A 144,179-nucleotide genomic window follows, 5' to 3' on the forward strand; every position below is an offset into this window, starting at 1 on the left:
ATATTGTATCTGAAAGCAAAAATTTTTATTCTCATGTAACAAGTGATGATTTCCACAATATATTTGCAGGGTTTTCAAACTACTTTTGACACAGATGCTTATTTGCAATTGTGACATTTCTGTATTGCACCATAGAGTAATTGTTTCTTGCACTATAAAAACGTCTTACATACATTGGCATAGCATTCTAGTTATCTGAAATGCTGTTGTTTGTGGAAGTTTAACACATTTGTGTAGCGCAAAAGTTAATCCTCACATCTAGTTAGAATACATGCAGGTCTGCATAGTTTTAAAAGAGCACTTAAGCAAATCTGGACTCCTGTAAAATGACTGAGAAAAATGCAAAAATGGGCAAAGGTAATATACAGGCGTACAAAGCGGGGTTGCAAATCAAGAACATGTGGAGCACAGAGAGATGAATTGACATTTCAGATCTGGCTGCTCCAGATTTACCATTAATTGCTATAATAAAAGTAGCAGCAGTTTCTCTATTTTCTCTCTCAATTAGAAAATGAGTGAAATACAGCCAGCACTCATTTCTACTTGTTGCCAAGTTATACCCTAATTGCAATTGAAAAGCATAATTCTGCTTCAGTACAATCTACAGTACAAAAAACAGTGTGGGCAGGACAAGACAGATAAAAAGTCAGCTATTCTTAGACTGATGTTATTCTACAGCCAAAAATAGACAGGGTGAAGTAGGAGCAGAATTTTCACTGAAAAAAAAAAAGACTACGTGGATTACTTTGTTTACACAGCAAGGACAAAAAAGGGAGAGGTTATGATTCCCATTCACAGCCTCTGTGTTGCAGAGTAGATTTGTCTTCCCAGAGGGCAGAGGCAGTCATATCCATAGTCAGGTGGAAGGGTACCTTCCAGTGCTTCCTGAAGCTGGTGAGTCCATTTCAGGCACTGTCCAACAATTTCTCAAGATAGGTCTGTAGGCTGCTTGTATGACAGAGCACATGGACACATCACACAGGGACATGAATAAAAATCATTCTGCTTTGGGTATACTGTATGAGTGTTTATACTACTGTGATCTGTATCCAAAAGGGAACAGGAATGAACGTTTAAATCATCATAAATCTTTGCAACAGGATTTCTACCAGCATAATTATCTCATGAAAGAAAAAAAAGTATAACCCTTAGGTAAAATAATTATTACACAGAGAACACATTTCAGTGTATTCTAGGCTGAGGTTTACCTGTCCTAAGATACTTACAGTGAACTGAGTTTTATAAATATCTCTTCTTTGCAAAGGCAAGCACTGCTAGGCTCCAAGTCATGCATTTCTCTAGCAATGTAAATATTAAATGACAGGCCTTAGGTGAATGAACAATGATCTTAATCAAACATACTCAATGAACCATAGCATTATAGTCTGATCTTACTCATTATGTATTACTTGGCATTAGATTAATTGGAACTAGTTTATGAATTTGCCAAACCCAGCTGAGGTCTCTCCTCCATAAATCCTTCAATTAATCATATATAGATGCTGACTTTCATATTGTATTTTGGGTTATTTATCTTACAGCATATCATAGCTCATAATAAATGAACTCACAATATAAATCTCCACACAAAAGAAAGTTTTAAATATGCTAACAACTTTCTTATTTGGTATACTGAACTAAGCAGATGGAAGAGCTGGACCAAAAAACTCTCAATAAATGTAGGCTCTTTAAAATTTAGTCTAGCATAAATCCTCAGATAATGCTTTAATTTTGTAGTCCACAGGCAAATATAGAGAAGGAAAAAACCACTTAAAGTGATGTAGTAATCTAATAGAAAATAGGATACTCCAATCTTTCAGATTACTGTGGCCAGCACAGTCTATTCCAAGTTTTATAGGATAAACAGATATATGTTACAGCTCCTGCTAGTAACTGCTAGCAATAAAACATGCCCATCGAGAGCAAGTCCTAGAGGAAAAGAGCAATAAATGGACACTTCAGGATGTGTCTACTCCTATGAATTGTATAGTTCCAAGATTCTTTGAAGGCATTTTGGAAATCATGCCAGGAGCTCCCTGTTCCTCAGGTCCTACGGCTAGGAATAGGCACATTAGTCCAGCTTCTCTGTTGCCAAGTCAATGCTCATCAGACTTTGTTAATCTTGTCCCCACAGCTAGCCCTGCTCTGAAATTCTCCAAAACAGTTATTTCTATTCCACATTGGAAGTAGCTAGCAGAGAGATTTTACTCTGATATTATTGGACTACTTTGCTTCTGGGTCCTACCATAACGTATTGCTCTCAGCAGATGACTTCCCTGCTCTCCTTCAAAGCATTCCAAATAGCATATTTAAGATAAAAACACTGCTTCATCGTAGTAGTATCAACATAAATAATAAACAAGCTCACCTTCTGTCTGAGTCTGTGTGTCAGGTGTGCTTTACTCTTCACCTGTCTTTATGTTCAGTGTGGAGTTTATCAACCAGTCAGGTCAACACCTTGCCAAGAAAAATCAGCACACTGACACAAAACTCCAGTATCTGCTATGAGAGCATATTTGATTTTTTTCTGTTGAAACACAGTCATGCACCACATGTCTCATAAGGAATATGAGACAAACCATCTTAGAAATATGTTAAGAGCAAATTCCCAGTAGCAATATTAGAACATCCAAGCTTAGAGATCTTGCAATCCAAGTCATTCTATCATGATTATATCCTCATCTTTGCTTTCTTTAAATTGTTTTTAAAATATTTTTTTTTAATATTTTTTGATATTACTAATATTTGTCAAGGAGAGAAGATATTGAAAGATGGGGAAAAATGCACAGGAATTGTAATTAAAATAATAAATATCACACAGTATGCTGTAGGAACAGGCACTTCCTGCCATATAGACTTTCTGCAAATCACTGTTACTGAGCAAAGGTTTCACTTGTCTTCTGAATCACAGACCATCAGTGTCTGATGAGCCCCCAGTTACTGGAATAATTACTTGTTATTACCAACTAAGCTTTGCCTATTAAGGTTCTTTTGTAAATTATGGTGATCAATGAGGTAGATGATTCAAGGACTAGAGCAACCATGGTTGATAAGTCTTTACAGAAGGCTGATATGGGTAATGAGTAACACAGGGGTCTACCTGGGATGTGCCTTGTTTAACATCTTTATCAGTGTCCTGAAAGAGGAAAATAGTTGTTCATAAAATTTGATACCAAACTGGAGGTAGGCTGGGAGGAGAACAAAGTTATATGCTTGAAGACAGGGCTACCATTCAGATGGACCTAGACAGGCAGGAGGAATGGGCTGACAGGAATCTCACTAAATGAAGGACATATAAAAAGTTCAACACTTAGGAAGAACTCTTTGTAGTGCTAAACCTGGAGACTGTGGAATGGCTCTCTGGGAAAAGGTCTGTGGGTATTGGTAGAAAGCAAGCTGAATAAGAGCAAGTGGTACACTCTGGCAGGAAGGAAGCCCAACAGTATCCTGGGCTGTATCCACAATACATAAAGAGCAGATCAAAGGAAATCATCACCCTCCTTTACTCTGGGCTTACTGGACACCCCCCCCTAGAATATCACACACAGTTTTGCGTTTGCCAATACAAGGAAGACATCAATAAATTGGAATGAGTACAGTGGAGGGGTACTGCAATGGTAAAGAGAAGGAGGACTTGTGCTGTGAGGGGAAGCCAAGAAAAAGAGGCTTTGTCAGCCTAGAGAGAGCTGCAGGGGGACCCAGCAGGAGCCTTTCCATGGGGAGATTTATCAAGACAGAGGCAGCCTCTTCACAGTGGTGCATGGCAGGAGGACAAAAGGCAACAAGCATGTATTGAAATAGGACAGGTTCAGAATGCATGAAAGGGAAGACTTTCTTCCCCCATGAGGACAGACAGTCAAACATTGGAGCAGACTGCACAGAAAGGTTATGCATCTGCATCCCTCACCGTTTTCAAGACACGAATGGATAAGTAATCATGTTTGATCTCACAGCTGACCCTGTTTTGAGTGGGAGACTGGCCTAGAGATACATTTTCTAAGACCCTTCCTATCCTGCACTGTTCTGTAATACTATTCAGTCTTTTCCCCTGCTCACTAGAAGGCGGCACATGAAACTACAAATTTAAAGAATTCATAAGTTCAATGAAGACACATACAACTGAACAGAAATCACTGCAGACAATATAAGCATGAAGGCCCACGTGAGTCACAGAACCTCCTGTGACAGCATGGTACCACACTGCAAATGGTTATTGAATAGGATTTGTGATTGTTGCTCTTCCATGTCCTAACAGCACAGTTTAGAAATTGCCTACAAATTCTTCAAGGGTCAGATGAGAGCTCTTTAAACTGAAGGTCAGTGGTGACACAAGCAGAAATGTGTGTAACTGAATACATTTAGGATATAATTAGAAGATTTTTAGCCTTCTGAGGAACTAAATTCTGGAACAACCTGGTAACAGGAGTAATTGGGAGTAACAGAGCGAAGTGCTTTCAAGGGCTAAGGAACTATATCAAAGGGATAAGTTAATCAATGTCCACAAAAAATTAACAAAATCATCATATGCAGAGGACTCAGGAGATTCCTCTTTGTTATGCTGAAGAAATATCTGGATAAAAGTATACAGCCTCTATGATGAAAGTCAAAATGTGATATTAAAATGAGAGTAGGATGGATACACAGTCTTTGACGAAAGGATCTGAGACAAAATTACACAGCAGTATTACTCCTGCCTAACTCATCCTGAACAAACAATAATACTTTTCCCTGTTTTACAATAGATTTTTACCAAAAATAATTTTTGCCAGAAAAATAAAAAAATACCAAAGCCAACCCAAATATCTTTACTACTCTGCATTACACTGGCTTTGAATTATAGGTGTTATGCTACCTAGGGAAAAAGCCACAAGAATGACTACTGCAATGGTTCAAAGTTTACAAATTGCAGGTCTGAAATGGCCCAGCTAAACAGTGTGGTCCAAACAAACAATCTGGACACATATTTTCTTCACAGATACATGGATCACCCCATGGGCATTTGTTGCCCAAACAGAACAGAATTGTACACAACAAAGAAACAGTTTGACCCATTGTTCATGAGAGCTTTCTCTACTGTGGGAGATACAAAAATTATGTAAACAGGCCCCAGTGTTTGGATCAGATGAGGACATAAATAGTTATACAGATTGGCTGGGCTTCAAGATATGTCCCACAATTCCTCCATCAGAGGCTATATGGCATACTTAGTATCTTAACTATCTTAGTCTATCTACTTCTTTACTATCTTAGTATACATACTTATTAAAGAGTGACATCCATTACTATCAAGGAAACAATAGATAGCTACCATTATTTCTAACCATCAATGAAAAGAGAAATCAATCAAACTTGTTGCAAACTGTTTTTATTGGCCTAGTAGAAAATAACAGCAGCTAACCTACAGCTCAGGTGAATAGTGTTAAATGCCTTCTTACCATCCACACCAAGATAATCACATTATTGATAATGAGTAGTCAAACAAATGGTGCCAATACTGATGACACAAAAGATCTTAAATAAATTTGAGATTTCTTCTATAAATACTGTACATTTTATCCATCAGAGAATCATTGACATTTAAGATCATTGAGTTCAAATGTTAACCTAACACTTCCAAGTCCACCACTAAAGTATGTCCTAAAATGCCACCTCTATACATCTTTTAAATACCTCCGGGGATGATGACTACCACTTCCCTAGGCAACCTTTTCCAACGCTTGATGCCCTTTTGGTGAAGACAATTTTCCAATCTAAACCTCCCCTGGTGCAACTTCAGGCCATTTCCTCATTATTATTCACTCCTTATTTTGGAAAAAGAGACTGATTCCCCTTTCAGGGAGTTGTAGAGAGCAGGAAGGTCTCCTTCATCCTCAAGACCAAGAAACTCAGATGCTCCTGAAAGAACTTATTCTCTAGAGCCTTCATCAGCTTTGTTGCTCTTCTCTGGACATGCTCCAGCAGCTCAACATCTATCTTGTAGTGAGTTTCACCAGCTGCAGTTTTACCAGTGCTGAGTACAGGCGAACAATCACTTCTCTAGTCCTGCTGGCCACACTATTTCTGATACAAGTCCTGGTCTTCTTGGCCACCTTGACACACTGATGGCTCATATTCACCTGGCTGACAACCAACACCCCCCAAGTCCTTTTCCTCTGGGCAGCTGTCCAGCCACTCTTCCTCAAGCCTGCAGTACTGCACAGGATTGCTGTGACCCAAGGGCAGGACCTGACACCTGACCTTGTTGAACCTCATACAATTGGTCTCAGCCTGTCCAGGCCCACCTGTAGAGCCTTTGTACCTTCAAGCAGATCCTTGTACCATCCCATCTTGTTGTCATCCACAAACTCACAGAGGTTGCACTCGAACCCCTCATCCAGATCATTGTTAAAGATCTTAAAGAGAGTCAGGGCCAACTCTGATCCCTGGGGAACACCACTTGTGACCAGCCACCAACTGGATTCCACTCCATTCACAGCTCTTCGAGCCCAGCCATCCTGCCAGTTTTTCACCCAGCAAAGTGTAACACTGGTCTAGGCTAAATATATATCCAGTTTCTCTAGGAGAATGCTGTGGAAAACAGTGTCAAAGGCTTTACTAAATCCTAGCTATACATCCACAGCCTTTCCCTCATCCACTTGTCGTCTTGTTATAAAAAGAGATCAAGGTAGTAAATCAAGACCTGTCTTTCATCAATCCATGATGACTGGGCTCGATCACCTAGTTGTACTTTACATGCAGTGTGATGGCACTCAAGAGATCACCTTGCTCCATAACCTTCCATAGAAACAAGGTTAAACTAACAGGCCTGTAATTGCCTGGATCCTCCTTTCTAGCCCTTCTTGTAAATGGATGCCATGTTTGCTAACCTCCAGCCAACTCCAATCTCTCCAGTTATCCAGGACTGCCAGTAACTGATGGGAAGTGGCTTGGTGAGCACTTCCACCAGCTGTGTCAGTACTCTTGGGTGAATCCCATCCAGCCTCACAGACTTTTGAGTGTGTCAGTGGTGTACCAGCTCACTAATGATCCCATTACATTACTATCTTCTGTACAAACTCATCTATAAATCCAGTTAAAGATAGAAAGAGATAAATGAGGTATTACAGGGCACTATATACTGATTGCAAACATATTCCAAAGAAGCAGCTGGAGAATTTTTTTCAGACCATCTATGGTGCTCTATTTGTAGTATACACCTAATTACTTGTCTTCCCACAGTTCCTACTTCTTCGAACACATGCAAGGGTATTTTTAATAAATAGTGGAATTTGATTTCATTCATACCACTATAAATTCCAAAATATAATTACGTCCACCAACAGACCATGTGTTGGTATGGAAACTGACCTTTTATTATATCTCAGTCTTGAGGGAAAATTAAGCAGTGATGTAATTCTTAGATTCTTTGGAAACAATCTCAAAACCCCAAAACAAAATTTTAATTTAAAACCAGAACAAGCCAACTTAAGTAACCGACATGAAGTTACTGCTGGGGGGGAAATGGATAACAAAGAAAGTAATTATGAGTATTTATCATTTCTTTGAAGGATACTACTAATACATAAATCTCTTCATATGCATATCATGCTATGAGAAGGTCATACATATATGGAGTACATATGTAGAGTACCTTCTACAGCTTAGCTGCTGCTCTCATGCAAAGGTTTCTTTAAAAAATTTAAGACAAACAAACCAAAACAAAACAGAAAACAACAAATGACAAGAGGACACACCTCACTAGTTGTATAGTGAGCAGAAAGCTCAACTGAGCTGGCTAAATAGTGCAAATAGCTGTTCCTGAGGCTTATACTTTTCTTAAGAAAGTTATAAAATTTTACTGGAGTTGGATCAAGTCAAGACACTGATATTTACCAATGATAAAGGGGCACTTGAAATGGGATTCTCCTACAAGAAAGCATCTATAGACAAACATTCCGAACAATATGTTCCTGGAGATCTTTTCTGTACAAAGCCCCCCCTCCAATCATAATTCCAGAAAGGGACCAGACACTGCCAGATTCTTTTCACTACCTGACTAATATGACCAATCTTCATTAGTTAATTTGGCTGTCTGGGAATTCTCTTGCAAATTTCTCTTCACATTTAACTCACGCTATAGCTTCCATTAATCTTTTTACTCAATCTGTATCTATTGCCAAGTGCACCTCACAGGCAAGACTTGTCCTTCCCATGATGTAAACGTTCAGCCATGTAATGGAAATATGTGTAGTTCATTCTGCATCAGAAATCTGTATTCCCAACAAGTTTAATCTGTGTAAGACTATCTCTGCAGAGACAATTCCAGTTGTGTTTCTTGGTAGAGAGACTAGAACAAGTAATCCTCAAATGCTTTTTACAGTTGTTGCTAAAGACTTAGTAAGAAAATACCTGTTAGTGACAAAAGGTGTATTACTATATATATTACAAATATATATGAATATTTATCAGATGTAAGTCCATGTCAGAATTTTAAATGAAAACACTACTTCAATTACATTTTGTTAAAAAATAAAAACATGCAAGATAAAACCAAAGCATTTTCACTCTTTGTTTCAAAATTATTTTATATTTCGACAATATCAAGGGGTGGTGGTGGCAGAATTATTCAATTGTAGTGCTCAGCACATAAACTTTAGAATAATTTAGATCAGAAATTCTAACTTCTTAAAATTATTATTTATTTTAGGTAAAAATTTTGAATACAAATCCATGGCAAGTAAACCATCTCACTAGAATTACATTCCTGTAACTGAAGACAGAAATTCTTATAAGCTTTACCTATAATGATAGTAAAGGAGGGCCATGGACCTTGGACCCACTGTTTGAGAGGCCAAGAGGCACAGATTGGCTCATATCAAGTGAGCCAGAAATAAGAGTTAGAAATCAAGCTAGTAAATAAATAGTGTGGATGATAAGGATACAGTGCTCCTTATTGGCCTTTTTTCTTTAACTATACAGATGTGGCCCCACAAAGTTCAGGAGCTTGCTTTTGTTGTTGCTTTTGACAAAGCAGAATTTAACTTTTACATCAGATTTGAATACCTACTTATTTGTGATAACTTTTTTTGAACTTTAGAGATAAAATATATAAATGCTGTTCTTGTGTAGGTAACTTTTACTACATTATCACAGAAAATTATTATATTTCTGGGTTTGATCATGTAAATCAAAAAAACAATTTGCATACATATCTAGTTTTATCATCATGTTGTTTCCAGATATAGGGATCAATGCACACGAATATGTGAATTCCCGTTTTTCAGAAAATAATTCTCTACTTAAATCACTGGTTCTTCCTATCTTAAACAGGCAGAACTTTCCAAAGAAGTAATTTTGGTCTAAAGCAAACCAGCAAATCATAATACACAAAAAGACAACATGTCTTTTCAAGAAGATTGTACAGCTGTTTGCTTCCTCTGTCTTTCCAGTTCATTTACATCAGTGAAAAGACAAGAATGTGTTAGTTTCTGTTAAAAAAACAAAAAAGCGTTCTCAAGTATATTACATTTGCCTACAGACAGCTGAACATGTGGTAATTTCAGAATGCCACAACCACTGCAGAGGAAAAGCTGCATTGTCTTTCTACAGTCTTCAGATTTTCCTGAGTAGGCTTTATTTTTTTCGGTTCCCAAAACCTGACTGCAGTTTCCTGAATTTATGATTTAGTTCACCGAAAGAACAAAAGCTCAAAAGAACATAAGGTATTTTAATTTCAAAAATTGCTTTGATATGGTGATTGGAGGGCTCTCATTTAATGAACAGCCTATTTGTAAAGAAAAATCAAACCTGATTTTTAAAATTATGCTATGACTGCATTTTCAAATTACTCTTTATGAAGCTGAAGAGTTGCTGTCAGTGGTATTAGTGATAATTCTGGAAGTAAAGCATCCAACATCCGAAGCATTATATCTACAATTTATTTATTTGCTGGTACAATTTGGCAGAATGACTGGAAGGTGGTTTCTAACTTAAATCTAACAAACTTTATAAAATTTGTTTTGTGACAGTTGATATAAAGAATTTCAACACTTCACAGCTCATGTTTTAAGCTTCCAATTTTTTTAGAATTATTGGTGAGATGCATTATAATTCTCAAGAAGCTGCTTAGGATACACTAAGGCAGCAAAACATTTGGTTCCTTACTATTATGCAAATACTAATGTGTTTGGTAAGATCTGACTGCATTTGGACAGTAATCCACATTAGGTACGGCAAATACATTCCATTACATCACTGATTTAAAACTTCTTTTCATCCAAATAAACCAGGTTCCATCCAAATATAGTTCTATATGAGCACTCAGAGAGAAATTCAGGAGAATTATTTGTAAAACTTAGACCCTCAATACATATCCCTGGTAAATTTCAGTCTTTACAGAACTACCTCAAAACATAGGTGCTATTTCAATCTTAATCAAATGATCAAATGATTAAAGCTTAGAAGGGATTTACATGGTACATAGATCTTGAGTGCTTCTCAGCCAAAGAAATAGTGACATTTCAACCACTTGTCATATTCACAGAAGATTCAAAGATACAGCTTAGAATGGAAAGTAGTTTGATGCAAGACACTTTTAAGTGTCAATGATAATTGAAAAATTCTAATAACATGGAGGAATAAAAGAAGTTTAAAGCTACAAGAAAGTTAGAGCTTTCTATTCAACAGATTGCACACTTGTGCATGTTTATCACATAATTACGTTTAAAATACTCGTATGTGTCTTTTGGTACTTTTTATTTAAACTACTTTCCCGTACCATCTAGAAACGTTTCTATTTCTGTATTATAAATATTACTAAAAAGAAAATATTTACCTAAATTATTTAGAAAATTACTATTGAAACCGATGATATTTTTTTTCTCCCATCAACCTCATAGTGAGAGATAATGAAAAACTTAATAGCAAATTTATAATTTGGCCTTCAGCAACTTTGGAAATAAACACAGAAAACACAGTCAAAACCTATTCAGAATTTCACCATGCAATAATGAGCTGAAAAAATTTAACATGTTTCACTAATGCAGGCTTAAAATATAAATTAAAGGCCCGATCCTGTTTGCCTGTGAAAAATTGTAAGTTTTACATTTACTTTAAACGAAATCAATTACAAATGAACAAAAATCATGATACATCAGTATTATGTTAACTAACAATGAAGGCTCAGTAAAAAGAATACAAGGCAAAGAACAGAATAGTGCACTGTGGTTTTATTGATGGCAGCAATGACAATTTGCCTCTTTTATATGTAAAAAGTATTCAGCTTCATATAACTAAGAATTTTTTTAAAGTCTCTTGTGGTGTCAGGTCCAAATTCCTTATGCTCAAACAAGCTTTCTTTGTTCCATCCTGTTACTTGGAAGAAGCCAGAATTTCTTCTGGAAGTCTTCAGCAAGTGGAGCTGCCAGTGGATTTCCCCAAACCCCGAGAAAGTTTCTAAATGGAAAAAACAGAATATAAAAGATAAGCATAAAATCTCTGTGCAGCAGGCGCTTTGCTATTGTTTCATTTTCTTCCTCCAAAAGAGGGGATTATCTGCTTTTCAGTCCTTCTAGAGATAAAAGTCTTAAAAAGAATAAATCAGAAGGCTGCATTTAAATGAGATAAATATGATTGGTATAATACAAAGAACGAACTCTTTCTGGCAATGGCTTCTTACCAGAATGTAGTTTCGCCATTGGTAAGGATTTAGTACAGATTTTACAGAAAGTGTGATTGATTCTGCCACGGAGCAAATGAAGAAGCAAGAAACAGATCATCACCAAGCACTTGTAGGTTCCCTCTCTTAGGTTCTTTCAAGCTTGCCCAAAAGCTTCAAAATACCCACTTCTGATTACTTTGTTCCCCTGCTTTACCATGCTATCATGACATTCTGTATATGAAGTGTAACATCAGGATTTTTTTATTATTATTCTTAGATTTTTCTTAGATTCTAATTCTTGTATCCTGCTTCTCTAGGAGGTCTAGGAGGAGTATCTTATTTTACAGACATGCTGAAGCTAGTGCTTGACTCATACCCTAAACAACATAGAGGGAGTTGAAGGACTAGTGATGAAAAAAATCTGAATTAATGTTCTCTATCACACACTGCTGGATTTTAAACAATCCTTTCTAGATCAACTGAAACCACGGTGAGAGATACTGGCTAGCCCATACTTCTGTTATTTCATCTTAACATGACTACTGTATTGCTCTGTACTCATAATAAACCCCAAGGCAAGACTTCCTGCAAGTTTGTGGCAATTGGTCTTAATGCCCAAAATGTAGAATACAATGTCAAGAAACTCTTTGGAGTAGAATCATAGAATGGTTTGGGTTGGAAATGACATCATAGAATCATAGTATCATTAAGGTTGGAAAAGACCTCTAGGATCATCAAGTCCAACCATCAACCAAACACCACCATTCCAACTAAATCATGTCCAAAAGTGACACACCTACATGGTTTTTTAACATCTCTGGGGATGGTGACTCCACCATTTCCCTGGGAAGCTTGCTCTAATGCTTGTCAAGTATTTCCATAAGAATTTTTTTCCTAATATCCAGTTCAGGTTGACTGGATGATCTAGTTCAAACTCCCTACTCTGGGAGGGAACAACTTCAACAAGATCAGTTTGCTCAGAGTCCCATCTAACCTGACCTTGAGTGTTTTTAGGGATGGGGCATCTACAACCTCTCTGGGTTCTCACTTGTTACAGTGTTTCAGCACCGTCACCATAAAAAAATTTCTTCTTGATATCTAGCCTGAATCTCCCGTTTTTTAGTTTAAAACCATTGCATCTTGTCCTTTCTCTACAGGACCTACCAAAAAGTTTGTCCCCATCTTTCTTACATACCCTCTGAGTATTGAAATGCCACAACAGAGCCTTCTCCATGTTAAACAACGCCATAGATCCAAAGTCCACTTTTTGAAAATAACTCAGGAATAAAAAATTAAACCTCCTCACACCTGAGCTGATGATTTATCAGCATTTTAAGCTGATATTTATCAACAGTAATTCCAGATTCACAAAAGCAACTTCAACACCTAAGTGACTATTCTGAAAATTAATCAAATATAACTTCATTTCTGTGTTGCTACACCAGAGCTAGTTCCTCCCTGTCAAGTGAAGTAACAGTATTTAAGAGCTTTTAGGTCTGAAGTGATGTATCTACTGTATGGACTTTATGTTTCATCTCTGATATGTCCTTATCATACTCAATTCAAATGTGGCTAGCAAACTACTTTTAGAATTGTCTAAGTTACCTTTGAGAACAAGGTACCTTTGACATTTCAAATGCTAAATACTACAATATTAGAATTCTACAGAATTTACCAGTTTATAATAAAATAATAATCATAAAATAATAAAATAAGAATTCTCCATCTCTTTTCAGAGAAAAAATAGTTACTTTACATAATACATATTATGAGGTAGTCCCAATCAAAGAGTAAAGTTATCACTAAACAGTGATGTGGTGAAGAAGTAAAGCAGACTTTAGTGGAAAGTTGTGATAAAATTATGTCTTACTGGATTCCTTAAAATTTACCCCGATAAATCAAGTCTTTCTCCAACAGGTTATCAAAAACTTGCAATAAGAACAATATGCCTCTGAAGCTCTAAGGAATAAAAAGCAGGAAAAAAACCCAAACATACAGAAATCCACTTCTAGTAATTTACATTCAATATTCCTAAACATTTACATCCCTGGACATTAAAGCTACACTGTTGTACAAGTCTGGGTAAGCTGAAAGCAATTTAGGAAAGGACTGTGTTTGATTTTTTTGTCTACACTTAAAATCAGAGACTAACTGATTACATCCACCTCATTTTTGGAAAAGCTTAAGATTTTTACTGGTGGTTTCTAATTCCCCTGAATTAAATAAATATCTCATCAGGTCAAGTGCAATGCATTTCAAAATTCAAAGTAAGTATTAAGTATAAGATAAAGATAGTGTGAGATTTACTATGGAGAGCAATAAGCCACACTTGATAAATACATGCACTGCAGTGTCACAATAAGCACCTCCTCACAGTACTTCAGCTCTCAAACAAGGCAAATGAGGGCAGCTGCACTGAATGAGAAACAAGCTTCCAAAAGTACAAGTAGCAGCAGAAAGGTCTGTACCTCACAGAAAAAGCTTCTGGATACAGCACTACAGTATTTTTATCTTCAAAAACATTGGCAATAGAGTGCTCTTAAATTAAGGAAAAATCCCCCCTTCTTGACACTATTCAGAGATGACTACAAATGCCACACTCTTAAATAAGAGGCAGATTCAGTTCTCCAAATATTGACTACAACACAGTGGAAGAGAGAAAATAAATCCCTATTACAAGTTCTAGCCAAATAAAGGTTTGTTTTGGCTGGGACTAATACAGGAACTACCCATGCCTAAGTAGCACTACATAACCTCTACAAAGAAGGCACTTCTTGCCTCTCAATTTTTTTTTCTGAGTGAACCTAGTGTTTCAAGAATCTATGACCAAATTCATATCCTAACATCTTTTTTTTTTTGGTGCCACCATCCAACAAGTGTTCCAGTATTAAGCTCAACATAAAATAATGTGAATTTTCCAAAAATAGGTCTAAATCTGGTAAAGCAGCTAATTAAAATGGCTAGATATAGCAAATAGTTTTAATATAAAACACACAAATACTTCAACTGACTGCATTTTAGCCATTTAGAGATAATTTCCACCTAATTAAAGTTCAAGAAAATTCAGTTACAGCAGTGAATGAAGACAGGATTGAGTGCTTTGATCTAGAGGGAATGAAGCTTCCTGTCAAGCAGGTTTTTTTTTCTCATGATGAATTGTTGCTTGCAGTAATGACTATTTAAGGTATATATAACTCCTACAATATTTGCTATTTGTGTTGCAGAAGCTAAAGGCAGAATATTACAACAGATTTAGACTTCATAAAGTAGCCAGCATTTATCAGGTTTAAGCTGCCTCTGATTATACACAGCATTGGGTTAATAAGTTCAGTTTTGTTCAGGATAACAAACTGGCACTGTCTATCTATTTTGAGCAGATGCTGAAGTAAAGAGTGCTGGACCAAAAAGATGACACAGACACTCTCATTTCATCAACTGAGGTAGGAAGTTTTAAATTATGATGAAGAAAAAAAAGGATTTCTCAATAAAAGATTTACTATTTAAAGCAAAGTATGCAGTTGCTGAAAAATTATATTCCGCTTCATGGCACATTTTCCAAAATATGTCTTGATTATTTCTTTTTCTGGATGAGAAGAGTCCACTGCTAGACAAATGCTTCTATTTTTATTTATATTACTCTCTTAACTTCCTGAATCTAATGCCTTTACTTAGAGATGTGTGACACAGAACAATTCTATTGGTACTGGGACAGTGGAAGGAGTGAAACTAGGTTTTATGGCAGGTAGATTTAATATCAAGTCTGCTGCCCAGCAGATTTAACTCCAAATCCAGTTAGACACTTCAAAGAAAGGCATAAGAAAACCTGCAATGAACAAATCAGCTGTGCCTTAGAGAGACTGCCTCACTCTCCAGCAATTCACTTGCTTTTCTTGAGATACAGGAATTACTATCACTCTCTCTCTGGATGTCTCGTTTTTCCCTTCTCCCAGCTGACCAAAGCCAAACACATTTTTCCAGATTTATAATGTAAAACTAGAGAAAACAAAAAAAATATTATCTAAAGACATAAAAAAAAACCCTCCTGGTTTTGCCTGTTGTTTACACTTCATTCAACTGATCACACTGACACAACTCTGAGCTGGTTTAGAAGTCAGCTTAGTGCATATGCCAGAATAATTTCCGTATATTTCCTCATGACAAGTTTATTGATAGTGATTGATACACTTACTTAAAATAGAAAATTTAATTATATGGGTAAAAAATAGAATAATTATCACCTTGGCAAGAGTCGGGAATAAATTTTTCTCTTATATTGACAGCACTCTCCCAAATGAAACAGATATTTTAGCGTATGATCAAAAAAGTAAAATTGTATGTTATTGCTTGTAAGAAATATCAAAGCTTCAGAGATCAGCAGCACCAATTTAGTCAGCTGAAGGTGGAGAACTGGAGCAAGGAAAGGAACTAAAAAGACCTAGGTAAAAATAAACTGGCTAGGAGGGGAAAATAAAAGTCAGATTCAAGACAAAGACACAGTGCTCATGTACACTAAATAGCACGCAATGTCACAAAGCTTTCTTTATTCAGGATTGACTTTTAATCAACATTTGAAAATCCAGGATTTATAAGATTTACAGTTAAAACGAAGGCAGTACAGAATACCTCGTTTGTTTAGTGAAAAAAAATTAACAGTTTTATCCAGTTAGGTTTTTTTCAGATTTCTGAATGTACATATCAGGTCTATTTTCTGAGAACGGTATCTAATCCCTTCATTTCTGCTAAGTAATAAAGCACAGGTGCAAGTATACCCTCAAGATTCAGAGTATGGTAACTATTCTTAGGCCTTGCACCTCCCCATTCAATGGTGAGCTCACAGATCTCAGATTTTAGGGTTGTAAATTCTCCTTTCTCTGCTAAGCAAAACAATAGAAAGAATATTTACACACATAATTGGCTCATAAAAAGTAAAACACGAGACCTTGGACAGACAGTACTGAGTTCAGCAGGGACTGCAGCCACTTATTTCAAAGAAGAAACTGGTCCAATGTATGTGAAGAGGTAAACTTGCTGCAGCTCTCAGGTGAAAAAAGCATTGAGTAAAAGCTTCCTCATATGACTTAAGTCCTTACATAAAGCGAAGTTAATGAGCTACTCGTCAAAGTGTTTTTATTGTTTTCCCACTTCCCACAGGTACATTAAATCTCTTCCTACAGCCACAAAATCCAGAGAAACAGAAAACATAATTTCTACCATAGATACACCAAGATCCCTAAAAAAATTTAGAAGCAATATGCAAATCCTATCTTCCACATAGGTGATTGCAAGAAGGGGCTTCTACACTAAAAAGATAGAGCCATGAAACTTTCACTTAAATGATAAGACACTGATTTAAGATCAGCAGTTCTCTGTAGGTGTAGCATTCACCACTGTGCTTGTTTTTTATAAACAGATTGCCACTACTAAGCAAAGTAGCTTACACATGTGCAAGGAATTTGAAATTGTCTATGAGCCTGTAAAAGGGTTATTACAATAATTAAGTTGTTGAAAATAGTCACCACATGAGGGTTCTTATGCAATTGACTACTGGCAAAGTTGTAGAAACTTCTCTCATGAACTCCACAAAGACTGAAGAACACCGATGAACAGAACAACCCAGATCGACTCTTCTTGAAATCTAAGCCTAGAAGTAAAATGTTAATATCATATATTTACCTTTTATTTCTCATTCATCAGTTTCTAGCTCTTGGTGGTTGATAAAATTGTTGAGTAGGTCGTGTAGATCGCCGTGGCTGACCATCGCCTCCTCTGCGGAATTCTAGAGTTTGCTCATATGTTTCTTCCTCCTCATCCTGCAGGCAAATAGCATTGTTTTAAATGGCAAAGTAAATACATTATATGTGAGTAGGCATATGCATACATATATACACAACACATACACATACGTGTATGAATGAATTCATGCACACATAGCAAACTGCTGTTTCAGTGCTATACCCACTTGCTAAAATGAGATAACAGCAGTGGGTTTTTCAAACCTAGGAAAACCAACAGAAACGAGATCAGGAAACTCAAAACTCAATCCCCAGGGCAGCACTAGCAGTTATTAAATAGCAGTTGCAGGAAAAAAGCATATATATATTAAAGCAAAATTATTTTACAAGACTCACACAGGCAACAAACTCAAGAAGCCAGATAACCTCAATACCCTGGACAGAGCTTTTGGGTGTTTAGAAACATGTGTAGAAGGAAAGAAAAGAATCAGGAAATGGAAATGCAAGAAACAGCACCTGGCAATGGGCATACTAGAAACACAGATCTGAAACAGTAGATAAAAATCTGTGGTGCAGTAATAGTAACAGCCTACAAGTACAGTTGCTACAAGACAGCAATTTAGCTATGGATTTTCTATGTGCAGCAATAGTAACCTTAACCTCTGAATAATGTGAGGAGAGGTAATTACTTATTTGCAACATTACATTCTCTCACAGGAATCTCAATACCAGAAAGATAGTGACAAATTACATGGAATTTCAGAGGGAAAAACCAAACACAATCAAGAAACTGGAGAATTATACACAAAGAAAGATTAAAATAGCCATAAATTTGCTTCAATCAAGAAATACTGAAGGGAAAAAAATAAACGCCTGATAAAATACTTGAAGGTGGTATACATTAATGATAGAGAAGATTTTTAAAAGCATCAGAGTTGATTAAAAATGAGAATCAGAAGGAAAAAAACTATTGGCTGGAAAAGCCAACTTTTTGAACATGAGCATGATTGACAAATAGTGTCTCAGGAAAACAGCTGTTTCATTTCTTTAATATCCTAATACTACAGTGTATCAGACACTAGGTACATAGAGAACACGCTGTAAGAAATCCACTTTTGGGAAAAAAGTACTGCGTATATAACTTAATTCCCTTCCATTTGCAACATAGGAACACACAGGAACACAAACCAAGAACACTGATTTATTCATTAAAATTTTGTTAAGAATTCCAACACCCAGGAACTGTTGCAGAGTGTGGCATGCACACAGCAAAGTAAGCCAAGTCACAGCAGTAAAATATTTCACTGTAAGGGACAGAAAGGAAAATCGAGTTTCTTCTTTGTGAAAAGTCAGATCTTAAGAAGAAATGTTTCCTTCTAAATGGACTTGAATATCAAAAGATGCATTTTTGACCACATTCCTCATCATAAGGTCTCCAATTTACAGGGCATGTCTGTAGTCATGGCTACATTTCCAGCATGACAGATTAGACCTTACTACAGGGTCTGCAGTAACTGTAGAAGAAAATGGATCTTCAACACAACTGATTACAGCATAATTGATTTATATATCTTTTAGTTTCACTCTAGCCAAAGGCTCAGAACCATGACCTTTGACATACAATTTCTTTTTCTCAGTGTACCTTTTCTGCTCCTTGCAGCACTTTTTCATCATATAAAGATATTCAGACATACTGTTTATTCAAAAGAGAAAAAAAAATAGAAAAGCAAAAAAATCCACACTGCTTGCAATACAGTTAGTCTTAATACAAACCCAGCCTTAGTAGAGGTAGTAATCTATCACTGACAACACAAGCTGTACTATCATCAAAATGTTAAAAAGTAAGCTAAGTGCCTGAAGTGGTCCAAATACCACTCCTAGCTCTTTAAGTATAGTCCAAAAAATCTCAATAGCTAAAAATAGTTCCATATTCTTTGCCAAAAGAGCAAAGGAAGACGTAATTGCAAGTTTTCTTCAAATTCTTTGCCAGAGCTTCAATCAATAAAAGAGTTCACTTTTCAAGAATATATTGGTGAACTTTCACGTGTTTGGTATCTGGATTTCTTCAAAATTGGAAAACTGGACGGCACATATGCATCACTAAAATTCAGAAATGCACACTGGTGTTCTCATGGTGTAGCAGATTAGACATGAATCTTTTCTTTGTAATCTTGGTAGTGTTCCTCAAAGAGAACAGAAATTACGTATTTCAGTGTACCACATGTAATAGCCCACCTCTTTCTGAGGGTATCTAGTATAAAAGTATATACATTTTTAGAGCAGCAAATCTTCATCAAGAACAAATTTGAAATTTGATTTTTTTAATTCAGTATAACAAATTAAAACTACAATTTGTATAATACATTTCTATTTTAGTGTAGTTATCTTTACACACAATGAAAAGCTTCAGATGCATGCACTCCAAGTATTTTTTATTAAAATAGGAAAGAGTGAAATGTGAAATCACACTTTCTTGAGGCTCTGAAGGAAATGAAAGGGATCAATGCAGCAAATGATAATGAATCATCATTAGATGATTAGAATCATAATTAGATCAGAATGAATGAGCAACCAAAAATCTTACAACTGTTCCCTCTTTCTTCTCTATGCCCAGTGGCTCTTCACAATTGTCTTGTTCAAATCTGTCATCTTCATGTCAGATGACACACTGTCATTTGCTTCTTGGGTTTTACCTATTTCACATTTGACCCTAACTGAATCTAACTTCCTTGCAAACAATAATTTGCTAATCCATATCTTTACTAAACTTTTTTGATTGGCAAGTAATTGCATTTTTTTCCTTTCTCCATTTCTTCATCACTGACCCTCAATCCACCACTGCTGATCTGCTAATTTTTGACCCTTTTTCATTGTAATTTTATTTTATTTTATTTCTATCTTAAGAATTTGTTCTGAGTTTATCTCTATCTCAATTTACTTTAAAATCTTTCCACCCCATGCTCAAAATGGCCATCTCTCTTCTGGAACAGCATCCACCCTTCGTAGACAAAATATTTTATCTTTAATGTTCACTTCCTCATTTTTTTATGTTGTTCAACCTAAAAACTTGAGCTGTCTGCATTTCTTCCACTTTAACTGCATCTTGTCAGCAGCTCTATTTTTCCAATGCTTCTTGCTGCTTACTTTCAATTTATCATTTGGTTGTGACTCATTCTAAATTATTCCATTTCTTACTCCTTTATCCATGTAATATTTAGATTATATTTTGTAAAGAAAAGGTGGCCACAAATCTCTGCTAGAGCATTTTCATTCTCCTTCTATTACCAATAGAGCTTCATATTAATACACTACTCCAAAAACTTGTATTTTACCAACCCCATCGTTGAGCTTTTTATTCATTATTTATCTAATACTTCAGGAACCAGAACTGAGTTTCATAGTACTTGAACAATGCCTACCTTGGGCTGTGTATCCTGAGATAAAATGATACCACTAAACACACTGCAAAATCTAGAAAACTTGGCAGATCCAAGAAAAAGCAAGACAAGGTTTACAATGCAAACAATAAAATGCAGAAAGAAATTATTGCAGAAACAGGTTAAAACAATATGAGAGAGTGAAAGATGTTAGAATTCTTTAGATATTTAAACCAAGATGGCAAGCAGAGAAGCGTAAGTCATCGGGAATTTCAGCTTCTATAAAAATTTTTGCCATTAAAATCTGCTCTTACTTTTGATATTTTTATTTCATTCCATAAGAGAGAAAAGAACTAAAGAAATGTAAAAAGGGAACATATGCAGACTCCGTGCTTTTGTTTCGGACTCATATATTCTGAAGAGATTGCACCACCACCACACTTTACCAGCTGAGCATAGTGAATCAGCAAATAACTTCAGGCCAGCCATGTGACTACCAGCATGCTTTTACATAAAAAATTCAATGATTTCCACAGGTGCTGAATAAAGCTATAAATTCAGCAATTAAAATACTTTAACAACCAATTTACTCTTAAAAGTAGCAATATTAGAGCGGAGTAAATTAGCATTTTGTTAAAAGTTTTCTCATTGAATTTCAACTGCAAGACCTCTCAGTGCATTCAAAAGAACTATTTAGAAACGTGTTTTGATTTGTTTTATATACAGTCCTTCAAGTGAATACTTACTGTATAACTGCTGAGAACAATGCCCAGGTGGATGATAGTAAAGAGCAGGACAGAAGTTAAGAATGATATGAACCTTTGCTGAATGTTCTGCTCACATATATTTAGGATGCAGTTGCAAGTCACAGCTGAGCGGCTCAAACACTTTGCCACCAATAAACTAGTTACCTGTGTCTATTCCTGCTTACGGACAGAAAATTCTGCTCTGTTCAGGCCCTCCTGCTAAGGTTTTTCAATTATAGCTCTCTGTGGGCTATTAAGGGATGAGCACCACAAGCCTGTGCAAAGAGGCATGAAGAAGCAGCATGGGGTCAGGAACCATGGGATGAAGAGAAGATAGAAGGCAGAGAAACCAGAAGATATTTCCCATTTCAGTAATGTTGAACCAGTGTCCCAATTTAAGCTGCAATTTTAACTTCAACCACATCCTCAACGCATAGAAAATTTCGAGGACTCAGTACAAAGGAAGAGTGTTGGCTCTCTTGCAAAATGAACTTTTCTTTCACATGCATTTTAACTCCCATTTGCCAGTCCAGATTTAATGCCCCTTTGCAGTGCCCACTATGCTGGCAACACCTGTCTCCTGCTGCTAACACACCAAGTGATCCCTTGTTTTGCTGGTTTAATTCCTTTCCTAAAACCTACTTCTTTTCCCTGATTATCCAGTATTATGATCTCCTTGAGTACTTTAATCTTTGTTTTTTTCAGTTTCTACTTGCCCCTGCCAGTATCAATTGAAAATAGATTGTAAGATTTTCCAGATGTAGCAAAAAAACCCCACCTGCACAGGAAACCAAATCACACTACATACACTAAAATACTGAAAAATTCACAAGTTTCCGAGAAAAAGCTTAAATAATTAAGTTCTAATACGTTATAAACATAACACTTGTAAGGAAAAAAAAACATGGGTTAAAGTGTCTACAGAATTCCCTTAAACTTTTCTTTGATCTTAATACTTAAGCGGATTCTTAGAACTCTGTAACAATACAAGAATGAAAATACGGTTTAGTGAGGAAATAGTTTTTGTTTTTTAATAGAAGCACAAGTTTTAAGTGATACGCTCTTAGAGTGGCTTTAGGGCATCACTTCAAAAAATCCTAACAAATGAGGTATGAAAAATCCAAGAGAAATTACCACTAATGCAGGTGTTTGAAGGATCTTAACTGAATACTGACCTCGTGATAAAAACATCTTTGAAGTGTTTTACAGAATAATACAACATTTTTCCTATTGATCAGTTTTCTTTGTAAGTTATGCTTGTTACTTGAAATAGTGGTTCCTCTCACAGAGTAATGTCACAGAATAATCTTTGTGAGCTTGGAGATGCTAAGATTTTTTTTTCCATAGTACACAACACATCTATATTAGACTGCACCTATGGCCATACAAATTTGAGCTAAATTATGAGAGAAAAGGGCAAGTGAGAAACAAGGTTATACTGCTAGACTTGCAGAGACCTGACTCCTCACTGCTGTCAGATAGTGAACATAAACTCTTAAACCTCATAATATGCCTTTAGAGGAGTCAGGGTAGCATTACATTTTTAGAAAAAAAAACTTCTGGTAAGACACTGTAGTAACACATCGCTGATATCTAAAAGTACACATAACTACAAGTGGACATGTAACTGTTTAAATAAAAAAATGCTACTTAAAATGTTATGATGTAATAATTACATGACCTAGTTTTGTGGGAGTTTTTTTATTAACCTTTTAATATATCTTTTAGCATTTTAACTATAAGATAGACAATTACTATTGTTCCTTAACTCTTGCCTGAATCTTCTGAATTGTATCATTGCATCCCAATTAAATGTGTTATCTAACAAAGGAATCAAGTATGTGACACCTTTAAATTTATAGCCTACGTCTGACACATAGGCTTTAGGGCCACAGACAGTTGCTCCAATAAAATGTTATTGCTGTTGCTGAAACCATTCTCCTTTCTCTTCTCCTGCACCTGTTCATTGGTTCTATGTTTTATGGTTTTACTTCTTTTAGTAAATATGATCCAATTTTTTTAAAACTATACCAGCATGATAGTTTGGGGGTTTTAAAATTAATTAATATATTTAAAATAATTGCAATGGATTGTAAGCAAATTTAGAACTTAAAATAGGTTGTCCAGATTTCTAATGAACTTTAAATTATCCTAAAGTCCAACACAATTAACGACTAATAAAACTGGCAACTTTATGTGGCACTTGTGAAAATAAAGTGAGAGAAAGGAAGACAATTCAAAAATAAAGAATCAGACGTTTCTTTGCCCTTGAATCATGAAAGGGAAAAAAATGGCATGACATATGAAAGATGATACGTATTTTCTAACTCACAATAACAATGACATTCAAGCTACATTCATTCTTACCCATTGTCTCTGTATCTCTACCTTTCTCTACATATTTATTTCTAGGTATCCACATATATTTTACTGTCAAAGAAAGAGCTAAAATAAGTACCTTATCTTCTTTATCTTAGACTATTCCTAGAAAACCTATAAGACATCAAGAATAATCTTTAAATAATTTGAAAAAATGCAAACAAAAATCACAAAATATTAAAAAAAATACTTAACCTTTTTTTTTTTATTTTTTTTTCTTCCTCTTTCACATTGACAAAGTACTGTTTTAGTGTTACTTCTGGATAAAACTGTTGGAGAACTACAGGGTATTTAATCAATAGACCAGCCAGGACCTACTTTCATATATGGAAACAACAACAACTAAAAGGCAAAAAAAATGAAAAGTTGACATAGATTTGAAATGTCTGGCCTTATTGTCTATTCTAAAATAGAATTTTGTGTTGAAGTGTTAAGAATCTGTAAGTCAGCTCAAAAATAAAAGGTTTTCATTCCGAAGTAAATTTTAACAAGAACTTTGAATTGAACTAACTCTATAAATAATATATATGTATATAGATTATAAATCTATGTGTATGGAGCTATACTATAACAACTGTTGATTTTTCATTTTCAAAATAATAATTTCATTATGACCCTGAGCATCAGAAGGAAAATAATGATAATAAATATTTTCTGTTGACCTTTACTAGCCAAACTTCAAGTAAATAATTTTACATTTTATTGGCCAAGTTTTGTAAAATTCTACAATGCATTCATCAGAGCAGCAGTGTATCAGCTGAAGCTCCTTATATGTTAAGATACTAAATTTATAATAAATTATTTAGTAACCCTGAAAAAAATCAATGCGCACTATTATCATTTTAAATTAAATTCATCTTATTTTTCTCTGCTGAAAAAAAAGGCTGTGACAAAAGAAGCTGAGCTTCAAACACAGATAATTTTCAAATTATTTTGTTAAGACAATATATATCCTGAGTTTTGAGTGAATCAATAAATGCTACATCACAACAGACAGAAAAATTGTAGGTACTTCAGGAAAAAAAAAACAAATCAAGAAATGGGAAACACTGATGAAAAGAATTACATACTTAAACTTGAGACTGCTAAAAGCAATAACAGTTAGCTTGAAACCAAACATCTCATTGCTTCTCTTTCACTCTGAAAACAAAGCACTCATTTGTTTTCTAAATAGACGACATTCCAATTACACTTCCATAAAACTAAGATAATGTAAGCCTGGGGCATGATTATCCCACAGACGTTTTTCTAGCTGATCTGCTCTGCTTAAGGGTATTGCACAGCTTATTCACACTTGCAGTCATTCCCTGGGGCATATATGAAAATAATTGGGCAACTCTTCTTGTGAGGTCTGTGCTTGACACAAACACACTCTCATGCAAGCTGTCACTATGTTCTCAAAAGAGAAAAAAAGTAATGAAAAGTTCCTTAGAAATTGATATTTAAGACATTCACCCCACGTCCCTTTTTTTAGTAGAAGATTCTTTACACTGACTAGTATCAATCTCAAACTACACGTATTTAAAGGTGTATTTTCAATAATTTCTAAAAGAAAAACTAGATACACTGAAGCAAGATCAGCTATATAAATAACACACAACCAGCATAATTTTCCTTTTGGGATGTAAAAGGCTATAAAATGAAAAGGGGAAATGTTTTAATACATAAATATCATAAAATTAAATTAATAACAGTAACCACTATATGGAATTCTGTACCATAAGGAGTCCTGTTACTATAATTCTGCCAGTTTTCATAAAAGAACAGCAAATTAAGGGTCCATCTCAATCCCTCCTCTCACATACAACTCTCTGTCCTTCCCTCTCCTCAAAATTATCTTTTGTTTTTTAAATAAGTAACGTATTCATCTAGTATTCATCACTTATTTCAGAAATAAACCACTAAGTGATACTGTGAGAAATTACCTAAGCTGTTACTTAGCTGTTAGGGCAAAAAACTATTATTGGAACCTAAAGAGGGAAGCAGTGAGTTTTAGGTCACATTTCATATGAAGCAGAATGCTGGGTCCACATGCTCACCCATGACAAAATTTGGCATACAAATCTACAACATCAAACACACATGTATATGCACTAAGTAAACAGCTAGGTGTTTTCACTTGTGAATAATCAACTGCATGAAAAAAAAGTATAGAAAGGATGAAGTGGAAAAAAATATTTATTATACAGGAAAAGTTTAAACAAAAAATATATACCAATTTCAAATTAGAAAACAAGCAAACCAAAAAACCAAAAAAACCTGCTTACAGGTGGTGTAAGGAGACAGCAATTTAAGGAAGTCTTAAAAGTGAATTGGTTATGAAGCAAGTGAGGATAGCGCCATAAAAAAGACCGTACCTAAACTTGAAAGACAGGATCTCTACATTACAGTGTATGTTGCATGCTGAAATTTTAAAATGAAATATGCTGTTTTTTAATTATTAATCACTATTACATTATTTTAAAATTATAGACTCTGTAATCCTACAAGTTATAGAAAAGGATCAAAAAATATGGTAAGCAAAACATGCTCAAAAACACTAGAAGCTTTGAACTGCTACAAGATTGAAAAGCTGGCAGCCAGCCACACGCAGTGCTCCCCAGGGGCCAGTTCTCTAAGATCTTCACCACTGAGCTGAATGAGGAGATTGAGCACAACCTCTGTATGACACCAAGTTGGGCAGTACTCTTGATCTGCTTGAGGGTACAAAGGCTCTACAGTGGGACCAGGACAAACTGGATCAATGGGCTGAGGCCAACTGAATGAGGTTCAACAAGGTCAGGTGTCAGGTCCTGCCCTTGGTCACAACAACCCTGTGCAATGCTACAGGCTTGAGGAAGAGTGGCTGAAAAGCTGCCCAGATGAAAAGGACTTGGGGGTGTTGGTTGACAGCCAGCAGAATATAAGCCAGTGATGTGTTAAGGTGGCCAAGACCAACAGCATCCAGGTTTGTATCAGAAAGAGTGCAGTTACCAGGACTAGGGCACCCTGTACTTGGCATTGGTAAGGCTGCACCTCAAACATACTGTGTTATGTTTTAGGCCTCCCACTACAAGACAGACATTGAGGTGCTGGATCATGTCCAAAGAAGAACAACAAAGCTGGTGAAGGCTCTAGAGAACAAGTTCTTTGAGGAACATTTGAGGAAACTGTGGTTGCTTGGCCTTGACAGGAGGAGGCTGAGGGGAGACCTTATCACTTTCTACCACTACCTGAAAGGAGGCTGTAGAGAGATGGGGGTCAGTCTCTTTTTTCCCAGATAACAAGCAATAGTAACAAGAGGGAAGGGCTCAAGTTGTGCCAGGGGAGGTTTAGATTGAGTATGAGGAAAAATGTCTTCACCAAAAGGGCTACCAGGCATTGGAAAACATTGCCTAGGGAAGTGGTATAGTCATCATACCTGGAGGTATTTAAAAGAGATGTAGATGTGGTGCTTAGGTCATCGTTCAGTGGTGGACTTGTGTTATTTTTAAGGTTGAACTCTATGATCTTAAAGGTCTTTTCCAACCTGAATGATTCTATGGTTCTAAAGCTCTAAAAATCTAATCTTCAACAAATGTTTATGTCTACATATAACTAGTCAAAAAGTTAGGAAAAATGTTAAAAAGCCCCAAACTTCTCCATGTATAAGAAAAGCAAAGGTACTACATAACAACCACAGACACACACCAATTTACTCACATTCGCAGCATATCCCTTCCCTCCTTGATATGGAGGGAAGTCCTCTTCCAGGCTGAGATTCAATCTTTGTTGAGCAGCTTCCTCCTTTAATTGGCCTGGAACTTGTGGGAAAGCCAGCTCTCTCACTGGGGACTAAACTTATCTCCTTTTCTGGACAGTGATGATGGAACTTTGTGACTTATGATGAAATTTCCAATGTCTGGGCTTCCCAATGCCCAGCAGTAAGGATTGCTGTTGTGACCTAACAAGTATCAGACATCAAAAGGAGTCCAATTATGTGCACAGGGAAAAGAAGTGAGACTGATATGGGCAGGTAAGGAAAGCAAGCAAGAAAAGAAGCCCCATCAAGTCTGCATCCAGTATCTCATACAATTTTACTTTCAACCCTAACACTCAAAACGTTCATTATCCCTGTCCAAGAATGAAAAGGTACACTGAGGGAGCTCCATCAGGAAAGGAACAAGGATTACTACAATAGCTAAACACCACTGTTTTCATCTTCTATTTGCCATTTGACCCTTCTATTTGCCACTGGAAGAGCAAATATAATGCATGGAAAGAACAAAAATGCTCAATAGATCAGAAAAATTATCAACACAAGGAACAAATTAGAAAAGGAAACAGGACACTGTATTATTACACCAACATTTTCAGGAAAATATTTTTTTATCTACTGATATGAACCAACATAAAATAAGCTCTCAAGATTTCCAGTAAGAAGTTAGAAATAACATTTCCAACTAGGTACTAAAAAATGTCAAGGTTTAACACTGGGCAAGCTATTAAATGAATGATAGATGCTCTCCTTTCCTACAAGGAAAAAGAAAAAATAAGGGAGAGACTTATGGATTAGAAATTACACAGCTTTAATGAAAACAATAATGATGAAAAAGAAATCTATGAACTACATAAATATAAAAAAACCCCAGTACTGTACCCCCGCAGCCATGCTCACATCAACAATGATGCCACAGGGCAGGCCCTGGAAATGTCCTGGACTGGACTCCTGGACTCAGTGGCATATAGGAACTGGATTCAGGATCTCATGGATTGGGATGAAAGGTAGAAGAATGGCCAGAGTCCTCTCAGGATGCCAGGCATCGATGAAGAGAGCTTGACCCTCATGACCCCTCAGATTTATCCTGAGTGGGACATGAATGGGATGGAACACTTGGTCAATTTTGGGTCCCCTGTCTGGTTCACTCCTCCCTACAGAACGGTCGCAGATGTGACTCCTTTTCCTCCCTTTTGTTTCCTGTGCATAAAAAGTTTAGTAGAACTAAGTAATAACATTGGTTTCTATAGGAGTAAGTATAAGCAAGAGACTTTTTGCATACCATTCTCTGGCAATAACGACAAATAGAGTGTTACCAGTCCTAGAAGTAGACAATGGCTGAAAAACATGCTGTTAACTTGAGAAAGTGCAGTTACTTATAAGAGACTTAATGAAAATTACTAAATGGGAATTCAGTTCTGTCCTGGCTTGGGCCAGGACTTGAGTATAGATAATGAAAGAACAAAACAAAAAAGAAAACAAGACTGAGTAACATGCTTTGTAACTATAAGAGAACCTGAAACAACCTTTCTGATCAATGAAGATATTACCCGATATCCTCCTGCAAGACAGCAAATCCCAAGTTAGAAAACCCTGTGATCTCTGATGTTCCTTATGTGGAACATACACAATAAATACACAAAACATAAACTGCTCTATGAAGTCATCATATTCGTTTCTTGTTAACCAGCTCCTGCTCTCACTAGGGAAATAAGTATGTTCCTTTAGCAGGAATGTTCTACAACACACTTAAATTCCAAATTCCTTTTAAAAGTTATCTCAAAATCTTTGACATTCTAACCCTCCTCACCAAATTAGAAAAATTAGTCAGTTTTATACTAATAAAAATTATTCTAAGTTATAGATATTAAATGCTTTGCATAAAGTTTGAAGCAAAATGCTTCTTTGAAAACTTTGAAAATCTAGATATATAGTTCTGAGAAGGTATGCAAATTTTGTAGGCAAGTTCTCTAAACATACTCTGATAAAATCTGCTTAGTTGCTGCTATTCTTTGGGAGTGTTAATAATTCTGCCTATGTCAGATATCCACAGTCACTCAAACAGTAGTCTACAAATGTCTGAAGAGACAAGAGAAATCAGAAGAGAAATGGTGGTGGCAGGAAAAAGTTTAGACATTTTTACACATCAAATTTCATTTGCCATCACAAAACATGCAATATAGATAAATCAATCCTTCAGAATTCTGAAAACAAGAATCTGAAGAACTTTTATTGCATGACAAGAGAACCAAACAGAACTTAAAACAAGTTAAACTATTCTATCTCAAAATTGCAAATCACTTTAAAGTGTCTAATGAAGAACTTTCTGGAAATTAGCAGCCTAGGGAGCCTATACACAGTCTCCAAATAATTAAGTATCATTGTATGCAACTGCATTTAATCATTAACCATCAAGGCTGGAAAGGACTGTTCAAGACAGTCAAGAAGGCAAAGGTGTGAAGAAGGAGAAAAACAATGTTATGCTCCAAGCATCCCACTTTAAGTGTTACAGTTTTTGCAATAACTACAAACTCCAAAAATAAAGTTTCCTTTTATCTGGTTTGTACAGCTGGCAATAATTTGCAATATTTCATAGCCTGATCAATATGAAATGATCAAATGGAAGATTCAAACATATTTTGCAATGTGTAATAATACAGACAGGACATTGAAAACCATTGTTTCATTATTATTTACTATAAATTATCTCCTCTGAAATGACATTGTTCTGCTTTGACTTTATTAAAAAGTAAAATGCAGCTCCTTAACCATCTTTAAGTTACTACATTTCAGCTAAAAGCCAGTAACTTTCAGAGGAATAGTTAAATTATGTTGTGATCATCTATCTATATTCCAACATGGATACACCAAGCTGGACTGAAAAACTATGTAGTTTCTCAGAGGACAGAGATGCTAAAGAAAAATATTTACCTTCCACAATGCTTGTCTCTAAGTACTGCCTCTTGAGACTGCCTCTAAATACTTGCTTGCAGTTTGCAAGCTTGCAGTAAACACAAAGTTGGGCAGTATTGATCTGCTTGAGGGAAAAAGGGCTCTGCAGAGGAACATGGACAGGTTGACTGGTGGGCTCAGGCCAACCGTGTGAGGTTTAACAAGGCCAAGTGCTGGGTACTACATTTTGCTCACAACAACCCCAGGCAATGCTACAGGCTTAGGGAAGAGAGGCTGGAAAGTTGCCAGGAAGAAAAAGACCTTAGGGAGGTTGGTGGACAGCCAGCTGAATATGAGCCAGCAGTGTGCCCAGGTGGCCAAGAAGGCCAAGAGCATCCTGGCTTGTGTTAGGAACTGTGTGGCCAGCTGGAGAAAGGAAGGGAGTGTGCCCCTTTACCTGGGCCTGGTGAGGCCACACCTCCAATCCTGTGTTCAGTTCTAAACCAGGGGAGGTTTAGACCAGATACAAGGAAGAATTTCTTCACTGAAGAGTAGTTGGACACTGGAATGGGCTGCCCAGGGAGGTGGTGGAATCACCATCCCTGGACGCATCTAAAGTCATGTAGATGAGGCGCTTCAGGACATGCATCTAGTAGGATGGTGATTTTTTAGACTTCCTGTATTTCTGTTTGGGAAGCAGGGTTTGACAAGTGCAGGTTATTTTAGAGGTCTTTTCTAACTGTGACAATTCTGTGTGGTTAATAGAAGGCTGGGGATTTTCCTGTCAGAACCTGAGGGTCAAGTCTGTGTAAGGAATGTAAGAAAAGGCTTTGCAAAAGATGTGATGGAATTTAAAGCAACATATCCAGTAAGTAAAATGTTTCTGTTAAGAAAATTTTAAGAAAGAAAAAGTTTAGGATTGGCTATGAAAAGTAATTTTTCAGCCTGCCAGGACAGAGGCAACTGAAATTACCACATATTGGTGAGATGGAATATGAGGCATATCCAGCAAAATAACTGCCTAACTCTAAGATGCTTTTAAAAAGCAGAAAGTTAGCCTTTCTGTGAAGACTAAATCCATGTGAGTAACTTTTTAAATAAAATTAATATATATGCACCACCACTCAGGAAGAATGGTAGCCCTAAGAGACTCACTAATTCATTTAGTCAACAAATAATTATGAACTGTAAGAGCAATAGGACAAGAGGAAATTGACACAACTTGTACCAGGGAAGGTTTAGATTTTAGAAAATCTCTTCACTAAAAGGGTTGTCTGGCACTGGAATAGGCTGCCCAAAGAAGTGGTGGAGTCACCATCCTTGGATCTATTTAAAAGTTATGCAGATGTGGTGCTTAAGGAAAAGGTTCAGTTGAGGATTTGGCAGTGTGCTAGGTTTACAGGTTGGACTTGACCTTAAAGGGTTCCAACCAACATGTATTTATCTACTGCACCTACTTATTCAGTAAAAAAGGCTTCCTGCTTGACAAAAAATACAAAATATTTTAAGTGTGATGCCAAGACTGTCCAGTCTGAAGAACCATAAAGAAATGGCACCCAATCCTCCAATTCAGTATTTGCCTGTCGCAAATCAAGACACTGGAATGGGTTGAAAACCTCTGTAAAACAGTCCAAAGTCTTCTCCAGCTTAAAGAGGCAGCTATAAGCCTTTACCACTAAGCTGTTTTCAGCGTTGCTCTTTACACTGCTGGAGAGAGGTTTGAAGACCTTCAGAAAACACAGGTGTTTACTTCTTCACTTACCTTAAAGGGGACAGATATAAGAAAGACCTAAACTATAGTTCAATTTAAGATAATTCAACAAGTGTGGAAAGTCTTAGACACAACATAAACAAATTTGAGCTCTCAAATGTCTGCCAGGGTGAATTAACAGAAATCCAAGACCGTTTACTATTTTCTTTCTTCAAGTCATTCTTTACCAGAGGAATGAGTTGAGAAATGCTATAAAGTGGATTTTCAGTCTCCACAGAACAGAACATAAAAGAACTAGTATTATACATATCTTAGTAATATTTTTGCTTTCTCATGTCTTTAGGCAGAAATACAATGCAAAATTCAGGAAGGGGAAACTAAGACTTCACCTAATAATGAGTATTTTTAAGTGAATTACTGTAAGTTAAAAGTTTGTATGGATTTTAGCAATCAGAATAAGGCCATAGTATAATATATATGTAGCAAAACTAAAATCTTTCTTCTCTTCATGTATAATTTTATATATATATATGTATATATATATATATGCATGTATAGGGTAAGCACAGAATAAAGCCTATCACTAAGGAAACGCAGAATGGAAAAAGGAAAGCAAGGACCAGGCTTTGGAGAAAAATGTCACAAGACAAGCACTTAGGCTACACATTTTTATAATTTATTAAGGAAAGAAAACCCTACAAGTCAGAGAATAAAATTAAGACTTAGAAGTTTACAGTTTTATCTTGACTTTATTGATTTTTTTCCACAGAACAAACTATTAAGGGAGCAGGGAAGGTCCTTAATGTTCCACACTTTTCAGTTGCTAATATATTTTTACACATTTTACAAGAAAAAAACCAAGCAGTTTGTATTTCTACAATGGTTTTTCAGTGAATTTTTCATTGATATTATAGTATTTTCACTAAGTCACCCCCTACTACATTGAGGGAAACAGGAGGATACAGTATTGTAGTGTTACATACAAGATAATTAGAACTCTAAAACAGTGGAATCCAAATGCAATTTTATTACTAAAAATAGTTATGAATTGCATACCTAAGACACACTTTGCAAGCACTAAGAAAAAAAAAGGTGTTCTTACGTATAAATATATGGGTACTGTATGTGATTATTGGGAAAAAAATTCCCCTTAGCATTGTGTTTTACCTTCTGTAAAACATGGCTTTATCTTCTATATTTTAGCCCTATACTTAAGCTAAGTATATCATCAGAAAGATAAATAACTGCATGTTAGGTGTCAAAGGTATTGAAATCTTACTAGGAATCAAGACAAACTATGTGATAGACAGTATACAATCAATTATCAAGACATCTTAAGATCATCTATCAACACTTCTTCCATTAAATGGAAAGCACAATGTATGCTGAGAATACTGGGCAGATTCAATCTACAGACCAAAAAAATCCCAAAACCCCAAAAGATACATTGAACAGAAAAGACCAAAACCACAAAACCTGTATAAATACAGTGAAGTTCACTGTAAGAGTCATGAGGAAGAGACACCAGAAAGTTAACTAGCAGAGAGAAATCAACATTAAATTAAACCTACTAACAACATCAAGAATTTTCATTATGATTTTTGATAACTGCCAGAAGTAGACCAGAAGATCATATGCTTAAAGAGAAATTCTAGTCATCATAGTAAGGTCTGGTTTTTTTACAATTTGTTTTGTAAGAAAATTTGTTTGTTGAGAAAAAAAAAATAAATTCAACACATGAGTATCAAAAAGTCTTCTCGGGAGAACTGTAAAAAATGAATAATTTGAACACAAACTAAATTTATTTCTAGTCAGTTCACTAGATCTTTTCTCAGTATCAACAACACCTTCAAGAAAATAGTCTGAAAATCTGGCAACGTTTGCCAATCAGAACTCACATACGCTGTATTTCTACATCAGTAACAAGTCTTCAGTACAGACAGCTCAAAGAAAGACTTAGCTATCTGGAAGTTACATGAAAGGACTGAAATAAAATTCATCATTCTATATTTCTATCAAAACTTCTATTAAAAGAAGTTCATTGTTGCTAACAACATTGAGCAGGGAAAGAAAAGTAATTACTGAAGTCAGTTTATTCTATTTCATTCTCTTGTAAAATGAAGTATCACAAAGCTAATTGAATCTCATGACACTGAATTAAGTACTGAGCAGCATGAGAGCTTCATTTTACATTTGTGTATGCTGTTTAGGTTTACATATTAATATGAACACTGAGACAAAGAAAAGAAAATAGCAGTGCTCAGCTTAAAAGACAAACCTCAGTATTAGGGCATGACTCCAACCAGTGATTAAGAACTGCAAATTCATAATAAGGACCATAGTTAGCATCAAAACACAAAAATGCTAAGAACATCTTTGCTGATCAACATTCTCCCACAAAAATCCTATAGCTGAAAGGACCGTTTAGCAACAAAACACTAAAACCTCAGAACAAAACCGTAAGACTTCTGCTCTAGTGCGAAGATAGTGGTTGGTATTTACCAAATATAATCATAATGATGTAAGTTTAGTTGCCTGAATTTACACTATTCAACTGAGCTCCCTCAGAGGATCCCTAAGAGGATAAAAGAAGCTTGAGAGAGGAGTCTTTAATTTCTAAATGAATTAAACATCTTGGAAATCCTTATTTAACAACTGAGGAAACATCAATGACCAGATCAGGATGCAACAGGATGTTAGGACTGAGCTACTTAAATGGCAGAATTCTCTCTCCATATACTGTTTGACCATTTTGTGTTGGCTTTAACAAATTAATGCGGAAATAAATAAATAATTAAAAATTAAAAAAACAGAAAACAAAAACCTGGGGGCAACCAAAAAGTGGTCTCCCTCATTCAACTCATCCTATGGTTACATGACTGGTGATCCAGCATGAGAGGAGAGGGAAAAGGAAGAACGTGTAGTCAGAGATAGAAGATAAATTCTGCTTCAGGCTGGCACCACACTACTTGGATCAGCTTAGCCTTAACAGCAGGCCAAGTTCTTAGGCTGTGAGAGCCCACTTTGAGAGAGCTAAAATAAAACAAAAGCCACTCCTCAGGACTGCTACAAAACCCATGTAGAAATGGCTAATTATTTACCCAGAAAATGGGTCAAAATAAAGTACAATTGTACAGTAAGAAACTAGCACCTTACAGCTCAGCTAGCGAGATGAAAAGAAGGGAAAAAAGGGTGATTTTTATAGAAACACCTGGGAAGAGTTTAAGATATCTTTTTAAATACAAAGAGGCCATCTCAGAGGCCATAAAGGCATGTGAGAGCTATAGGCAACAAGTTAAAGTTAAAACACCAGTGCCAGGATACAGAGGTTGACTGTTCAGCCTCTGCAGCAGCAGTAACATGGCTATATGCCCCAGAGACAAGAAATTAAATAAGCACAGTCAACTCAACATTAAGGAATCTAGACACAAATATGACTATTTTTTGTGATGATTTTTATAGTAAGAGTAAACAACAAAGAATTATGCACTCCTGGGATTATATTTTTTTAAAAATCAAAATGTAACTATTTCCATTACATTCTCAAATAAAGAATTTTTAAATATCCAACTTCTATAAGGCTAATACATTCTAACCTCATAAAACAGATTTTGAGGCCTCTAATCACAATATATGGCAAAGAAGAAAATACTGAAACAAGAACAAAATCATAATACAAAATAAAGTGATACAGATGTCTATTTATATCCATACATACACACATACTAAAAACCTTTAAAATATATCTTTTTAAAGACTGTTTCCCATCCTTTACAGAACAACATACAATGTACATGAAATAAACAGAAAACTGTATTTAATAATGTAAGCAACAACTTTTAGAGAGCAAGTATGCATAAAATTGTTTGGCTGACATGTCAATTCTTCATTTTTAAACAATACAACTGAAAATTTTTGTACAGGAAGAATACCACGATAAATACACTTTTATGAAGTTTAATATAGACAACTAAAAGGTGAGATTCTGTTGGTGTATTTGCTTAACTATTTTTCTACACATGCAAGTATAGCACTCTCTGCATGAGTAGGTATTAATTTCTGAAGGGTTACATATTTTGTACAGACTATGTAGTTTATAGTTTTTAATACAATTTGTTATCACATACCCATGTGTCTGCATGAACAGGCCTGATGTTGCTGAGAAGCACCTCTTCATAATTTCCATAATCACAGAATTTAACAACTGCAGTTGTCCCAGAAGAATGAAGAGCTTCAATTTCTGCCCGGTAGAACTTAAAAGAGAAATTTTCAAAGGTCATAAAACACAACCTGAATTACCATAAAGAGCTTTATAATTACCTTCTTATATTCTTAGTCCATGTTAAATTTTGAGTAAGATTTGTACCAGATGTTAAAGTTGCACATGATAAGACTGCAAGGACATGGCAAAATGCATTTAGAATACTCATTGAGAAAACAGGCAGCAATTAGACTGAACATTAAAAAGTCTTCTTTTCATTTCTCTGAAAGCAAAACAAATTCATTACTAACAAATGCTGATGTATATAGTGAAGCATTAGTTATACTTTTTAAAATACTTGTATCACTAAGTGCCTATATACACTGTACATATTTCTACAAACCTATTTTATGTCATAAAAATATGATTAAACTAATCCTTCAAAAAGCCCTTTTTCTAAACACAAAACTTTATTTTTTTTTACATTTACACAAACACAGATCAGCATTCTTGAAGATACTAAATCACTTTCATCTTATTGAACACGAACAAATCACTGCTCCTTCACAGTTAAGATCAGTACTGTATTTTACTATCACATTTCAAAGTTGTCCTAGATGTGAGCAGCAGCATTTAGGGGAACTACCAAAAAAACAACCACCCTCAAAAAAAAACCCCTTCTAATGTGTTAAGTACTTTTCAGGGGAAAGTTTGAATTTACCTCATATCTACTTATTTTACAAGTTTCATCCTTCCCAGAATTTCAAAATCTCATCTTGCATTAATGCAAATATGCTCCTCAAAATAGGAAACAGTCACACACTATTCCATTATATTTCATGCAAATCTACCCACACAAACTGGATATTACTATTTCAGAGAGGAGACATTTTATGTTGCCACTACTGAAATTTTTACATGCCTTATTATCTAGTTTAGTCATACAAAAGAGAAAAATAAACTGATGCTATGCAGCTAACACTATCTCCTTTCTGTAAAACAGACAAAAAAAAAGAAAAAAAAACCTTAAATAACAAAGAAACAACAGCCAAAACAACCAAAAGACAGAAAATGAAGGTAATAAAACTTATCCAAAGAACAATAATATTTAAGGTAGTTCTCCTATCAGAAAGCATCAGATATTGAACAAACTATTCAATAAGATTGACAGAGAACTCTTCAACAGGTAATAACAAATGAAAGAAAACAGCCTAAAACGTTTTTAGCCAAGGAGAAGATGAAAGTAAAGTGTCTTGCTACAAAAAAAATCTTATTAATAGGAAAAAAGCTGAAGAGGAAGTATGTAAACCCTTAGAAGCTTCCAAAAACTACCATGCAGCATAACTCATTTCTTCCACAACCTCCTCATTGACTAATAGTTTACTAATGATAATTAAAAATAAGCCTTTTGCTGTTTCCTTTCTGTGATGACTGAAATAAAAGCAGGAATTTTTTGAACAGCCCCATACCTGCAGACTCTGGTCTCCCCTTGTGCTAGTAAAGGTTGCAAGTTAACTTATTCTAGAAAAGGGCATTGCACATCTCTCCTGGCAGACACTTCCAGATAGCACAGCATCCTGCACCCTGTTCCTTGCAAAAGACCTACATCTGTATTCAGCCCTTCAAATTTTTTGCAATTAAGTCTTCAGCTGGAAGCTTAGTCACCCTCAATACCATCCACATGAGAGAAACAATCATGTTCGAGATGACTTAAGTGTTTCAAGTTTCACACAGTGACTACAAGCAACAATCAATACAACAACAATACAGGAAGCTAACAAAGAAGCACATTACACACCCAGGAACGAAGCCCCATGTCTCTGTGCTACCATGCTAAATCTCACACATGTAAGAAATTACAGGTACAATTTGAGGCACTTCTCATTTGGCAAAGTCATACCTTGTTGTCTTCCCAATAAAGAGCATAACATTCATCCCCTGGTCTCCAACTCTTTCCATATTCCATGTGAATTGATGGTTCCAGTATTTTCTCTGGTTTTATTGGCCCAGATCTCCTTTTGGGACCAGTGTTATAATACAACATTTTATCATCAAAAGAAGGGACTGCAGTGGGTCCTGATGATTTGATAGGTCCTACTCGTCTTCCTTTCTGATGATGGTCAGTATCTCCATTTGGTATAGCATTAAAATTATCAGTCCTAGCAGGATTTTGGTAATCATTATTAACACCAAAATGTTGTTCACTTTTTACCATGAAGGCTTCATTACTTATTGTTCGTGCCTTTCTATCACAAAAATTTTCAGAATTGTGTATTTGGTTTTCCCTTTTCCCACGTTTCTGGTTATTGTGGTCTGCAGTATCTTGAGAAGCAGAGTTCTCCTTGAATTCTGTGAAAGACACCCCTTTTCCTATTCTGTTTTGCATATTGTTATCCCTTTTTTTGAAAGTGTTATCACTCTGGTGAGTGGCTATGGGATAACCCAAATCCTTTGGCCTGTCATTCCTAGTGTAATGCCTGTCATTTTTATTTTTTTCATCTGTCCAATGTTCTAAAGAGCTGTGCTTTTCAGGACCTCTGCTTCTTGGTAATCCACTACTTTCCAAAGCCTGCCTTGAATTCTGAATATCCCTTTGAAAACGAGGGGGTTTCTCATTCCTTGGTTGTCTCATGTCACTGCGAGAAATGTGTCTCGAATGATTCTCTCTCATGCCATTCTGTTCTGTAGTCATAACTTTGTGCTGTACTTGATGTGATGGCTGAAATTGCAATTTTGGTTCTACAAAGAAAAATATAATTTGGATTATTACATATTTCAGACAAACATATTTTAGCAGTATTGTTTCAGACCTAACTGATAAAGAAACATTGTTTAGAAAAGTATACTGCCTTTACCTTTGTGATACAGACATGGAATGGTACACAGACAATTCAGCACATCCATTTGCACTGTTATTCCTAGATACCAGAAAACACATACTACTCTAGAACCAAACCACCTACCAGTATGAGAAAAGCCAGGAATATATTTCCAGGAGATAACTCATTTCTTCCTATCAATAATTCCCTTGAATAACAGTCATTTTAGATAGAAAAACAGAATTCTAACACAAAGAAAGGAAGAGCAAGAATGAGGAAAAATGTACTTTAATCTGAACTGAAATTTTCTGTAAAAATAGCTTGTTAACAACTCTCCAGAATAGAAGACAAAGGCAAGAAACCAAAGTGATAAAATGAACCCTTGGTTCAGCTGATGAACCCTTGGTAACAGGAGAGGTAACAAAGCCCTGGAGACCCTGATCAATGTGCTAGAACAGGAACTACTCAAGCATTACCTTCAAAAGGGATAACCAGAACTCCAACTGATGAGAAGAAAAACAAGGTTACTACTTATCTTTTGAGAAAAAGAAAACTTGCTTTCGCATGCTGGGAAGGTGTGGAATTGAAAGGATCTGTGAAACTTTATGGAATTATGTTTTTTTTAAGCAAACATGGAATTTTTATATGACATGTTTAGGTGAAGAGCCAAAGGAGGGGAAAGATCAAGATGAATCCAGGAGGAATAAACACAGGGAAACAAAGGAATTAATAACCAGCAGGCAGGCTCCTGGTCTATACACTTGCCTGGCCAACTCCTGCACGTGATCACTGCAGCTTTTCTCATCTTCTTATTAAATTGTCTTTCTAAAAATCTTTTGTGTGATTCAGTTCTCGATACTGTAAGGAGCCATTTTTTTAGACTTGCTAGAGAACTTGAGACAGGTAAGCTGGAAAGTGAGTCCAGACTACTTTCTCAATAGTAGCCAGTGAAAAAAAGCCTAGAAATGAGAATATTGCAAGTACCTTCATTAATTGTCCTGTCTGACTTGATCACACACAAAAAAAAAAAAAAAAAAAAACCAACCCTGAAGGCAATCTAAAGCTCCTTTATTAGAAAAAGTTAAGTGATGAGGGATGTTATTACAGACTGTCTATTGCAGCTATACCGTTAGCTAATGTTCACAGAAAAGTAGTAGTTCCTTTAGGGTAGTAATAAATAATAAAATTATTAAGAAGTTCATCTTTGCTTGAGTCTTTTAAAGATGTAGATGTCTCAAAAGCTTTTGTGGCTTTAGATCCTGAAAAGATGGAAGCATCAACTTGTTCTTAGCCCCTAGGAACTGAAGAGAGAGAAACTATCTCAAACATGCCTGGTTCTCAGCATTTTGTCCATTATTTATTGATTCTATAGTCAGAGCTCTTGGCTCTTTTTTGTCCCCCCTGATAATCCTTGTGTTTACTTATTTAAGCTGGCAAAGATGGATGAACTGTTCCTCGTAACAAAAGCAAAATAAGAAGATTAATGGAAAAATCTTTTGCTTTCAGTAGCAGAAATAATCCAAATTCAAGCAAAGGCAGCTCACAGCAGGTTTGTCTACTATTTTTGTTATCTCTCACAGTCAGCAGGTTTCTCTCTCCAAACCAAACTCAAACTACTTAATTTCAACAGTAATATTTTCATAAGTGTCACCAATCACAGTTAAAGATAAATAAATTAATCTGCAGTATAAAACTATGGGATTATTTGTTTCAATTATTTGCATTTCATTTAAACAATGTTCAATCTATGCTATGTTTTAAAATTAAAGAATTAGCAGATCATGGAGTCAGGCATTGAATTCTTTTGACATCTGGAATTACTTGTGTTTCTAACTCTGAAAAAGGAGATGACATTTTAAAAAAAAAATGACAAGAAAAATTAAAGTCAAAAGACAAATTTCTCGTAACTAATTAATTTATTGTAACTAATTTGTACATCCTTAAAAAACAAACAAAAAGACAAAGCTTAATGCGCTGTCTTATCTCTAAAAAGTACTTCCTAACCAAAATACAAAGTTGCTTCAGTTCAAAAACTTTTTTCTACTTGATGTAAATCCAACAACTAAAAGGTACTAAATCAAAGGTACCAGATTAAACAACTGTTGTGAAAAGAACGGAAGTACCTGGCCTAGGTACTGCAAATCCAGAAGTGAATTTAGAAATTCTCAGCAGTACTGAGAAGCACTAGGCAAGAAAAACAAGGAGGCATGCACAAAGAAAAGCAAACTGATCCTCTGTATGCTTGAAAAGAAAAAATTCTTTTCAGCCACTGTCCTCCTAGATCACATAGGCAATTTCTGAAGAACAAATGTGGAATGGAATAAAAAAATACTTATAGAACCACAGAATTGCTTTGGTTGGAAAAGACCTTCAAGGTTATTACAAAATTCTCATTTCAACGAAACTGCCTTTTTTTTTTCCACTTCTACATAGACAGTCATTTAGAACAAATTACAGTATTTCTGAAGCGTATGGAAACCTAATGCTTGCAATAATGATAAATACGGCTGTTCCAGGTCACCACATGCATTAATGTAACACTAGAGGTTTTATTCAAAACCACTATCCCATTCAGAGGCAACCTCTCTGAATATCTGAAAAACAAACTGGGATTTTACAGACCATAGGGGGCAAAACCAGGCCAGAAATACTGCAGATCAATCTTCTTTCATACTCAGCCGAGGCTGTACCATGCTTCATATAAATGCAGAAAATACTGCCTGGCTCGGCTCTCCTTAGTACAGTGAGTGTGCAAAAGAAACAATGAGATTACCTTATTCTGGTCCATATAACATTTACATATTTGTATTGTTTCTAAACGTTTCCCTGATTTGCATTTCATTCCTGACCATTACTTACTAAAATTATGAAAGAACTACAGGATTCTGCTGCTAACAATTGACAGGATGAAATGAAATCAAAAAGGTACTAGTTATATATTACCCACTTTCTGCAAACACCTGGATGCAGCCTCAATGACAGAAGTGTTCACAGTGCTAAGTACAATCACTGCAGATATATCATCACTCTGCAAACACTCTTAACAGACATGTAAATGCTGTTTGCATAGAACTGAAGAAAACTAATAATAAAGAATTTAAATGAGATACTTTTCAGCCACAAAGGCATGAAAATTGTAGAAAAATAACACTTTCAGTATTTTTAAGAGGTGTTTGAATTCATCAGACTGCACACTTGGCAGAGAAAAAAGAACACTTTTAAAGAGACAAAAAGCCTGTAATTCAACATATGCCTCTGTATTTTTTTTGAAAAATCCATTTGAAGTAGACTCTGCAAGATAAAAATAAAACCTGGCATAGAAATACACACATTCAGTGAGGAAAATAAAAACTAACAAAATGAAACTGAGCAACTGCTGTAAAGCCCATTGACTTTTAAATAACAGAAAGGAAAAGAACATGTATTATTACTTTTACAGAAGGAAAAAAGATAGAACTATTGAAAAAGAAATTTAAAAAAATATGGAACACTTTCTGAGCTCTTAAAAATGCTAAGTGAAGTTTCTTTCAGAAAAGCATCACTCAGGAATAGAATACCAGACTGCACATTTATTCTTCTGAGAATGCTAATAAAACTGACATGGTGTTAAAAAATACAAAACAAAAATGTTTTGTTTGCATGTCACCTTAGGAAATATGCTAGAACTTTTGGCCACTGAACAAGTACGAAGCCTGTACAAAGTTTTCATAGAACTAGGTTTTTCCTCTTATGACATTTATGGAATCTTTTACTTAAGAGAGGAAAAAAACTCAGAAGCAAACCTTCTTTATCTCTGAAACTCAATAGTAAAGATTATGAACTGTGGTAGATATGCTAATATGATTTTTTTACTCAAATAACATTATGCTTTGTTACACTCTATGGATTCCATACATGTAGTAAACTCAAAGGATCATGAAAATCTCCCTTAGCGAACATTATCAATCAGTAACACCATCTTAAAAGAAGAAAATCACTCATTTCCCAATTCTTCATAAATTACTAGAAAATTATTGACAATGAGAAAGCCATATATCCCACTGGCATTATTTTTATTGATTTTCCTTTAGATGTCTTTCAGTCATACATAAAAGCCTTCTCTAATCTCTCAATGTCAGAAATGTGAGAGAAAAACACTTGTACTGTTTTCATTTCTGGTCACTGTAAAAATCTCAGTTTTGGTAAGCTAAATGATTTGCCACAAGATGCATCTCAAGCACAATTCCTTACACACACTTATATGTAGAGAAACAAGATAAACCAGGTGCCTCGAGCTGCCAAAGAGTGGGTGTGAGTCCACCTGTGCCTGGTTAGGACAGGCCCTCTATTACCAATAAAGGTGGGACACACACCCACAGAGAGAGTGCAGCTCACTCTTGTGCGAGGCAATGGAGAGGCCAGCAGCTCGTCGAGCCTCAGGAACAAGTGGAGAGGCCAGCAGCTCGTCGAGCCTCAGGAGCAAGAAAGGCTCCTCCCGCAACATTTATATACACTTATATTATAAGTATATATATATGTACTTATATATTATTACACTTATGTTACACTTATATTACTTATTTACTTATATTACTTATTACTAATTATTATATTACTTATATTTACTTATATTACACTTATTACACTTATATTATTACTTATATTCCTTTTACACACTTACATACATCACCTGAACCATGTACAAAACTGTATCAGCTAATAGAGAAGGATTGCGTGTTTGAAATATATTTTATCATAGAATCATAAAATGGTTTAGGTTGGAAGGGACTTTTAAAGATCATTTAGTTCCAACCCCACCCTGCCATGATCAGGGACACCTCTCACTAGGCCAGGTTGCTCAAAGTTCCATCCTACCCAGCTTTGAATATCTCCAGGAATGGGGCAGCCACAACTTTCCTAGGCAGTCTGTTCAGCATCTCACCACCCTCATATTCAGTAATTTCTTCCTAATGTCTAACCTAAATCTACCCTCTTAGAGTTTATAGCCATTACCTCTCACCCCATCCCTCCATGCCCTTGGAAGGAGCCCCTCCCCACCTTTCCTCTAGACCCACTTCAGGTACTGGAAGGCCATCTCCCTGGAGTCTTGTCTTCTCTAGGCTGAACAACCACAAGTGTCTCAGCCTGTCTTCACAGGAGAGGGGCTGCAGCCCTAGGACCACCTTCCTTACTCCATATCCTTCTTGTGTTGGGGGCTCCAGAACTGGACACAGTACTCCAGGTGGAGTCTCACATGAGCAGAGCAGAGGGGGAGAATCACCTCCCACCAGAGTCATTCATACCTTTCCCAGGTGCAGGGCAACCTGTTCACTGTTATTTACTACAAGCTTGGTTTTGACTTTTTCCACAGTTTTTTTAAATCCCAAATCCAGTGGAAATATACAAGAGTCCATAATTAACAGCTGACAAAGACTATTTTGGACCTTAAGTTAAAAAATAATTAAATCTAACTGACATCATTCCTAAATGCACTCATTCTTATAGAAATGCCAAACAGTTCATACAAACCAGTATGACCCTTCTTCACCTTCTATGAAAAGTGTTGTTTTATAAGAAGAAAAAAAATTACAACTCTATCACAAAACTTTCATGTTAAATAAGGGAAGCAATATTTCCATTTTATGTTGGCCAGTGAAACCTTCAAGGCCATGTGCAAAAGAGAAAGTGATCTCCATTTACTACTTGGCTTATTTTGAGTTTTACTTTAATATTACACCAGCCTGTAGAGACCTCACAAGGCACAGAGTTTCCTCTTTTTGCTTTTAAAGCATCTGTCAAAGTTTCCAAAGCACAGATTGATTTAGACCTAAACAGACGTCCTGGTGCACAGACTACATTCTTGTTTGGCTTCTTAAGAAAGAAAAGTAACTAAAAGAACATTAAAGAAAAATCCCACTCCTTGCATTAAATCTGAGGGATTATTTCGTTTTCCTCTTTCTAAAGTCATATCTTCCCCTCAGCCCTGTTATTAACAGGGAAACAAGAAGAAAATAGTTGTTTAATATTTCAGAGCAGCCATAAAGATTTAATTTTTCACGTGTCTACAGAGAGGGAATACAAAAACAATTAAGCTTACCACAATTACTAGTTCTTAACTGGGCAGCACAGAAAACTTGCTGTTTTTACACTGAGGAAGGAGGACTGAAATTATGGTTTCCTTTATTTACTCCCGAACAACGGGAAAGTCCATTAATGTTGTGAGAGCTTTTATCAAACTGGATTAACAAACTGGGGTTTAAGTAATTTTATTTCAAAATTACTGACTTTCAGACACCTGAGCCTGAAAAACAAAAACACCCTAGGCTCTGCTTTAATCAAGATATAAATACAACAACCACACTGATTTATTTGAATTTTCTTCAAAGGAGATGAATAGCTTACTAACAGTCCTGGGGTTTTTTTTGTGGCTAACTATTCAGAAAGTTCTAGGAGCAACCTTTTAGATGACTAAGTAAAAAAAATTCCACCAACACTGTCTCAATTGGTTCCAGATACATTAATTTCAGTAACTTACCTTCTACTGTTAGAGTACCCATTTTGGATTCCAAGAAATCAAACAGTGTGCTTGGTGCAGATGGTCTGGCATTTCCTAGCTCTTCTTCATCTTCAGGTCTTATTCGGCCTCGGCCCTTCCCTTTACCTGTAAACATCAAAAGTTACTTGTGCATGGGGAAAAGGTTTCAAAAGTGTACCCATAATTTTATTTATAATATGTTTGCATTTTCTATCTCTAAAAAAACTGTATCACAGACAAAACAGATACAGATACTTTTTCATTTAAGAATATTCAAATCTGTGGCTTCAAATTCAAAACTTTTGACAAGAATACAATAACCACAGTCCTTTTTTAGTATTTGCTTAAAGGTTTGCAATGCATTCTACCTGTCAGGAAAAAAAAACCCCAACATGCAGATATACCCTTCAATAACTAAATTAGTCATTCACCATATACAAATTCCTTTGCTTGTAAACACTGTTACAAAGCATTTCTTTGCAAGTCTTACCTCTAGGTGGTGGTCCCTGAATGGGTTTCTGTTTACTGCTGTTCAGGAGAAAATTTAATGCCCCCTCTAGGCTATTGCTGTTATCCATAAGTGCCTGTCTTGCCGCTTCTTTGCTGAAACCCATCTCTATTATGTGTTTTAAAGCCTTTTCATCAACCTGAAATAAAAGGTACATACAGAACTAATCATAAGATTCAACAGACACTCTATATACAAACAGCAGATTGGATGTTAATCTTTAATTGCTACACTACATCTTTCATTGAGGATAAATGCTTCCATTTTATATAAAAACTTCACATAAAATCTCTCTTAGGTCCAAAAAAACCAGCTAGTAGAGGGAGGTTTTAAATATTATTATGATGAATTTCAGTTCTGATATTATTTGGTTTCAAGCAGTAAGTCCCCTAGTTTACCTCTTCCTTCACTGTACATTGGCATAGTACAACAGCCTGTAATATTCCTTCACTGAGATGAGAAGTAAAATGAATCTCTCCTCCTAACATACAAAAACTAGCCATTTTTTAATGTTTTAATCCTTTCACAACTTTTACAGGCAAGACAAAACCCAGTTTTAGACTTCTTAAAACATGGAGAAAGTGTAATTGCTGAAGGTTTTATTTGAGAAAACAAAGAAATAAAACCAATTTACTTCTGCAGAAATAGAGGCTTTCTTATTCTAAAATGTATAGAACATGATGATAAAAAGGCAAAGTAGGAAGCACTTTGAAGTGCTTTGAAGTACTGAAGTGAGAACAGCCTCTTCCAGTGCAAACAGATCCACATGCACTAACCATGAAATAGGACTAGGCCCTCTGTCCTTCTTATCCCATACCTAACCAAAATGATCATAGAACCATAGAATCGGCTGGGTTGGAAGGGGACCTCAGAGATCATCGAGTCCAACCCTTAATGATGCCAGTTTCTTCTCTACTGCAACAGCTGTAACCCAATATATTCATAACTGGAGTCCCACAAACATAACATTTTGTCTACAGGCTCCAAAGCAGCCCTGTGAATGTAAAAAAACTTACTGATAGAATTATTTAAATTAAAACTGTATGAGAGTTGTATGCCAACATTTAGCCCTTCCTCTTCCCTGTTTTCCAGAGTCTTACAATGTTACTTCTCCATTCCTCCCTTCTCCTGATGTTTTAATACTTTTTTTTTTTTCTTTTTTTGGTCTTAATTTCAGCTAGACACTATGCTCTGGAACAGCTGATATGAGCACATCTTCTTTGGGGGTCAGACATACAAGATCACTGTTTGTGGCTGCCATCTCTCTATACAGAGCTATCTTCAATACTGTAAGCCAGAAGATAACTTAAATAACTTCTGTAACTACAATTAGCTATGCAAAACCACATTGTAACTGGCAAGACATGACTTTGCAGTGCTTGGCTACAACTCCCACATGCTAAGCAATGTTAACTCATGCTTTCACATTGCCTTTTCCATTCCCAAACTCTGTAATACTCCTAATTTAACTGTCTACAGGTTGACTAAACAAAGGAATAACAATTTAAAAGGTGTTTCAAGTCCAATGGCGGAGAAACCAAACTTCAGCGTCTACAGGGAATCATCATCCCATTTGAGTCTGACTTCATGTTGCTTAAATAATGTTTAATGACAAAACGTAACAGTTTATCTGGGAGGAACTCCTACAGGGTCCCCCAAGGGCTCTCCTATATTCCTCTGCACAACAATAGGGCTCCAATAAAGAAAAGTAATTTCTCAGAAAATCTGCTTCACTTTTCTACCCTTTGCAGCCATTCACCACTGCACCCTTCAAGCCATTACTGCTCTATCGCCTCCTTGAAAGCCATGTTCAAACTCCAGTAAAAAATTAAGACTTGTATATACAGAACCAATACTCTCAGTTATGTATAAGAAAAAATCTTGGATAGATTACAGTTTGAGAGCCATGGAATGCCAATTTCCCAGATACAAAGGCTATTTGAGAAAGGAGGCAGTATTGAAATAACTTTGGATGCCAAAACCTCTCCCTTCAGCTTAATTTATGCAGTACAAATCTTGCTTTTCATACACTAAACTGGAAAGACAAAGAAAATTGTTGGATATATCCTACAAGGAATATTAAGAGAGCAAGATGACTGGCCTCTGCAATCTATTCTCACTCTATGAATAAAACAGGAAAAACTACATCTTTGTTTCTTGTTTTGCAGGCAATCACGGTGCTCTAGGTTTCTCAGACAGGAACACAGCAGATGGATTAAAAACCTTCAATTGTTTCTAAATGTATACACAAGTCAACAATATACATGAAAGTTAATGATCAAACCTACTTGATGTCACAATTATAAAAGACAAACCAAATTCATTATCCACTGCCTTATAACCGAAGGCTTTCTACACAGGCTTAGTGTGTTTATATTTGCTGGTACTAAACAGCACCTAGATATGATAAATGACATAAAACTAAGTCTAGATAAGTTGGAAGTATTCCTGTTTTACAGATTCCTTGCTGCTCACAGACAAACAAAAAAAACCAACAAAACAAGGCTTTAAATCATGAATTTATTTTTTTTATTTTTTTTTTTGGGGGGGGGGGGTTGTTTGTCTTTTCTTGTTGAGGTTCTTGTCTTGTCATTTTTGGGTTACTTTAAGTCAACAGGTCAAGACACAGCAATGTCTTGCACAAGATCTAACACTGGCATTACATGGGGCAGAGGGATGACTACATGATCTCTTAAGGTCCTTTCAGCCTGTGTTTCTACAATCCTATATTGACACATCTGAGCAGCACTGATGCAGTCCCTCCCTGATGCTAGATGAAGACACATACAGAATTATAACAGGCAGTTACTGTTTCTAAATGCCTTTTCATTGCTAAGCCTTTGGTAAAATCAGTAAGCCACAAAACATTCAACAATAAGTATGTGTTATTTATAATCAATGTTGTTAAATTGGTTTACTGAGTTACTGCATTGCTCTGATGTTGTTTTCACTTCACTTTCAGTACTCAAATCATGATCTTTAATTGTTTTAAATACTTGGAAATTCCTCTCCAGAGTCGTTCTTGATAACAAATACTTACTCCATCAAAAACTTTTAGATTGCTGAAGTAATCAAAACAGATTCAGGATATGAAGGTCAATTTTCTTAAGGTTTTTTCTTTGTTTTTTTTACAAAAATCACATTGAAACTCATAACAATTTCAGTACAAAAGCACTCTAAGTATTCTACATAGGCTTCAAAATATATTGAAAGGAAAATCGTGATTCCTCAGGATCCTTCGGTTTCATTTTTATCATATTTGTTTTTTAATAGTACACAGTTGAGGTTTCATTTAAGTCTTCCACCTTACCAGTTCACGGTAGACACCTTCATTCTTTCCCTCAGGTTTTGTTATCTTCTCTTTCTGAAACAGTTCCCTGTTTCGATTCCCTCCAGCACTCACACTGAGATTACTTCTGCTACTGCCACCACCTCCTCCAAACGTCTTAGTCTTTAGATAAGCACAAAAATAAAATTTCAGTAAACAGAACTTATGAAAATAAGCCTTAATATTTAGCTAGTAGAAGAAGTGAAGTAAATTTGATGCACCTGTATTTTTTGTGATTATGCTATGCATCAATAAATAAAGTACTAATTTGCACACAAAAAAGGATGAATGTAGTAAGTAGGTATACCCAAATGAGACTGTAAAAGGGTATAAAATTCTAGTTTTATGCCTTACAAGCAAAGTTGAAAATAAACTAAATCACAAACCAAGGGAGGATATAAAAACCTGATATGTTAGAATCAAACTCTTTAGCTATTCTTTCAGATTGAATCCAAGGAATCCTGCTTTTTTGAGGAAATGAAAAAGCAGATAAAAATGGATAATCCTGTATTTGTTACTTAAATCACATTAAGTAAAATGTAAAAATGACATTTTCTTAATAGTGATATAAAAATCAAAATCATATCTGCCATAAAAGTTTATGATACATTTATTAGCTATGTTAAAATAAGAATATACCTATCAATACAAAAGGACCCTCTATTTTTTATTCATCTTTTTAAAGATACATGAGTAGAATTATAATCAGGGAAACACCAGAAAGCATTTGTCATTTTAGAGCAAAATATTTAAAATAAAAAGATCAATCACAGTAAGTAAAATGCTGCAACACATGCATTCAAACCTCCTTGCTCTTTGCTACTTCTGCAATAGCAGCTGTTCTCTGTTTTTCAAATTCATCATTGTCCACAACAGGTTTTACAGTGTTGGTCATCTGCAGAGTCTTTCTGCGATCAAGCTCTCTGCTATCCACTTGCACGTGAGATGCACATTTCTGAAAATGCAATACAAAGGTTTAATTACCAAGCCTGCATAAAAAAAAAAAGTATTATTCCACGACAGTAGCACAAATTTAGATAAAGAATATAATTGCAAAAATGTAAACCTTGACCGTGTAGATGTCTTTACAGAAACCTTACTCCTCTGGTGCAACAGAAAGGCTGAAAAAGCATGACTACCATTTAAATCTTAGCCCATGATGCAGCTAATACAATTCCAGTTAATACCTTTGACACTTAAGAAGGGACTATTCTAGCACCTACAAGATCTGATCTAAGTCTCTACATCCTAAACAAAATATTAAGTTTGAAATTGAGAGGAAAAATTATAAATATAAATTGGTAAAACAACGTAACAGGATTTTTTAAAAAAAACAGTGATTTTTTTACATCCAAGTTGTCATAATCTAAGATGTTTTGATAGCCTTTACCTAACTGGAACCAGTCCCCCTAGGTACTATGATACAGAATTTTTTATGAGACTACAAAGAGAAGTACACTATACCTGCCCAAAAGGTAGAAAAGGGGGAGGACCACCCTCTGTTCCAATGTTACTCCTATTGTGCTTTGCTAAACTCTGTAAAAGAAAATTGTTGATTAATAAACTGCAAACAGAAAACAGACTGTATGATAAATTTCTCTGTTACACAAAGTCTATGGAACTTCCAAGATGAACACTTTAAGCATAAAAATAATGATATACTAAAACTCCTGGTGCATTTAAAGAGAATGTTAGATGAGGGGCAAGGAGATGTAGAAAATGATGAAAATTTCCAAAACATGAAGGCAACACATACAGCAAACACAGAAAATTCAGTTATGTATCAAAATTTACACTAACAGAACAAAACAGGCAGCAGATGTTTCTTTCCACAGTACCCAGGTTCTTTACATTGTGACCAACTTGCTGCCAGTAGAAGTAGTAAAGGCTTAGAGTTCCAGCATTTTTAAAAGGGATAGGATTAATTCAGCCTAGAGAAAAATAAGGTTCAGAGAGATCTTATCATCCTACACAAATACCTGAAGGGAAACTGTACATAAAATGGAGCCAGGCTCTTTTCAATGGTGCCCAGTGACAAGACAAGAGACAATAGGCAAAAACTGAAATGCAAGAGGGAGTCAGTGGAGTCAAACACTGCCTGGACATGGTGCTGAGCAACCAGCTCCCAGCAGGGAGGTTGGACCATATGACCTCCAGGTCTCCTCCAACCTCAACCACTCTCTAAAATTCATTTTTTTATGACAAAGCCAAACACTAAAATCACCACATCTTGGCTTCAGAAGTGGAAAAATGAAGAACAGGTCCTTAATGCTGTTAAAATGTTTCAGAACTGTATTTTCTATAATATATCAGCTTTATCATCTTTTTTTCTTATTGTCCCTTTTTTCCCATGAGGACAATCATGTATGATTACATGTATCACTTACTACTCTCCACTGGCAGAGAAAGGTTTATTTACTTAAGACTTTATATGACATTTGCCTATATATTTATTTTATTACCTGACATAAAATTTATTTAATTCTATCACTTGAGAACCGTAGTATAAATATGCTTTAAGCTATTATACCATCAGAGAATTTCTTAAAATAAGTAACAGAACAATTTGGCTAAGTACCAGCCAGACCAAAACACTTGGTTCACTCTTTTCAAGTTAACTGCTTTTATTCAGGAATCTAAGACCATTTTCTATATCATTTTTAGTTTTTAATTCCTTTCAAGGTTGGGAAAAAAAATTAAAATCCTTCTTCTCATGCTTTCAGAGCAAAAAATACCAATAAAGTGTTCAATGAATTATTGAAAACAAAGCAGAAGTGCAGAAATTATAATTTTTTTTGCTTTTGTTTCAATTATTTCACTTAAACTGCTGCCTTAGAGTTATGAGCTAGTGACAGGCTGATCTCTGTAGCATGCTCGTGCCTTTCCATGTCTCTCACCTGGAGCAGCACAATAGAAAGAATCATTTTGTCACCGAGATGCTTCACCTCCCCAGGGTAGGCACTCTGGGTCAAAAACCCTACACTTTTTTGTTTGTTTGGATCTAGAAGCATGTAGGAAATTCTGGAATTCCAACACCGAATCAAATTACAATAAAAATATTTATAGGATAGGTAAAGAACTTGAGCATTTCTTCATAGTTAATTCCTCGTGTCCTATAATCAGGAGGAACATACTTAAGTTTAAGATCACAGCTTTTTTTTTCTAATTTTCTTTCCCAAATCAGAATCGAGGAAACACATGCAAGAAAATGATTCTTTCAAACTATGGCTGAAAACGTGTAATTTGGAAAAACAGCAAACAAGCAAAAAAAATCGATTGCATACATACTAACATTTAGCATTTACTAATCCATTTAGCATGGATTTTTAATTGCAACACTTTATTGCATAGAATTGTTATCCCGAAGGAAATAACTCTGCCTTATGCTAAATAACAGACTTGACACTTTCTTCTCAGGTAGCACTGTCTGCTGAGAAGCAAGAACAACTGGGAAATTATATTTCACTTTGCACTGAATAAAAAACAAACTGGCAACAAAAGCTGTATTTTTAAATTTACAATTAAATTTGCTTGTAGCACAGCAGCAACTATCTTTTACAATAGATTTTGTTATCAAGACATTAATAAGCTTCTTTTAGCCTTTCTGTGGTATTTATTATTATTATAATCTCACATTTCTAATGAGTCTTGAAGTATCCATAAAGTATTCCATTTTTCCATCATGTAACTTCAATATTTACCTCAGGTTCACCAAAACAGAAAAAGTATTATGTATACTAGAGAACTTTAGTTTTACATAATATTCAATTTGACAGATTCTGTATTTTAAAAATATACAGGGCTACCAAACAGTCTCACAAATCATCTCAGCAATATCTGCCTCAGCCTTCACTTGTACACTACCTGGTATTTTGATTAATAGTAATACAAAGCCCTTTTTCTTCATAAGAAGTGTTCTAGAAGTATCTCTCAGATACTGATCTTCACTGATTGAAACACCAGTCACCACCAGAACATGGTGAAGCAATAATTATTTTGAAAACATTTTCACCTAAAGACATCCATGATACACTACCTTATATTTCTCATCTCGTTTACTCCTTAGTTATTTATTTCCTGTCCCTTACACAGTGACACTTGAAAATAAAAAAGCTGACAGGTAGGTGCAAGGGCAATACTTTAAGAATGGACAAACAACTTCAATTCTCAAGTTCTCGAATATCATTTTACATAATAGCACAAACTTTTTTAAGAAATATGAAAGATATTTATTTCATCACAAGAAGCCCAAGTAACACTTCTCAGACATTGCTGTGGAGAGAAAAAAACCTACCTTCAAAACAAGTAATTTGAAATAGTAACATAAATACAAGTTTTCTGTCTTTTTCATGTGAACACAGCTCAGCATTTAATTTAAGCTACAGTGGCAAGATTAGACAGGGAGTGGCAATGTCTTCACTCAAATGTATTTGAGAGCTGACAATCTTACTGATTTGTCAACCATTCTCTTATGTAAATCCTTCTGAACAGAACAGAAACATCACATTCGTGAAGAAACTCCTATCAAAGCAGCAGCTGGCTTCTATAGACTTGTCTGAGCCCTATCTGTTCAGCTGTCAGTCTGGATATAGAACTGGAACTACAATTTCCAGTGGTCACAGTTCACCTGTCCAAACCAATTGCTTGTTACCCACAGCTTTTTTGACATGGTCACAATCATACTGGGAACCTGATCATGTACTGTGAACTGGTCAAGGAGAAAAAGAAAATTATTCTCTGGAAAACTGCAAGATTAAACCAGAGAACTGAAGAGCTAGCAATAGGCAATAGTTACCTTTCTATCCTTTCTCTTACCAGAGTAAATTAGTGAAAAATTCATTACCTCTATTAAACATATCACAGAAAGCCAACAGAACTTGCTAGCAACAAGTGCTTAAAGTTGTTTTAGTCAGCAGCACACAAACCCTTATTAAATGGTTTCCTTTCTTCTAAACAGAACATACTAATTATTATGTTTCGGCACTGACCTCAAAACAAAATCATTTTATACAGCAACATTTATTTGTTGAAGCCCAAATATAACAAACATGAAAACAGACTGTCCAAAATACCACCAATAAAGCTAACTGGTACTATTGACCTTTCTTTTCCCAATTAGATGGCATTCTTAAAAACACAGTACTGTTTTTCTCCTATCCATGTCAATCATAAAACCTTTTTTTTTTAAAAAAAAAAAAAACCAACAGAGAATGAACTCACAAGACTTTATACTAAATATGAAGAAAAATATGAAAATTAGACATTCCTGCTGCTGGCCCTAAACCAACCTTTTTAATCAAACAGGTAGTTTCATGTGAAACCAGGAATGTTTTTAAAAAAAATATTTTCAAATATACACAAAAAGGATGCCAAACAGAATCTACTACAGAGGGCATCGTATGAAAAAGTATTTCTGCAGCAACTTTAATTCTATTGGGACAGGAACCAGACTAAACCAGAGTAAAGGGGCTTACAAGCATTTATGGCTCGTTGACAGATTTTAAACCATTCAACTCCTAATTACAAATTTACCTAAAGCACTGATGAAATCTGCAACACACAATTCATAGGTTAGAAACTTCCATGCTTTCCATACATTTACTAGACTTTTCTTTTTTTCTTCAAAGACATAGTCTGCAGAAAGTTCTTGAAAAAGGCATACTTTATAATATGTTGGTACCAAACACACTGTTTAGTGCAGCAACAACCCATGACTGCAATAAAATAAATTTAATACATTTGATTAATGTTTTCAGTCCTTGAAGACTACAAAAGGAATCAGCTCTCATGCAGAGAACACTTATAATTTCTTAATTTGCAACATTATACATGGAGGCTTATTTACATATATTTGGCTACATGTCTAAAACTATTGGGACAGTCAAATTCTAAAAGCTTATCATATGAAAGTTCACAAACAACACATTAAACTTGGTCATTTGCATCCTGTAAAACAAGCATTTCGAGTGGTGTTACCTCACCCTTTGTAATTCCCACTTTTCTATAAGATGCTCCACTTCACCTCCAAGAACTGCTGTGTTACCATCATCCAGCAGCAAGAATCCATTTTTCACTTCAACAACTCCTGAAAGCTTAATTTTTGTTCCAGGTGGAGTGTTCAGGCTAGAAACAGAAATAAAGCCCAAGATTTAAAATATGTTTATTAATATTCTGTCCCTAAAACCAAATAAAATTCTTCTCCTATTATACTTGTACTATTGTCATATTTCATAATAAAAAATCAGCATCAAAATCCTTTGCAGTAATTCCTTCTATACACACAGTACTTTTCAATAGCTTTATTGGAACACTTCCCATTCATTACCCAAAAATGCCATATTGCAAATTAGATTCAAACAGAGAGGAAAGTTTGCAAATTGTCTGTTTGGTTAAAATCCAATTTAACAATACCAAACTAAGGACATGATTTGTGTAGACTAACATAAGATGTTTCAAAGTCACTTGTCTAAGTTCCTCATCCTAGGATTCATTTATAGTTAATAAACAGAGAATCTCCAGATGGTTAGTCATCTCATTTGTTTTAGGCATTTCACTTGGGGGAAAGGAAACTTTCTATACATTACTAATAGCCAAGACTGTACCAGAATAAATATCAAAACCATGCATTCTGTAGTGCTGCTTCTCTCATTACTCTATCCTTTAAAATCTCTATCCTTTACTCTATCCTTTTGGTCTCTTTTCCCAGGCAACTCTCAGTAAGACAAGTGGGCATGGTCTTAAATTGTGCCGGGGGAAGTTCAGATTGGATATTAGAAAGAATTTTTTCACGGAAAGGGTGATCAGACATTGGAACGGGCTGCCTGGAGAGGTGGTGGACTCTTCGTCCCTGGAGACATTTAAAAAGCGACTCGATATGGCACTCAGTGCCATGGTCTAGTGACTGTGGCGGTAGTTGATCAAGGGTTCGACTCGATGATCTCTGAGGTCCCTTCCAACCCAGCCTATTCTATGATTCTATGAAAAACATATGGATGTTCTCTGTGGTCATCTCCCACAAGGAGATACCATCTTTTCATGCGAGTCAACCACATGAAAAACAACATCAGATGCATAAAGAAAAAAAAAAAATCACACATCTCCAACCTCTAATTGCAAGGTATGACAAGAAGCACAACCTGGAAACTACAATTTTTCTTGTGAGAAACAGGACATAGACAGATATAACCTTTCAACTGAGTAACAATAACATCTTTCAAATATCCTAGAGAAACCAAAGGACAACACCGCATGGTGTGGAACATTCCCAGAGAATTTCATTAACCTTAGCAGTATTAAGGGATTTTTTTGTGTTGTCCTGAGAAAAGCAAAGAAAATGAGATCAGAAAATAAAAACAAAGAAATACAGAAAAAAAAAATGAAACGTATGAAAAGAAGGGAAGAGGTAAATGGAAATCCTAGTCACAGAGAGCTTTTAACTTAAAAATTTAAAATTTATTTACATTTTTTAATTTATTTATTAAAAGATACACTAGGTACTGAAACTGCATTATTCCAGGTTAATACTCCAACTTCAAACATGAGACAACCACACACAGCAGAAATTAAATTTTCATACAAAGTTACTTGATAACACAGCTCATATCATTACCCAGAGTGATGAGTTCTGATATATTTGGGAGTTTTGTCTACAAGCTTTCAAAAATTATGTTTACTGGGTGGTGTTCTTGAAGTATTTTGTAATCTGCAATTTACTTATATAGGAGCCTGTTTGCCTTTCTTTTCCTATCTCTTTATATTCACATTGGAAATTAATATAAAGTTTTGCTGGCTCAAGGCAAAACTAAAATATTAAGTATTCTACCATTTAAGACAGCATCATTCTAAACTGAAAGCTACCTCCTGCTCGGAAGGAGCAGTTCTAACACCCAAACATGAGATTTTTTTAAATGAACTATATATAAGCTGTTGTAGCTATAAGGGAGAGAGGATTATTTTTTTTTAAATCCAAGTAATCTGAACTAGAGTCAAGAATAAAGCACATCATGATTCCAGAGACTCAGTACTAGATATAATTTTCAGCATCTTCATAACCAAACATGGAAAAAAAAATCTCCCCATTCAACAGTAATTAGGTCTTGTACTCTTAATTTTTAACTGAAGAAGTGTTTACTAATTCAGTTCTACCTAGTCTAGCCCACGTGTAATGCAGCAGTACCTGTATTAGGTTAGGTGCGTCAGGCCTGTAACATAGAATCACAGAATGGTTTGAGTTGGAAGGGACCTTAAAAATCCTCTAGTTCCCCATGCAGGGAGGGACAGGGACCAAGTTGCTCAAAGCTCCACACAACCTGGCCTTGAATACTTGGACAGAGGCAGAATCCATAACTTCCCTGGGCAATCTCTTCTTCTGTCTAACCACCCTCACAGGAAAGAATTTCTTCCTAGAGTCTAAGCTAAATCTACCCTCTTTCAGTTTAAAATCATTACCCCTTGCCCTATCACTACATGCTCTTGTAAAAAGTCCCTCCCCAGCTTTCCTGTAGCCCCCTTCAGATACTTGAAGATCGCTGTAAGGTCTTCCTGGACCTTATATACTGCTATTTTAAGGATTTTTAAATATCAGAGTAAAACTTTGAAAAGAAAGCTTTTCACCTTATTTTTGACATGCTATTGTATTCTATAGCTGTGCAGCTTGTGTGTCCATCAGTCATCTGTAAACGTAACATTCTGGGAGCAGCCTGAGATTCTTCGTTGTCCTTTGGTGCAGCAACATTCCGGATTTTCTGTATTTGAAGAACACATGGCCCTTCCAGCTATAAATGCAAAACAGAAAATACAAAACCATTAACACCAGGAGGCAACCACACTGTAACACCTACACACACTAACATATGCCCCTAGATAAAGGAAAGTGTAACTTGATCAGTCATGTCCAATTTCTGTCACTCGTGTACTGTATGTTCTAAACCATGATAAAAAATGGCTTTTTCAGAGAAACAGCTGTGATGTTTTATGCAGCTCTGTGATATACATTATGGACAAGTAGTGAATGAAAAGAACTGGGGAGGCAAATAAACATACACAAGTATTATTATTTCCCAACATACAGTTATCCAGAGTCCAGATACAATTTCATTTGCTGTATTGCATGGTCGCATGACACTCTCAACTTGGTGTTGTCTGCAATTTCAAATTTTAATTGAGTACACACTAATTCTTGTCTCTGAGAAATAAACATGAATAATCTGTTGCTGCTTTACAGATGTCTAGAACCCAAGAGCAGAGCAGAAAGATATGAAATAGTGCACATTTCATAAGCTTCTTCCCTTTAAGAAATGGAATAGGTAGCCCAGAACAACACAAAATTAAAGCAGATAACCACGAGACAAAAATATATAAAGAAAAGAGAAATAATTAGATTTAAAAATAGAAGCAGCAAAACTACAGAAATTAGAAGACAAGGAAAGAGGAATTTTATTTATTATGAGAAAAAAAAAGAAACCAAAATATGTTAGGACTATCAACAAGGCATGAAATTGCAGTAAGAAGAGTCAACAAAAGGAGCAAAAGCAGCCTCCTCTGGAGTTCACTTCTTAATGGTTTTATTATCTCAAGACAACAGCCAGTAACATAAATTTAAATTTATACAGAAGTTCCCTATTCTTGACATTTTCAACTAAACTTAAATTTTTAGGCACCTGCATTGCTTATTACTTCAAATCAAATCAGGGAAAGTACAGTATTTGGGATGGAGAATTTCACAAAGGATGAAAAAGTCTGAAATTTGCTAAAACTTGAGGCTTCTCTTGTATGTTGGTGGTTTTTTTCAGTAAAGAATGTTTGAAGAGCATAAATAAGAACAACAGTGTTTTTAACAAATGCTGACTAAACTTGGTATCTTTAAATATAAAAGACTAACTCTGTTTCTTATGCAAATGGAAGACTTTTTTCCCTTTATTTCAACAGAAGCAAAACTGGATCACCTAATGTATAGTGTGAAAACAAGTTCCCTACTCTATTAGTTAACTACAACAAAGAAGCTACAAAAACAAAATTTTAGCATTTTTTCATACAGAAAAATTCTCTGTAGTAGTGAATGAACCACAGCCTATGGTTTTCTTCAACAAAAATGTATGCTTGTCATAAACTAACAGTGTCAAACATAGACTGCAATAAAGCAGAGCTACACATTTGTCGAGCTTGGACAAGAGTCTGCTTCTTTAACAAAGAAAAGTACATGCCACTTCCAATAAAACAGGTGTAAAAGAGGACTTGAAGTCTGTAGTTTTCTCGAATACACACATTAACACCATGATTTTTTTCATGTACGTAACTGGAACGTCAGATTACCCGTATCTCCCAGTTCAGCTCACTTCCCCTCTCATCCCATAAAACAAACACATAGTGATAGGAAAAGAAAAAGGTCACTCTTCCTGCAGAACAAAGACAACAGTCCTGGGATGCCAGGTGAATCCAGGAGTCCAATGCCAGCACTTCTTGAGTGCACTACTGTAAACTGTCATTGTGAGAACCAAGACAGGAAAAAATATTAGAATAAATACTTAAAAACCAAATCAGCTCTCAGGTGATGAATGTCATATACAAAAAGGCTGGACAATTTTTTTTCATCCAACAGAATTTTTCAGTAAAATATCAAGTATCCTAAGTCGCTGGACTGGTTATACTCCCACTGCTAAGGCTGCAAGTAATTTTCTATTGTAAAACCACAGCTCTCAGTTCAGTTCCTACTAATACACTGAACACTTCATACACTAGTGTTGAGTATGTCAGACAATTTCAACATACCCAGGGCTCCTCCTGCCCCCAGGAAGGGGAGGAAAGATAAAACCTTTCAAAATACCAGCTAGATCAATTTAATTTTTTCTAAAAATGGTCAATCTGCTTGGCTTATGGTTAAAGCAAGTTCTTTCTTTTAATGCTTCTATAACCTCTACTCTTTGAAAAAAGGGATCACAGTTCAACAAAACTATAATAATACCTGGAATTAAATGATACATGGAATGTTATGAAGAGAGGTTTAGAACACTTCAATTAAAAGAAACAAACAAAACAAAGCAAATAAAAAACTAAAAAACAACCAAGTAGAAAACCAAATTGCATTTTATGTGCTGTAGTTGTATAAACAGCTGTCAGGTATTAAAGACTAAACAATATAAATAAGTTAAGAGTACAGAACATAATCAAAATGTCTTCACTTTTTCAAGGTGAAAAATTTAATATCTTATACTATATAATGTATAATATTCAAACTGTATGTTTTACATTGATGCATAGGGAAACTGCTGGGTAAGTCAGAATCTGACATTTAAGACAGCACACAGAGTCATAAGAAGAATGAGTACAAATGAAAGTTTAATAAAAACCTCATTGAGACATATCTTACTCCACTTCTTCCTTGTTATTCACAACACCTATCCAAGCTTATTCAAGAACACACAACTATTATGAAGGAAAACAAATACAAACAAACAAAAAAAAAAGCACAAAGTAAACAAATCTCCATGCTCTCATATGATGGGATATGATCAGGTCTTTCTGGACATAGCTCACATATAGTTCATTAAAACACCATTTACTCATCTGTAGTTAGCTTGTAGGCTTTTAAAACATGAAGAAAACCATCCAAATGCTTACATCACATAGTGTCGAGAAAAAAAAATCTGAAATATTAACTACAGACACACAATGGAGGGAAATAATTGATCAACAGCTGGAATCACTGTATCTATCTACAACAAATCAATAGCCTTTCCAGGAAATCCTGTAAATCTGTAAAACTATTTTGCATGAGTGCTCTTCAAACAGTGTTTACATCTGCCCTAATACATGCCATTTAAAACATTATTGCTCACAAGCAGGAATTAAACCAGTATTGCCATTCTTAGAATGAGAGGAGATGCTCCAGACCAAGCTAACGCAATCAAATACGACCAAGGTAGAACACAGCATTTTAACAAATTAATCTCTTCAGCTCCCTAAATTACAGAAATAAAATTGCAAATAGTGCCTAACAGCTGGCTAATGATACTCACTAAGTTTTGCAATATAGCAACTAGGCTATATTCTATTCTTTTCAAGCTTGTTATTGCACTATCTTCCTGAATTGCTCTGACACACTCAAACTGCTCTTAAAAAACCAAGCAGTCTGCCTTTCACGAATATTTAGTTTATTACATCTAATATTGTATGTTTATTCTCAAAAATATGGAAGTAATTATGCCATTTCAAGAACTCCTGACAGAGTCACGAGGAGCTAAGAACACAAAATACTGATCAAGGTGAAGAGCTCAGTGTCCAGAACCTGCCTAAGGCTGCCAAATAAGAATGTCTAAAAAGACTACAACTCAGTTCAATCTGTCAACACTACTGCACATAGAGCTTTACTGACATCATCTCAGTTGGAGAAAAACAAACAAAGAATTAAAGATATGTAGGATAATTTTTGACACATGCAGTTTCAAATGCAGTTGCATCAAAAGATCTGATGCAACATCACCCTCACTGAAAGGTAAACGTGAGCAACTTGAGACTGCAGAGATTTTTTTTAAACACAGATTAGTTGTAACTGGAAGAGCAAATCTGACCATCCCTTAAAAAGCTGTAGGAAATCAAAATCAAAGAGATACTAAAAGGCAAGAAAGCACAGTTAATTCTATTAGCATAGTGAGACAGAAACTGGGAAGAGTATGAGTAACTTCAAACAGTAATTAGAATTGCTGGCAACTTACATTCTGACTGCTTACTATCAATCTGTCAATACTCAGAAAGCATCTCTGAGCTCAAAAATTAAATCCTTTCCAGATGCATCTTCTGGAATAAGTGTTTCCATTGCGATGGAACATAAATACTCAAAAGAAAATGTTATGCCTTAACTGTAACATCATTACTAAATTATACCTTATAACTTTATACTCTCCTTTGGCTTTCATTTCCCTTAAAATCTTTTGTGTATTTATAGTGTACAGTCATCCAGATGGAAATGGAAAGGTTTGGCTTCTTAAAATCCTATGCAAATGTGGCCATCTTGTGGTTAATGCTGGTAATATTGATATTTTATTTTTTAAGTCATGTAAAGCACAGATATGAGTGAGTAAAACATTTTTATGTGTTAATTCATAAAGTTGATTATCTTCTGCAATGGTCAAATAACCATGATGTTTCACTCTATGCCAGCTTTTGTACAAGTATTTGCCTATTACACTAATACTAGAATATAAAACTATTTTCTAAGTGAAATGGAAACACACCATATGTTCTCAAGATACAGATAAATAATAGGACTCCTGGTTTTGGATGAGGAACAACAGTAGTATGTAATTTCTGTTGTTTCCAGAAGCATTTCTGAACCACAGATGACTACTCTCTACTTAGAAACTATATTAAGAAGTCATATGCCCCAGCCATATCGCCTATTTACATAAAGCAATATCCTCCGTTATGGACACATAATTCTGTGATATAAAATATTTTATACATTGCAAGCTAAATAGCAGCACACTTAAGAAGTCAGATTTGCTTTCTGTTACTCAAAAAAAAAAAAAAGAAAAAAAAGGAAACATCACAGTTAAGCAAGCAAAGATTCAGTATTCAGTACACTATCTAATAGTCTGGCCTAACTATAAACAAAAGTCGTTCTCAAGCAGTCTTCTTTTGTTCAATCATTACTTCTTTTTAAAACCTGGAAGATTATTTTCCTCCAGCAAATGGTTTGCATGTGTTTGCCTTATTTTCTTTTAGAATAATTTTTAAAAAAGAGTTGATCAAAGTACGAAAAAACTATTTTTCTACAAGTTCACATGACAAAAATCCTGCCTCCTTACTACTGATGCAAGCATGCAAGTCCCCAGGCATTTAACAAACACCATTTTTCAAACAATCATTTGTCTTTAAGACCATTAGGGTCCATGGTTTTCTTCCGTCCTGCCTTTCTTCTCCAGCTTCTGAAAATTCCTGCTGCTGTTCTCGGGAGTCTCTACCCAAGAGGAAAAACCCCTCTTCTCCTCTGTATTTTTAACTATTAATACTGGAAAGAATCCAAAAGCACTGATCTCTCTCAACCACCTGACAATCCGGGAAGCAGAAATACTGCAAGTCAAAAAAACTTTCAAAATGGAAATTTGGACTGGAGAGAATTCCTGCAGCAATCAGTCCTCCATTTCCATCATCCCATGGAGAAATTTATCAAGCTCGATTCAGTAATAGTTCCTTATTTTTAATTGAGGCTCCTATTTTCTACTGCCATTAACCAAAAAAATGAGAACCTTCAAACACAAACACACCCACACACACAGAATAACACAAAGCAGAACATACACGGAGGGGAGAGCAGCAGGCCTTACAGGGGTCCTTAAAAATTTGTGTAGGTTTTTCTCAGCTTTCTCTTTCTCTTTCTTTTAATTTTCTTAGTGTCCAGTTTTACAACGCATAAATGTATTTGTGACTTGAATAGCTAACCCAGAAGAAAACATTTTAAAGCAGGAAAGTAGATTCTTATATATAACGTCCAAAGTTTTCAGGAAATCAATGACACTTTCACCTTTAATTGATGACTTGGACTATATTCTAACAACAGAAATTCAGAAAACATTCTCTGTAAAAAAAATGGACAAGTTACTAAGGATACTCCCAAATGATGAAAGCTGAATAATTAAATAAATCCTATCATAATGCAACAAACTCTGAAACAACAGTACTATTAAAGTAATTTTGGATGGAAATCATGCTTCAACAACAGAACTAAATTATGCAAGCACTACCACACAAACAACCTTAATGCCATGAAGACTTAGATTTAGTCAAATATATTTGAACACTGTGAATATTCAATGATCTAAAATGCAAGATTCAGTGATACTCCAATCAAGCAACTGGAAAATTAACACTGAAAAAAAAGATGAAGCCATTATTTTGCTTGTTTTCTGTATTTTAAAACCAGGATACTGAAGACAAAGAAAAATACCAAGATCACAGGTATAAGAAACAGCTAAATTAAATTCTTTTAAATTCTAAAAATTTTTTTAAGTGTGGAAGTATCTTTAACAGCATCTTATCCAGAAACCTAAACAAGTAAGCATTAACTTCATAAAATATCACCTGAATGGAAAAAAAAAAAACACCTACAACTTTTAAAAAAGTATTTTCTCAGATGTTAGTTTAATAAGTAGTGCGTTGCATGTAGAGACTGCTGCCTAGCTAAAAATTATGATGCTGAAATACAGTGTCTCTCAAGTGGGCTCTTCATATCTGGCAATTATGTTCCTGCTGCTGCTGTTCCTGTATAAGCCAGCGTTAACAGTACTCACCAATCCATCTAGACAATAGCATCAGCAGAAAAAACCAAATCAAAACAGCTCTTAACAACCTTTCTCAATCTTGTTTTATCAAAACAAACCCACCTTGCTTTATCACTATTTGAATTTCAACAACAGTGAAATGCTTCCCTAGAACTTTCACATCAGTCATATAGACTGTCAATATTTGTGGGGTAACAACTTGAACTGAGAACTACTACTAGGTTTGAAATGAAATTCCTTCATTTATCCACTCTCTTAACTGCACCTAAGGAAGAAAAGAGGAAGGGTGTACTGAAGGAAATAAATTTAATTTCTATCTAAACATACAATATATGTTAAAAATCTAGGGCAGCCCAGTTTTGAGTACAGCACTAATCTGTAGCACATACAGTGTTAGAGAGTATAACATGGTTTACCCACATAACCTATGGGATACACTGTCACAGGAAATTTACATAAAGTAGTTATAATCAGGTATGTAAGTCAAGTAATACAATGTCACCCTGTATCACCATGAGCCCTAATCATAGAGCTGCTTTGCTTTAGTCTAACCTGCTTTGTTGTACTTGTAAGAATAGAGGAAAATGAACTTCTGATACCATGTCACAATTAAATAGGTTAAATGACTTCAGTAATAAAGGAGGTTGCTAAGATTGTTCCCTTTTTTTAAAGCATTTCAAAGTTGAGAAATAAGAATCCTCTCTTTACAAAGCCTGGTGGGCGTATTAATATAATTGTACATTTATCCTATAACGTAATCAAATCTTGGGTTCCCTCTTATGTGAAATAATGACAAAGCCAGATTAATGCAGTGTAGAAGACTGTCACAATGGATAAATCACAGAACAGAAAAAGTGAAGTAAAAACATTGCCTACCTTTTCCACTTTTCCGCCATTGATGTCACTGGGGAGGAATTTCTTGCCAATCGTTCTTAAATCTGTCTGAAATTAATAGAAAAAAACCCAAGATAATATTAACCTAAAGTATCCTATTAAAAAAAAAAAAAAAAAAGCAATATAAAATAGATGAGTATTTCTTCTATAACAACTGTTACTACACAATAAAAACACATCCCCTCTAACTGCATATGATTAAAAAATTCAATGACTAAAAGAATTTATATAGGAAATAAATTGCTTTTTAAGTTATAGTCTTGTTCTAAGCATTTTTCAAAAATTATTAAAACACTTTTACTAGATAAAAGGGAAAGACTAAATAATGCTTAATTATTGGACATAGCTGACATTTAATACAGGTAAACTTCCTTTTCCCTCTTCATCTGGCACTTAAAAGAGTAAAGGAATTTTCGTTTGTGTGTTTCTACATGTACAAGTCCTTCATAAAAGGCTGGGATGATTTTTGCAATTATATCTAGAGCAAAGCTTACATTGTTCTTCCATTAAGTGCTTTTTATCTTAAGTGTCTGATTACTTCTTATGGAAGTGAAGTAAACAGTCGCATCACATTATTCATCAACTGTGCAACATGGCCAGCGACAACATTAACCTCAAGAATTCATACAAAGGAATCAATCTCCACAAAAACTCTTTCCTCACCTAACATTTTTTGGACAAGCATATCAGTCATGGTAACGTGTGGCAAAAGGTTTGGACTAGATGGCTAAAAGGTGCAATATGTGAAAACAGAAAATAAAAACTAATTAAGCTTTACACATTAGGGTCTCAGTGTATTTACATGTGTTAGAAAAATAAAGCACAACAATGCAGCCTAGAACACTTATGTTTTCTAAACTTCATGGCTTGAAATAAGCCTGTTGTTTTAATAGAACACACTGGTGCAGATTACTATACAGAAGCTGAAAACCCTCATTATTTATTATGGTCATAAACACTTCCAGAAAAAGACAGACTAAGTGTAATCAGTAGTAGAACCGGTACATTAAGTTGCCATTAATATATGTCAATGGACTACTGTTCCAGCATTCTAATCTAGAATGGAGCAGCACTTTATTTTAATACCTAAAGCATTGTCAACAATTGTTCTTTTCAGTGAGAAACATTAGCACCTTACAAATAGAAAGCTAATTGAAGGGATGCTCTCTTAGCCTATTTACTCTGAATATCTACTAGAGTGGATAAACACTCAACCCACACTCAGTTGCACCAGACAGCCATAGATAATGACAAGAAAGCACATTCAGTTTTCAATCTGCATCCACTTGAGGGCCTGATTGTCAGCTGTCAGTTTTTTATCTCTCAATAGTACACAGGCTCCCTATTATTCCCTATTTAACCAACAGGGTAACATTTTATGGGCATGAAAGCAAATAACTTAATGACAAAAATATTGATAGCCAATTTAAACTGGCTTTGGAGTACTTACATATTTGTGGTTTATTTTACTTTTATAATCTATCAAACAAATACAACACATGTACACACAAATGATCACATCAACACTTGTTCAAAAATATAATTAAATTAAGGTAATGACCAGCAATTCGTAAGTACTGTATTTATTTTTTTTAAAGAAGTAATGCATTCACAGTTGAAAAACCAAATGCTTACCTTCTGCATGCTTTGCATTACATTCTACGCATAGATTTTTGTATTATAATTTTGCCTTCTTTTCAAACTCATTACCTGAATTGGTGCACACATACATGAGTGACTGGACACATGCCTCAATGAATAAATAAAAGGTACAGAAAGGATACTCTTATCAGAGTAGCATCTTAAACCAACAGTGGTTAAGTGCCTAAGATGGACCAAATAGCCCTAACAGTTCTCATTTACAATATCCTGTGAAGTGCAGAAGTGTTAAGACTTCTGACTATGGATGACTGAGAAGTTTAAAACTCTCCCTTGTGATTTTGACAGGTAAATTACACATATAAGTAACAATCATATGGATTAAATAGCTGTTCTCATTTCATTGCTATGGAAAAGGAGCAGACTTACTGATGTTTACTAACAATGCATATACTAGAATTCTGAAAAACAGGAATTGACCTGCACACTTTTCTTGAGTCCTTGAAAAGTATTAAGGTTTATTGCTTCCAAGTTGTTTCTCTATCTTGTATATTTTTGTATCTATCCGTTAGCAGAAATGACTACCAATCCAGATTTCTACAGTAAAAAAATAATCATGAATACAAACACATCACATTTAGTTTGAATACACTGTAAGGAATATCATCCAGAAGTCAAACTAAGTTAATGTGTTTTATTCTTCCCAACCAACTAATATTTTGTACTACTATTTCATATCCATGTCAGCACACAGCACTTCTGATTTGCTTACTGCTTGTACTTTGGCTTTATATTTCATTTCATAAACATATTTTCCTACAGTAAGTTACGTTCTTTTTTCTACCCCAAGTTTCATAGTCTGGAATAGGTATCATTTCCAAATAAAGCTCAGCACTCATACACACAAGGAGAGATGTAGGTATTCTGTCCTTTACGTAAATCACACAAAGGTACACTTAGTCAGCTACACAAATCTACAGGTGACATGTCAGATATATCATTTTTATCATGATGTGTCAGAAAAAAAAAGTTTTCACAATCATAACTTACATTAAGGGCAACTAGGATAATGTCATTTGTATTGACTTTTTCAGAAGAACTTATGCAAGCTTCAATTCCTTCATCTGAAAGATACCTGGTAAAGAAAAAAAACCAAAAAAACAGAATATCAGATGATGTATTTATGAAGCAAAATTTTTTTTTTCTGTATAGAATATTAGCATATTTAGAGTGTATCTTTCTTGCTGGTAGAATTTAAAAATACTTGGCAAATTACTTCATATTATCAGTTTCCTTACACTAATATGAGATGAGTATCAGATTTCTTCTCCCATAATTTCTAAACAACAAAAAAACCCTAAATACCAAAATATAAAAAACAAATAAAAAAACAGAAAACAAAAAACACCACACAGAAAAAGAGCCCTACTTCCAAAAGAACAGACATCACCCTATTTATGATGAACGTGACACTACCTTCCTCATGTTCACCCTCTTCCATCCACCCCAAATTATAAGAACCTGGTTTGAAAATCTTTGAAATGGCATATTCTCCCTCATGCACTTGCAAGGAAAAAAAAACAAAACAAAACCAACCAACCAAAACCCATGCTACACAAAACAGAAAACATAATCACATCTGTTTCTAAAATCAAAGACTGTGTGGTAAAACCCTCATGGGCTGGGGCAGTTAACACCACTCACCTACAAGATATGCTCCTGTTCACTGGGCCACAAGACAACTAATAAAAGCCCAACTGCATTACAGTGTATCAATTGTCAAATAAGATTAAAAAGATGAAATAAGAATAGAAACCTCCTCCCACAATCACATTTGGAAACAAAATTTGTGGCCCTCATGATGGCAGGCCAGAATCAGTATCTTTCTGCCAGAATTTTGCAAGCATGCAATAATTCACTCATCTGAAAACCAAGGAAGTTTAAAGTATATTCAGCCAATCAGTTCAAAAGGGTTGACCTTTTCATACCTCCAAAAACACTTAAAAAAATTTATAATTTTAACATAAGCAATTTTTACAGTTATTCATTTTGCCTAGTATTTCCTATTTGAAGCCCTCGTTCCAATTTTTTGTAATGTATTAAGATGTAACCACTACTGTTTTCCAGCAAGGCAATCTATCTGGCAATCTGCCTTATCTGAGCAGCTCTACATTTCATTTAAATACAACACAGCAACCATTAAGTAATTTATATTTGGTAGATACCCAGTCTGAAACACAGTACTTGACCAAATATTTCAATAACTACCTACGAATAAATCACCATTTCCCAAGGAACAGAAGAATGAGTTAAGAAAGAAAGCTTACTATAAATTTAGAGATACTAAAATTAAATATTCCTAAGTCCTTAAAGATATACTTTTTTTTTAATTAAAATGACACCCACAGTGTAAAAAGAAAAACATTTGAAGGAAAGTAAACTTGATAGGTCTTTTTGATTCTAGCCTAGGTAACATTACCATAACCTTCTCCAGGACTGCCAGTGTTTCCAGATCAATGAATGATGAAACAAAACTAAAACAACGCAAACCCCAATTGCACTCAATGGGAAAAACAACACTTACATGAAACATAAAAAGAAACAATCCTATTTTTTTCATATAAAAGGCAGACCCTGGAGAAGGATAAGATGGCAAGATTTGCAAGTTTGTATGATAATGCAAAATTTCCCAGCTGAGTGACTCTGAATGCAAACTCTGAAGATTCATGTAACAGCTATCAATGAGCAGATGGATCCTGTCAGCTGGAGTCAGAAGGTGAAGCAGAACAACACCCACTCTGTTCCAGAGGAAACCTGTACAGGTATGTCCTACAGGCTCTATTGCACTCTTAAGGCTTCAACTGTGTTTTTTTATTACACCAATAGACTTCCTCCTAGAAACAGAAGTACTATACACTCTACAAGTGTTAGCTTCTTTTGTTACCTTCAGCTTAAAACTGAACATAAATTCAAAACCAGGAGCTGGGGGAACTACAAAATCCATAACCTGAGTTTTAGACTGTCAGGCAAGTCATGGAAAGATTCCTCCTCTTCTGCTCCTAACATAGATTAATTCATTCTTAAATTCTGCTGAAGTTAGAGGGACTGGACTTCCCTTATGATGCTTCTAAGCCTAGTATTGAGATATAACCACTACTGTTTTCCAGCAAAGAAATATATTTTTAGAGAATGAATAAACAAGAATCTGACCTAGAGTTATATTTGCTCTTGATAGGATAAAATTGTCTAATTTTACCTTCACAAAATTCACTGCTGAGTCATGATTTACTTTCTCACTACCAAGTGAAGACTGAGTCACAGATGTCAAAATCACACTGTGCTTTAGTCAAAATTTTCAGTTCAAAACCTGTTGTATACACATATATAAGTTTTGTTTAGTTTGTCTTATTACTTTGGAAGCTTTTTGAGACCGAAGGATAAAGAGAAACTCACTGGAAAAGGCTATGCATTTTTACATGCTAATTTTAAACACAGCAGTTAGCAGAAACATTGCCCACCTGACTGAAATCTCTGCCAAGATAACAGAGACATCAGTCACGAAATGCCACCATGGGCATCTGTTAGCTTGATTTAAGCAAACACCAAAGCTTTTCAGAGAAGATTGATTTGAATATTAAAATAGTCTTCAAAACCATAAAATTAATGAACATCAAAGTGGGAGCACTGGGTTGGTTCTGGGAAGTTCTGGGTTGATTGCTTTGATATTTATGACATGAAAGCATAAGCTACTTACATTCATAAGAACAATTCTTACAATAAAAACTACTTTCAAGGACAAAAAAAATCAATTCAGCAACTATCTGTCAGGTGTTGCCTCTGTGCAACAGGACACTAAAGTGTTGATTTCAGTAGAAATTGTCATGAATTGGTCAGAGCACAAACCACAACCAGAAAACAACGCACATCAGATGTAGCCAAAATACAGATCTCTCCTTCAGTTGGAGCTTGGAATTAATATGTATTAAGTCAGACTTTTCTAATTTGCCCTAGTAGTTTTCATGCACATGTATACATGCCTCATGTATTAAGGGCCCAAATACAGGTTTAGATTTTCTTTACAACCTAACAGAAAAATGTAATTTAAAATTATTTGCTTTAAAATAAATTTACTGAAAAACATGCATCTACATCCCTTAAGTATGAAAAAGGAGTTACAACAGGCAAATTTAACTCTTCAACTGGCATAATCTTTCCCTCCAGAATACAGATCATAAAGCCAGAAATCCTTCTCCAGGTTCTGAAGAGAGCCCTTTTCTACCTGCTTTTAATAAGGTTGAGATATGCTGATAGTAGGACCTTCAGAGCATTAGGCCATTCAATCATCTTGTTCTCTGTTATTAGATGAAGAAAAAAAAAATCTGACCCTGAACCAAACCAAAGAGGGGAAAAAAACCCTCCCCTAAGGCCAGAGAGAACTGCCCTGCAGCTCTGTGTGTCTATTATATTCATGAATACCCCACAACATCTACAGTTCTGCACATTTTGTAAAATTCCATGACCTGTCACAACCTTAGATAATGAAAGGTGAGCTTCGACACGATCCTATTAGAGTAATCCAATGTGTTTCCTATTTCCATGGGGTAGGAAGCAATGCTAAACCACCCATGAACCAGACCCCATTCCTGGAAGCAGCTCATGAGCTACAATCCCCAAGAGATACCCAGCAGTGCCATTCAAATTCTAACTCTTGCTCTCCATCCCTCCATCCCAAGATTTCCCCACCTTTTCTTTAAAAGGCATGGGGATAAAGGGAATAATCTGTCACAGATATCCTGCTGCAACAATCAACAGATTTCAATCATAGAATAGTCTGGCTCGGAAGGGACCTTTAAAGGCCACCTAGCCCAACACCTCTTCGATAAGCAGGAAGCACTTCAACTACATCAGCGTGCTCAGAGCCCTGTCAAACCTGATACTGAATGTTTCTTCCTTGTATCTAGTCTAAAGCTACCCTCTTTCATTTTAAAACCACTACCCTTGTCACCAGTAGGTGACAAGTAACACCTTTTTACACTAACACCAATAAGAAATTACTTGTAAAATACTTTTTAAAAGTATTTTACAAACACCAAATTATAATTATTTTCTTAACATATTCTACTACCCTGGAATATAAACCTTAAAGACTTTAAAGTAGACAACTGCTTCAACTGGCAGCTTAATATTTGGTCTTATTCACCAAAATCTAAAGCATCCTAAAGAGATGCTTCTATCTTAAAGGAAATAAAATTAAAAAAAAAAAAAAAAAGCATGAAAAAACCCCCAAAAGACACCAGAGAAGAACCTGAATGCACACACATACAAAACCACACTGAAATTTTCTCTGAAGACTGGTAACCAGAGCAACGTTCAGTGCAAATACTTTTAGTTTCCAAGACAAAAAAAAGTATGAGCTGGACTTTTCTTCCACATCTCAAAAGTTATAAATTGAAGTAATGCAGACAATTGAATTGATTTCAAAAGAATTACAGCAAGTAGCAATGCATGATTCATATAGGAATTCTGTGGCCTTGCAAAATTGATACAAATATAAAAATAAATAAATAAAACCATTTACAACAAACAGACACAGAGCTGCCACAAATAGCTGCAATAGTTGTTTGTGGAGTATTCTCTTGGGAGAGAAGGCCAAAAGATGGATGAAAATAAATGCTTCTATTGCAACTCTTCCTCATTATGCTTGCTGAAACCTGAGGGATATGTAGCATCCATTCCTCCCCCTGCCCTAGCTCCACTCACCTGAGACTTGTAGCTTCCTAGCAATAGCTTTTGTCAGAAAATTTCACAGAAAGCCTCTAGATTCTTACATTATCTTCCTGTGAAACATTAAAACAAAACCAGTAGTAATGAATCAGCATTTTGTATGTGAACCGTTCACATATGAATCCAAATATGTAATTTTTCTGTCAAAATGTTCTCAGTAAGTTTCTTTGAAAAACAAAATTTGGTAATTTTTCCTTTGTAATCTTTAGAAAAACATATTACATCAGTGAAAGGCAGAGATATTTTCCTACTGTTCCTTCATACCAAGTATGAGAACAATTTAATAACCCACTTTTACACATTATAGGTGTGTACAGTCTCCTTTTCAGTATTTCCCATTGCTAAGGGATATTACTCTGTAGTAGCAATCTCAGCTGTGCCTCTGCTTATCTCATTTTATCTTCAGCTTTACTTCATCAAGAACAGATTAAACCTGACGTGGCCTTAATAGGCAGATTTCTGTACTGCTACAATATTACCACCTATCTATGAAGAAATGGACAGTATCAAAGGAGGATCAATTTTTGCTTCTCTGCTCTATACTGCTGCATCAAATACTTATCTGCAGACAAACATGCATGTATACAAACACATTAAACACTTTAAAAGATTTGAAATATAGCTTTATGCTAGAATAAATCCACCAAGCAAACAAACAACTTTCTTAATAATATTTATTTTCCAAGCAGCTTTCTTGAAAAGCATGTTTTCTCTATTTGTTATTAACAGTTCACGTGCAAACAGATCTTCAGTCCTTCTATTCCATATTATGTTTCTCTAGAAATAATTTGTCATTTTCTCCTATCATGTCCACAATTAATATTTTATTAAGAAGCTTTCTTTAACAAAAAAAGTAAATAAGAGAAATTAATATTAATGAACATATTCTATACAATTTATATATTTCAGATTTACAACTCTGCAGAATCATTGCAATGCTAGCAGAAAACACAAACTTAGTTAACAGTAATTCAGTGCCAGCCACATGAAACTATGTCGAAGTTTCATAAAAATTGTACATGGCTATTTTCAATGTGGATGTAGAAATTCAAATGTTCCTTCCACTGTTTAACGATGAAAGCTGATCTATTCAATAACGCTATACAAAAGATAAGGTTTTAAAGGGGGGGGGGTAAGGGGTGGTAGTCACAGCTTTCAAATTTCTCTTCTTTAGTAACACCACAAAAGAAGAAATAACAATTTTAACAATAAAGCAAAATCAATTGCGAAGAACGCAGTAGTACAAGTCCACCACTGGGTGCCAGTATTGCTCCGTAACAGAAGAATCGTATCTCCTGTATGAGCTGCTTTAAAACCTTGGCGTTCCCTTAAATAGGGTTTTAAAATGTTCCGGTGAATTTCAGTTGTAAAAAGGAATTACACTGCCATGCTACAAATTTTATTGAGGAGCCATCATTAATGCTGTTTTAAAAAAATACATTTTAAAACATTATTATGCTAAATATGAAAACCAGAATTTAAAGAAGGCTTCTTCCTACCCTGTAACTTGCATTATAGTACTGGAAAGGCAACTAACACTGTTCTTCAACTTCTGAGCTTTTTGTTTAAAGAAGAGTGAAGTATTACACAAACTACCAGACATAATGAAATGGAACTTAAAGATAAAAAAGAATAGAGAAGATTTTATAAAGATTCAAAACCCCTGCTATAACTGGGGCTAACTGTTCCTCACTGTAAGAAATGACAAATGTAGATTCAGTGGCATTCTTGGCAATTTTACTACTAATATTCTCACACCTACAAAAGTGAAGTTTCTCCTAATGTCTAACCTCACTGCACTGCCTTCTGTTGCCTCGCTTTCCACAGATCTGTGGAGAAAATACCATGCCTTTCCCTTTTGCATTCACATTTAAAGACCTATACCTTGTACATCTTGCTCTGTATACTGTGCATCTGGTGTATCTTGCTCTGTACCTTGTACTTATATCACCGATTATTGTTATCCAAGTGTATTTTTCTTCTTCTAACAACTTATTTGATTTGTTAGTATCAGTTTGAACTCTAACCCTGAGCACTCGAACACTTTTACATTCCTAAGGAGCTTTATCTTGTGTTTAAGCTTAGTACCTTACGCTCCACCATCCAGGTGTTTAATGACAGTATAAAATAAAACCTGACTGAGAAGATTCCTTGATGCAGCCTCAGGATTTTGACATCTGTAGCCATTCTTTCTAGTATAGTCAATCCAGTTTTACAATTGCCTTATGGGAACTATACCTAAACTATTTCCCTATTTCTCTTTTTAAAGATGCAAAACCAAAAAAGCTAAAATAGCATACTAGACTGTGTTATATAATTACTAATAACTCAAAGGTTTAAGTGGAATTATGCTAGTAAAATGGTATTTGCAAGATCCAGAAAGCACACAGAATTTCAATATCCTGGTTGCAACTAGGTAAGCATTTAGATGAACAGACAAAGGTACCTACGCCTATCTTAAAAACATTACTGACATTTTGAAAACTGGTGCATAACCATTACAGCACCTTAGTTGCCCAGGCAGTTAAACTTGCATCCCTGCTACCTAACTATTCACTCCTGCGATTACATCAGGTCCTTAAGTGCAGTGTCCAACCTGATCAAGCTGCAACCTCAGAAGGGAATTAATAGAATATGTGTTCCCAAGCTCAAGTTCATACACATTTAGCTGAGAAAATTTAAAACCTAAACCTCTCTCAGATGTCTATGATACCTGACTTACAATAAAAGTAACAGAAAGCCAATGTATTCTTAAAAAAAGAAAAAAAAAGTGGGCTGTTTTTTTTCCATTACATGCTGAAAGCAGAATTTCTGTCATTCCTGCCACCTCATGCTTTTTCTAAATGTAGGGAAACAAACATAAGTTAATTATATAGCAGCAAAATCTATCTTGTCAGTGAAATCATGGCCTATGGAAAGCAAAGCAAATGTTCAGTTAAGGAAAAAAAAAAAAAAAAAAAACCCAAACCCTGCAGTGCTTTAAAGAAAACCGAAGCCATTAGCTTCTCAGAGGTTTCTTCTACTTGAAACTTTCATAAGGAATGGGATAAAGACTAATAATTTAGGATTAATAATTTAATAATCCTAATAATAATTAATAATCCTATTAATTTTGGATTTAGGATAATTTGGGAGCATTAGAACCCTAAGAACACGTTATACCAAATACTACAAAAATTGTTTCACCAAATGAGTAATCCTAATCTGGCATCCGACAGTGAGGCCAAATGCAAGCACTCACCATACTGCTCCTTCAAGAACCTCCTGCTCCACACCCAACCGCTCTGTTCTTCCTGCAGAGCCAGTTCCTTACCTCCCACCACGACCAGAGATATAACTGCTCTCCCTAGTTAGCAGTGTTTTCCTGCTTTCCTACAACAATATAGGAGACAAAAGCTGCCTTATACCTGGGATCAGTAGGTCCTAAGGAGGTTTCTGCCAGGGCAAAGGCAGAGGGTACCCCAGCAATCCCTGCAATAATATTTCTAGTGTTTCAAAGTCTACATTCATGTTGTGATTTATTAGGTCAGCTTTACCAACCTGGCTGCTCCATCTATTTCCAAAAGGCAAGGACTTTTTTTATACAAAAGCTTGAGTATCCAGTGATGGTATTAGAATTATTCTTTAATAAGGCTGACATGCAAACAGAAGTTTTAGTCTATTATTAAGTTAGCTTGACAGTCCATCATTCTTCTCACACCTCCCCAGACCCACACACCTCTCTTTCATTACTGGAACAATGCTGGGGTTTTTTATTTTTCCCTCCAGCCTCCCTGAAATTACTCTGTTCCAAAAATGAAGTATCAAAAACAAGTTTTCAGCATACTCTTTATCAAGTTGTTACACAAAGAACATGCACTTTAAAACATTTTAACACTTGCATTAGTGAGATGTTCACAGTGTTACCTCCCACAGCGTGATTGGAAGCACATCTTTCACAAGCATTTCACAACAGGAAAATTAAGAAAACCTTTGTGCTCGAGCCAAACACAAAATTTAGTAACACCTTTAGAGCTGCATTATTCATCTCTAATAATGCACCCATCAAAATTCTTGGACTCCATGCATGCTCTTTCCCAAGTGTTTTTCTCACCGAATGCTTTATCTGAACTGTATAAGCAAAAGCAAAAACAGAAGCAACTTCCTTCATAATCTCAGTTCCCAACAGAAGAACACAAAACAATCACTCATAAAGCCCTGATCAAGAGTCAGAAATGCTGGAAATTAGAGAACGTCTCATCACACAGTTGTACAAGAAGCTAGTTTTGGGACACCCATCAGTCTTCTCCAAGCAACCAACAGGAAAAGGGAGAAATGCATGTGGAGAAGCCTCACTTGAATAGACAAGAAACAACTAAGCAGGGTACTTGGTGAAAGGGCTGTGCAGCTGTTGAATTTAAGCTTTCAAAAAGCTCCAATTAGATGGCCTTCACTGAATGCCATAATGCTCATCTCTTTTTATTGGCATCTGTAAACAGGGTAAGAAATCACTGAAGGACAGGATAAAAGCTACACATTAAGTCGTCAGATCTGCATGTGGAAGGTTTTAATACACAGCTGCACTTCTAGGGTATTATTTGTGATATACTTTTAAATTGCATTAACAGCACTGTCAGTATGTGCAAAGATAACTTCCCTCAAGGCTTATAAAAACAAAAGTCAACTGCCAATTTATTTTCAAGTTTAAAACAATTGCAAAAGATACCGATAAATACTTTGACAGGTGGTTTACATACAAAAATTATCTAAGAAATTTTTCATACTGAAGATGTCAAAATCTGAAGCACTTGTAAGGAAGCAGGGAATCAAGTGAATTGAAAGGATGAAAAAGAACAGAACTTTCCCCAAATAGAAGACTGCAATCACCATCTGCTTAGCACCAGTCTAGAAGGAACTTGTGCCTGGCCCACCCATTACTGCATTTTTACTTCTTCAGTCCTTCATAAATACAGGATACACAGTGAGTAACCTTCTCTACTGGAAGTAACCAACCAAATTCCATAACCTAGAGGTTATCATTAATTATCATATCTAAATGCAGGCACAGAAATCATTTACATACATGGTGGTGAAGTAAGACTAGGAGTATCTGAATCAGATTGAGAACTTCATTTTGCTTCCGTGACTGCATACTATTTTTTTATTCTGAATTTTATTTCAAGACATTATTGATAAGGTAGGCAAAATGGCTAAGGGGTAGTGAATTTTATACTTAAAATTCCTCCCCAAAATAGTGGACATGCTTTAAAGGAGAAAGGGAGTTTAATTATACCAACTACACAAACAAGAAGTCAAAAGACTGATCAAAAATATTCTGGAGGATTAATTTGATAAAAGCAAATAATAAAGCATCTTCAAAGCAGATGCAAGAAACTTGACAGATGACAAGGCTGATAAATTACTGAGACGCAAAAAGACTGACAAAGAAAGAAAAAGCTATGATATGCAAGCTTTTTTTTAAATTTAGAAAGAAATTAAATCTCTGTAACAGAGATTTGGAAGGTGTCCAAACTAAAGTTATTGTTGAAATACATAACTAAGCAATTTTCTCAAACTGATATTACAATATAAAAAAGTCTTAGAATAAAAACAGCAATAACAATAAAACCCACCAGGACAAGTGAATATTCACCCAAGAGCTCTACAACAGCCAAAATACAAAATTGCTGATATGCTTTAAATCAACACCTGTACCAAAATAATAGAAAACAGTAAAATATCATTATTTTTAAATGAAATCCTGGGAGCTACACAGACCTTTGTGACAAGTCATGTAAGCTACAACAGACAAGAATCCGTAGGCTCATGCAAACCCTGGGAGCTTTTGGGTGAAGAAAATAAATACTTCTGGCAGATAGAAAATGTCCCACCCACAGCTATTAGACTTCTCTGAAAGATGAAGAAAATGAGCAGGGGTCAGGGTAGAGGGGGCAGGGAGGAGTAGGTGTGAAAAAACTGTTATTGGGATAGCTTTAAGATCCTTCCCCAAAGGCCCTTAAAGGAACTGAATTGTAAAGGTACAAGAAAAAAGAAGACTCCTTTTTCATATACTACAACACTGGAAGGGAAGGGTATGTATATCAGCCTGCACTGCATACCAAAGTTAGGACTGAGGACTGGATAGCAAGGTGGCAACTGGTGATGATTACACATAGTTCTAGAGACACCAAAATCTCCAAAGCTCAGTGCCCTGTCACCATGCAGTATGTCAGGTTGATTTCAATATTAGCATATGCAAAGTACTGCACATGGAAAAGAAAACAACTTTAATGCAACAGGCACAGTACTGAGCTCTAAAATCATTATCATTCATGAAAAACACAGTCATGCAGTTATTTTCCAAACACTAACTCATGGTTCAATAGCAGGCCAAAACATATGAAGCATACTAGTTTCTGTTTTCAAAACAACATAAGACATAACATCAGAAAACCATGCAAATTTAATCGGAACTACTAAGCAGTAATTACCAAGCACTACCAAGACCTGCTATACATAACTTTCAGTTATAAAAGCTAAAAACTACAAGTTGTTTAATTTTTAAGGCAAGTCACAGTGCAGCACAGGAACAGGTTCAGCTGAATGGCTGCATAACCTCCATCTTTGGACTTCTTCAAGACACAGCTAGGCAAAGCTACAGCTGACCTGATCTAGAGTCCTTTTTGAAGCAAAAGCTTGAATTAAGATGACTTGTAGAGATGTCTTCCACTCAACCTTTCTGATTGCAAGAACTCAATCCAATTTGCAACTCCACTTCAAATGTTACATTTTAATATGCACAGACTTAAGCTTACTTTTAAATAACCTAGTTATGCTTTCTTCATTTTACACATTTTTATCATACTGCCATGTTGGAATATACATATATGTATATACACACACAAATACGCAGACACACACGCTGATGCTTTTATTTCCATAAGTTTAAATTCAAGAGGAATTATAGTACAATCTCACAGATGTTGTTGCCAGCCCTTCACCTCGGTGTTTTGTTTGTTTGTTTTCTTTCATACCTTGGAGCAAAAGCTATTTAGCTACTATAAATTGATTTGGTAATCCTTTAGCAAATAACTTAATTAGCATACACATTTTAAGTACAAGATAAATTAAAAATCAGTTTCTGATATTGATAGAGAGATAATGATAACAAATCCCTGTTCATCTAACACTTCTGCATGGCAGGGTTTGCATCTTTTTAAGAGCCTAAAGTGCTGTAGTTCATATTTCTCCCTCAGCATATGTCCAAGGCACACGATCTCAAATGTTAAAATTTTATGATTCAGTGTCCCAGTTTACTAACATTTATCAGACATAGAAAAAACAGCTGATACGTATACAGCCTCTGTGTAATCAAGCTGATTACTTGACAAATTACAGTGCTTAGCTTTCTATAAAAAGCAGACAAGAATTAACCAAGACCAGCTCTGACCATACACAACACAACTAATGAAGTGGTAATTTACTGTACAGGAACTTAGTATGTATTTTCATCAACTAATGCTTTGGGAAGGAGTTGAAAATCAATAATGGCTCCAATGCCAAAACAGATCTGTAAAAAAACCCCTAACACATAGATAAATGCAGACAATTGAGTCTTTGTGTTACTGCTATTGATTTCTTTCCTCCCCCAGCTTCCCCCCCCCCTTAGCAAATCAGTCACAACTACAAGTTGTAAATGCTATATAAACACTTTAAGAATCTGAATGTACTTTTGCAATGGATATTTAGAGTTTTTATTTGGTTGGGCTTTTTATGGTTGCTTTGCTCAACATCTGCCAGGAATGTCACAATACAGCTTACTAACACCATCAGTAATCCAAAGTTAGGATATCATTACTGCTTGGTTGATTAAGAGATAGAAGCCTGTAGGGTGGTGACACAAAAAAAACCCTAAAATTACCATATCTGATTGCTGAGTCATCAATGAAAAGCCTGAACACACACAGACCCTTCACTTACAGAAGCCAGTCTCTAATTCAAGACAGGCAGGATTAGAATTAGCATGTGGAGAAAGATGAGAGCAAGGTTATAAATTAATTGTTACCAGCAGTAACCTAATGACATCAAAAAGACTTGATAGGATGTAAAACAGCATGAATTTTAAGTCATTATCTTGGTGTCAAATTTTGGGTTGCATCTTCAAAGGCATATATTTGTCAATATGTAGTTCCACTACCACGTTGGTTATTTAATTTTTCATCAATTCAGCACAGTTTCTCTTTTCCTCCTGCACTCCAACTGACATTATCTTCTAAATTCATATAATTTATGTTATTCCAGATTATAAAATCAAGGTAAGTACAGCAAATACAGTGTTTATGTTAAATTATTACTGCAAGGTACAATGCAAGGCTCTGATGCTTCTGGAATTCCACTGTACAGAAAAGCCACGTCTACCATCAGACAACTAGTTCTTTGCCAAGACAAAAGCAAATATTTTAAAACTTGAAATACAAAGCATAACAGCAAAAAGTAAAATCATTTGACCACACTGAAATGCAGAGAAAGGAAAAGCAGCTCCAACATAAATACAAACATGAGTTAATCATACTTTTGTTTCCCTCACAGAACAATCATTTAAGCGGTTCTTATCCCTGAAGTCCACTAATTGTCTTTAGAAATACTTACTAATCACCAAAACCATTTTCATTTCAGTTTTATGAACCTCAGAACTAATACGGGAAAAGTAACTGAGTTTAACATCAACACTAGAAAAAAAAAACCTTAAGCAAAACCTTATCATATGTTTTAAGATTTCACCTTACCAATGACAGCTACAAAGACATTGGTAGATGCTCTCTAGATGCTCTCCTCTTTTCCAGCTTTCCTGTGTTTTGCTAATTTGTCTCCAGAGACATTACAAGTCTAGCCATTATTTGTCAATATTTTTCATTAACTTGTGAAGATGATGTGCTTTCTCATGTAACTCAACTAACTGAAACATTAAGATAAGAACACATAGCACTTTTAAAGGGAAAAGCATGTTTTACTCTATTTTTTTCCCTTCCCTATCTTCCTCCACTCCATGGATCTCAACAACTCTTACTCTCAAATTACAGGACTGCAGAAAAATCTAACCTGAGACCATGTATAACACATAAGAAGGCATATAAGATATCAAGTCTCTACAACCAAGATATGACAAGAACATTTTCAAATGGGCAGTTCATTATACTCTCAGGGGTAAGGTCTGTAATATGAACACATTTCCTTGAAAGTACACCAATGCCTGTGTCTCTGCAGTGTTATTAAACTTGTATATACGGGATTTTATATGCTTGACAGTACTTCCATTTCAGTACTGATCTCTAATGTCACACATCAATTCTACAAGCAAAATAAGCTTATCCAAAAACACTCTGTAGAGGCAGGTGCAGAAGCAGGTATAGAAGTCAGGTGTTCTTTGACAACACCTCGTTTCCTCTCTTCCCCTTCCCTCATCAACACCTTTCACACAGTGCTGTACCCAGACTGGACACTCAATGCCAGCTAATGCCTTACAGCACAGACCAAAGTGAAAGAACATTTTCAGGTATATTACAAACACCATACTTGATTAACAACCAGAACACTTGCTTTCTACACCCCATTCAGCAGCATGATACTACATCATACCCTGTATGGTGTATAACACATACACACACAAAAAAAATTCCTCAAACTACTTTCCTGCAAAACTGCTGCTTATGAACCCTGTTGATACGGGTGACTAATCCTACCTACACACACAAAACAATCTGCATTAAACCCATTGAAATACACTGCCTTTGGTTCTCTTCCATTCTGTACCCCTTTCAAGGTTAATTTCAAATATGGAAGATTTGCTGTTGAAGTTCTTCCAACCCCTTCAGGTTTGATGCTGTCTCATGCTGGAAGCAATCCCCCATGTTAAAAGCAACTGTGCCTGCTGTACATAAACTACATTTTCTCAAAAGCATCTAAAAACCCCAGAAGCTCTATTGAAGATACAAGACACTACTGCTTTTCCTTGTCAAAACTTGTCTTGTTTCTTAGGTTTGTTTGTGGTTCCTTGTCATCCCATTTTTTTTTTAATAAAAACAATGAAAAATTTTCTATCATTTACAGAACACAGTGTTAACATGAGTGTTTTAAGATTCTCATTTTTACATGAAAGAAAAAATAAATCTAAACAAGTAGTAACAATGGCTAAGGCCCATGATTTTCTGCTGCCACATTTACAGAAGTATGAATTGTGAATCATTCAATTTTACATACAGGGAAAAGCAGCCATATTGGATGTAATCTTGTTAGCCAACTAGAGGCCACAAATTTTAACCTAATTCTGGATGGAGATAATGCAGATTAATACGTCTAAGACATAAAAGTATTTCATACTGTAACACCCCTACCTTCATCTGCTCTTTGTGCTACTTCTTCATTGTAGAGAGATAACAAACTATGGTCTCAAAAGAAGAGTCTATTTCTCAATCCCAATTAAAGTAAGTTTAGAAAAAGAAAAAAAAAAAAAAGGAAAAAAACCCCACAAAACATTTACCAACTTTTCACTCAAAAAGATACATCCTACTCTTCAGATTTTGAAAAACTCATGGTAATTTAAACTTCCCCTTTGTGCTAATTGCTAGTGGATGGACCATTTCACTATATTAAGTGCTAACATTCAAGTATGGCACCTGCCATTTAATTGATGTCATCTTACAGTATGCCTTGCAGTGTTTACAGTCCTTGCATGACCTCCTGGACTACAGGTCACAACATCCTTCACTTAAATGTTGCCAGTTACTACTCATGTCATGTGTCAGATAAAAGAGAAAAGTCATCAGCTGTAACTTGTTCATGCATAGGACAGTATTTCAGAGAAAGACACCTTACTGATACGTCCATATTCAATGACTCAGTCATGTGGAATCTTAAGGTGAAAAGAGGATTTGCTTTCTACAAGGGTAGTTTCTCACAGACATTGCTTCACAGTGGGGAAGCTTCTCAGCAACAACTGCTACAGGCATTAATTACTTAGTTTGCATGCAAGCTATCTAATACAGCCCGAGCATTCCTATAAATAGGCCAGATTTGTTCCCCAGAGACAGAGTGTTCAACGATTGGAGATGGGTTACAAAGGTTGGCCCACAGATGATTTGGCATAAAAACTTGGATACTGGCTATTCTTGCTGTGGGCTGGCAGCCAAGTAGTTGTTGGCAGCAACATTTTGCTATGACGAATTCAGGTGGCTGTGTCAGTACAATAGAGAAGAATTAATATATCTTTCCCGGGGGCAGGGGGAGGGTGGAGGAAACTATACCTATCTGTAGTAGTGAAATAAAGGACAAAGATTAGCTGGAACCTCTTAAAGGCAGTTCTTAACCTTTTTCTGGAGACATCACACACTCTTGCCATCAGAATGATCAGACAGCAGCTACAACCACCTTTATATACAAAAGGTAAATCCATTCTTCCTTTATATACAAAAGGTAAATCCATTCTTTTCCTTCCTTTACAAAGCAGTAATAACTTAGCTAGCAAAAACATTTTTGTAAACTTGTTAGGCAATTCAGCACATTCCCCCAATCCCAATCCCTACAAACTCCCAGGAGGTGACTGGTTTTTACTGGAAGTACAGGGGCTTCACAACCTTCTGAAAGTAAATTATCAACCTTTTTATCAATATGTACGAAACACACTGGTTCTAACCTGCCCTCTTAGAGCCCATGAAGAAAAATAATGCTCATTTTGTTAGCCCAAGCTGTGTAAAGAGCAGAGGGCTATTCCCATTTTCATCTTACTGAAACAGGAAAGAAATAAACTAAATGTAAGCTAGTTTTCAGCATACTGCAACAGCTTTGCATGACTGGAGGCATGCACTTATATACTGATGCTTATCTCCTGATACAGTACAAGATAACTTCATGCTATGACAAAACATTTCTGAACACAATTCCCTAGTTTTACACTGGGATGCTGTGTTCCTGAAGCACTGGAGCTACTCACATTTGAGAGGCTCAACATATAAAGAAAACTTCCCAGGCAAAACTAAGCTACTGCACCACAGAAGGACTTCAAACAATAAGAAAAACTCTCAGACACCAAAAAAAAAATCTTTTTTCATAACTCAAATAGCCACCTCAGTGCCTGAGACATGATCTTCAAGGAAAGTGTGCCCCTGCTCCCCTTTATATCTCCCTCTAGCACCCAGCAGACAAATACTTCTTTTCCCCTCAAGAGACATGAAGCATAAAAACTTAGCTCCTGACCCAAAAAAAAACCCAAACCTCTATCTATGTTAATGTTTGCTTATGTTTTTCTCACTGTTAAAACTTTAAAGGATACTGAGCCCAAAAGGTTGTTCACTTTTTCTAAATTCATTACCTCTTCCTATAAACCTTGCTTCTTTTATCCTTGATCCAACAGCTCCAGTAACACCACTGCCATACATTTTTTAAAAATCACTTTCAAAGAGTCCACTTGACATTGATGCATACTTTGTAACATTTGCTTTCACATCATTCACCTGTTTCCAAAAAATGTTCTCACTGTACTTCAAAAGATATCTTATCTTTATCCTTCTATAAAGTTGCTTCATGTACACTATAGCTGCAGACTACAAATGACAAATGAAACAACAGATAGTGGCTACTGCAAATTATGTCACCACTAGTACTTAAAGCAGCTAGCAGGTTCCCTCCTAATTTGCAAAAATGTCTCTGGGCTCACAGTAAGACCCTCTCTTGGAAGCCATTGGTACAACAGCTGATCCCCAACCATTTACAGTAGCTGTCATTGAAGAAACTTCTATAAATTTCATCTCTCTTGACAAGAAAACACATCTACGATGGCTACCATTACTAGAGACAAAGTAAAGTTTATATAAAGTTTGACCGTTTTATATATATAGATGATAAAATATATTGTTACAGAGCATTAAAAAAGACTATACAGGATGAAAAATACAAAAACAGAGCTTCTTTCTGCTCAGAACTTACACTGGGGTGGATCCAAATTCAGGAAAAAGACCAGTACTGGTACTGACAGCAAAGAAGAAGTTTCCAACAGTATGTAAGAAATAGGACCCTTTTTAGGAAGGAATATACAGCATAGAACAAACTTGATGCCTCAAAATGGACACCATAAAACCTTAGGTATTTCTTAGCAAGCAAACAAAACCTTTTTTTGAAATGTAATTAAACTCATCTTTACCTAAGTTCCCCTGGAAATATTCTGGAGTATGGGGAAGAGAGATAAATGCATGCCCCAGCATCAGAGCAGCTTTCAAAGGCCCCAGGAACTACCTTACTCAGGATGTTTCTCTGATATTTTAGTACTGCCAACTGTAACCTTCAGCTTCACATTCATTATTCAATATTGTTGTGACCCCACATTCACCTGTCACAATGCCAGTTCATGTAACAACAATGTTTTGGACTTGCTGATTTGCAGTTCCCCAGGTAGAGGTTAAAATAGGAACTACATCAAAGTACTTGCCACAGTTTAATACAGAAACTTACAATTTCTCAGGATTTATGACTTAAGGCTCTGTAGCATCAGTTCTAGCATCATTTGCATCATCTAGCATCTGAGGTAGTCACAACCACAGCATACCTTTCCTCTACAAACTTTGACAGTGAAAACACATTCAGAAGGCTTATCAGTGAAACCTTGTCTGCACAGTTATAAGTGAAATTTCCACATTCAGTTTATGCTTACACTGTGTCCTGTAACTTCCAGACAGAAACAAAAATATCAAAATCTAAGCAGAGAAAATGAACTGCTATACACTAACACAAGTACTTATTTGGTTTACAATGTAATATTCCTACAACTCATGAAAACTAGCAGCAAAGTATGGTACAAAGAAATTGGCATCAATCTGTCACATTTAAAACACCCAAGAACTGTAACGGGGCATGTTGAATTGGTTTTACAACTGAGAACAGCCCATGTTTGGAAAAAAACAAGTTCAGATTTTCTTTCTACAAATAGCTTCAGTTTTAGAAGTTTCCTACTTAAAAAAAACAAAACAAACAAACAAAACAAACAAAAACAAGACAAGCAAAAACAAAACCAAAACGAAACAAACACAACACGATACAAAAAACAAAACAAAAAACAAAGCAAACCCAAAACAAATACAAATCAAAACCAAAACAAAACCAAAACAAAACCAAAACAAAACCAAAACAAAACCAAAACAAAACCAAAACAAAACAAAAACAAACCAAAAAACCACAAAAAACCCCAAAAAAACAAAACAAAAAACCCAAAAAACAACACAAAAAACAAACCAAAACAAAACCAAAACAAAACCAAAACAAAAAACCAAAACAAAAACCAAAACAAAAAGCAAAACAAAAAGCAAAACAAAAAGCAAAACAAAAAGCAAACAAAAAGCAAAACAAAAAGCAAAACAAAAAGCAAAACAAAAAACAAAAACAAAACATAAAACAAACAAAAACAAAACAAAACCAAAAACAAACAAAAAACAAAACAAAAAACCAAAAAAAGACAAACCAAACCAAAACTAACAAAACCCAAAACTAACAAAACCCAAAACTAACAAAACCCAAAACTAACAAAACCCAAAACTAACAAAACCCAAAACTAACAAAAAACATTTAACATAACAAATCATTCCAAAATTTTCAGAACTTTTTCTCACTTTATTTTCCACAGGGAACTGGAACATTCAAACACTAGTGGAATATGCCAAAACTTCGGGTATTCCAGCAACAAGAATCTTAAAATCTTCATGCAGCCAGTAGAAAGAGCTCCCTGTTAAGGTACCAAGTAGTTATTTCCTGAGCAACAATCAGCTTCCAGCTCACCTGAGCTGGAAGTCACACCAGACTCCTGTGTCAGACCTGCCAGCCCTTAGGCTCAACCAGCCAGCATTAAACACCTGCCTGTTCAGGAAAGGTAACCTACAGGACTTGGCACTTGGCTGACATGGACACATCACTCTCTGCCTACAGTGACAAAGCAAAGCCTCTGCCACAGCTGCCATCTAGAAGAGAGAGATAACAACATTTCTCTACTGAAGGGAAAATTGAATTTGAGGTAGGAAGCATTCAGAGACAAAACCTGGATACTTTTTAGGAACAAATCTGGAGTCTTTTTTTTTAATTGGCAACTAAATATTTGAAACAACACAAGTCACAAAGATCACACGAAAAAACACTACTTCCTTTGCTATTTTGCCCCATGTCCTCCAAGGAAAAGACATGAAAAAACACGTTTATTTTATATAGTGATATACTACATTTGTTGCTATAAATAAAAAAAGAGTACCATCTACCATGGTTAAAAAAAAATAAATCACTAGACTACTGGACTGTACTATACATCCATCTTAACTGTGGCTAAACAGAACAGAAAACTCATTTCAAAATGGCTTAGGTGAAAAGGAATATTTTATGAACTTCCACTGACTCTCTGAATGAGGCCTCTAGAACTAAAAGGTGAAGCAAACAGCAGCAACTCATTAAACCACCAGAGCCTTAAAGGCACACAGAAAGGGACAACTTACATATATGTGTGTACATAATATATATATATATATATATATACAGACAGAAACAGGGAGAAGCAATCTGAACCCAAATTAGTGCCATCTGAACAGTTCTGACAAGATGCAGTAACCCTCAATGCAGAGGGTAAGCTAGATACTTGAATCTGAACGAGTCACTCTCTGCTCCAGCTGTAATCATCATAGTAATTTATCTTTCTTATCTTGGACATCTAGCTTAGAAAGAGATGAATTGCCTTCTGGAGGTAATTATTTCTGTAAATTTAGTGGAGACTTAAGAGTAACTAGCTCATCACAGGCATCTAAATTTTAGACAACTAAACTTGTGTCTACTTTTGGAGCATAACTCCTACACATTCCTGACAACAGGCATCAAAGACAAGACCTATACTTCTCAAAACACAAGTTAATATGTACCCAGTATCTGAATGCAATTGCAAGACAGACTTCACATGTGTCAGAGAAAAACAGAAGGCCTGTACAAAACAGGAAAAATCATAATTATAGGGAAAACTAAGCTCTTGGCTCAGAAATAACAATTAAAAATATGTATATACATAATCAAAATCATCTGGCAATCACAAGGAATCTCCTACTTTCCTGAATATCAATAAAAAGTCCTTCTGAGGAAGAACTATGCTTGCTCTTCCTACTCTTCTCTATCAGGAAGACAGAAACAGCTACTGCACAGTCAGTCTTGCACAAGACTGTCCCAAGTTAATGAATCAGTCTACTGTCTTTCACTTGTGGGCTCACAAAAAAGTCTGTAAGACTGATCTGGATAATTTTAGGGAAAATGCTACTTCAAACACTAAGTTACTTTTACACCTACAGCACCAATGGCTGCTGTAATAGATTCCAGAAGCATGCAGAAGAGAGATAGTATTAAGTCATGTTGACTAAAAGATGTTCTTTCAGGAAACCACTATCTCCAAGTTCACACAGCACCACACCTCTCACAGCACAGTTTCAGCCATAAACTGCTTACATAGTTGAGTCTAGAATATTTTACCATCAGAAATTAAATGACTGCCTCGATATTAAATAAAGAAACCCATAACAAGCAAATAATGCACATAATTGCAATACTTCTTAACATCTGGTAATGCAGGTGTCTGTTTTCAGAAAAGTTGCTATTACTGTTCACTGAAGAGACATCAATCTAAATTTCTACTTTGTGTAAATCAGCCAGCTAATAGTAGCACCACAAAAAAAAAATTGTTCCTCTGCACTGCATCTTGCAATTGTCTCAAGTTGATTTTATATATGTAGATAGAAAATTCAGGAATTGAAAAATAAAGCGATCAATACCTTATCTCCTGGGTTATACTGAAAATCTACAGGTTTCTTTCAAAAATTATGTATTACTATACAAAAATTACACAAAAGACATACTTAGGTTTCAAAGACAATACCAGAAGAGAGAGAAAACACAAACATTAAAGGCCTCCCTGAGGTTTCATAAACAGTCTTTTTAGTTGTAGTTATACCACTTCAGACACAGGCAATACCATAATGCAGTCACTCTTCTTTTCAATAGCTACTATCTGAAGTCCACACTAAATACAAGACTATGTCACCCTTAAGATAAACCTTTTGTTAATGTTGTTAGGATATCATCATCAGAGAATACAACTGTACAAAAAGAAAAAAGTAAGCCTGCCTTTGAGGTGAGATGACATTACCTTCTTTCCACAATATGGAATTAAGTGCAGTTAAGATTTCTGTTAAAAGTGTCAAAAAGAGCAGCATTAACTTTGAATGCCTTGCTTGAAACAACGTTTTTGGGGTTTTTTTGTCTGCGTAGCTAGCATTTTCAGACACATTTAGAGGTATGCATTGAATGTATGATAGTCATAAGCTCTGCACTTCTGAAATCCTGTCTCCAACTTTCCAGTCTTACATACGGGTACGAACAATCCCAAGAACCAGTTCAGGTTGGGGACTGAGTTCTTGGAGAGCCATGAAGGGGAAAGGGACTTGGGCATGCTGGTGGATGATAGGATGACCATGAGCCAGCAATGTGCCCTTGTGGCCAGGAAGGCCAATTGCATCCTGGGGTGCATTAGAAGGGGGGTGGATAGTAGGTTCTCTTCCCCCTCTACTCTGCCCATCTGGAATATTGTGCCCAGTTCCAGGCCCCTCAGCTCATGAAGGAACTTCTTGAAAGAGTCCAGAGCAGAGCCTCCAAGATGATTACAGGAGTGGAGTGTCTCTCTTATGAGTAAAGGCTGAGGGAGCTGGGTCTCTTCAGTTTGAAGAAGAGGAGAATGAGGGGTGACCTCATTAGTGTTTATAAATACGTAAAGGGAGAGAGCCAGAAGGATGATGCCAGACTCCTCTTAATTATGCCCAATGATAGGACAAGAGGCAGTGGATATAAACTTGAGCGTAGGAGGTTCCACATAAACACAGGAATTTTTTTTTTGCTGTGAGGGTGACAGAGCACTGGAACAGGCTGCCCAGGCAGATTGTGGAGTCTCCTTCTCTGGAGACATTCAGAACCCACGTGGAGGCACTCCTACGTGACTTCCAGTAGGTGCCCTTGCTCTGGCAGGAGGTTGGACTCGGTTATCTCTTGAGGTCCCTCCCAAGCCCTACACTTTCTGTGATTCTTAATCACTGTGCATCTGTCCTAATTAGTAATTTCCATCCTTTCACTTCTCAGTCTTCTGTATCTGATGCAAATCAGGCTTCTCTCGATCACTGTTCAAAAACAAGGAGATCACCCAGCAACGTGTTAGCAAAACGCAATAACATCTATAGGGACACAGGTAAAGAGTAGCTTGCCAAGTATGTTCAGACAAAGCAGATTGGCATCTGACCTGCCATTTTTCTATTCTGACAACATCTTATTTATTGAAGTAATAATATCAGACATACATGCTAGAGAAATTTTCTCACTACCTTAAAGCTCCAGAAATATTTTTGATATACCACAGCTCTTTTGATATACCTGAACACAGTAAGACATATTTTATACGATCAACTAACAGATTAAGTATAAGGCATTTCCCTTTCCCCTCTATGACACTAACAAGCTGTAAACACCTGCCTAAATAACTCAGTAAGCACTTCTGTCTTCCTGTACACCCAGATTGTGCTTACCCTTTATGATCAAATATTTATTTTGTCTTTACCGATTCAAGATTCTGGCCAAAAATAAAATGAAAAAACAAAAATGTTCCTCATGAGACTATTTTCACATCCCTCTCCACATACATGACTGCTCACATCTCTTTGACATTACTGATAACTCTGAAAGATCAAGAGTCACTGCCTGCACCTGGCAAGCCCACTATGTTATTTACTACAGTGGACTTAAGAGAAATTATTGGCTTGAAAACAAAAAATTTAGCTTTCAGGAAGGCTGGTCAAATAGCCATGTCTCATAGTGCTGATCTCAAATGTTGCTATGTCCACACAAATTTGATCCTAGTGCTTCACTTTTATTCACAGACTCTTTCCAGAGCCATGCATCACCTCATTCTTCCAGAGTCAATACAAACCCTTTACTATACATTTTGCCAAACTTCACAGGTGTAATCATACACCCATTTCTCCTCTGAAGTTTGATTGATGGATATAATTCTTGATCTGCATGCTAGCAACTGGAATCACAAACTTCACTGTGAAGTCTGAGCTCACAATAAACCATGTAGTAAAATGCACAAAGTATTCTTTCCATGAACTAAAGTGATGCATTCTGCTCATAAATCCAAAAATTCCAGTGGGTCTGAACTAACTGAACTCCAGCTTCATCTTAGGGCAGCATGACAATATAACATCAAAACTAATATAACATGAAGTACCAGCCTATGCAAAGCTCCACCTGTGTTTACCAGCAAGGTGAGATGGAGTAATTTGTAAGTAAGCCATGGGATGTATAGAGAGGTGTTGTACAGGGATTATGATTTGAAGTGTTCAGCTCCAGCCATCCAGCAGCACTTACACACTGCAGCTTTGCCTTCATAAAAATAAAAAACATCTCTTTAAACTGCTTGTATGAGTGGAAACTGTGAGTTTCAGTACGAAAAAATACAAAGGACCCAGAAAAAATGGGTGACAAAAGTGAAATATAAGGATGAAGAGCAAAGTTAGAAAAAAAAATACAAAATAATGAAACTCACCTCTGCTTTTTTTTTTTTTTTTTAAATATCACTTCAACCAAGACCACTCAGTTTTCTACCATCTGATGTTTTTTAAGCAGTATTCAGACAGGATATCAAGAAAGAATGATGTAACATGAAGTCTGTTCTTATAGTCATAAAAAGGTTACTAGTATACCATTTTGTCGGATATGCTGTTGCTTTCTTTAAATGCTTTTCTCTCCATTTCTCCTCAATTTTTTTTTATTCTTCTTGCTTTAGAGTTACTTAAGTTAATACATTACAAATGTGGAAACACAGTAACAGGAGACCCATGTTCTTGTTAACTATTCAGTGTATTGCAGATCAATTGAAACTTTCAATTATCTGCAATTCTGTCATCTTCCATTAATAACCGCTCTCCTACATAGCTACTTCAGGTTCTGCTTTCCTAACAACTTCCACAGAGAATTACATTCCAAACTACTTTAGTCTGAAGTATCATATCAAAAATAAACACTTTAGTACACACTTGCTCTTGGTCTCTTCCAAGTAAGGATGGAGCAAGCAAAACTAATGCATTTTTGCACTAAAATAGAGAAGACAAATTCACAATTTCTGTTTTCTGATTCCCAGGAAGAAGAGAACAATATGCCTAACTTACAGCTGGGACAAGTAAGTCATGGTACATCATCACAGAGCAGGGAAAAACTAAAATTTGCAAAGCAATACTCAGGACCATAGTCTTCCTTATTTTGAAGACATGGCCTCGTATCAAGACAAGATGCACTAAAACTTCTGTTTCTATGAAAAGAATCTCCTCCAGAAATTCTTCTCTTATGCTTTGGCAGGAGGACTATGGGCCAGTAACTGTAAACCCTATAAACTAAATCATGAGAAGAATAACACTCTGAGGTATTTTTATTTTGGACAAATTCTGAAAAAATTCTTTCTGCACCTGTTGAAATTTTATCCACCTCAAGCCTTTCAGAAAATGGTCACTTCCAACTTGTCTTGAATTATTACTTTAGTATTTGTTTCTCAAAAAAAATGAGGGGGTTAAAAACACTTCAGGGCAGCTTCACATTTTCCTAGCAAAGAGTAACTGCAGAGAATAATTGCACAATGAATAATACTGGGCAAAAAAACCAGAATTCAAATAATAACATTTTGTGGACATTAGCATCTCTCCATAGTTTTAGTGCCGAGGTTATCTGAGCCTTTGATAATGGCTTCTGTTGGAACTGATCCAAATGTTGGTCCTCCCTTCTTTTGTATTCAATATTTGGAAAATTAAACACTTCACAGATTAAACAGATAAACTACTTCTCATGAAAACCTGTTTCTTCAGTTTTGTTTTAGGAAACAAATTCAAGTTTTTAAAATGCAGTTCAATTCAACTACTGTTAGAAAGCAATAGCTTTATGTTATGCAGTCTGTCCAGCAGTCCCATCACACTGATGCATTCTAATCACGCAGGCCAATTTCAGCCAAATCCAACAGAGAAACAGAGGTCTCAAAGATGCTGAGGTTCCCTAAGTTTCACAGAAATCAGCTGCCGAGTGGAAGAAAAACATACAGATTAGCAGTTGCATTGTGGAAAAGAGAAACAGAACTTGGCTCTCCTCCATTTCCAACAGAAGCAATCAACTGGTCAATTGAAGCACTCGCCTAGCTCCAAACCAGCCATAACACTTGCTGGTGCTTGCCAAACAGAGAGGGACGTGAGAGGAAGACAAATAAATTCTCGAGAAGATCAGACCACAAGAAGAAAATTAAGCCTATCAGGGGATAGTCTGCAGGCACTAGAGAGCACCAAGGGCATTGCAGCAGGTGGTCACAAAGTTGAAGGGGAAAGTAGTTTGAGGAGTGGAGGGCACAACTCTGAAGACAACCATCCTTTGTGATTTTCATAGCTCTCAAAAGCTAGTTTTCATCTTTTCATTCTATCGAGTCAAATAATGACATAATGCTGTGACTCAAAAGCAGACTACTTTCTTTCTTTCTTTAACGCAAGTTAAAATTTATGCCCCAGTATTGTAAGAAATAGTGAAATCAAGTGTATCACAACATTTAAGAACTAATATTAAGCTACGAACTACAGAGTGAAATATATATCTGCATTCCATAGAAAAATATAATTCACAGTGTATGATGGGGTCAGGACCCCATTGGATGCAGGCAGACAAGAGATAAGACCAGCTGAGATAAGACCTCAAGAAATATCCACAGCTGAGAAGCAGTAACTGATGACACTCTTCATCTGCCAAGCAGTAAAACAGGTATATCATCTTCACAGAGAGAGACTGCAAGATAAACCTAAACCTTGTTATTTAGCTTAATAAGCTGTTAATTAACTTTTTTTTTTCAGGGCTAGTGGCTTGGATAACACCATATTTGCATCACATCACATGCTCTTTGGTACTTTCCTCTAAAAGATGAAGACTGAGCGATAATGTATCTGCAAGGTATCTCCCTTCATTCTTTCTCCCTGTCTTGCCACATCACTTTTCCTCAACTTTCCATCCTCTCAGGATGCTCTGTTTTCTGTCTAACCTTCTTTACTGGACAATAACAAAAAAGATCAAACACACAGAACACCTTTCTTTTGAAGATTAACTATACAGAATAAGCTACTTCACCATGAAAAAGACTGAAAAAGGGATTTAACATAATTTAATGTTTGCACATGACATTAAAAAGACAAAAAGGGATTGCTTATTCACTGTCTCTAAATTACCAAGTAGGAAATCCAACAAACTTAGGAAAAGGGCACTTCATACCATATATAAAGTTGTTATTCACAGTTCTGTGGCTGTTAAAATTTTACATTGGTTCAAAAAAGCAACTGCACAGATCCATGAAGAAGAAAATCAGAAATCTATTTAACAGAAAAGAAATAACCAGATAAGGAAATGCTGAAAAATACAATTCTTAATAGCTGGGGTAACATTCTGGGAGATAATCTCTGCATATTTGTGACACTCTCAAGTTTCTCTACAGACATCAGTTACTGGGCTTGATTAGAAACATGGGACTGGGACAGAAACATTGATGGGCACAGCAAAGGACATCCCAAGACCATCCACTGTAGAAACTGAGCAAGGAAAGAATTGGATGGACAATGGAACAATTTAAGTTTCTTGGATCTATACTAAGTTAACTCAAATACCACTTTCACATAAAATTAAGCAATCATTCATCTTTGTTAGTCTCCAGTTCATAAATTTGAGAAATCAGAAGTTCAAGTAGCTGCCAGACCAAAAAAGGCATTCTAATAATAGTTCTTATTAAGTAATTACTTCCATATATCACATATTCTATATTCAAGTAGTACATCACATTTTTTTCCCTACACATTAGCACCACATTTCAGCATGACCTGCCCTAGTTTTGGTCCTGCTCTGGCAGGGGGGTTGGACTCAATAATCCTCATAGGTTCCTTCTAACCCCTGACATTCCATGATTCTGTGATAGATTGTGCTAGCATTTGCATGTCAAAAATTATATTAACATAACCACTCCACAGTTTAAAAGAGATGCACCACTTCTCATCAAGAAAAATATGACAGAACTAATTTCCATTTTTTCTTTTCAGAAGGGAAGGTGCAGGGGATGACATGGCAGTAAAAACTGAACTATGCATGAAGCATCACGATAAATAACAGTTCTTCAGCCAAAATGAGCATCACAGAACCAAAGATAAGTGATAAGCCATAACACTTCAAACTGCTGAGGTTGAGAAGTGGCTGGACACAAAGCAGCTCTGTAGGCTCATGAAGAAAAACAGAACACAAACCAGTGTGCCTGTCTGCTGGAAAAAAATAGTGACATACTGGGCTGCAAGAGCACAGCTGTAGCCAGCAAACCAAGATCCATGATTACTCTACTCCGGCCGCAAAGCTGGACAGTAGACAGATAACTAGGATGGTTTTGGGAGCTGAAGCCCATGTCATAGAGAAGATGAGAGCACCATTTGGTCTGTCAAGTTTGTTCAGCTTCAAGATCAGCAGACCAAACAAGGTCCCTCTACCACCACCACCACCATCTGAAGGTGTTTTAAGGAGGCAAAAAAAAATCAGAGAGGCGTGGAGTTAAATGACAAAGTGCAACAGACACAGGAGGAAACAGAGTATCTCAGCTGGATAAGGGAGAGAAAATTTTTCCCAAAGACTGGCTAAGTCCAGGCCAACTTGGAGATAGTCAAACCTCAACTCGTCAAGGCCTTCAACAAGCTGGTGTAACTTTGGAATCAGCCCTGCTTTGGGAAAGGGGTGGGACAATGGGCCTCTCCAGACATTGTCCAAGCAAACTTTTTAAAATTATATTTTTAGTATCTCAAAACAAAGCAAACCTGGCATCTTTGTAAGAATTAATCCTCAAAAAAGCTTTCTCAAAGGAATATTTTGTTCATTTTTACAATAAGGATACTTAAAAGTTGGCTTATTGAGACTGGGCTACTTACCATATAGTGTTCATACATAAGTAACAAAAAGCTGTAGTGTTAGTAGATCAAATATAATTTTGGTAACTTTTAATCACCTCATTTAGCTTTTCAAAGGTATTCATGAAGGACAGTATTTGTATTTCTCAATTCAAGCTCTAAAACACTCACTTTATTACCACACAGAAACAGCATTGAACCATAAAACTACAAAATGAAACTTGGAAACATTATTAATTGGTATATTCCTATTAAAGCATGTCTTACATGTCAGTGTCAAAGACCTGGACTACTTCTGCTTCAAGACACTTTGTATTAATTTCTGAAGTAATAGAAGCTTAACATCCCCAGTGCCTTCTGACTCACATAGCAAGATGCTAAGCAAATGCCTCCAGTTTTATTTGAAACAATGCTACTACCAACACAAAATCCCCAAGAATAGCTGCTGCAGTGGGAGCTGTTCTTACAGAACCGATTCTAGTGCTCTAACCAAAAAAAACCTTAACTATTTAAGACTCCACGAACATCCCTCCCTTCTACATATGAAAACAGATGAAAACTGAAGAAACAAAAAGAAGTTAAAACCTGCTCAGAAGACAAGGATGAAAGATGAATATGCATTACTCAAACAAAAAAGTATATGTTCTAAGTGAAAATCCTAAGTAGAAAGTAACTTCTAACAGCTGTGGTCATCAAAGCTTACAATACACTGTTACTGTTCTTGCATAATCTCAACTCAGTATACCATCTTTTTCTGCATAGGGACAAGTTATTTTTAATTCTGTAAAAGTGGCAGATTTCCATTTATTCCACTTTATGCTAAAACCAGACATTTTTACAGACTTTTAAAACTAGATTTATAGCATATTTACCAAAAAAAGTAATCAACCAAAATACGAGGAAAGACAAGCATAGCCATACAATGTAAAAGACCACATGCTAGTACAAGGATGTGTTTATAATTTGTTTGAAAAGCTCTACATCTAAAGGCAGTTGTATTTCTAAAACTGAAAAATACTACATATGTATTAAGGGACTTCAGAGAATCATTTCCAAGTTGCAGCTCATCAGCTGCACATGTGCTACAGCAGTTTCATTCACCCACTGACCCACAGACAAGTGTAAGTCTATAAAAAATATGTTCAGCCAAACTATTGCAAAACAGTCAGGTATCCATAACATAGCCCCAACTTCCCTAAAGCAACAAAGTTTCACTGGAATAAACACCTTTTCAAAATTACAAAACTTATAAGACCAGTTTGGATTTTAAAAAATATGCACTGCACTTCACTGCTACTGCTATTAAAAAACTGCAGAAGAAAGAAACACAGTAAGATAGGTATCAAATGTTACTTTTTGGAGATTCTCTAACCTTCCAGCCAGCTGACGCATAATAGGAGATAAACATTTAGTCTTTCTTCTGCTTAAAGTTGGAAAGAACTAAGTTCATCTCTCTAGTGCAATAGCACAAAGAAAAGAGGATTACAGCTAGTGTGTAACAGAAATTATTATTTTACACTAAATTAAGGGGTTTTTATTTCTTCATGTTACTTTCACATGGCAATGTGGTTGAGTTAGGAGCGGAAATGTAATCTAAGAAAACAGAAGAGACTAAAGACATGATGAGAAAGAAGTTTCCTCTTCCCTTTTCTTCCCCATCCCCAAGGCCAGAGAAAATTACATGTAAGTAAATTTTTAGCAGTGTTTTGACAGGAAATCTTTTTCCATCTCAAAGCCACACAGTACAAAATCTTTTAAGCAGTAAATAATCTGATCGAGGTGGATTAAGAAAACTCAGTTCAAGTATAAAAAACACTCTAAATTCTACTTCCCTCCAAATTGTGTATTCCCCATTTGGTACACTGACATCTACAAAAGAGCTAAATAAGTTATTTAACACCTTCATAAAATGATAAACAATGTTATTAATGCATTTGGTAAGGGTCTTAGATTGCATTCACATTTAGCCTGTGTTTTAAGCATATACTATGAATTACATCTATAGAAATACTTAAACATCAAGCTAACAACACATTGCATTTTACCACAGTAAAGAAATATAATGAAGTGTAACTTCCAGATTGTAAAAAAAACCATTAACATGAGTCTATACAATGACTTAATAGAAGAGCTACAGCAATTCAATATACAAAAGTCACAAAGAAAAGGGTTTTCTTTCTTCATCTAATGGAATTAATTCTTTCTGCTGAGATACAAGCTGTGAGTACTGTTTCTCACTCACATTTCCCCAGGAAAACATTGGCAGCCACCCTAAAGTGTTAAACTGAACACAAATACTCTAATGCTGGGGCTGTGCCAAAGACACAGCTGCCAGCCACTGAGAATATCTTGAAGCTGTCTGAACACACATGGCTGCTTCTCCTCTGGCTTTCCTCAACGACTCTTTTTCAGACATGACACAGCACAAGAAGCTCCTCGCCACTCCTGGAGGACTATGAGATAAACAAGAAGAAAGAAAAATCCAGTTTTGACCACACTCCCCAGACAGTGCTCTCTGACAAAGAAGCAATTTCAGCAGTCTAACTCAGCCTTCATTTCCTGTCATTTAATGCCATCACTCCCAATTCTAATACTAGAATACTAAAGCTGTCAATACACACAGATTGGATAGTAAGTCTCAAATTTATTTTTTAAGACTAGCATAGAACAAGCAATCTATTAAAAAAAATAATCATCCAATGTACAGGATATTTAAAATCAAAATTTCTAGGCATAGTTCTATCTAAGTGAAGCTTCAGGATAGCTTTGTATTTCTATATACACTTGTATTGTTTACCTTAAGCAGTATTTCATGCAGCAATACTATTTCTGTAAAATACGCAGATGGATAAACCCACTGAGAAACAGTTTCAGCCTGAATGCTAATGACACCTCACTCCAAAATCTCCACCTACCACCCCACCAGTTCATTGGTCATGGATTCTGGGTCTGAGGAGTATTAGCATACAGAAACTAAAGACAAAAACTAAAAAAGTCTGTCTCAAGAGTTTCATAAAATGATTTCAGAATGCAAAACCTTTGCAAAGGGCTTTCTCCTAAGACCTGGTTCATCTGTATCCAACATCTGCTCCAAATCTTTCCATTTTCCACCTTCTAGAAGGTACATGCTTTCTTTCCATGGTCCTGGCTTTCTGGCCAAGTCCTTCTCTCAAATCCCTACCAAAATCACCCCTGCACCTCTGCTTACAGTATACTTAGAAGCAAAACTTGTAGGAAGGAAGCGGTAAATCAGTCCAAAGTTATCAGTCACAATTGTGTTAACAAGCTCTACCCATTCCCCTTGTGTAGGCAATGTTATCAATGAGTTTATCAACAGAAAAAATTATAGAAAATATTACAACACTTGACAGCTATGTCCATCTCAGAAATGTCCGTGCACTGTTATTAGTGTGCGCTGTTAAATAGGAGGTCAGTCAAAGAGCATGTGGACAAAAAGAGGCAGAAAGAAGGGAACTTCTATGCCATTGAGTTTAATCCATGTGACATTTGTCCCAATGAAGTATCTGCATCTCAAAAGGACAGCAAAGCCTGTGAATTATAAGGTGAAGTACCCAAGACTCAATCCATTCAAAACCTCCAAGAATTCAAAAAAGGAGATTAGCTATAGAGAACCTGCATACTACTATAGAACTCACTGACTGGAGAGAATCAACATGAGACACACTGTAACAAGAAAAGTTAGGCCACTGAAAATGTTGCTTTTAAAAAAAAAATGTCTGTAACAATTAAAAGTACTTTCAACTTCAGATGTGCTCCAAGTAGACTAAGCTTTCTTCTTGTCTGAGTTTTGTTGGTTTGGTTTTTTTCCCTTTTTCTTTTGTTCAGTAAAAAGTTCACAGTAGCAACACCTTACTCCGAGTTGCAACAATTCTGTAAATCATGGACAGCTTATATTGGTGCTTCAGCCAGATGTCAGGTCTCCAAAGATGGTGCATAAATTGATTTGAGATTTGGCATAACAAGGTGAGAGAATGAGAGTCTCTCCCAGCAACTAATGAAAACCTAAAGGTTCACCTGCAGCAAGGCAGTGGAAATCACAGGTGAGACCAAGTGCACAGGAAACTACACTTGCTTTTGCTTTGGCTTTTCTCTCTGTCCTGTTCCCAATAGTCCTGCTTGTTTCTTTCCACTACTCCCTCTTCTCCCACCTCAATTGAAGAGGAGACAGTCCTCATAGTAATTACAATGTGAAAACACTTACTTAGCAACATAAAGAACTGCTTTTTCTTACACAGTCTAGGTGTATCTAAGTCCCCTTTTCTCAAGGGTGTCCAGAAGTAGAAGATTCAGATAAAGAATGTAAAACACAGCAAGTGTCTACAACTGTCTGGAGTAATTCCTAGCTTTCAGCTGTTAGAGAACTGGCAGTCCAACTCCACTGTAAAGGTCAGTATTCCAAGTATTTATCCCTACCTGACTTTGCCTAATTATAATTTCAACCCACTTTCATTTATCTCCTATACAATATCATCTCCCAATTAAGTTCTGCAATTTAATTACACATTGCTAAAAAGCTACTTTACTTTTCATCAGGTAGCAGGTTTAATTCACTGGATGGCCTAAGTCTTGTTTTATGAAAAATAGCTATTCTTGCTTTCTATTAATCATTTCTGTATGATCTACAGATTTTATAGACCTCTATCACCTCTCTCCCTGCTTCCAGACTAAGGAACTTCACCTGCCCAGCACAGAGGACCTTCCACATCTCTCACCCACTTTTTCATTGTCACCACTTTTTCACTGTCTGTGAAACCTTTGCTGAGCTGATTAAATTAATGCACACTGTTACTGATTTTAACACACCACTGATATATATAATGACCTAACAATTATTTCATATTTTGTGAGTAATTCCCTACAACTTTCTGACCACTGCCCTTCTTGAATAAGTGACATGAGTGAATTTAGAGCTCATCACTGTGTAGATAATTTTGCACTACTTTCCCCTGCATGAGCATCATTTGGCATTCACAAAAAGTGAACTACACTTGTATGTGAAAGCACTGGACAATGAGGTGGCAGTGTGCTCCTCCTACCCCACCCCTTCTGCTTAAGCAATAGTCACCAGTGGTGGTTATGATGGCTGCATCTGGCTTAAGCTGATCTCTTGGGAGACAGATAACACAGCAATGAGGACCTTTAAACCCTGTTCAACAGCTGAGGGCTAGCTGAGCATGTGCCAGCGAAGTAAAACTGGTATGCAAAGATGTCTGCAAGCCAATTATTTTACTCCAAAAGCAGTGGACACTCCTGAACCAGTTGAGCTCTCCTGCATGGTGGCTGGCTGCATGCCAGGATCCCCCCCTCAGAAGGGATGCTTTGAGCTTAAGAAAATCCTTTTTGCTTCAGATACTCAGTAAGTTGACCCTTTGTTGTCTTAGCTAAGTGATATAAAAGATTGATTGTGCATATATAATCCTTTAGACATACACCGCTGATCAAGTCTGGGACCAGGACTGAATTCAGCCACACCTAGATTCCTCTGAAAAGTTGTTTATAAAGCAATAAAGTTCCTCTTTGAACTTCATGATGCAACAGAAATGTCTCCCTAATTTTTTTTCTGAGCCTATCCACTATGTAGTAAGAAATCAAATGTACCTTGCCATCAAATCTTGTTAAACAACTGTTGCACTTACTATCAAAACCTTGATAAACAGTTTATAAAACAGCTGTCCTATACCAATAATATATATTGTTTCCTCACTCTTGCAAGCAAAGTGCACCACTCTTTCCACAACAAATGGTATCACAGGATTTTGCTATACCTACCCAATCATACCCAACTAGATTTTACCAACCCCTATATATCAACAAACTGTTATGGTGCCATAGCACTATCATTCCTTAAGACTACTTTTTACTATGATGGACCCCTAGATCCCACCAAAAACCTACTAGAAACATTCTTCCATCATGAAGCAAGCATTTATTTAGCTAGTTTCTCATATTTTAACCAACTGTACTTATCCAAAGGTAGCATTTTATCTTTGTTAAATCAGCTTTGGCTGAGGTTCTTGGCCAAAGATTTTATCTTTTTAACTATTAATTACAGCCCTAAATCAGTTTCTTATAAAAGCTGGGATAATTCTATCTTGCACCGGTCATTTGTTACCACCTACCACCTTCTTTAAAAAAACTTTAAAAAATAATAAAAAATAATATTCTTGAGTTTGTTTCCCTTAGCAGAACTAAACACTGGACCTTTTCTGTTCCTGCACAGTGCAAATGACAAAGAATTCAGGTTCTAACTAACATCCATGGTCCAGCAAGAAGGCAAACCAATCAGACCAGTAAGGGATATACCTACACAAACAGAATCTGCACTGGCATTTTGTGTTGTACAATCACTTTCAAGGTATCATGGTACATGACATAAGTCACAAAAGCTGTGTCAACAACCTCAAAACAGGTGCCTGTGAATCACTGTGTTATCCCTGTAAGGAACATCGTGTATCCAGCTTGGGCTTGCTCTGTATACAGGGACCAATTTCAGCTCAACTTTCTGGAGAGATTTCAGTGGAACAGCAAAAGAACACGAAGGAAAAGCAGATTATCTTGAAGGATCTTGGGACTGATTACTTTGCCAAATTCCTCCTGCATTCTTAGAAAGAAGTACTATAACTCTTGTGAGCACTTCCCTGTGTTTCCAGGTATGTACCTCCTTTTGCTTTATAGGTTGGATCACATCACATGATAAAACCCTATAAAGAACAAGTCTGAACAGATCAACCTTCAGATCTAAAGTAATCCAGTATGGAGCACATTCTTAACTGAAATACCTAAAAATCCATTTAAAAATCTGATATCCACTAACTATACAGTTTCACTTTAAAAAAATATATAAAACAAAACAGGGTATCACAGGGTTAAAAGGGATAAAAGGGTTTTCTCATGGATTACTAAGCACTAGCACTTTGTTTCTGAACAACCAGTACAATTCCAGGTAATCATCCTCTTTGGGAATAACTTCGTAGCCGAAAACTTGTTTACATAATCTTCAAAATACATGAACTTTTACAAGACTTTATATTTTTATACATTTTTATATTTTATATAAAATATGTATTATGAATATATAAATGTAATATAATTATTTGCTTGAGAAGGATGCATTCTGCAGTCCTTCTGGACATCTCTTTCACTAAGGGAACTGGATTCAGTAACTTAGGTTCCATTAAGGTCTATATTTTAATGGGAACACTGGGAAATTGGTTCCAAAATTCACAAGTGTAAATGTAGCAATACCCAAAAGTAACTCCCTCTGAACCCTAGCCTGATAATTACATAAAACAGTAGCACAAAACTTTTGTTCCAGCACAGTATATCTTTTTTCACTGCAATGTAATACAAACACACCTTATCTCTGAAGTTGGAGCCAGTATCTCATTTCAAGGCACAGCATCCGTAGCGCAGTATAATGCATAATGAAAACAACTAGCCTCAAAAAAACCCTACATTTTTAAAGACAGGTGCAAGGAAACCTATAAAACTACAATTCTTCACAAGAACTAGAGAAGTCTTTTACCCATTTTCATGAAATATCTCCACCAAAAAAAAAACTTTTCAGCGTTAGCTACCACTGTTACAGCGTTAGCTACCACTGTTACATTTATTATGTAGGGCAACTTCATCTTTCGAAAGCTGATAAAAACACAACTGAAACAGGTTTAAAAGTCAAACATTAAAAATGTCCATGCATTTTACAAGGTATGACTCTTATAACACCTAGATGGAAAACAAAATATATATGACTACTATATTAACTGTTACTGCTTTACTCAAAAAACACCTTGTATTCAGAATCATTCTCTTTAAAATGCAGAAATTCATATAAATGAATGTCTATACTAACTTTTCTTATTTTTAAAGATTTAAGGAAGTTACAGTAAAATCCAATAAAAACAAGTAGTAACTTACAAGTTTTTAAACTACAGAAGAACAAGTTTCTTACTTGGCTTGAAACACCAAATGGTGTTTCTGCAGGGACAGATTTTAACATATAAACTCAGCTTTGTTTTTGTACTTGAAAACATACATTTTGTCACAAAGTGACAGCAACAATGGCAACCAATTCAGTACAGAATATGATTTAACCACAAGGTTAGTCAAATGTAGTCAGAAATACACATTAAACACCACCAAAAGCATACTCATAACTGTGTTAAACAACTTTAAGACCTACTACTAATACGAGAAAGGTCACAGAGCAACAGCAAAACAGCCAAAAGAATGGATGTCCTGGTTATCACTGTTTTGAAGTGCATGAACACTTAGCTAAACAAGACTTCTGAAGCATTATTTCTTTTTCAACTTCCTCCTCACATTCCTTGAAAGTTTGTGTTCACTTCCCTCTCTCATGCTACCCTTCCCAATGCAACTAGGCCTAATTCCAGTGGACCTGATAACAAGACCCCTACTTGTCCCATCATCTTTCAGTCTGTCCTTGGCTCACACCCTGCAGCATTGCAAGGGTAACAAGACTTTCTAGCCATTCAAGAGTATTTGCCTCCAAGGAGAAAGACAAACACTACAGTATAACAGATCGTTTCAGAGGCACTTCATATTTGTATTGACACAGCCTGAAAGCTGTTTACCAGGGACATTCATTCAACTGACAAAGTAATAAAACAACTAAGAAATAAAACACGTGAGATAAAATTCCAAATATGCAACAGAGTACAAAGTAAGAAAGGTGTGAAAATAAAAAGTCTTATCATGGAAAGCCTTCTCCTTTTCAGAGGGGAATAAACATGGAAAACAAGGGTGGTCATTTTCAAGTTACAGTCAAAACTTCCCTTTATATAAGCTAATGTTTTGAAAATTAGGATAGATACGATTCTTTCAATCCACTGATGGCCAGGAATCACCAGACTGAGCACTCTAGAAACACAACAATGTCTCTAAAACATACCCTTCTGCATTTAGCATTGGTACAACCTCACCTTAAGTACGGTGTGCACTGTTTGTGTATGTTAAGGTCCTTGAGTGTGTTCAGAGGAAAGCAACAAAGCTGATAAAAGGCCTGGAAGTAGTGTCCTATTAGGACAAGAAAGGACTTTGGGCTTGTCTGACCTGAAATAAAGGATGCTGAGGGGCAACCCCATTGCCCTTACAGCTTCCTGAGGAGGGGAAGTGGAAATAGAGGTCTTGAGCTCTTCTCCCTGGTGATAAGATGTCTGGGAATGGTTCAAAACTGCTCCTGGGGAGTTTCAGACTTGATATTAGGAAGCATTACTTTACTGAGAGGGTGGTCAAACACTGGAAGAGACTTCCTAGAGAGGTGGTAAATGCCCCACGCCTGTAAGTGTTCAAGAGGCATTTGGACAAGATGCATTAGGTTTTGGACAGCCCTGAAGCGGTCATGAAGTTGGACTAGATGATCGACATAGGCTTTTCCCAACTAAAATAGTTTACTCTAAACTATATGACACCTGTTTTAATATTTTAAAACTTAATCATACATGAGATCGCAATCCAGAAGATATACTAAAGTAAACAGCAGAATAGAAGTAGCCTGCAAAGCACATGTGGCCTATAATTTGAGCAGTTTTTCTTAATTTCAACCAAAGTAAGATGCTTTGTGTACTGGTGGTTAGCAGTAAGCTTTTGAAAGACTTGCAAGCAGTTACAGAAAAAAACCTACGTATCCGCTAATAAACTAACTACTTTGACCAATTTTTTAAAAATCAACTTCCAGACATCAGTGCCAGAACACCTCTAGGTTTGAAAATGAGACGCAGAGGCTGCGCTACATATTTTAAAAGCTCAACATATTGTTTCAAAACAGGTATGATGTGCCCATGAGGATTACGTTCAAGCCTTGTACTTATTCTACTTTAATACCTCTTTTTCCACCTCATCTCCCTTACCGAACGGGAGCACGGTCTAATGAAAACCAACAGAATTGCCGGCAAGTCGCAGGCCACCTGGCATTTGCTATCTCCGACACCGTGCCGAGGCAGGCCGGGGGAAAGGCGGTCAGGAGAGGGAGACGCAGGCCGGGCCGCAGCGCAGCCTCTGCCGGTCCCTGCCGGATCCCCATAGGCCCCTGGGGAGGCTCACGGCCCCGCCGGCGAGGAGGAGGGCCCGGAGGAGTGGGAGCCCCTCTCGGCAGTGCCGCTAAGTGGGGTTGAGAGCTGCTCCCTGCGACCGGCACAACCCTCTCCTGGGACAAGCGCCAAGCGCACGGTGGCAGGGCAGCACCCCCTTCCCGTAGAAGGGGGCTGGAAGTGCGTGAGGGTGACGTCCCCTCATCCCGCTCCACGCTTCAGAAACACGAGAACCCACAAGCCCCACAGCGCTCCTCCGAGTTACCCACAAATGAGTGCTCGCCCTGGGCCGTGGCCGCTGTCCCGCTCCAAGTGGGGCCGCGATCAGGCTCCTGCGAGGCCTGGCAGCCCGGCCGGGTCGGCAGGGAAGGCCGCGGTGGGGCCGAAGACGCCCCCACTTACCAGCCCGACTCGGAGAGCGCCGCCCTCGTCCTGTCGGCCATGGCGCCTCCCGCCGCCGCTCACACACTGAGCTCGGGGGCCTCCGGGGAGGGGTGGCGGGGCCGGGCCGGGCCGGCGCGGGGCCGCCGGACGGTGCGGAAAGCCCCGGCGCTGGGAGGAGGGACACGGGGCCTGCTCGTTCCCCCGCCCCTCGGCCCTCTCCAGGCGTTCGGCCCGGCCAGCTCTCCGGAGGGGGGAGGGAGCGGAACGGAGGGAAGGAAGGAAGGGGCGGAGGCGGCGCAGGGAGAGACGAACAAAGCCCGCGACCGACTACTACGAGGCTGAGGGAGGTGGCGGGGGAGGGCGTCCTGCTGCCTGCCTGGAAGCCGGTGCCGCCATGGTGGAAAAGGGAAGCAGTGAGGGCAGGGGAAGAGGCACCACGGGGCCGAGCGCCGGCATTGCCTCCCTCCTTTCCTCCCTCCCTCCCTTCCTCCCTCCCTCCCTCCCTCCCTCCCTCCCTCCCTCCCTCCCTCCCTCCCTCTCGCCTGCCTGAGGGCTCTGACCCGCCCTGGCCTCGCTGCGGAGGGTCTGACTCAGCCCCTCCGTGGTCCTCTGCCGCCCGGAGTGTTGGTGGTGGCCGGTAGTTTGCGTTCTCGTAGTAGCGGGAGGGATGTATTTTAAGCGCACTTTATCTATAAATAGTGCCCTTGTTAATGACACGGTGTAGGAAGACAGTTTCTTCGGCGCCTTCAAAGGAGGTGTTGGGGAATGAGGAAAAAAAGGGGCAGGTTCAGCAATTAGACGGACAACATGTAAAAAGCTGCTCCTGTGTTTCTTTAATGCCTTTGGTTTGGTTTTAATCTTTGTCCTAGGTCGGTGGGCACTGACGTGAACATTCAGTTTTGTGCGCCGCCTTTCTAATGGGAATTATGCAGCGAAAGAATGTCACTGTTTCGTGACTGCTGTTGTAAGTGCCCGATTTCCTCAGGCGCTGGAAGGAGACGAGGCAGCAGTGCTGTCCCCTGGCTGCGCTCCGGAATTCTGAGAATCTGCCAGAAGGGGAAGGAGAGCAGGTCAGGAGTTAAGAAAGCGCCTACCCAAGCCTTGGCCATCAGGGATTCGGCCTGCAGGTGAGGGCAGCAACCTTCCATTAGGCACTGGTGATTCGCGCTAGTCAGTCATGTCCAGATACTTCTGCAACCCACCGATGCCAAGTTTTAGTTCTTTTTAATGCATTCGGGTTTCAAAACCTAGCTGCCTGGTCTGTCTGTTAAAGATGAATTTTTCCCTGTAGGTCTTACCCTTGCGATGTTTCCATTTTTATGCAGCATCTTCAAAACAGCTTCTTGGGTTTTTTTGATAAATCTGTCATTGCAATATTGAGTGGGAAAAACTCAGAAGTTTTACACATGACAAACTGTGAGTTTTGCTGTGTCAGCACTATTTTTTTTTTTTACTATACTTGGTTCATTCATTATATTCTCTTTCATATCATGTGTTTTATATAGTGTAGGACAAAAATTTTGTCACCAGTGTCTAGTTTCCAGGATAGCTACTGTTTTTCAAGAAGTTACATGTCTTTTTTTAAATTGAAAACTAAAAAAAAAGCTTGACACAAGAAAAAAACAAAAGCTATATTGTTCAGCAATCTCTCACACATACAACAAGATTTGAAGTTTTTCTGATCTGGAGTCTTAAGTGGAAAGAACAAGCTCTAAAATTCCACTTAAAATAGAAGACCGACATATATGAAATCTCAAAACAAGTATAATGGTCAGGTAAGTTTTTTATCCTTGTACTGATCATTATAAAAACAAACAGCACAGGGAGCATTGGGAAAGTACAGCAATGCCTTTTTGATGCAAATTCATAGAGGGCAATCACCAGACACAGATATGCTGAATTGATTAAGCTGAGTCAACTCAGCCAGCCGTACAGGTTCATGGACTGAATAATCATATCACTTGCTTGGATTCTCAAAGGTTTGCAGTCCTGTATCATGACAAGACACAAGGTGAGTATGAGTTTCCTAAGGAATAATGTCAAAGAGAATTAACAATAACCCCAAAATACACTGACTGTGTCTGTACCAAAGAAGTTCTTAAATTAGTGCTGTGGAATAGCCTAAAGTTAAGCAGAAGAGCCACTCTGAAATGTTTGTGACCAAGTCACACTATTGGTGCACACTTAAAAACCACAGCAGCTGCTGACATGGAATAGCACCAGTGGATAGGTGTAGTAGTAGTTCAGACACTCATTATGCAAAAGAAGTGGAAATAAAAGCACTTTGCATTTGTAGTCTGACCTGGCTGCACATTAGATTAGCAAGAAGAGGTTGTAAACATTATTATAACTCAAAAAAGTGTGCCCATAGAACCAATTAGTAAGGGATGGAGTGTGACCTAGGAGAAGATAATGAGAATTATGGATCTCATGCATTACGTGATGTTAGTTTAAGACATGGGAGGTTACTTAAATCTTCATTGAAATCACCAGGCAATTATACCAGCAATTTACGCCAGCATATGGTTAGCTGTTGCACCTCATGGCACAAAATTCTGTCCATAAAGAAAATGCACTACCCAGCACTGACCTTCTTAAAGGTCTGCAGGCATCTGCTCTAACAAATTCATTATATGCAGGCAAAGGTATACATACACACGCAAACAGAAGGTGATACAATGCCTGTCAGGCAGTCAGAAAACTGCAAATTAGAGGGATAAGACCCTCTGTACCCACTGTTCATGATAAAACGAACAGTCGTAGAGCAGACCTCCATAGCCATAAATGACATTGCTGAAGCTAATGAGCATCAGAGTACTTGGGGCTATTCAGCCTAGACTTCAGCACACCTGTAAGGGGCTCTGTGCCTCCATATTTTTCTCTGAGAAATGCATGTGACTCAAGATGAATCAAAGCATCATTATTCACAAAATTCACATGGTCTCCTTCTGTCCAAACCATAATTTACTTTGATATACTTCATTGAAGTTGAAAGGCTTGTTCCAATTTCTGCTTCCCATCATCTGTTTCAAACTGTTAGCCACGGAAAAGTGTGATGTTAAAAAACATTGTCTGTGAGTAACAACTAACACTGCTAAGTTTCATATGTAGCTTCAGGATGATTTGTGATACAAAATCACTTTCTGTAATACTTTTGAAAGATATCAATACCAGGCAAAAAAAAATTAGTTGATGTGTTAATGTGATGTTTGGCACAAATGCACCCCCATGTGTAGCTCATGGACAGTCCTATTTAAAAGTGCTCCACGTGTAAATCAGCTAAGTTAAAATTTAAGAAATGACTCACCCATTTATTCTGTAAATGAAATGGAGAACTCTCATGGAGCAATAAGGCCTGGCTACATCTCAGAGCTGGGAGTAGAGCATGGCAACACATCATGCAGGACCAGTAACCTCAGTGTAAGCAGCCAGGATGTGAAGCAGCAAATCCTGATCAAGGTCAGAGCCAGAGATGGTGGCAAGGGTCAGACAGCCCAGTGATCACCCAGCATAGCCACTGGGGCAAGAAAGGTCCAAGCTCAGCTAGGATGTCAGGTCTAAGTCCAGGTCAGGGTGGAGAAGGTACAATCCCAAGCACAGATGTAGCTGTGACATGGCTGTGTTGTTGCTCAGGTGTGGGCTGGTGGTACTGCCATTGCTAAAAAGTGATTCCCATAGGAAAGGATAGTCAGGGCCTCATTTTTACTTTCCTGGCAATGAAAATGATCTTGGCCTTAGCCAATTAAATTTGACTCAGCCGTCTAATGTCCTGGAAGGGAATAGGCTACAGGCTCTGAGAACAAGACAATTCTGCTGTATTAATGTGTGAACAGATCTGATGAGTAACATACACATTTATCCATGATTTGTCTCTCAGTGAGAGATGGGTTTCTCAGTGTTTTAAGCAGGAACAGGCTTAGCAGTAACAGCATTCTGAATCACCTAAAAACAGAGCATGAGACTTAACAGCTTACTCTGGTACATCTTTTACAAAGGATTTCAGCTTTCAAGGAAAACTGGAGAATTACCTGTATTGATCTTCTCTGTCAAAGAAAAAAAATATATCTAGTACTTTATATCTTCAAAGTACTATACAGGAAACTACTTAAGATTTAGTAAGGTTTTAAATTAATCCAGTTGTATCATTAGGTTTTAGATCTATCAACTTTGTCTTTTAGACATTATATACCTTTAAATTATGACATAACTATTTAAAAAGGTAGAGGGTGTAAATAGGGAAGGATTGCTTGATATGTTACCTTAGGCTACACTAACTGCAAGTATGAAACAGTGTCCAAAAATGTAGTGCAAGACCAAAGTAAGTAATAAGAACTCCTCATCTGTGCTCTGCTTCTTAACCATATATAATTAAGCAGTGCAACTTGTTTTTCTATTATATTCAGATTATTAACCAACAAATTTAGTCTTACTATTTAATTCTGTATTACTATAATTATGCTTGCACATCCTGTGTTTATCTTACCTGTTTACTAGAAACACAAGAGGCCAAGAGCAGAAATTGCATATAGGTGGCAACTAGCTCCTGTTTATTTTAGCAAAGAGTAAGTACATCCTATGATTTCTTCACAAAATCCACAGCTGTGTCACCCAGTGACTGAGGGACTCAGCCCCTTCTCTGGAGTACCCAGCAATGATAGGCATGTAAAGATGTGTCTAAAATGCAGCTCTTTTTGTCTGCTGCCTGTGACAAAGAGGTTATTAATCTGTGACAAAGAGGTTATTTCCACAATACTCCATTATTTTACGTACCTAAAGTGTTTGGTCTATTTTAACGCTTCCTCTAGGGCACTGGTGAGGCTCAGAGCTGGCAAGACAGCAAAAGCTGGACAGCCAGTCTTTTGCAGCAGCCCTACAGGTTCCCACTGTGCCTTGACTCATCCTTGTTGCCTTGATGTTCTGCCATCTCTAGTCCCAGTCACCTTGGCTCAGCAGCAGCCTCACAGAACTGGGGAGCAGAAGGTGTTGACTGCCCCTGCTTGATGTGGGCAAGAGCAGAAACACATTACACTTATGAGTTACAGCATCATGCACTTAAATCTGGTATGCTGAAACCAGCAGCCTCAGGTCACTATATTTTTAGGAGCATGCTGGGGTTTCAAGAAAAGTGGCTATCTCTCAGTGTGCTTTGATGGTACAGATCCTGATCTGATTTGGCTGCAGTCAGCTTTACTACATGTAGTGTTACTGCACTTCAACCAAAATATGCAGGGCTGCTTGTGAATGTTTTCTCTGTTTTATCTGAAGTGAGAGGAGAGAAGTAAGCACTCAGTCGTTCTCCTTATCCTTCTTCTATCATAAACTTCCCTAATCTGTAGACAAATAGCAAGGAGCTCTAGTTACTACAAGTCTTTCATACTGGGGAGGTGTTTGTTGGAGGTGAGGATCCAAGCTTGACCTGCTGTTTCTCATGGCAATCTAGTAGCTGTCACCTGTTATGACATCTGGAAAAGGAATCAACTTTTCACAGAGTAGCAAGCAGAAGGGAAAATTACAGGAGGAATAACAGGGGAAAAAGGAGAGAAGCTTGGGATGTAGCAGGACGAAGGAAAGAGGCAGACAGGAAACGCATTTAGAGGCCTGGAAATGTTAAGAATTATGAAGTTCTGGACATGATACCACCACCTGTAGCCACAGATTGTGCAGTTAAGGTATGTTACAATGAGAGTTAACTTCCACTAAGGCCAAAGCTAACATTTTTCTTATGCTGCTGTAACTGATTTTGTCCTCTGACTGCCCACTTCTGGAGCCCTTCAGTTTGACCACACTACCCACAAGTCAAAAAATGCATGAGAGGCCATGGTGATCTTGAGGGTGTGGTTCACACTGGCATTATGTTAGTCTCAAAGACAGCATCCCTGCTCTCGAAAGACAGTTACAGAGGCATTCTGGTTGTCAGGCTAGGGGTGTTTATATATGGCACGATAATGCTATTGGCAGGTCTGTGTGGCTGCTTGTCAAAAGGTGGACTGTGGAGATTTGAAAGTTAGCACGGATAAACCACTGCAATGATCACTAGGATATGATGGATCGCTGGCTACAGCAGAATGTAGGCTTGTATAATGATGATGCTGGTGGGCTCCCTTGAGGGCTAGCAGAAGGGCTTGTGTTTGTCAGTGATTCTGGCACAGCTCAGCCTACTGGTCCTCTGGACACTGAATTGGTAAATAGCCAGGGAGCAGAGGATCAAACGGCATATGGCTTTGCAGACTTTCACTAGGCTGCAGTAAACATCCCAGCCCTGAACAGCTGTGCCTCATCTCTAACAAGATTACTTTTAAGAGACTGATACCTTCTGGACTGGATGGAAATCTGGAAATAAGCATGCTGCTGTCAGGGCTTTGAGTGCAGCAAGAGGCTCTGCAGCCTCTTCCCCTGTCCTTGGGGTTCAGCTGCCTGTGTTCCAGTCCAGCTCTGATTTGCTCCAGCTGTAGCTTTGATTCAGGCTAGTGAGGGAAAAGTTGTGGAAAACGGAGCTATGAGAAGGCTCATGGGGGCCTCCTGACCTTTGCTTGAGAATTGTGTTGAAGCTCAGGTCTCATTCTTTGAGATTTGCCTGAGGTATATCTGTGCCTGGTGGTGTGCCTTGCTGATCCTGAATCACTGATTTGAATTGCTGGCTTGACCTTGCACCTGCTTCATCACTGCAGATATATCTACTAATATTGAAAATTGGCTGACGCTGCTCACCAGCATGGTACAACTCTGGGTTGTACCTTCCTGTGTGGGATCATTGCCCTGCCTGCCTTCCTGTTGCCAGCTCCTGGCTCCCTTCCCTTGTGTGGCATCCGTTCTTGCTGCTTCCTGAGAGCTCCTACCCCACAGCTATGAACATGGTCTCTTATGGTGAGATACTAGTGCCCCACCAGAAGACAGTTCATGCCTGGAATCGATGCACATGATGTAAAGGAACAAAACTCAATAAAGGAAGAGACACAGCTGAGGGGCAGGGGCTGTCCATACAGTCACACAACGTATGAGGCAGCGACAGTGCCCTCACACAGAGGGACATCAAGCAGGGAATGCCTGGTGCTCAGCAGATTGTTGCTTCCTTCATGCCACTCCTGCCTTTCAAGTTGAATTTGTTGTAGTTTGTCTCAGTGAAATTAAGGTTGATTCTAATGGACACTGCTGGGCAGAACCACTCACGACAGGCTGTGTGGTGAGATTCTGGCATATATATGGAGAGGACAAGTTAGGGAAAGCACTCAGAGGGTCTTTCCAGACATACCAAAAACCTTGTGGGATAGGTGTTGTGCAAGAGGGTACTTCCCACAGTGTCAGGTGGATCTCAGGGTGACATAAAATACCTTTAGTGTGGGCATGGATGCAGCACCTTGAAGTTGCCTGTCCAGCATCACTAATGATAGAAGCCTATGGATCAACCCATCTGAACTATAAACATAAATTAGATTTGAGAGCACAGCTGTGCAACAAAACCGTGACTATCTGTTATGCAGAACTGTACATGGGTGGATAGTAACTTTGTATATTTGTTTTACTATTATTACTATTAAAACCACTATGGTTTTATTTTTTATATCCACAATATCAGAAGACATCTCTTTCTGAGAAGTTCAGGGCATAACTGATCCAACAACCTGTGTCAGTTCTTGACTTAATTGCAAGGTGGAAGAAAAAAGACCAAGCAAATAATTACTGTTTCCTCATGGAAATCTGAAAAAAGATTCTTTTTGGATCATAAAAGATTCACTTGGAGGTATTTCTCAAGTGCTGTTGTATGTTTGTGCTTGAAGAAAAGCAAGCTATTGGAAATCTATGCCATGCTCCAGCTAAGCAGTTGACAATCTATCCATGATTGAGTACACACTAAACAGACAGGAATGGAAAAATAACTGAATTTCTTAAGCAGTTTAAAGAAGCAGCAAAATCAACAATTCTAACAATCAAATGCCATAACTGGGTATGTTATTTGCTGACCTTTACTTATGAATGATTCAGTTCCTTTCTCTACTGATTGTGCTTTTATTTACATACCTTTTTTGTTTCTCATTTTAGTTATTGTTCTGTCCTCAGTGCTCCTTGTTTTCTTCCTGTTAGCAAAACGCAAGGAACCAAAAGGATGTGAAAGGATGAACAGATATTCATAATAGGTTTTTAATCTTCTTTCAATAGAGAATTGGACCCTATGATCTGAGCAAGTGAAGAATTATGAAAGAAATTCTAGAGTTACAAAATCATTCTTACAGCGAACATACATATTTAAAATTATTAAAAGCAAAGTATTATTTTCTACCTGTATGTTTCAGCTAACTTTAGCTTAAATCCTGCAGTTCTCAAAGATGAAGAATGAAAGGAAACAGCAATGCTAAAGTCCTGAGCAACTTATTATTTGCAAATATACACTTTAACTTCCCTGTCTTGGCCATTTATCCCGAGTGCCCAAGATATTTCAGATGGAGTCCATGTAACAGCTGGGCAAAAAGAACAAAGGGAAGAGCTTCAGAGACTAGAGAAGCTGCATATCCCCAAATCAATTAGTGGGCTCTCATTGCCACAATTATTTTAAAAGCTGTAACTTCCTTAGTTAGTTAATTTTAAAAGTGTAAGATCACTTTTTCCACAGCCTACAAAAAATCCTGGATCAGTTTAGAAGCAAATACATGTGCTAATTCAGAAACTGCTCTATGCAGAATCCAACAGTTGACAGCCTGGGGGACACAAATGTGCTCCAAAAAGCACAGTGCTGTCTGGAAAATTAGTGAACCATTGAGAACTGGCATTCAGCACCAAAAACAAGCAAAAGGGGGGGCAAAGAGAGAAAGAAGAAATCAGAAGAAAAAGTTTTAGGAGAAGATAATAAAAAATTGAGAGAATAAAGAAAAGTTGTCAACCACTGGTCCACAGCCTAGAGCAGTACTTTGGTCTACCTGTGTCAACTCAAATTCAGACCAGTAAAATAAGATGCAATGAATGAAAATAATGTCTTACAATGAAAAAAAAGACCAATCAAACAAAGAAACAAACAGCCATCAAGTGGTGCTGCTATTAAAAAAACCAAAGTAGACACAACATAAAAATGTGCAGAGGGAGGTCACTAAGGGCTCCATTTTTTCTTCTTATGCAAATTGCCTTTTGGCACAGAGAGTAAACATAGATTTTATAAGTTTTTATTTTTCCCTCATCTGGCCACAAAATCAGAAATAAACAGTAGTCTGTTCCACCCTCTATAAAATTCATGGGCACACTCCTTTAATTCTGTTTACACAGGCTTATGCTTGTGGGGCTACCATGTGAACCAGGCACCCAGTTGGGAAAAAAAGATAGCTGTAAAGAAGAGGTGCTGAGGTTTTTACTTTAAAATGGATCTTTTTTTTCTGATCTGATCCACTGTGCAGTCCTCCACCTCTTGTGTTGACATAGGGGTAGAAATTCATTAAGTCAGCACTGATGCTGGAGACAGTATATCATCATTTCTCTCTGGTAAACAACAACCCCATTATTTGTGGAGCAGTGTAGCTGCAAATCAGGGGTGTGAGGGGCATATGAAAGGCAAATGTGAGAGAGGACAGAAATGGGGGGTGGGGGCAGCATATGGCAACCCATAGAGGGAAAGGAGGAAGAGAGATAAAACATGGTAGCAACACCTTGACAAACTCACTGTCCACCCTAATTAAAGCTCCGAAGTTTTGCTGGGTTTCTCTTGTTTTCAGATTTTCTGCATTTACTGCTGTAAGCCTCAGGTTTACATCAGCAGATACACCGGCATGGGCTAGCATACTTTTACTGCTAGAAATGAAACAGCTGTTTTCCATCACATCACAAAAAATCAAAGCAGCAGAGCAGAATTTACCAGCAGTTTGTTATCTGTTTCCGTGTTCACAACCATGTTCTCTTAGTCCTATAAAACAGGGTGGCCTGCTGTTAACAAATATTGCTCAAAGCAAAACACTAAACAATCTAAAAGAACCTTTTATACCTGTTTTACATATTTATTTCCAAACATTTCCCAGCAGCTCCAGTTAATGCATTAGGGTGCTCAAGCCTTACTGGCTGCACAAATCAGTCTTTCACACTGACGCCAGCAGTATTACCATGGTTACATTAATAGAGTGGCTTAACCTGGCAGGTGGCTTAGCAAAATGCCTCGTAGAGAAACAATCCTTGCAAACAGTCTATACATTTCCATCAAACAAATTAGTATATTACATGCTCTGTTGTCCAGATTGTGGTATGGTGGGGTTTTCTTCATTTATTTTGTGGTGGTGGTGGGTTATTTCACCTCGGAAAAAATGCTATTCTAGTAATTCAACAATTTATCAACAGCAAAATTGCTAAAAAAACCCCAGTTTACTCTACTCACATTTTTATAGATCTAAAAATCTCAGTTAAGGTTAAAAAAAAAAAAGAAGCCTTCCATAAACCACAAAAAGTCAGTATAAGGTTTAGATTTATAAGTGCATTAAAGTCTGGATTTAAAATCTGGAAAGATCCCATACCAGTGGGAGACTGTCCAGCCTTTACTTGTTTGATAGGATTCATTGAAAGATGCAAAGCTCTGCACTATTTTTTTTTTAACTGATGGTTTCAAAGCTAAGTTTCTGAAACTTTGCAGATAGATTCAGCTGTAAACAGTTGTGGTTGACATTGCCAGAATTACTCCATGATAGAATGAGAGTATTCAGCTACCACCTAGCCAGACCAAGTCATTCACATAAAAATAGCAAAGTGTTCCATAGGTCTTAAAACAACATGTCTTCATGAGAGGACAAAGAATCAGAGTAATATAGAAATAAAACTGAAAAGTCAGTGGACAGATCAGACTTTGGCATTTGAGCAAGGTAATGCTAGCAGTTTTTTGGATGGAAGCTACCAGCCATTGCTAACCCCAAGCTCATATAAAGCCTTAATACCACATTTGGTATTTTTTAATCTTTAATTCAAAAGATACTATAGTTGTTACATTTACCACATGCAAAAACTTTTTTGTTCCCCCCTGTTCAATATTAACAATGCTAAAGAGCAAGGAGGGAATTTGCATTCTTAACACTTTCACACTGAATTTACAACAACGTAGTAGTTCAAATAGAAATGCTTCAGCTATAACATCCTTGAGCGTGTTAAGAAGTTTCATAGATATTTCACAGATCCATAGATGTGATTGCCACAGACATTTTCTGTTTCACCTCCAAAAACACTGATGTGTTGTGCTTCCAGCTTGTGTGGGCTTCTCCTTTCTCATGCTGATTCCATTGCTGCTCTGTTGGAGCTCTGCTCCTCCAGCCTTTATACCACAGCACTCTCAAGTTTTAGAGAAGTCTTGGAAGTGACTCAAACAACTTTTTGCTGTGGAGGAAAAAAAAGAAAAGCCTTCAATATTTAAACAGAAACATAGTTTTCAAATGTAGTATAAAGGCTTCAGATCTCTTAACCTTATTCATCAATTAAGATGTCTGCAACAGCTGAGTTTTGATCCATATTTCCAGAGAACAGAAATGCTGCTGATACAGCATTTCCAGTTCAGTCACAGGAATACTGAAGCAGTTTTCAGATGATTTCAAAAGTACTCAGTTGACAGGATGTATCTTCAGGGAACTATTGATCGCATTCTCAAATTGCAACTGAACCAGAGATAGTCTTCATTTTAATTTCAGTATCAGGAATGCCTTAAGTGACGATCACAGCTAACCCATTTTAATGACAACCCTGAACATTTAAAAACTCTCTCTGTTCCATACACTTCTGTGCAGAGGAAACAAGAACAGATGGATACTTCCTTAACACCTGCTGCTGTGGGAGTCTTTTGAAGCACTTGCAAGTAAGAAATTATTACTGCTATAAAATGTCTCTCAGTTTTATTTGTTTAGAGGATTTCTATAGAACACGCATACAATTTATTTTAGGTTTCTCAAGTTGGGTTTTTTTGGAAAGCTGAGAAAGTATCACTTACTGAAGGAAAGCTTATTTCTATGCCTCATAAAAAAGGTTTTAGGATATTAAATTGAAGATTTATTGCAATCTGCTGTGTAAGGAGGCTGAGGAATGCACATACTATGCTACTACAGAAGTGACAGAATAGCTCCAGGGACGATGAGCCCAATGTTGTAAAGCAAGAGGATTCCCAGTGCAAAGGAAAGGTCTTTCCAGGGGAAATTACAAAAAATGAAGGGGTTTTTTTTTGGTTTTTTTTTCCTAGGAACATAGCAGAAAAATGGGAGTGCAGAGATTTTATCTCATAATTATCTTATTAGCTTTCTTGGGTGATGGAAATGTTTCTCTGCTTCCACATACATCCAAAAGGAGGGAGACAAAATATTTCCTAGGTTTGAAATGTTATTTTCTGTTCTTTTCTGAATTTATATGCATCGGTTTTGTTTTCTTTTTGTTTGCTTTATAGAATTTCAAATGCAGTAGATTCAAGAAATAAAATATAAGCTTAAAGGATCTGAAAGTGAAATGTTATTAGGCATTTTAATCCTTCCATATTATTTAACGGGTTTCATTTTCATTATGGTAAATGGTCAGAAATTGCCCTGAAAAAAAATCTAGTTATTTACAATACAAGATACAATCCAAGTTACTTTAAACATCAAAAGAAGACAGGCTAACATATCAAAAAAACGCCAAGCCAAAACAAAACATCTTTTCTTCCTGCCATCTTTTGGCATGAGTGTTGCAAAAATGAACATGGGTGATTAGAAATTTGGAAAATGGAGAGCATGATAGTATCTGACACAGAAGTAAGGTATGTCTTCCAGTTCATGTAACCATTGGGGATTAATCATGTAGCAAATCACTCTGGTTCTACTTTATAGATTCACAGAGTTAAAACTGAAATAACTATGCAGACAATTTACTCTGAGCTTTTTCATAATAGAGGTCATAATACCTCACCCAGTAATTCCTGACCTGTAATTTTTTATTGGGCTGGAGGACACCTCTTAGAAAGACACACAATCATAATTTAAAGGCTCCACATAGTGATAAACTGATTAATTCCCAAAGTAAGTCGTTTTGATTTTAAATCATGCTAAAAAGATGCACATTATTTTAGCTTGAATTTATGTGTCTTCCAACTACAGAAATTTTATACGTTGTCTTACTAATTCCACAGTTCTCTGATCTAAGTCTCATCCCAGTGTACATACTGATAGACTCTGATCAAATAACCATAGATTTTCCCATTGGCTAAGTTTACTAAATGAAACTCATTAACTTATCTTCTGGCTTTCAGGCATGATTTACAAACTTTACCAAATTAAAAAAGAATCATAAAAAAGCTACAAGTATTTGCTGTATATTTTTAAAGACTAGACAGAAGGAAATGTCATTATTTCTTGCTCATCCATACACTAATGCCATATGCAAGCATACAGATATACCTTTCTGTTTTCTTGTTAATTTATCTAAGGATCACAGCAATTCATTCAGACACTTTAGATATTAGATTATCCTGCCAATTTACATGCATCTAGGATAAATCTTGTTATTTGTTTTTGCTTCTCTGTCTGCTGAACACAAAGATAAATGTGCTGTATGTCCAGGACCTGAATTCCAAGAGGCAAACTCTATACAGTGTTTAATGCACAAGTTTAGATAAACTGTTTATCTACCCTGGGTGATTAGGACCTGAAGTACATGACTTATGAGGAGAAGCTTAAAAGAGCTGAGTTTATTTAGCCTTGAGAAGGCTGGAGGGAGTTGTTGTCTACAAATGCCTGCTGGGGGGTGAGGGGAAGATGAAACTGGACTCCCTTTGAGAGTGCAGAGAGAAAACATGAGATGGAGTAATGGCAAGCTCCTACAAAAGACATTTCTGAGAAGACATTAAGAGAAAAAATTGCTTCTGTTGAGGGTAAGCAGCCATAGGGTGCCCAGGGTAGCTGAGGAGCCTTCACTCTTGGAAATGCTCAAAACTCAACTGGATAACCTGAGCAATTGCCAGACTTACTCTGAATGGTGCCTTGATTGGGTTTCTTCTACAGAGAGGTTCCTTCCAATCTCAGTGATTCTGACTCTATGACTAATTAATTGGCTCTGCTGGCCTTATTCAGTGGTGGAACTGAAATGATGCTGTAATTTAGGCTCAAAATGCAGACCTCTTTCCACAGACCTTAAATGACTTGTCTTTATTTGACAGGAACAGAGATTTTTGTCAAGGTGCTGATTCATACAAACAAAAGGCTATTCAGGTGACAAGAGCTGAATGTCGATCTCATCTATCCGTGCTACTTCTCTTGAACCTCTCTGTCACTTCTCTATGAATATCACTTTACACCACAACCTGCTAAGGTACACTAGCAGTAGTTCTTCACAATAGACCAGTTTGAGTTCCTCATACTGGACCATGCCATAATTTCCATCACTGTAGGAGTAACTGCTGAATAAAACACTACTCCCCACAGCAGGTGGAAGGCAGATGCTCGACAGGAAAAGGAAGCATGAGCAAAACTGAGTCAGGAACCTTCTTTTTTTGCTTTCATTGTAACTAAAAATCAGTATGAAAAGTTATGTTCATGATGTGCCTACAAGATGTGCCAATGCTAAATGTTATTGAGCTTGCTTATCAGACATGATAAGCAAGGCAATGTATATAACACAGTTAACAACTTAATTTGTACCTGTTGTGTTCAAATGAATCATGCTATTATCTTAACATTTTTTTACACTCAGTTAAACTAATCCAGTGAAACACACGTACATAAGGATTAGGCCTTTGATATGATCAGTAAATTAAATTAACTTGACTCCAGGAAGAAAAAGATAAGGAAATGCCTGTCCTTACAGGGAAAGGTCACAAACAAAGAATTGGAAGAGTGCACACTTAAAAACTCTAGGACTTTAGAAACCTAACATGCCATATTGCAACAAAAAGTCAGAAATAAACACATTAATGGATTAAAGTACAGTTACCTTGGCCAGTGTGTTGTAAATATACATATCTTGCTCCCTGTTTTCCTCTCTAGTTTGAGGCTGAAATGAAAGCCACATCCCTCAATTTATAGGAGCAAAAGACTTCAGAAGGCAATACTTAAAATATTGAGGGAAAAAGAAGATGAAACTCTGAATGTTTGATCACTGTGTGTTGCTCAGTTAAAGCTGTGGATATGGAATAAGTGTCCTGCACTAGGGTGACAGCCTGGGAGTCAGTTGTTTTCCATAATACACCTTTTGCCTTAAAGAGCATGTCTCCTTCTATTAATTACTCCAAAATCAAATATAATTGAGGATATGGATGTGCAAAACTTCAGAATTTTTACGCTTTTCTTTCCAAAAGCAGATGTGTTAGTTTAGCTTTCAAGAAGTCCAGTCCATAACACGATCTGCTCACACAACCAGGAAGATTTAAATGGTGTGGATATATCCTGGTAAGGGTATGTTTAAGTAAAAGGCAACTGGAAAAAAAAATAATTCTCCGTTGTGGAAGAATTATCCACTAACCTTAAAGTTAGTCAGCAATGACTATGGTGAGGTTTGTCAATTTAATTCCTTTGAAATACATCAACTTCAAACATAAAAAAGAAACACTTTTTGAGTGGATGACAGAAAAGTAAGACAGAAACTTACTTGAACTCTGTCTTTTCAAATGTTTCTGTCACTAGTATTTCAAATTGCAAGTTTGATTTTTTTGTGTGTAGAATAATTTATTTTTCAGTCTCAGTAACTGATGAAGAGGTAACACCCAAACAGCATTACCAGAAGCCTTTTGCTACCACACTTCACCACCCTTTCTATCTGAGAGCCTTGTTCAGTGCTCACTACTATCACTACACAAATTTCTCCATTTCTCCTGAGAGCAGAGAACAGCAGTAGCTTTCATTTTTCATCAGAAAGACCTTCGCAAGTCTGTTGCTACTCATGTGGTTCATCTCCATTGTCTTAATAGAAAAATGAGACTTTTGCTCATACAGGGCATAGGAGTGTGTGGGCTTGCCTTTCGGCTGTATTTGTCTGATAAAAAATGTATTTGGAAGTAGCTATATCAAAAATTCTGCAGCCATTCTGAGATTTTTAACACAACTGAAGGTGTGAAACGTGTGTTCGCATGCATGCTTGTCCCAATCTTCTCAAAATAATAACAGTGTAAAACTTTGAGTGTTATATGTTCAAAGCTCTAGAGTACTTAATGTAGAACAACAGAAGGAAAGGAAAGGAATGGAAAGGAAAATGAAAAGGAAAAGGAAAAGGAAAAGGAAAAGGAAAAGGAAAAGGAGAAGGAGAAGGGGAAAAGGGAAAAGGAAAAAGAGAAAAGGGAAAAAGAAAAAGGAAAAGGGGAAAAGGAAAAGGAGATGTTATAAATCTTTCTTTATGTCTGGGGGCTGTGCTACCCATAATTTGCCAGAAAGCTGCATCTTGTGTTTGCATAGTGTTTATCAGCCTTCACTATTTATAACAGATGGAACTAGGGCATTGCGAATGTTTCTATTAAACACTAAATGACACTGCAACATAAACACAATATTGCAGAAGTTTGGTCTTGCAAATTAAATTCTACAACCTGGCAGATAGCTTACAAATTTAAAATCATCTTATCTTCTGCTCTGCAGGATTTAACCATAGCAGATATCCACAGCCACATACTCAGTGTGGACAATGTTATTGCTGTGTACTCTGAAACACAGGAAAGGGAGGATAACAGAATTAATTCTGCAAGGGCCATTGCAATGGATTTCATGAGACTCTATCACTTATAAAAAGAAATTAATGTTCAAGCAACAAAGAAGCATCAAAGACAATCTGTCCTGGCAAGTAAAGAAACCTCAGTCTGATTCTGATTCCTAGGCATTTATGCACCACCACCTTTTGGTTTAAAATAATTTTCCACACTGATTTTGTTTAAGTCAGTAGGCAAAAATAAAAACGTAAGCACAACCATTCCACATTGAACAGGTATCTGTTGCTGATCTGGAACAACCATCCTCTTCCAATGAAAAACATATGCTTCCAAACCTCTGACTCTGGCCATCTCTGAAGCCTATGAATATTTATTTACTCATGGGTATTTATGCAGGTTCTTCAGCTGGTAATCATTCCTTTAGCCAGTTTAACCAGTTTCCAACATCCTCATCTTTTTTTTTATCTTTTTTTTTTTTTTTTCTTACAGTCTGAATTACCCTGGATAACTTCTGAAAATAGTTCTTGTTCTTCCTGCATGTTCAAGCAGTAAAGTATATGCATAAGGTAGCATTTATCAAGATGTGAATACATAACAACAGTGACATTAATATTTTGTACATGAGTGCCTGAGACATGGCTGGAACTTCACACTTGTCAGGCAGAACTAAGGCAGTCTTCTGTACCTTCCTGTACCTTTCTGCAACTCAGGCTCTCTGCCATTAGCTCCTCCAATCAAGCATGATTAGATACACTGCTTCAAATGGCATTCTGACAATTCAAGGCATCAGATAGTGATAAATTTCAACAGTGCTTTTGGATCCAGGAATTAATCTGCAAAAGTTAATATGGTTGAACTTTGGAGTTCATATAAGCTATATCACCATAAGATAACACAGGGAATACCACAAGTGGTATTAGGCATTTTGACATCTAGTTTTAGTAACTTTAAAGCTCAAAAAATATTTACAGTATCTGGAAGCAATTCACATGGATATGAGGCACATCCAGTGTTCAGACAAGTGGATTGCCCACATATTGCTTATGAACACATCTGATCCATAAAACTCAGATTCCTAATTGACCTTATATGTGCCTTTGTTTTACATAGCAGCTCCTAATTGTTTCAGCTATCAGATCTTTAAAGCAGTTTAATACATTTTTAAATTTTGTCTTGAGTGAAGAATCATCTCCATAAGACTTTTATCCATTTTCAGAATAGCATTTAAAAACATGGCAACTAAAAATCTGCCAGTATGATTTTATTAACACAGCTGGGGCTTAAACTTTGGAAATTGCCTGTGGATGTTGGTAAGATTTATTTTATTTTTTTTAATAGTTCTTCTATATTCATCAGCTCATCTACTGATATCAACAAAAGTCAAAAGTTCAACAACATGCTAGTAATGTAGTTAAAGTTAGTTGTTCAGCTTCTTCATAAAGGTTCTGAATTTCATATTAGAGCACTCACAATGTCTTTATATTTCAGATTTTAAAATTAATTTTTGCCTGCAAGTCTTTTCATTCTGAAACTTGGTGTGATACAACTATGATATTACTGTTATTCTGTGTTGTATGCACTCACATCGCTATTTTTATCATTTCCCCAGGTGCCATAAAAGCATAAGGGAGGTAAATATCTCAGCTTTCCAGCTAAAATTAAATGTTTTGTTCACAAATCACCCGTTATGCAGGAGGCTTATAGCTGTTTGACCTCTAACTGATATGGAATCACAGATTTTCAAAAGCTGGTGAGGCCAGCTATTTCATCCAACCAAAAGAAGGAAAAAGTTCATTTTCTGATTGTTTTACTAATGGCAGACAGTGGTAGAAATTTAGAATAGATTATTTCAGTTGGAAAGGGCCTACAGTGGTCATCTGCTCCAACTGCCTGATCACTTCAGGGCTGACTAAAACTTAAAGCATGTTAAGAGCACTCTCCCAATGCCTCTTGAACACTGACAAGCATGGGCCATCAACCACCTCTCTAGGAAGCCTATTCCAGTGTTCAACCATCCTCTTGTTAAATGCTTCCTAATATCCAGTCTAAAGTGCTTCTGGTGCAGCTTTGAACCATTCCCACACATCCTATCACCTGGGAGAAGAGCTCAACACCTCTGTTTCCCCTTGCCCTCCTCAGGAAGCTGTAAGGGCAATGATATCGCCCCTCAGCATCCTTTTCTCCAACCAGAGAAGCCCAAAGTCCTCAGTCACTCCACACAGGATTTGTGTTCAAGGTTTAGAATAAATGGCAATATATGACTTGATCTGGAATTACTGTGTATGCATACCAGAAGGAAAACACAGGAAACTGCACAAGAATTAATTGTTGTAACTCAAACCAGAAAACTCAGAGTAAAATGTTATCAGGTGAAAGATATGTCTCCTGTTTCTTTATTTCCACCATATTCAGGAAAAAAAAATATTTAATGTACATTTTTCTAAAATATCTGATTGCAAAATCCATTTTGAGGGGAAAAAAAACAATCTGAAAAGTTTTGAACTAGTTGACTTCTCAAGATATTCCTATATGGACATGTGTCTTGCTATTTTTATTATAGACCCGTAAGGAAAAAAAGAGAGTGTCATTTCAAAAATGTTGTATTTTATGAGTTCCAATCTGAAGGGGGGAAAAGTATATTTGCGAGGCAGTGAGGGATTATTTAAAACTTCATTTCTAGCCAAAATTACAGTTTGTAACTTAAAAGTAAATTGTTCTATATTTAAATATTGTATTTTTCTGCATTGCCATGCAGAAATGGAATATTTTTCATTTAATATTATCTTGATTATTCTATGATACAGCTATTCCTTCTTAGATGAATCATTTTTAGTTGCTAAAATTAATCCTGGCAGAGGTAAAGGAATAGAATACTATTTCAAAGTTTACATTTCCCTTCTTATCAAGTGAACATCTTAAAAAAGAAAAAGCACAAACTGCCCAGGCTCCTAATGATAAAGCACAAAGTGAGTGGGGCACTCTGCTAGAATACAGGGGGAAGCCTTGGTCCCTGCTCTGAAGGTTTTAGGTATTTTTAATCAAAGATGGTCTAATGTAAAGTGCACATTTGAGAAGCCTGGTCTGAAAGTGAAAGATCTGTTCCCTCTTGGATGATTGCCTTGACCACAAACCTTTATTTAGGCTTTGCTTTTCTGTTCTTCCACATGATGCTTGTATGCCTGGCTCTACAGTGGTGCATTCATTGTGACTTGACCAAGTCAGAAAATTGGGAGTATATTTAGGGGATTTAGGTTGAGTCAAGGGAGTGCCTGCCTACATGGGGATTGCAATGGAGCATGAAGCGACAGGTAGTAACCCAGCACCAACAAATTGAAGTGCCTAAAGGATTTGGCCAAGGTGGAATGGACTGCTGTGGAAAACACAGATGAGTTTTAGCCTGATTTAAAAAGGATTTAGTTAGACTGGATTCCTTCTGGTCATCTCATCATCCTTCACCTGAGGGCAGGTGATGTAGGCAGCCACTGCCCTCTTCCCATACTTACAATATTTTTATGGTTTGTTGTACAGTAACATAAGACATTTGAGTCCCCCAAAAAGTCAGGTGTTGAGCTGTGTGTCTTAGAGGCATTGCAGAGACAGATTAATACTCCTGGAATACAACTGACCCACCTTTTCACAAAGATTTTTTCCTATGGAGTGTGACAATGCAGCAGCCACAGACAACAGTTGTGATACAGGAAAACAATATTGAGACATCATTGTTGAAATGTCACCAAGACAAATGTCACCTGGCTTGTCATCCAGAGACCACAGAGCTCTAAATAGACTGTAGCAATACATCTGTGCTTCCCCTGCAGAAGGGGAATAGCTCTTACCTTTCCCTCAGGAAAAATATTTACCACTGCAACTCCCAAGGAAGCAGCTCCCAAGCATGCGGAGACTGAGAAAATCCATGTCACTTTACTTCTGCTTTGTCAGCTTTGCCCATCAAAGGTTTCCATTTGCAATGATGGTGAAAGGTCAGAATGACATTTATGTCTTCTGAGGTCTATTTTGACCCACACATTTCCTCCCCATATTGGCAGCACAGACATTTGCACGTCTCACATCACTCTGCTGCAAGTAAAGGCTGAGATTCTTATTTTCAAACACCATGAAGATAAAAAAAGAAACAGTCTAAATCTGGTCCTGAGTTTCTCAGTCAGTGAAACAGGGACTTCTGCAGCACAGCATTGCTGTGGAATAAGACACTCAGGCTCAAATTGCTGTGCACTTTTGAAGGTTCTTCAACTCAAAATTAACTGTGTCTAACAAGTGAAACTTTGGTTTCTCTTTTACTGTACAGTAAATTAACACAACCTTTTTTTCAAAACTAACACAGCGTTTGGTTTCAGATACAAAAATGTAAGGAAAATAAAACCCAAGGTTATTATTTCTGAAGACAGAAAAATTTCAAAGAATGAAAAGTACGAACATACCAAATGTGCAGTTACATAAACTATTTTGCAATAAAACTCAGCAAAATTTTAAAAATTTAATGCTTCTTTATGATATAATATGCCAATTAACACTTACAAGTCTACATTTTCCAGCAATAGATGGCACTAGTAATTCCTGCATTCACCACAACATTAAATAAAGTTACAGTGTTTTAACATGCAAGCCTAATAATAACTGCCTAAGTAATATATGATGATCAGCTCTGCTCTAAAACATTTATATATATTTTTTTTTCCTCATAGCAAACCAGTCAGTTATGGAGCAGCAACTCAAAAATACTTCACTACTTACAATGATTTATCTGAATTGGGAAGTAGGAAAATACTCCACTCTCAATTACATTGGTGTATACCGCAATGTTCAGTGTTTAAGAGTAAGAGAATTCTGTTAATCAGTACCCATAAAGCAGTAGGATTTTTTTTACTTTTCATTTTAAAATTAGAAACTTAATTTTAGACATCACTCTTCTTTAGAACAGCATAAAATCACTTTTAGATGGACACAAAGATTACTGATGGCTTCTTGTGCACACGTGATGTGCCTGCTCCTTCAGGAGAGGAACCATTTGGGTTTTCCTTTAAAGAAGTCAGCTTCAAGAGCTGGTTAGCATGAGTAGTACTGCAAAAATACCCTACTATCTAAGAACAAGTCAAGGGTTGGACTTGATGATCTCAGATCATCAAGGTCCCTTGGGTCCCTTCCAACCCAGCCGATTCTATGATTCTATGAATACTACTATAGGAGATGAGAGACCTGGACTATGACATGCACACCTTAACACAGCCCTAGGTTAGACAACCAGGGTGTTATTTGGTGAAGACAGAAAGCTGTTAATCTTTGTATAAGATGAAATATGCACCACAATTCCTATGCTCTTCAGCAAGGTGAAGGCAGGATTGAAAGCAGCTGTCTAGCAGTTTGTGAGAGAAGACTAGGCACAAGATTTATAAGTCTGAAGTAGTGAATAATGGCATGTAAGGATTCATGTATTAGAACAATTTTTTTATTATCATGTGGGCTGTTGAAGTGTCTTCAGCAGATCAAAAGAAACGGAGGAGGGGAGCAGCAATGTGGACTTCACAAGAAAGTGGGTATTTTTGGCAATATCGTGGAGGTGTAAGAAGAACATGAGGATGACGACCTCTGTCTAAACTGGAATAGCCCACTCCACAGTCTACTTGACACCAAATATCTTCCTTAGTATAGACCAGCATCAGTTTAGGTCTTCAAAGTCATTATGGGGCATTGTAATGAAAAATGTCTTGTAGAGTTTGCAGGCAATAAAAATCATGACTTCAAAAATGGGAAAATGCGTGAGGTAGAAGTGTCTATTATGGCATTTTTGGTAAGTCCTGTTTCACGGTAGCTTTGCCTTTATCCCCCCACTCTCCTATTTTCAAATGCATCACTACTTAATAACTGTTGAATCTCAGTGACAGTATCTAGGAGGGAAGTGCCATAAGGCAATTCAGGGAGTCCTATTTGCACCTCTGAAATGGAGTCTCCCTCCAATTAATATGGAGAGTTTGTTGCATGTACTATGGCAAATATTCAAGGTTGAACTTAAGATGAAGTAGGCATGTTTGTAACAGCCAGACTTAATCAATCCCATTGTTTGCAAAACTCAGCTCTAAATGGATCTTAGAAATAACCATTCAATTTCTCATTTAATGTCTTAATTTTTAATTGGCTTGTTGCATTCTTTATATGCATAGAAATCCTAGTACGCTGGCCCCTGTGGGAAAACAGTGCTCAGCAATTTCAAGTTGTTAGTTGCTCTGAACATAGGGGATCTGATTTTCATTTATGTTGGAGTCACTTTATATTGCTCAGGCAGTAAATTGTATTTACACCCAGTAAATGAGCAACCAGAGTAGTGCAAAGTAACTTTAGCATGAATGAGGCTTAGGCCCAAAGCCTTCCTCAGTTTTTTATATCAGTTCTGTTATTCATCTCAATTGGTGAGATAGAGATTGATTGACAAGCAAATAGCAACATGGTATTACCTAGTTTGGATGGAGAATTGAGCCAGGGATTAGAAAACCCCAATTCAGTCAAGGTAATCAGACTGGCTATTAAAAGTCTGAAGTCCAACAAAACACTAGGGCCAGATGGTTTCAGCATACCTTTTTACAATCAGCTAAGTATAAAAGATGAAATGGCTCCCCTGCTCGTTAAAGTATTTCAAAATTATTTACAGATGGGAATTAATGTTAATGAGTCATGTAGCTAAACTCCCTACATACTACACTGAAAATTTACTGCCCTCAAGTTTAGTCCCAGCCAATGCACCAGAAATTTTCATCTTTCTTCATTTTTCATGATGAAATGGAAATAGATTTTCCTTGTTTTACCATGTACAGCTAACCACTTGAATTTTGTATCTAAGAGGCTTAAACATAAGTAGGATAATGAGGTACAGAGCTGATATCAGAAACGTCCTCAACATGAAGGTTATTTTAATTGTGAATTCCTGTGGCTGGAAGATTTACTCATAAAACACAGGATACAGTAGAAGTGTATTATAGAGACAAATTATATTAAAGATACATGCAAGGGTGGTTCGGGGAAATACAGAACTCTGTCTCTAGGTGAGTGGCTCCAAAACATGTTAGGTCAAATTGCAGATTTTACTATTTGATGATTATTCATTTCCTTTAATTAAATGAGTTGGGTTTATCTATTTAGTACCTGCAAAGCAGCCACCCACATGATAATAAGTACTAACGTGCCCCCTTGCTAGCAGAAGACTGAAAATATTCCATTATTTTTATCTGAAAATATTTATCAATCATTTGTGCAGATGTAATTGAGCAGACCTAAGCCAATCAGGAATTTATAGTAAGCAATAAAGAAAACAGAAGCCCGCAGTGGACTTTTAGTTAACTTAGCTAATTTGGTTGTTACCATAATCTTACAAAGATAACTTCTTGTCTGTCTCCTAAAGGTACATTGTTATAGACATATTCCATTGCATGCAGGCAAGGGAAGAGAAAAATACAATGCTCTCTGCAACTATTAATGTTCCTTACCCTTCAAAAAAAACATTGATTTGGAATAGGAGGTGGCAGAAGACTAATATTTTTTTCAGATGATCAATGAATACAAGAAACTTGACTAACCAATCAGTAATTTGGGTGTTCTATCACATTAAATAAAACAACCCTCCTCCCTGCCCTGAAAATAGACCCCAACAGAACCCCCCCAAAAAACCAACCAAACAAACAAAAAAGGTGAGATAATTAATTTAAAAATCATATTTAGAATGAGTTAGATATTGGATAAGTAAACAGCTCGCTTCGAGTAAAATGCTTCTTGACACAGATCCTAACTCAGAACCAGACTATAGGCAAGTGGTGGTATTTCAAGACTCTCTTTTCCATTTGTTTCATGGTATAAGAAAAATATTCACCCTGATCCTGGGCTGCTCTCCAGGTGCTCAAGTAGTGCAGTGGCCTAACTCAATGCAAGGGGGTGTTGAGATGGAATACAGTCACCCTAAGTACCTTAGCTCAATTTTCTTCACATTCCTCATAGAAGAGATGAGTTTGGAGGAGAGGATCAGCTTCTAAGTAAACACTATCTTTTCTCCCATTTCATCTTTCCAGCTGCTCTTTAGCTACTGCTGTTTAGTTGGCTCAATTAACAGAGGCTTAGAAACCCAAATTTTTACCTAACCTTGAGCTATAGATACCCAAGTAAGACTATCTGGCATACACACATTTCTTCAAAATGCCACACTGACTTGATTAATTTTCTTCAAATTTAACAACATCAGACTTACCATCATTTTGAAACCTTCCCCATTTTTTGAAACCTATCTGGGAGGTTGGGGATTTTTGTTTGTTTGTTTTGATAAAACATTAATTTCAAATCACATTTTTGGAATTCTAAATATAGAAATGCTTATGGTGCCCATTTTGTGACATCCACTGTACAGATGTAGCTTCTACCACTGCCTTCTAAATGTGCCTTTATTAGAAAGAATGAACTATGATTATCGGACTGAATTCTAGCAAGTAGCAAAGGCTATCTACAAAACCAATTGTGTTGAAATGTCACCAGATACAAGAGGAGAATGAAGGAATGTGATGTATTTATTCCTATAATCACAAAAGTGTGTAAATGTAAACTCAAAGTATGTGTGTATGAATTCCTACCTTTATATAAATGTATATGTATATAAGGATGAATGGAAAAACTTTTCACTGACTTTGCCTCCAAGCAGTGAGATGAAACAGTCTGTCACCTATTGTCTTAATACAAATACAGTGATATGGGATGATCAGGCACTCACTGACTACACCTGGAACTCCTGTTTCCTGGCATATGTACCTGATACCCTTCCTGTTCAGATCACAAGCCCACTCTGAATGTTGCTAAAATCACCTGGTAAGAATTGTGGCCACAATGGAAAAGTACTGACCAAAGTCAATCACCTTGTGACCCTATAAATATTGATGCCAAAGAAAGGCCCCTTGGAGCACTCTGGCACCACAGCAGACTGCTACCCCATACTTTGTGATGTGATTCAGACTGTCTACTGAAAGAAGGTGATGAAGGGGAAGGAGTGAGGATAGTTCTATTTTGATTACTGGGTAAAATTTACTATAGTCTGCAGAAAGGAAACATCTTAATCATAGTTTATACTCTGTATGTGTCTAGGTGTGCATGTAAGCGACTGTCTGGTCCCACTCAGTGGTACAGTTCAGATCCATCTGACTCTGTGTGTGTGATGATAACTGTCCTGGTTTGGGCCAGGATAGAGCTAGTTTTCTGTCTTGTAACTTTGCTTTCAGCTATGTCTCTTCTAAGTAGCTGTACTTGATGAAATTAACTGCAAATTTCTCAGTGTCTGCTTCTAGAACTGATAATACTTATAGTTACAGCTGGAGAATGATCTGCTGTGACTCCCCCACCTCCCTGGGCAACCTGTTCCAATGCTGCAGCACTCTTTCAGGGAATAAATTTTTCCTAATATCCAATCTGAACCCATTTCCTCTTGTCCTATCACTAATCACTAGGGAAAAGAGGCCAACACCTGCCCCACTACAAACTCCTCTCAGGTAGTTATAGAGACCAATGAGCTCTCTCCTCAAGCTCCTCTTCTCCAAGTTGAACAGCTTCTCCTCATAAGACCTGTTCCCCAAACTCCTAATCAGTTTGGTTGCCCTTCTCTGCACCCTCTCCAGAAGAGGAGAGGGTCCTCCCTATACTGCGGTGTCCAAAACTGCACACAGTACTTGAGGTGTGGCCTCACCAAGGCTGAGTACAGAGGTAAAATCACCTTCCTGGCCATGCTGGTCCCATTGTTTCTGATGCAGGCCAGGATGCTGTTTGCCTTCTTGGCCACCTGGGCACACCACTGGCTCATGTTCAGCTGGCTGTCAACCAGCACCCCAAGGTCCCTCTCTGCTGGGCAGCTCTCCAGCCACTCCTCTCTAAGCCTGTAGTGCTGATGGGGGTTGTTGTGGCCCAAGTGCGGGACCCAACATTTGGCCTTATTGAAACTCATGCAGTTGGCCTGGGCCCATCAATCAAGCCTGTCTAGGACCCTCTGCAGAGCCTCCTTACCCTCAAGCAGATCAACACCTACCCAGTTTAGTAGGGTCTGCAAACTTACTGTGGGTGTAGTCTATCCCCTCATGCAAATCATCAATAAAGATGCTGAACAGGAGCAGCCCCAGCACTGAGCCCTGGGGGACTCCACTTGTGACTGGCCACCAGCTGGATTTAACTCCATTGACCACAACTCTTTGGACCAGGTCGTCCACCCATTTTTTTATCCAGTGAAGGCTGTGTACATCCAAGCCATGAGCAGCCAGCTTAGGCTGGAATAGACTGGAGTCTGAATGAAAAGGTTTGGATTTCTCTCCTCTCCACAGATAAAAATCTCACTGATCGTTGCACTCCCTTAACTGATTAATTTCTCTTAGGTACTGCTGGCTTCCCGTTTGATCTCAGTTCTCTCTTCCATTAAACAGCAAACAATTTAAATATACTCCTTGATCAAGGTACTTTCAATTGCTCATCTTGCAAATAGGGATAATCCAAAATGAATGAGACCCAGAATAAATTACATTTCTGCTATTACTCATATAATTTTTTTTTAAACTTGCAAACTGGATATGGGCTAGCAAGGCAGGCTAATGCAGAACTCTCAATTTTCTGCTTTTCCTTTGTTTCAACTGATTCGAATTACAACTCTGTGTTATATAATGGGAACTGACCTAACCATTTCTATACACGAAGACACTACTCTCAGATACATCATTTTAATAGTCAGTATTTAGAGGAAGTGAAGGCAGATAAACTTCTGCAGAGATCATTAAATGATTGAACTCTAGCCTAGATGAAAGAAAAGAAACAAAACAGTTCTACAGAGAAACACATTTTTAATATAAATCTTAAACAAAGGTAAAAGGTTTCTTTCTGTTCATTTTTTGAATGACCCTCTTCTGACTTCTACTTTATTCAGTTACTCTCCTTGGCTCTTTAAATCCTCCCTCAACCTACTCAAATCTCTAATTTTTAAATAAGTCTGGCACCAGACAGTCATGGATTTTATTTCTTTTACACTAGTAGTGCCTGCAGTACAAAAAAAGGGGAAATGGCAAACAAATAAGAACACCCCACAACAAACAAAAAATGGCAAAAAAAGGTAAAAAAAAAAAAAAAAAAAAGGCGAAAAACCCCTAAAGCCACTGCTGAAGGAAACTGAAGTTACCTTTGGAGTGAACGTTTCATCATGAGAACTGATGTCAGCTATGCTCAGTAAGTGGTTTCTACCATTTCCATGACTTATGCATGGGCTGCTAAATGACCAAAGGCTGAACTGCAGGAGGTGCCAGTAAGTACTGAGCAGCACTGTTGTACCAATTATTGGTCCAAATTAGCAAAGCTCAGCTAACAGCTGAATCATTTGTGTTAGTAATAAGGAGAGTCACTGAAAAGCCTGGGGGTAATTCTCTAAAACCTGGTTTATAATCCAAAACGTGAGATGTAATTCCTGGCAGCAGCAGCCAGCACAGAGCCAGCAGTCAGCTGGCATTAACTGTGAGGAATCACAGTGAGGAATGATGTGAGGGCAGCCCCTTCCAAACAACAAATAAAGGCAGATTCCTCAGAGATACCCACCAACAGTAACTGTCATTAATACTTAATGCCTAAGTTAATGATAGCAAACTCATGCTGACTATTTAGGAAAAGTCCATTTCCACTTTCAAGTTTACAATGGACCTCATCTTAAATACCTGACTCTGGTGCATCTTCTAAGACTTGGTTAATCAGAATCTTTATTTGCATAAATACACAGTGAACTGGAAAGTAACTGTTCAGGTAAAGAAAACATTCAGTATATGTTGCTCCTTGATTCATGGAGAGGAGGAAAAGGGAAAGAAAAGACATCAATAGTCTTGACTACTGGAGCAGTCACATTGAGGGCTGTGAGTGATCAGGGGCTAATTCTTCTCACAGCAACATTTTAGCATCCACAGAAGTAGAAAAATTAAGCCAACAGGGCAGTAACTTTTCAAAACTAAGACATAAGAGTTGTGGGGTAGTCAGCCTTCATTCTGCACCATGGCAAATCAAGTGCTATCATCCAACCACCCCCCTATACATTGTCCATTTTCCATGAAAGTTTTTCCCAAAGCTGTCTGCAATAACTGTTTCTGTCTGCGTTAATTGTTTCTGTCTGCTGACCTCTTAATTTTCACTGGAAACTTTTTCTCTTCTCAACAGATGGTTGTTTCCTTTCTCTTATTTCCTTTATTTTTGAACATTTTCATAAGAAGGAAGAGAAATAACCAGTACACAAATATTATAGTTGATATTACTTTCACTCTTGGCATGCTGAAACAGCTACCTTTTGGAAGAAAAAATTGACTGTACAATTTTACATTTTTTGAAAATGTTGCAAATAAAATCAACAAGGTGATAGTGGTCAATTAATCCAACCAAACACAGTTCTGAGACTGAGACTACAAAAACATGTTTTTCTAGTTTTGCATTGTGAAAGATATTGTTGTATATCAGCCTAAAACAATTCTTTTGTCACTATTTTTCCAATAGTAATACGGATTTTATTCTGAAGGTGGATCAGCTGTCATGACTGCTTTTTCAGAGTTATGCATAGGCTGGATATTTTTAAATAAATGCAGAGACCAAATAGGCTTCCTTAGCTACAGTTTCACAGCTGTTTTCCCCTTTCCTTAAATGTATTGTTCTGGTAGCTGTTCTTTTGCTATTCTTATTACCTTCCCTATTGCACATAACAACATAAAAACTAAACAACAGAAATAAAACAGAAGATTGTTTACTTCAACAGGTTTCTACACACTATAGTTCCTCCAAAAAACACTTCTGTAACTTTGGTAACATTTACTAACATAAAAAGACCAATTTGAGAACTCGTTTTGAGGTTTCAGAAGAGGTTTCAGTTATCAAAACCCAAGCACATGAAAGCAGTATTCCTTGACAGAAAGCAAGGAAAAAAAAAGAAATAGAAGGATACGCTTTCACTTCTTGGTCTTGAGATCTTTGATTTATGCAGGTGCTGCATAGAATAGCTGATAAAGTAGCTGGCTTAATTTTTTTCACATCTGCATACATCTAACAGAAAGAAGCAGATTTGTCTAGCTGGCATAGCCAGGTCAGCCAGTTCTCACCTCTTCTTGCATTTCCAAGAGAAGGGAGGGGCATTTCTTTTATCTGTTTTAGTTAACAGCCTACAAATCCATCTTATGTGTGCCTTTGATCACCTCTGGAAGTGATTGTCTTGTATGCACAAGCTAAAAGCACTGGGCTTCTTAAATATTGGATTAAATATCTCAACCTTAATACTGGGTTGTATGCCCTACATACAGTTAACATAATCCAGTTGTTTCCCAGTTGATAGGCTTTATGGCTGGGATCACTGTGGGGTCAGTAAGCCACACAGGAACCACCCTTGGAAAAATTTGCTCTTCCACCTGTCATTGAGGTAAGCTCCAAAAATGTTACATGTAAATTCTTCATTATCTAGGGTATAATGAGCCAAACTAATGTTGGTCCCCCAAAACATGACTGGTAGGGAATACAGTTCTTCAGAGATACTGAAGAAGCACCACAGGAGTCAGACAGCATCTGACGTGAGACCGTGCTGAGAACAGAACAGATTCAGTCTCCTTGCTGTGCTCTCTAGCATCCTCTGATCAATGGCTTCTGGCACGCAGCCCTAAATCTGAGCTGGCTCTTGTCTGTTCCCAAAGTGCTGCCGAGGAAGTTAATAAACCTCCCGGAATTCACAGCCCTTGGAGGAATAATGCAAAGCCATGAGGGCAGCTCTGTGGTGCTCAGCGGGATGCTAGAAATGAGCCAGAGCAAATGAGCCCAGCTGATTCTGCTGAGGGACAGTTAATTGCCTCTGAAACACGCACCCCAGGACTCATGGTTCACTGTAAGGAGCAGGCTCAGGCTTGTAGGAATCATTAATTGATCAATCAGCCGTGGAGAAGTAGCTAAAACTGCTTCTGACTTCCCAGTGCTGACCCTGGAAGCGCTGCAGTTGTGATCACGCAACACTGTGCCCGACCCAACAGGCTCTGTGGATCCGGCCGAGACCTGCACAGATCAGCGACCATGCCCCTCTCCCTGTCAGGGTAACACACCCGCTGGATATTCACCCATAATAATCAAGGGTTAAATACATCAGTTGCATGCAAACCACAGGCAAAAGAGGCAGAATAAGTCTTTGTACCTTCTCTTAACAAATAAGGCATATTCGAATCATTCTTTAAAAATGACTAATGACCTTGTGAACACCCTACACTCACACTCATTCATCTTTTTACCAGCAGATGCCAGGTCATATATCCTTGTATGAAGGGAAACTAGGGAAATGTGTTGTAAGAGATTATCAAAGGGTATTTTCATGATCTGCTCAATAATTTTCAATCTAAGCAGAAATTGCTTCTACAATTTCTTACGCTAAATTCTATTTAACATCAGATATTTCCATTTACATGTGAGTACATCTTATTCACCAGTCCTAATGGTCTCTCTAGCACTTGCCTGTACTGCAACTGCTGGTAGCAAGTTCGATGGAAATACCAGCAGGAGTTTTTTAACAGAAAGATACTTGCCTGTAAGCTACCTCTTCCCCATTTCCTTTCTGGTTTTGCTTGTTTAAGACAATGTGAATTTAGTAGGTTCCCCAATGCCCTGCAGTTCCTTCTCTAGACCACCTGCTGGAGGCTATTACACTCCATCACATTACAACTCCAAGACATTTCTTTCTAATGAGTCTTGCTTAAAAACTGACTATGGTTCTCTTAGATGGGAGTTATTCCATTTTTGCAGTCTCACTGACATGAAATTTGATTATTTGTGTATTATGATCAGAAACATGGAATACATTTCAGCCAAGAGAGGTGTCTGTTACACTGATATATCGGATTAGGGCAAAATACTGTGAAATGTTTTTCCAGTATGCTACTCATCTGCAAGAGAGATTTCTTCTTTATGTATGAGCAGAGGGGAAATGCTTTGAACTAGGATCATAGGATATCATATATCATATGTTAAAGTAGTTTGGGTTGGAAGGGAACTTAGAGATCATCTAGTTTCAAACCCCCTGCATGGGGGCCCATCCAATCTGGCCTTCAACACTTCCAGGGATGGGACATCCACAAATTCCCTGGGCAACCTCTTCCAGTGTCTCACCATTCTCTCACTAAAGAATTTCTTCTTAATGTCTAACCTTAATCCCCCCTCTTCCAGGTTCTTTAAAGCCATTACCCCTTGTCCTGTCACAACATACCTTGTAAAAGTCCCTCAGCAGCTTTCTTGCAGGCCCCTTCAGGTACAGAAAGGCTGCCTCAGAGTCTTCTCTTCTCCAGGCTGAACAATTCCACTCTCTCAGCCCGCCTTCATCAGAGAGGTGCTCCAGCCTTCTGATCATTGTGGCTCTCTGGACTCACTCCAACAGCAAGTCCTTCCTTTGTCTTTCCTGTGTTGGTGGCTCCAGAACTGGACACAGTACTCCAGGTGGGGTCTCAGGAGAGCAGAGTAAAGGGGCAGAATCACCTTCCTTGACCAGGTGGCCATCCCTCTTTTTATGTGGCCCAGGATTGGGTTGACTTTCTGGGCTGCAAGCATGCATTGCTGGCACTCAATCACTCACTCAAAGGCGGAGGGGGCTCCCTCGGCGATACCAAGAAAAAATATTCAGTCTCCAAAAGGGATCAGGAGTGAGGGTGCTGAAGAATCTTGACTGTCTCCTGTATACATTGCTGTGTTATATGCCTGTATACCATGGGAAACTCCTTGTTTTGTAGTAAGACCACAAACTTTTTTTTAGAAATCTGGCAACCATCACCCCCCAATTCATCATAAAGTGGAACTGAACACTAACCCATAGCTAACATTTTGGCAGAGCTGGACAAAATAGTTTTTTTTAATTACAAACTGGAGCTTCACCTGCTTAGGCAGAGTCTTCCTAGAATGAACACAGGAAACAGGAATTTGTATATTCACTAGGAAGTTATTGATAAGTCTTGTGACATAGTGGCAATACTGGCAGTCGAAGAACATATATAGTGATTTGGCATATGAATCACAAAGCAAACAATGTGAATGTCTGCCTTTTATGCCATCTCCCATTCAAAGCCTATTTTATTTTACTACAACACTTCCACAAGTTCCCATGGGATTACATGAGTATTACAGAAAATTGTGCTCTTTTATTGTTTTCCATTTTGTTTTGGTCAGCGGGGACAGCTGTCCTAGTTGTGTCCCCTCCCAAACTCTTTCCCACCTTCAGTCTGCTGACCTTTGGAGGGATGGAGAGGAGGAGAGAGACAAGAGACAGCCTTGATGCTGTGGGAATACTGCTCAGCAATAGCCACCACACATGTGAGTTGCAAACATTTTTTTTAGCACAGTGCCATAGGGGCTGCTACGAAGAAATTAACTCCATCCCAGACAGACCCACTAAATTTGGCTTCTTACTGACTTCGGTGGACATGAAATCTCTTTTGGTATACTTCCCAAAAGATCTGATGTTTCTTTCGCTCTGTTACAAGTTTACTAAGGCTGGCAAGCATTAAAAGTCTGAATCTGGATTTTTGTAGCACTATGCCATAAGGTGTAAACTGTTTCACTTTAAAAAGAATGGCATATATTTTAAGCAATTTCATCTAAAGACAAAGATTTTAAATTTTTCCCCAAGCCAGGACTTTTTGCAAAGGTCATAAAAGAAAACTTTGGATCTAGAGCACTTCATGCATTTTAGGAATTCAGTTTTTATAATCACCTGTCACAGATAACCATTAAAAACGGTAACATATTAAAAAAGAAAACTTCAGAGACAAATTTATTTGATATGGCAAATAGTTCTTGGCAGTGAAAGACAGAAGCTGTGATGTGAGCAGTTCTCTTATTTTGCTTGTTATAATAAATGCCATCCTAGAGATGGAATTCAAGCAGTAATTCCAAAAATATTAAATTATCTACTTTAAAAAATGAGTCAAGTGAGTCCTCCCTTTTTAAAGGCTATAAAAAAGAAATTGTCTTTTTTTCAGACTTGCCAGTAGAGAAGGGGATAAGTGGGAAGTACAATTGATCTCATCTAAAATCTTACAGTCAAGAACATTTATTATGGCATAAGGCAGAAAGTGAGAGATGCTTATAAATGAGATCCAACTGTCTCTTCAGATGCATTTTGCTGAAATACTTTCAGAGTGAATCTCTAAAACCCAAACTGGGAAAGCATAAGCCATGCTAAAATAAATCTAAGCTGATATATTCATTTATAGCAAAATGAATGTGACACATCACGGCTATGATGATGTGTAATTTCACCATGAGAACTCAGTTTGCAGAGGTGATTTGATTTTCTTTAAAACATTATTGAAAACTACAAGACACAGATTAGAATAAATATCCTTCTCTCATATGAATATTAATTTTGACAATGTTCACCCTACAACAGATATACAATAGGCAAATCCACTACTTGCTAAGTCATCTATCCTGGAAGGGGTTGGTACATAATTATTTAAATGCTCAGTAAGATTATCACTCTAATGTTTAAAGACTTTAAGCAGGAGATAGATAGGATAAAGGGCAGGAAACTTAGATGATTTATACATGCTTCATTAAATATTTTTTTAGGCATTAACACAATCCAGGAGAAGGATGCCAACTCAACCTACTGCTCTCTGTAAAGTTTGTACATCAGGTGTAAGACATGATAAAGTGAGCCTGCAGTGAGAGATGTGTCCATGGTATGGAGCTGTTTGATAAATGCTGTTGCAGTATTTGTCTTAGGAAGTCCTAAACCGTGCCTATTAAAGTAATATCTTACTACATCTATAGGCAATGAATACAGCCTAGATTCTTTGCATTTTCTTTTACAATCTGCTTGATATTCTCAAATACAGTGCTCACCTCCCTAAAACTGTGTGTGTGCATGCAAATGCACACAGGCCCACACCCTATTAAGACCTAGATGTGGGACTGGATTCTCTGCCTTCACACTTCAGTGTCTACCAGAATGAGTTACCGTGCACTGTTTGCATTGCAGGGATGTATAGTCTTCATTAACCAAGCTGCATTAAAATCATAACTCCAATATTTTGATTTAGCAAAGCGTTTAATCCTGCACCAACTTTGAGCATGTAAGGAGTCCTGTTGAGTTAAAGGTGCTCCTCACATGACTGAGCTTAAGCATGTGCTTAATTGCTTGATTTGGGGCCAGAGCACTGAGAACACTGCAGGAGGGAGCCGAGGGTTGGGGGAATGCACTCTGCCAAGACAGACACCATTCAGGTTCTAATGGCTTAATTCAAAACTCTCTCTTTCCCACAGGCTGAAACTTTGAAGAAGCTGAAAGTTTTTGCAATTGTTTGAAGAGATCATCATGACTCAAAATTTGAGACAATAGGGGGAATGAGGTGGTAGTACAGACTGGATATGAACCAGAAAAAAACAGGATCAGAAAGAAGAAGATTATGAGATATAGCAAAATGTCAAAACTAATAAGAGGAGATTTCAGCTATCCAGACACATGGGAACAGGGACACAATGAGAGAAATAAATCAAGAAACAGTCATGTACTATATCCTCAATGTATTAAAAGGTAGCAAGAAAGACATAAGTTTTGACTTTCAACTGTGCAGCTGTTAGGAGACAGAGGTGGAGGTCTCATTAATGACCATAATTCAGCTGGATTCATTACTGTATATTGAACTTGCAAGAAGAATAAAAAAAAACCCCAAGGACTTTGAATGTAGAAGAATGGGGAAGTGCTGGAGAGGATCCTGTGGGTTAAGCATGTAATGGGAGGAGTAGGAGGAGGAAAGGAGAAAATGGAAATGGAAGCTGTTTGGAAAGCAGTTACTGCATACCTGAGGGTGACGGATATTATCCAACAACAGGCAAAGTAGGAGGAGAAAAAGAGTGTAGCAAATAAACACAGAATTCAAAAAGATATTGGGAGATAAATATAAAAGACACATAAGCAACCTAAAATCTCGGGTGCAGAGGGAGAATAGAAAATATATACAATTAATTTAAAATAAAAGAAAGCAGAGACACAAAAAGTGCAAGCAGGTAATAAACTGAAGATGGTGGAGGATGATAGAAATAGACAACTATCAGAGTATATCCCCAGCAGATGTAGGGAAAATTGCAAACAAAACAGCAGTTTTCCAGGGTGGAACCAAGGCAGCAGGATGCTATGAATTGATTGAAGTCTCATTCCTCATGGCAGATTTTACTATTACTTAAAGTTTTCAAATAATAAAGTCCTTGTTTTTAGACAGTTTTCTTCATTGACAATGTACTAGGAAAAACACAATCCTGCTGTCCCCTTCTCCCAGCCCAGCGAACATCAAGATATGTAAGCTCACAGAGTTTTCCCACAGCCTCCACCCTTCCCAGAGTGACCCACGTGAATGAAAAATATTATCCTTAGTGGACACTGCAAGATGCTCAGGCAGTTGCCTTTTCCACTACCATTCCACTTCTATTTGGCACAAGCTGCCTATTAGAAAATACAGGAAGCACTGTGTTTTGAGAGACATTTACAGTTCTAGATAGGATACATTTGCACTTTCAGGACAGGCATTATCAACATCAGTAAGATGAGAAACATACTTTGGGTGTAGTTATGCTTGGTTTGCTGTAGATCTCAAGTCACTGCACTGGTGCCATTGAAATTATATTTCTACTAGGTTTGTTTCTTTACTGTGGCTGACATTTTTCTGCCTTGCTTCCGCTGGTGAATCTGTCTTATCAACTTACAGCCTTCATTACTCTTAAGATTCACATTGTTGGCTTCTACTCACATGCTGTCAAACAACTTGACAGAAATCCTTGGATGTATATGACTCTAGAGGCTTGTTCTTGCCCTGCTCTGGTATCACCATAGCTAAGCAATATTACTTATGTGATAAGTAAAATGGAGAAAAATAGAGAAAAATATGAGAACCATATACACCAGATAATGTACCACTTCCCCTGT

The 144,179-nt window shown here is 36.9% G+C and overlaps 1 protein-coding gene across 1 annotated transcript; it reads right to left on the minus strand.

Moving 5' to 3' along the window:
- Positions 1 to 11,194: 11,194 nt before the first annotated feature.
- Positions 11,195 to 107,883, minus strand: TDRD3 (tudor domain containing 3). Its single transcript, XM_030451255.1, has 14 exons — positions 107,635 to 107,883; positions 68,400 to 68,484; positions 65,733 to 65,798; positions 58,195 to 58,355; positions 55,563 to 55,704; positions 51,046 to 51,117; positions 50,387 to 50,536; positions 49,564 to 49,704; positions 46,236 to 46,392; positions 45,746 to 45,871; positions 38,313 to 39,151; positions 36,339 to 36,464; positions 17,312 to 17,448; positions 11,195 to 11,433 (listed from the first exon to the last, which is right to left on the minus strand). The coding sequence occupies exons 1-13, from the start codon at positions 107,673 to 107,675 to the stop codon at positions 17,329 to 17,331; spliced, it is 2,226 nt and encodes a 741-aa protein (XP_030307115.1). The 5' UTR covers positions 107,676 to 107,883; the 3' UTR covers positions 11,195 to 11,433; positions 17,312 to 17,328.
- Positions 107,884 to 144,179: the final 36,296 nt, after the last annotated feature.

The sequence above is a fragment of the Calypte anna genome, chromosome 1, assembly GCF_003957555.1.
Source record: "Calypte anna isolate BGI_N300 chromosome 1, bCalAnn1_v1.p, whole genome shotgun sequence".
Classification (NCBI taxonomy): domain Eukaryota; kingdom Metazoa; phylum Chordata; class Aves; order Apodiformes; family Trochilidae; genus Calypte; species Calypte anna.

Bases quoted from the DNA above. Each gene is read 5' to 3' on its own strand.
- TDRD3 (XM_030451255.1), bottom strand. From the start codon at position 107,675: ATGGCCGACAGGACGAGGGCGGCGCTCTCCGAGTCGGGCTG. The intron at 46,393-49,563 runs GTAAGGTGGAAG...CTTTTATTTCAG, and splicing joins AAGGTGTCTACCGTGAACTG to GTTGATGAAAAGGCTTTAAA. The intron at 39,152-45,745 runs GTAAGTTACTGA...TTTTCTTTGTAG, and splicing joins GGGTACTCTAACAGTAGAAG to AACCAAAATTGCAATTTCAG.